Source organism: Arvicanthis niloticus, chromosome 27 (genome assembly GCF_011762505.2).
Source record: "Arvicanthis niloticus isolate mArvNil1 chromosome 27, mArvNil1.pat.X, whole genome shotgun sequence".
Classification (NCBI taxonomy): Eukaryota; Metazoa; Chordata; class Mammalia; order Rodentia; family Muridae; genus Arvicanthis; species Arvicanthis niloticus.
The window spans coordinates 13516438-13660616 of NC_133435.1; the positions used below are offsets into that span (position 1 = coordinate 13516438).

The 144179-nt window shown below is 38.0% G+C and overlaps 2 protein-coding genes across 6 annotated transcripts; both read right to left on the reverse strand.

The window, feature by feature from the left end:
- Positions 1-23567: 23567 nt before the first annotated feature.
- Cwf19l2 (CWF19 like cell cycle control factor 2) lies at positions 23568-80760 on the reverse strand. 3 transcript variants are annotated; one of them, XM_076926160.1, is made up of 19 exons: positions 80618-80760; positions 74920-75030; positions 73393-73515; positions 71989-72102; positions 71162-71281; positions 69658-69748; positions 65039-65154; positions 62655-63301; positions 54202-54292; positions 52317-52409; positions 47945-48061; positions 46072-46209; positions 42186-42398; positions 39915-40031; positions 38067-38222; positions 36973-37053; positions 31264-31365; positions 28762-28907; positions 23568-23874 (listed from the first exon to the last, which is right to left on the reverse strand). In XM_076926160.1, exons 1-18 carry the CDS (start codon positions 80708-80710, stop codon positions 28764-28766), a joined length of 2667 nt encoding a protein of 888 aa, XP_076782275.1. In that variant the 5' UTR covers positions 80711-80760; the 3' UTR covers positions 23568-23874; positions 28762-28763. The 3 variants fall into 3 exon arrangements, with proteins under 3 accessions (XP_076782275.1, XP_076782274.1, XP_076782276.1); XM_076926159.1 differs by lacking the exon at positions 23568-23874 and having other exon boundaries at positions 27595-28907; XM_076926161.1 differs by lacking the exon at positions 23568-23874 and having other exon boundaries at positions 27703-28907; positions 74976-75030; positions 80618-80723.
- Positions 80761-87913: 7153 nt separating this feature from the next.
- Positions 87914-130783, reverse strand: Alkbh8 (alkB homolog 8, tRNA methyltransferase). Of its 3 annotated transcripts, none has more exons than XM_076926163.1 (13): positions 130659-130739; positions 130071-130128; positions 127630-127765; positions 123787-124024; positions 123171-123302; positions 121998-122093; positions 120715-120819; positions 118821-118891; positions 112861-112967; positions 107497-107648; positions 105641-105897; positions 95454-95603; positions 87914-91080 (listed from the first exon to the last, which is right to left on the reverse strand). In XM_076926163.1, the coding sequence occupies exons 1-13, from the start codon at positions 130699-130701 to the stop codon at positions 90523-90525; spliced, it is 2103 nt and encodes a 700-aa protein (XP_076782278.1). In that variant the 5' UTR covers positions 130702-130739; the 3' UTR covers positions 87914-90522. The 3 variants fall into 3 exon arrangements, with proteins under 3 accessions (XP_076782278.1, XP_076782280.1, XP_076782279.1); XM_076926165.1 differs by lacking the exon at positions 130659-130739 and adding an exon at positions 130550-130609 and having other exon boundaries at positions 90079-91080; XM_076926164.1 differs by lacking the exon at positions 130071-130128 and having other exon boundaries at positions 90079-91080; positions 130659-130783.
- Between the last annotated feature and the right edge of the window lie 13396 nt (positions 130784-144179).

A 144179-nucleotide genomic window follows, 5' to 3' on the forward strand; every position in this document is an offset into this window, starting at 1 on the left:
TTATGACTCACAACCCTGGTTCCAGTCCATCTAAAAAAACAAAGCAAAAAAGCAAAGCAAACAAAACATAAAACCTGTTCTCTTTCTCATTCCTAGGGAGATTCATGCTTCAACTCCAGTCCCTTCATCTATGACTAACTTCTCTGGGAATATGGATTTTAACTTGGTTATCGAGTATTAGAGGTCTAGTATCCATATATAAACAAATACATACTATACTTATCATCTCGCTGTCTGTCTCTGTCTCTTTGACTCTCTCTCTCTCTCTCTCTCTCTCTCTCTCTCTCTCTCTCTCTTTCTCTTTCTCCACATTTATTGAGCACCATGATCAGACTATTACACTTAGCAATCCTCATCATAAGAGAAAATGGATTACAGTAAAATTCTTTGTTTGATTGCTTTACAGTTTCCACATACAGAAACAAAAACAATCTTTTATCAATTAGATACAAATAACAGTCCTGGAGGTTTTACCTATGCATATGAGTATTGTCTGAAGGTGTGTCTTCTTTGTACCAGCTAGGCCCTACAATCACTGTGCTTGGCTGAGTTCATAAATCTGTTGTAACCTATAGCTTCCCAGTCACTTTTCTGGCTCCCCTCTCATGCTACAATTTATTTTCCACATGTAATTAGAACCTCTGGTCATTGCCATAGCTCCTGCTGCTGCTTGAACTTCCTTGGTTTCTTTGTTTAGCAAAATCCTGGCCTCCAGCATCATAAGGGCCAGAGCTCCTGCCTTTCAAGTTCCTCCATTCATGGGTCCAAAATTTCAAGACTGATTGTTGTAATTGCCAAAATCATTGTAGCTTCCTAAAGCCTCCTCTGCCTCCTATTGCTATAGCTGTCATAGCTTCCACTTTTGCCATAGCCACTGCTCTGGTTTACATAACCCTGTCCACTACTTCCACACCCTCTGCTTCCTCCAGAGTAACCAGATCCACCTCTTCATAGCCATGATCATTACCAAATACATTATAGTCATTCCTACTGTCATCATATCCACCACCACAGATGCCATCAAAACCAGCACAATGACCACTGAAATTTTCACTTTGACCAAAATTGTCATTGATACAAAACAAACAAACAAACCCAACAACTTCCAAAAGCACCACCAAAGTTTCCAAAAATACTTTGATCTCTCTGGCTGGATGATGCACTAACCATCCCTTGCTTTGACAGATTTTCTTACTTCACAGATGTAGCCACAGTTCTTTTAGAATTCTTTCTAACAAGATTTCTGATGTGGTCAGAAGATTCAAGAATTTTTTATAGCAGCTTTTCTGACTTTGGTCAGAAAACCCATGAGCTTTCCAGAGAATATTTAGGATTTTTACTACCTAGGGATCTGTCTCAACCAAAGAGGTTGGTTTTTATTGTTGTTGTTTTTGTTGTTGTTGTTGTTGTTTTGTTGTTGTTGTTTTGGGGGTGTTTGTTTGTTTGTTTGGAATAGCAAGAAAAAGCTGTCTAGAGCAGAGTAAAACACAGAGAGTAATCTAAAAAGCTGTCTTAAGCAGACTACAGAGAGCTGTACAGAGAGCCATCTTGAGCAAACATGAGCTGCCAGCTTGAACCTGAAAGATATAGAAAACTTATGAAAAGTATGGAAAGTTTTTATGATCCCTAGACCTGAGCCAAAAATGTAGGCCAGCCAGTTCACTAGTACCACAAAGAAAGCAGAACTAAATGTGAGATTTTTTTTTAGGTCTTAGAATTCACTGCCCCCGGATGCATTCAGCATTCCTGGAGGAGTACATTGTTCCTATGTCAGAGGACACTTGCTGGATTAACATTCAGGAGAGGAAGGGAGTGGCTGATTAACATTCCTCAGACCTCAGGGAAGAGAACCCACCTGCAGGTGGGGAAGGCCCAAAGCACAGAGATACATTTCAGTACAGAGGAGGTAGGGAATGGAAAGATATTCTTCATTGGTTACCCCCTCAACTCCCCTGGTTTGTGGGGTTTTTTTTTTTTTTTCCTTTAAATACCCTGTACTTCCCTCCCTCAAGGCCGACACTCCTTGGAGTCTCAGTCTCAGCATGCTGATTCTGATCTTGAAATAAACCTCTTGTGCTTGCATCGAGTTCAGTGTCTTGTGAGTTATTGGGTGGCCGTGATATCCCAAGACTTGAGTGAGGATCTCCCCTCCATGGGGGTCTTTTAAGCTCACCATTTGACTTCAAGTCATTTGTTTTTGCCACTTTCAGAAAACCCTTCTCTCAAAACACCTCTCCAAACCAAGCTTGGTCCTTGACAACATTTGTTCCTGTGTCTACTAAAGCTTCAATTTCAATGTCATTTATTTAGACCAATGTCTAGCTTTGGTCTCTGATAACTTATGACAGTTTGCCAAAATACCAGTTGTCTATCTCACTTGAATTTTTTGTTTTATCTATTGAAGCTATTGGACCCTGATTATATTCAGGGCAGTGCTGTTTTTATCAACAGGTATTAAATCTTTTAATTGCTCTGTGAATGCGTTTATCTGATGCTGAGAGGGAACATTTGAAACAAATTTGATTTGGGGGCCTGCAGGACATCCCTTAGGATGCTTCCCAAAGGCAAAGAATTATCTTGTTTCTCTCTTGTTGTTCTGCAATTCATTGGTCCAATTCTGGCCTTTGCCACACTTCGTGCATACTCCCTTGTAGATAATCTCTAGAAAAGACATTGTTTCTAGGAATGCTTTATTTATATCCCCTTTCAAATGACCTTGCTTACCACAATTATAACATTTGACATTTTGATTTTTCTTAAAACTTGTAGAAAATGCTTTTTCTATCAGAGTCTCATCAGTAGTAACATGAGACCCAATATCATCCATATTTCTAATCCATTCATCTATTGATGCCGATTTTTTCTTAAGTCTAATTTTTTCTGTTAAGTCTAATCACCCTTTTGCATTATAAAGTAGCATTTTCGAAAGCCAAATATTCTATTAGTATTTTTCTGACTCCTGAATCTGATACTATTCTATTTATTTATAGCTGAAGTCAATCTTTGAATTTAAAAAAAAAGTGAAGGTTTACATTGGGTCTTGTATAATTTTAGTAAATGACTCAAACCTCTCTTTCATGATTCTTCAACCTTTTTTGTTCATTTTGTTTTTGTTTTTGTTTTGTTTCGTTTTGTTTTGTGTTGTTTTGTTTTGTTTTGTTTTGTTTTGTTTTGTTTTGTTTTGTTTTGTTTGCCAAGACAAGGTTTTCTCTGTGTATCTCTGGCTGTCCTGGAACCCACTCTGTAGTCCAGGCCAGCCTCGAACTCAGAAATCTGCCTACCTCTGCCTCCCAAGTGCCCAGATTAAAGGTGTGCACCACCACTGCCCAGTAATTCTTCAACCTTGTACCAAGCATTTAAGACTTCTAAATGAGATAGCACCAATTATCATTTATCTGGCTTTGTAACTCAAAATATTGACCTTCCACTAACAACTGATCCTGGGAAACAGTAATACCTCTATCTTTATATCATAGTTCTATGGCTCTAGTTTCCTCTTTCTACCATGTTCAGCATTTATAACTGAGGACTAGCTCCCAATACTGCTGTTGCCAAATCTTTCTAGTCTTGGGGAATCATTCTGTTCTGAGTTGCCCACAAATTTAATATATGTTTCACATAAGGTGAATGCACTAGCTGCCTCCTTAAATCCCAAATCTATTTTGTCTATAGGATTATATTTAATTTCTTTGTAACCTTGGGGTTGTCTATCATCTCCTGGTAGGTCTTATATGTTTACTGGATAAACTAAAGTTGGTTTTCTAAAAATCTTGGGCCATCCCTCTTCACTTTAATTATGTGATTTCACAGCAGGTTCTTGTCCAAATTCCTCTGTCTGTGTCTGAGTATTTTTCTTATTTTCATTTATAAGCCTTTCTAAGGCTTATATTTTAATCAATCCACATTTCACATTTTTTATTTACCTATATCTCTAAAGAGTTGTTATTGAGCCACTCAAGTCATTTAGGTTTTCATTTTCTGCTTCTTCCAGCCATCTAAAGTAGTACTATACAGGCTTCTAATGCCTTGTATTATGGTATTTCCCATTCTTAACTCTCTCCTTGAGGGCTTCCTAGGTGACTGGCCAAATCTGACGATGTCTCAGTTTATCCAGAACTGGTATGATTTCTCTGTCTATGAGGTTGTACCACATAGAGTACCACATATTATTTTTAAGCAAAATCTCAATTATTTGGTTTTTACCAATAAAGACACAGTAGCCAGATGCTAGGGTGAAAGCTTGCTATTTGATAGAGGCAGAGAAAGCACTCAGATGACCTTCCTTCACATCTGATATCACCAAAAGCCATTTTCCTCCATGCCTTGTCTAAAATTCCTAACTCAATATCCCTTCCTTCTTCTTCCTGTGCATCTTTCTATCCATACTCCAGACTTCCCCTCAAACTCAATATTCCACCCTTCTACTTCCTGTTTATCTCTCTATCCTTGACTTTGTTTAATCCTGTTTAAAATAAACACAAAGCTCTTAGATTAAAATTGTATGCTAGGGCTGAGCCACACAACTAAAAACAGGTTTTTCCAATAAATAACACAATCTTGTGGTTCAGTGTGATCAAATATCCTGTAACACTCTTACAGGAGGATGCTACACAGTACATAGAACCACCACTGCATGAAACCTTATTCATAAGACTATAACTTTCTACCTACAAAAGAGATGTCCTCAGGATTTAACTATGTTTTAAAGGCTTCCCCTCTTAAAAATTACTTGTTTATATATTTATGTATATGGGTGCTGTTTTTACATGTACATCTGCACACCAAAAGAGAGCACAGAATCCCATGGGATATCAGATCCTGTAGTGGTTGTGAACTGCAATGGAGGTGTTGAGAATTGGACTCAGGACTTGTGGAAGAGCAGCCAGTGCCCTTAACCACTGAGCTATCTCTCCAGCCCTACACTTACTATTTAAAACTATAAAAAAAAAAAAAAAAAAAAAAACTATATGAGTGGCCACTAATTCTCAAAAAGCATAGTAAACACATACAAACCACTATAACTCAGCATAGCAAATGCTTTGTTAGATATGGATTAACCACTTATGTTAAAATATGACCTAAGAAGGACACTCTTCAGTCATTCCTCCCATTTTTCTGAGTGTCAGAGTCAGGGTAGGTACATTAATGGCCTATGTATATATCAGAATAATGACAGGGAAGATGGCAAACAGGAAGTGTGTACTTTATTACTATCAGCAACAGTTTTCCGTTTTTAAAGGATCAGAATTACTGTCATCCTCTGTTGTCTTTAGAAAGCCTTTCTGAGAAGCAATAATCATTTATGTAATTTGGAAACAAAATAATCCATACAAGTGAAAATTTGAGTTATTTATTTGTAGAATATTTGGGGTGGGGTGGGGGAATAAATTCTTCATCCAAATATGCATCTGCTTATAAGCAGAATAACCATTTCAAAGCTAAGTGTGTTTTCTTGCCTTTTTTTGTTTTCTGGCATTATTCTCCTGCCTTTTTAAATAGATGAGATTTAACTTTAAATCAATGTGTATCTTCTTTATGCATAATAGAACCCAATGAAACCAAAGTATCTAATGTTAAACAAGAGTCAGGAAATGTCTGGATCTTGCTACAATGGATGCTTACTATGAATCTGTATCTCTGTTGCCTTGCTGTCTTGTTCTTCATACATTCAAAGGAAGATACACTCAATATTAGAAGCCCTACTTGTATTTATGCTACCATTTAAAATATGTCCACCTTTCTTTGCCTCTCCAATCAAGTCATCCCTTCCTCAGCAGTCAAGAAAACTGTCAGAGGTAGAAACTACCACAGTCTGCTGTTCTATCTTCTGCTTTGTTACTTATCTACCAACTTCCAAAGAGGTAACATTGGCTATTGGGGTACACTATGTGAAGGTGTGTCTCCGTATATTCAACTGTTAATTTTGTACTAGCAGGTAGCTCAATACTGTCAGGATCTTGGTATTGTTATTTCTATGGCCCATCTCCAGCCATATTTTGTAAATATCCATTTTTTTCCTCACCTGCCTAAGGCCATCTAGAATTGTATCTGATTTGTTGTAATAAAGATCTGACTGCCAATAGCTAGGCAGAAAGTGGAGGCTGAACTTCTAGGTAACTATAGATTTGGATCAGTTCACTTCAAACTCTTGCTTTTTGCCAATATATTTTAGTGCAAAAGGACTTTAAAGTAGACCTTTTCCTGCTTTTTCTTTTTTTCCTTTCTTCCTTCCTTTTTTTTTCTTTCTTTATTTTTATATAGCTAAACACTCATATACAGATTAGTATTTACAACAAAGAATATTAATGTTTTTTAAATTGTTAGGGTGGCCTCTAAAATTGAAACCAGCAAATCCTACCTAACCTGAGCAGAAACTCTAAGACTTCTCTTAATGTCTTTTCTTCTCAGAGAAAAGATTTCAACTAAAACAGATGACTAGAGGAACAATTTATTTCGATTCATGGCTCCAGGTTATAATCATCATACTAAAGGTATAACAACAGGAGCTTTAGGGAGATGCTCACACTAGCCAGCCAGATCTCAGTCCTTTATAGATTGCATGATCTCCTGTTCAGAAAAGGGTCGTACCCACAATTAGTTAATATAAAAACAATAAAGACAATCTCTGACAAACACGCTCAGAGACGCATCTACCAAGTGATTCTAGAGTCTATCAAACTGACAGCCATCACAAGACATCAGAAATTGTAAAAAAAAAAAAAAAAAAAAAATTAAATAAGAGAAGTTGCTTTCCGACTCCCTAATTGTGGTTAAATTTACCAATCTTGAAATTGCTAACATCCTACTGTAGGACAGGAAACCACTGTTTGCAATCCAACTTTGGGTGGTATCGAATCTTGTCTAAGAGAACTGAAATGTCACAGCCATGCTTGCCGTTGCTTCATTACAGCTTTGCAGGGTTCATTAAGTAAAAATAGTTCTAAATGAACCTACATTAGAAAAGCACTAACACTTCATATCAACTGCTAATGAGCACCTTTTAAAGATTGTTCCCTGAATGCAGAATTTACCGTTAGCAATTGTTTTCAGCATCAGTAACAGAAGGAATTGGTTTCTCCTCTCCCCAAGAGCCACAGAGGCTTCCCATGGAAATAAACACCATATAGTTTATAAAGGGGCCTCAACTATTGAGATATAAAAGGAACAGTTTTGCCGAATGATGGCTATCAAATGAGGCAATGTCAAACCTCTTTCCTCTTGAATAATTTCTATATTTCAGTCATTTTTCATTTTAGAGATTTCTACCGTGTATAGGAATCAGTCCTGCTTCCTTTTAAACTGCTTCACATATAATACACAGCTCTTGCCTTTCCTAGCCCCCAACCCCACCCCATGCACACTCACCTTGTGGTTCTACCATATTGTAGTGCCTGGCTTTCACTATCTTTCACTCCCTCTCTCAAGTCAGAATATAAAGAGAGAGAAGGAGGGAGTGGGGAGGTAGGGAGAGAGACATCTTCTCATACTGATGAACGTCTTATTTCCTCATTGTGAGCTTTCCTGAGTCAGAGTTGCCTATTCTCAGATGTCCAGTTAATGAGGCCCACTCATACGCAGCTCTATAATTCAGGAGTTGATTGCAAGATATGACATTTGGAGGCCCATATTCCCATATGGAGTTCTTCTTCCTCATTCCTACCTTACCTATGTGAATTCTCTAAATATACCCTTCTCTCTTCTTCTGCTCTTACTGGGCCAACACAGCTGCATTTTAACAGGCACAGTATTAATCAAAATTAGAGACCATTCTTCTACTCTGCTAATTTTTTCCTTTCATTTTTTACAAACAGTTCATTTTGTTTCTTTCACTTGAATGGAAGGAGACATTTCTGTCAACTTTTACACAGGAGATCTTGAGGGTAATAAAATGCAGTCCTGTTGAACACACTGCATTATACTTTCTAGCAGATCCTACTTCTCCTTAGCCTTCCCTTTTATTAAGAATAAATAACAGCCAGGCAGCGATGGCGCACGCCTTTAATCCCAGCACTTGGGAGGCAGAGGCAGACAGATTATTGAGTTTGAGGCCAGACTGGTCTACAGAGTGAGTTCCAGGACAGCCAGGGCTACACAGAGAAACCCTGTCTCGAAAAACCAAAAAAAAAAAAAAAAAGAATAACTAACAAAATTAAGACAAGGGAGAGAAAACAAAGGCATTATAACTGAAAGACAATGTTAGGTAAATTCTACAAATGAGATTTTTTTTTTAATTGCTATTTTTCTTGTAAAGCATGTGGATATAGCTCATAGCTCCTGACAATTTTGACAATGTTCTGAATGTAGATTATTTTGCTGCATCTTGAATCCTTTTGTTCCTTACTTAGAAATCTGGAGATGTAATAGCTTGCAGGATAATTATTGGAAGAATATTTTTGAAAAGGAAAGCCATATTTTTTTCAATCCATGACATGTTTTCAAATATTATATACTCACATTTCGTCTCACAATGATTTGTCATTTTGACTGATACATACATATATTAAAAATTTGGGGACAAATAAAAAATTATCTCATAGCATAATGGCATACTGGTTTTGTGCTATACCTATTTCTTCTTGGTCTAATTGATAAAAGACAATTTGTCATTTAAAAGAAAAACCTAGGACAAGCAAGCTGTAAAAGTCATCAGCTGCCCAGAAAGGAATAGAGAAGGGATGGGTAGGCGCAGGGAGGCATTCTGATTGAGTGAAGCCAGCATGGAGGTTAGCCCACCATATGGCAGACATGCAACCACATGGCAGAAAAAAAAAAGGCTTTAGAGAAAGAGTCAGGAAGTCCAAAGTGTTAGGAGGGAAAAATGTTTACAGCAGAGCTAAAAGGAAGAAAAGTAAGCCATATGCTTTTCTGGGTAATTCAAAACAGCAGGCAGATTTGTGAAGGTGCTAATTATGAGGCAGAAATTCTGGAAAGGAGAAGTACACTATCTCATTGAAGAGAGAACTATTCTACATGTCTCTTTAGCATAACTTAAAGAGACTGACTTTCCCAGGGGTAGTCCTGCCTTTCTAAACCAGGCTATTGACCCAGCCCAGTTAGAATATTAGATCTTCATACGGGTCAGAAATTTCACTATCTAGACCAGAATGAAGCAGTTTCACTTAATTGGCTATTACCGTTCTGTCATTAACATTGTCCCAGTAGTGAAGCATCCTTTACATTCATTGGCAATCTTTCTCCAGTTTGTATATTTTATTTTGCACTCATAGTATCCTCATTCTGTAGATTTACATCATTTTCCCTTCCATTTGTTTATTCAACATTTATAAAGTATCAGAATGTCTTTTGACATTTCCATCGTCTCCTACTCAGCTTGGGTGTGACTGTTGTCTACCCTTCATAAATTTTAAATCTTTATGCAGACCGTGCAACGAAAGAGTATAGTGTCTCATTCTAGAAAGTGCAGGTACATATCTCTTATCAGGCCTGGTATTGAGGCTTTAGCTGAAAGTTAAAGGCAACAGCAGTACGTCCCATTTAACAGGAAAAGAAACAATTTATTCAAAAAAAGCAGACTCATTTTCTCTGTGTTTCATTTGATTTTTTGCTCCTAGGTGTCCAGGTGTCTAAAATATTTAATATTTTAAAGAGTTTTTTCCCTTAGCAAATGGAAAAAAAAGAACCAGAAATGGAGGCTTGGTGACAGAAATGTCTTCCTATGGTTGTTATGTGCTAGCAACCAATGTAAAATTATTGTTAAATAAATTATAGGGCCTGTGAGAGTTTCAGATTATTAGTTTTTTCATTAGAAACACTGTGACTACTTGAATTTTCAAAATACAAATTTAAAAGAGGAGCAGCGGCTATAAAAGAGGACATTCAAGAGCAGCCCTTTTTGTCCAAGTTGAAAGAAGGGTTTGGAACAGAACATGCAATGAACAAGGCAAAGCCTCTGTTATTCAACTGGAAAGTATTTACTAAGTGCTACTTTGTCTGATGCACTGTTATTCTTGTGTCCCATTGGCCAAAGATTTGCATATTGTATAACTTGTTATTTAAATGGCAATTTTTACTTTAACAGACTACCAATTGATACAGTTTTCCATTTTCTACCAATGAATGAAAATTAGATTCAAGACACATTGCCCAGTGAGACCTGTGAATATGTCTAGTCAATTAATATCCTAGCTTATGCAACTTATGTAGATTCTCTGTACAACTTTAATACAGCTGTGAAGAAAAACTCTGAGTTGTTTTAACTTAAGATGCCAAGCCACATCCACATCAAATCTTGCTTTATTATTCATTTGAATTTACATGTTCGGCCAGAGCCATGGTCAGACAAGAAGGTTGGCTGAATACACTGTACACCTCAAACTAAGAAAACTTCACTTAATCAGAACATTGTGGGGCCAGTGAGGTGGTCAGTGGGTAAAGACATTTGCTGTCAAAGCTGATAACTTGAATTCAATCCACAGAACGACGAAAGAAAAGAACTGACTCTATCAAGTTGTCCTCTGACCTTCACACATGAGAGTGCACATGAAAATGCATGTGCGCCCACATACAAAAAGTAAAGACAAATGTACTTTCCTGAATGCCACCTTAGGCTCTGTAAATATAAGATGCACTTCCTCCTAATACACAGAGTATGGAAAGGGGAAGAGCTTGGTCTTAACTAAGGACTAGGGTTGGTTAAGACTAAACGTCAGAAGTCAGAAAGACAGCAGAGCTGTCCAGTCTGAGCTGGTGCCCAGAGTAGACCTTGATTACTAGCTTTACACCCAGTCCCAAAACACCCAGAGGAAGCTTGACTGTTAGTGAAACTAACAGAAGTTATGAACCAAATGGATTCGACAGCTATTTATAGAACATTTCATCCTAAAACAAAAGAATATACCTCCTCCTCGTAAAATTGTTCTACTGTGACAACTTCCGAAATGCATCTACTATATGTTAATCATGCCCACCTCCATCATTACCCTCCAGTCTCTCCTACTTTTTGATACTCTTCTCTACAAGTCTCCATTGTACTTTCATGGAATATAAGAATGAGAGAATACATGCGAGCCTTGCCTTTTTTCACCTGGCTCATTCCCCCTTAACATACAGTTTTCCAGCTTCATCTTTTTTCCTGCAAATGATACAGTTTTATTCTTTTTCATGGCTGAATAACTCAGGTAAATATCATTAAACTTGCTGCTTCCAATGCAAGGCGTCTTGAATAGATATTTGTGCATGGATAATCATGATTAAGCGTCTACTTTTAGATTAGTGTCCTTCATAAGATACGGTAATGCACTCAGTCTACTGGCTTCATGCTTCCTAAGATCTTTCCAACTCAACTCTGTCTTTGAGCCCTGCAAGACACAGCGTCTTATTTATATTTCTAGAGCTCAGGTGCACAAAGAGGTGGGCAAACAGAGCTGATGCAAGTTCCTGATGCCTAAGTTAGAAAAAGGACCCAGTTTCCTCATATCTGGTACTTAAGCTCATCTTCACATGAGAACAGGGTATATTTACATGACTCAGTCCTTACTACTGCAAATGGCAGTTCTGATGGCAAAAGCCTGTGCATTGTCATTTTTGTCTCTAAAGAAAACACTATGTAAAATGTGTTTCTTTAATCAAGGAAATATGGTTCTATGGATGCATGCTGTCCAAGTGACACAGTTTTTCAGCTAAGTATTTGGTCACCTGTAAGCATATGGCTGGGAATAAAGTTTACTTTTTTTTATCATTCTTGGTCCTATTAAACATTGAAATCACAGTGGGAGCAAAAGACAATCAAGCTCATGCCAAAAGAGTGAAACAACTGCTCTTCGTATTCACGTCCACCTGAGAAAACACACAAAATGAAGCTTAAAATGAAATGTTCTTATCCACATTAAATAGGTCTGCCCAAGGAGGAAAGCCACTTTTCCTTATGTAGACTGCCAATTCTGTCATTGACTTTAGCCACTGGGTAAAACGCATACATAGGGTCTGCTTACAGCCATATCCCCCACACTGGGTGATCTTTTGAATAAATAGGCTTAGTTTTGCTGTTACCTAGCCAGATGTTACCTTTGGGCAGGGGGAAAATTACTCCTTAGATCTTATTTGTCCTCTGTTAAAACAAAATATATGTCCTGATGATATTCACAATTACTTACATATCTGTCCTGTTTCTCTTTCTATTTGAGCTCCTAAACTGACCTTCACTGAAACACTCACTCTAAGATCACTGATGTCAAAACAAATGAGTGTTCCTTTTACCTTTCACCTACTCTTACAAAGTTTGAACACTATCATTCTAAAATGTTTACAATGGGGGTTGGAAAAGTGGCTTAGCAGATAGGAAAGCTTCCTTCTCTTGCAGAAGATCAGAGTACAGTTTCCAGACACAAATGGGATGCCTCTCAATCCCCCTTTTCTAACTTCAGTCCAGAGGATCTGATGCCTCTTCCGGTCTTTGTGCATAACTTGCACTCAAACACACACACAGAGAGAGAGAGAGAGAGAGAGAGAGAGAGAGAGAGAGAGAGAGAGAGAGAGAAAGAGAGAAAGAGAGAGAGAGACTTTGAAATAATATAAATCTTTAAAAACTAAAATTTTAAAAACAAAGTAAGGGCTGAAAAGATGACAGAGGCTAGGAGCACTAGCTCCTCTTCCAGAAGATCAGAGTTCAATTCCCAGCACCCACATGGCAGCTCACAACTGTCTGCTATACCTGTTACAGGGGAGCTGAAGCCCTCATACAGACATACATTCAGGCAAAACACCAATGTACATAAAAACAAACACCAAAAAAAAAAACCCAAACTGAAATGTTTACTATGTCTCCCATAAATGACATTCATGCCAACAGTGTCTCTTCTAGCACAGCACTCTGCGAGGGGGTATGCTCAGTCTATTGTTTCCTACACTGGCGTTATCTCTTTGGTGGATCCCATGCATGCTCTGAGTTCAGCAAGTTTGTTCTCAAGGTCAGGTACTTCACTGATGCCCTCTGATTTCCAAATAGCTATTGGAAGCATCTGCCTCAATATTTCAGGGATCTCAAAGTACAAAACACTTAAAACTATTTTTTTCTCTTTATGTTCTTTTCATTCACCCAAAGTTCGGGACACACTTATGACCATTTTTATTTTTAATTCTCTGTGTTATACCTCTTGAAGCCACAACAAATCTCCAATCAGCAAATCTGATTGCCTATCTACCCATCCTGGAAAAATGTCCGTGACTCTCACTGACAGACACCTCTTTGTGTACAGATAATTTCCTACCTTATTTTTTATCAGTTCTTGGACCTCCTCCATTGAAGTTTGGTTGTAACCAGTTAAACATCCTTGTCATCTCTATTTGTTGTAAGACAACTTAGGGTATCTTCACCAGATTGTCTCCTTCTGGAATGTTCTCCACTGGCTACCTAAATACCCTTCCTTTAAGATGCAATATCTCTTCCTCTGTCAAACAGTTCCTGATTTTTTTCTTGCCGTCTTCCTCAAGTGCTTCAGTTCCTTTTTCAGTATTTACCAGGGACCTTTAACATACCACACATATTGTGTTGATGGCTGAGGTTTTTTTGGGAATACGAACACAGCTAACTTCTGAGTGTTACGTAATGCCAAGGCGTCCACAGTTCTCAGACTCCTGTCACTTTCTCCCATTCATTTCAAAGTCTCTAGTATTCACCTGACTTCTTGTCAACCACCACCCAGATCTTCCCTTTTCATCTAGCCTTCTTAAATTAATATTCTAGTCAGATGGTCTGCCCAGGCTTGATGTGTGTTGACCCAAATCATCACACTCTGAATTCCTTCATACAGGTCCACACTAAGAGTGGGTAAACATCACCTGGTCCCATGCTCTTAAGACTGCATGTGTGAAAAAGGAAGAAGAGAGGTAGATTTAGGAAATCCTGTATTTCATTACCTCATATTCTACCAGCAATGTATCAGAACTTATCTATGTGCTAAGGAGAACAGAAACTCTGGTGACAGGCATCACTGTGACACTAAAAGGATGGAGGAATAGATATTTAGTGTGTTGGAATGGCTACAGAGAAGGAATAGAAAATAGCAAGGGGGCATGAATAAAACTGCTTTCATCCTGCCTTTACAGACAACACAACAGAAGAACTGGGATTTCTGAAGTCAGATAAAACACTCATCTGTTATTCAGCTTTTCTAGAATGGTACAGATATACAAACAAAGGCAAGTTACTTAACTAATTAAAATGTTATCTATTCTTAGCTTTCAAAGACAATAGGTGTTGTTAAGGCTTTGTGTAGACTTTTGATTAACATGAATGTCAAAAGACTAAAAGTGTAGGATAACTTACCAGGACATGTAAATGAAATAAATTGTAAGAACTCACACTACTTATTTCTAACTAAATCAAGATTCATCAGTCTCATACAAAGAAACTTAAGCACAGTGTATAAACTTAAAACTCTGGCAATTTTCACTTTGTTAAAACTAAATTAATGAGGAAGATTCTCTTAAGATTTTACTTAATAATGACATGGAATTAAACATGATTTGTTGTGGACTAAGAAGGAATTAGCACAGGAACTCATTATGGTAATTACATCTAGATTATAGTCCTTTTTGTGGATTATAGCTTGGAAGGTTGGTAGGACATGAATACTTATGTACTAACTAGCAAGCTACATCAGAAGAAAAGACTGTGATCATCTTTGCTTCCGAATAAGAGAATCCTAAACAATACACTTCTCTTCAGGATGCGGGTTGAAGGCTGACAGTGATTGATTTTGGACTCTATTAGGATGTATGACTGTTCCTCTGAGGTGAGATCCTATCATAGGTAGAAAGCATTCATCGTTAATTTAACAGCATCTAGAATCACCTAAGGGATAGACCTTCAGGCACAGATGTGAGGGATTACTTAGATAGACCTTCAGGCACAGATGTGAGGGATTACTTAGATAGACCTTCAGGCACAGATGTGAGGGATTACTTAGATAGACCTTCAGGCACAGATGTGAGGGATTACTTAGATAGACCTTCAGGCACAGATGTGAGGGATTACTTAGATAGACCTTCAGGCACAGATGTGAGGGATTACTTAGACCTTCAGGCAGATGTGAGGGATTACTTAGATAGACCTTCAGGCACAGATGTGAGGGATTACTTAGATAGACCTTCAGGCACAGATGTGAGGGATTACTTAGATAGACCTTCAGGCACAGATGTGAGGGATTACTTAGATAGACCTTCAGGCACAGATGTGAGGGATTACTTAGATAGACCTTCAGGCACAGATGTGAGGGATTACTTAGATAGACCTTCAGGCAGATGTGAGGGATTACTTAGATAGACCTTCAGGCACAGATGTGAGGGATTACTTAGATAGACCTTCAGGCACAGATGTGAGGGATTACTTAGATAGACCTTCAGGCACAGATGTGAGGGATTACTTAGATAGACCTTCAGGCACAGATGTGAGGGATTACTTAGATAGACCTTCAGGCAGATGTGAGGGATTACTTAGATAGACCTTCAGGCACAGATGTGAGGGATTACTTAGATAGACCTTCAGGCACAGATGTGAGGGATTACTTAGATAGACCTTCAGGCACAGATGTGAGGGATTACTTAGCACACGTGGACTTATGCCAATTACGTAATTGAGGAGGTGAGACCCATCCTAAAAGTGGGCCGGGACTCTGGACATTACAAAAAGGAGAGAGCTAGCTGAGCACGGACACTCCTGGCTCTGCTTCTTCATTATGGATGCAATGTGACCACTGTCTCAAATTCCTATTGCTGTGACTTCCCTACCATGGTGGCCTGTATCTCCAAACTGTGAACGAAAACAAACTCTTCCTGTCTTGAATTTCTTTTCTTGGAATTTTTATCACAGCAACAAAAAATTAACTAAGGCAACCTGCAAATCAATCTACTGTTGGTAGAGAAAACCATGGTCCCTGAGGGTTGTAAGTGTGTGTGTGTGTGTGTGTGTGTGTGTGTGTGTGTATGTGTGTTGTGCTTAACATTCTTCACTCTAGCTCACAAGTTCTTCTGTTCTGTAGTTGCTGTTCACCGTCCCTCCAATGATATTAGAATTTCTTTAACCTTCCAACATGGACCCAGTGACTCCATGGGAACCCTCTAGGCCTTCAGCATCAGATGGGAACAGCTGGGGCACCCAGTCTTCTGTACAAAACAATCACTGGGATCTTGGCTTCTATAGTATGAGACAGCCATTGTTGGACTAATCTGACCATATTGTGTAAGTAAATCTAACAAATCCTCTTTAGATATATATTCTATACCTCTATACTAGAGAACTCTAATACAAAAGAAAATTTACTAAAACAGCCTGTTTGTTAAAAGATAAAAATGTTGGTTCCAAAAAGACAACACTTAAGTATGGCAGATAAAATATAAATATGCATTTATATCTTTTTGTATACTGACAAGTAACTTCATTCTTTACCACAATTTGTATTTTTAATGTGTGCCCATAGAAACATGACAATATTGTGTACTTAATATACCAGGCTCCTTTTGAGTTCAGACATGGCATAAGTCCAAGTGTACAGGGTATATAAATAACTGTCATACTCATGGAAGGTCTTTGAAATTCAAAGATATTAAGCGATAATAAAAAGCTCTGAAAGTGTATTTTTTTAAGATTATTTATCTATTTGTTTACAATGCTCTGTATGCCTGCATGTATGCCTGCATGCCAGAAGAGGGCACCAGATCATAGTATAGATGGTTATAAGCCACCATATGGTTGCCAGGAATTGAACTCAAGATTTCAAGAAGAGCAGACAGCACTCTTAACCTTTGAGACATCTCTACAGTGCAAGTTTTTGTCTTTTAGTAGCATGTTCTGTGCTACCATGAGCATTCAGATTTTTTAGTAATTGACTTGTTGAATGCCTACTTGGTTTGCATTTAGATGAAAGTTACCATATGCCTTTAAATATTGAATAAAATCTTAAAAGTAAGCAGTGTATTTCCTATCTTCCTGTGAATACCATGAACACCTTATATAGCCTCAGTAGTTATGGTATCTAATAATTAATACAATGATACTTTGCTCTACATTTTATTATGAGCTACACACAGAGGGAAAGCAGATGATTATTCTGGCAAGTTCAAGTAAATAGGACATTCTATGGATGTTTAAAAAACTGGCTGAAGCCAGGTGGTGGTGGCACACGCCTTTAATCACAGCACTTGGGAGGCAGAGGCAGGCAGATTTCTGAGTTCGAGGCCAGCCTGGTCTACAGAGTGAGTTCCAGGACAGCCAGGGCTATACGGAGAAACCCTGTCTCAGAAAAATAAAATACAATAAAATAAATAAAATAAAATAAAATAAAAATAAACTGGCTGAAGCTCAGTCATGATGACAGCCTCGTATGTACAAAACCATGAACTGGATTCCTACCTCTACATTAATAGGGTTTGGTTGCACATACCTGTGATCCTAGCACACAGGAGGTAGAGACAGGAGAATTAGAAATTCAAGGTAATCCTTGGATACAGGATGAATTTGAGGCTAGCCTGGACTCTATGAGAATGTCTAAAAAGCCAAACAGACAAATGCTGATTTATAAATGCTACTTTTTTATGATGGTGAATCCCAAGATGCATAGTAAAGGTGATGCATAAATAGAGCAGTTCATCCTTAAATCCTTCGTCCAAGTAAGACTTTGTGCTCAGCAAAACACCACTTACCACGATACTCTGGACTGTTAGCAAATCATGGCCACATGCATGTAGGTCTCCCAGAACAACGAAGAATATATGAATGATTTAAATGCACACTGAAAACATTCAACTCATTTGTTGATCTGTATATAACATGTAACATCTGAAATCTGTTATCGAGCTGTAGTAAATAATCATGATTACAATAAAATATGATCCTCTTGTACATGATAAACATGTTAATATTCAGCAGACTAAAAGTGAGTGATAGAAAATGGGCAAATCTTACTATTTATCATCAAAACATGTCTTAGTGGAAAGCACCCATTTGAAAAGTAAGTGATTAAAGGCACTCATTATGTAAAAAACTTCTGTTGTTGCACACTTTATGCCAAATAATGATTCCATATTTAAGAAACACCAATGAATCAAACTAATTTTAGTAATATAGATTATGACATTTGGAACATTCTAAAGTTTTAAATTTTTATCAAGATGATTTAAGCGGGGTAAAGGCACTTTGTATGTAAGTAGGAAGACTTGAGTTTGAATTACCAGAACCCATGGGCATGGCTATGTAAACACATTACACCAACACTGAAAGGGAAACAAGAGTGATCCCAAGGCCAAAGCTAGATGAGCCACCCTAGAACAAACGGCAGACTTCTGGTTCAGTGAGACTGTCTCAAAGCATTAAAGTAGACAAGGAGACAGGAAGACCTCTGACTTGTGGCCTTCAAAAGCTTGTGCCCTAGAGCCTGCATGAACCACACAAACACACACGTATGCACACATACATACAATGATGTTTAAGAAGCCTAGAGCTTCTGGGATTTCTAAACTCAGGCAGAAAAACTTGCTTTTATATTTCAAAGCCGATACTACAGTTCTGCTGTGGTCTGTAGTTCACAGACCCTCCCTCTAGTATTATAATATAACCCATTTTAGTGATGCAAAGCCACAAACAATAATAAAGAGTATAAAAAAAAATACCATGGGCTATTTCTGTGCCACGCAAGGGGATACACACCTCTAGTCAGGGCAATCACGGGACTGAGGCAAGAGGGTAGTGAGTTAGACATAGCTTGAACTACAGAGCAAGATCCTGCCTCGAGAATTAGTAATACACACACACACACACACACACACACACACACACACACACAAACACACACTATGAGACTGCAACTCCTACTCCAAGTTCAACTTACCTGAACAAAAAAAAAATGACAAGTATTACAAAAGATACAAAAGAATCGCTGAAAGAGTCCTGCAAGTCATGACCTGTTTGGTACTTCTGTACCATTGCTTCTCCATTTATAATATTTGATCAATGCTATCTCTTATTTTATTAGAACAAGTACTACACTTGTTCACCCAAGAATCACCACCTTAGCTCTTTTTTCCTGTTTTCATAAAATACCCAGAAAACAAACAAATGAAGACAAATTGATCTAGAAAAGGTTTATTTCAGCTCACAATCTGAGGAAATGGTCTATCTTTTTTAATATTATTTTTTTGAAAATGGACTCTTCTCTTATGTAATACATTTTTTACATAGTTTCTCCTCCCTCTACTTATCCCAGCTCCCTCCCCATTTCCCCCCTCTCTCAGATCTCCTCCTCTGTTTCCCTTGAGAAAGGAGCAGGCCTCTAAGAGACAACCAAACAGAACAAAACACAATACAGTAAGACAAGTCGAAAGCCCTCGTATAGAGGCTGGACAAGGCAACTCAATAGGAGGAAAAAAATCTCAAAAGCAGGCAAAAGAGTCAGACACACCCAATCCCATTGTTAGCAGTCCCAGAAAAACACCAAGCTAGTACCCATACTATATATGCAGAGGACCCATACAGGGCTCGTGCTTGCCATTTCAGTGTCTCTAAGCCCATGTCCATAATCATAGATAAGGTTCCCTCCTTTCAGATAACTCTACTTTGTGTGTCAAGTTGACATACGATTAGCTAGCATAGGAGCTCGAGGAAGCTGGTCACACTGCAGCCTGAAGCAAGGAACAGAGCAATGAATGGCTGTGCTCACCTCCCTTTCTCCTTTTTATACAGTCCGAGCCTTTAACCCAGGCATTGTTGCCACTGGCAGCTGTTGCTATGGGCCTTTATCCTAAATTAATTTAGTCAATGTAATTCCTAGAGGCTGGGGAATTCTTCATAGGTGTGCTTGAAGGTTTGTCTCCTAGGTGATTCCAGATCCTGACTAGTTGAAAATGAACAGTAACCACTGTTCTTCATATGAGTTCTTCATATGCTCTTCATGTTACTTTCCTAAGCACCATTTCAATTGGGCATTATTAACAGGAGATTTTGTTGCCAGATAGTAAAAGACAGCAAACTCCTCAAGATGAATGTATGATGGACCTTACCAACTTGGCACTGACATCAAGTCAAAATCTTCAATGGGAATCACAAGATTGAGCATAACACCATATCACTTTCTATATGTGACAATGGCAAAATAGCAAATGAACACCAGACGTCAAAGTGAACAGAACACAACTGAGTGATAATAGAATCTAAGAGATTCAGGGGATTTTAAAAGACAAATAAAGCTCACAGCAAAAGATGACTAGCAAGGATGCAGAAGCATGTCAAGAAATACTATTGGCAAAACCAGAGTGCCAAACTGTAATCATGGAAAATTTTATAGAAGTTGTCTCACCAAAAACAAATTGTAAAAGAAGGATCTTGCTATAATTTCTCAGGTTATGGGACAAAATGTTTTCAGTACTCTTGTCAGGCATAGGTGAGAGAGGAGGTCCTTGGTCCCATGAAGGCTAGATGCCCCAGTGTGGGGCAATTCAAGAACAGGGAGGTGGGAGTGGGTGGGTGGGTGGGTGGGGTCACATCCTCATAGAAGCAGGAGAAGGGAGGATGGGATAAGGGGTTTCTGGGTGAGGGGGAAATGGGGAAAGGGGATAACATCTGAAATATAAATAAAATATCCAATAAAAACAGACTTGTCTAGCAAACAAACCTTGTATGCCAAAAGTATATGTTTGATCTATAACCATATTTAATGAATAGAATAGAAAGGATACCTGTAATTTTTATTGTCTCTGCATGTGTGGAAACTGAGCATATAAATAAAACATTCTTATCTTTCCCATTTAAAAGAGACCTGAAAAGCCGTGTTCAGATTACAATTGTCCCAGTGAAATAGCCTCTTACCTGGAACTACATTTGTGTTCTTAACCACTGCCAATAGAAATAAACACCAGGCACCGCTTTAAAACTAGCTTCATAATAGTAAGTGATTGTTCTCTCCAAGAAAAACTTGCCAGCTCCGTCAACTTCTGGACATTTCTTCTTCCTGAATAAAGTCTTAACCTTATCAGAATTTTCCATGTTCTCTACTCACATTAAAGACTATACTGTATATCTGTGTATATGTGTGTAAGCTAGAGGTGGCTGGGTATCCTCAATGCTCTGTGTCTTATGTTTGAGATGGGGTCTCTCACTGACTCCATGGCTCACAAGCAATACAGTTAGAGTAACTGACCACACACAGTGCCTCAAAAATCTTGTCTCCAACTCTCTAACACAGTGATTAGAAGGATGCCACTGTATCTAGCTTTGTGAGGCCACTAGAGATCTTACTAAGTAAGCCATCTTCTCAACCCCTGTTCTCTTTTTCTTTTTAAAATTGGTACATATTTTCACTGGACGAAAAGCTAGAGTGAAATTTCATATCAAAATACTCAACTCATACTTTTCTTCTTAAAATGTTTTACTTAGATCCTTTAAGGCTCACCTCAAATCTAACTTCTTCAATGAAACTTTTTCTAGTTTTTCAGGTCAAAGCAATGGCTTAACTCTTCATTTATGCTTTCTGCATTTATGTGACTGTTGGAAGGATCTGTGACATTCCCTTCAGAACAGCAACTCGACTCATCATCTTGCTCTCCACAGCACCTCTCCTTGTAGGAAAAAAAAAACAGTACTTTTGACTGAGTGCATTCTGCTAAGCTTCAGGTCATGGTGTTTTTTGTCTGTTTGGTTGGTTGGTTGGCTGGTTTTGTTTGTTGGTTTGTTTTTAACATAAAATGAAAAAAAGTTAATGGTAAAGGTTTTTAAACATTCCAATCCATTTTTATTCTCAGTATGCATTCAGCAAAGGAGAGAAGAGCAAATCCTGAATTACATGAGGAAAGGAAACATGAAAAATACAGTCAGATTCTAAAGTTTTCATTTGTAGGTTAATGCTTCATATTTGAATGCTCTGTGTATGGAGGGCTCTGGTGCTTCGTTCAGTTTTCATTATAATTGTGGACTGCAATTACTGTGATGATTTATTTTCTAGATAAGAAAACCAAAAAAAAAAAAAAAAAGATGCATCTGAAACTAAAGCCACAGAATTATAGAGTGGGGGCACTTCAGCAGTCAGGACTTGAAGATGATAAGAATGTGGGGGGTTGGAGAGACTTGAACAGGAACTACATAGCAGCAGCTTAATCTGAGGAGAAGGCTGAACATGTACCTCCTCTTCACTATCTAGGGTTTTCAGGTAGGAACAGCTGTTAGTTACCTGAAGGCCAAAGGATTCCAGTGTCCTTTATGGAGCAGACCCTGAAGATTATTGTGGTTGTGACTGTACTGGATGCTAATAGTGATATCCTCTACCTAAACCAAATTAAACTCTTTTCCTTAAGTTTCTTTACTACTGTCTCTTCTCATGCCTGGTTTTCATCAGTGATCTGTGTGGATAGTCACCATTTGTCATTGTTGATGTTGTTCTACCATGCTTATTTAAATTCCTAAATGATCCGTGAACATACCAGAGATCATTCTGGTGTCTATGGTAGTTAAGTGTTCCCATAAGCTCACGTATTATGAAGACTTGGCCCTCAGTTGGTGGTTCTACTTGAAGTGGTTATGGAGCCTTGTTGGAAGATAGATATCACTGGGAACAGGCCTTGAGAGTTTCTAACTAGGCCCCTACATCCTGCAGTCATTTATATCCATCCCCGACCCCATGTGTGGACAGAAATGTCATCAGCCAGCTTTTTGCTGTTACACTGTGTGTTCTTTACTATGATGGACTGTATCCTGCTGGAACCTAAACCAAATTAATTTTTTTTTTCCTTAAGTTGCTCTTGAACATGGATGGCACTTTACCACAGCAATAGAAAAGTAACAAACATAGTACCTGCATTTGCTAATTGTAATGGTGATTATAGGTATTTCAGAGTCTGACGCCACTTCCAGGAATTTCATAAAATACTGATAATACAGACTTAATGAAATCCCATGTTGAGATCCTACTTCTTCCATCGTTGTCTTACCTCATTCTCTTGTACAGGAAGCATATAAGTATTTGTGCCTACAGATAAGCACTAGTGAGACCAGGAATATTAAACACACAAACTTGTCTCTTCAGAGAAAGAGATGTATGAAAAGCTAGAAACAGAGGTGGTTAACAACCTCTAGCAACCTCTGCACTATCCTGTGTCCAGGCCACACAGGCTCCCCCAAGACTCTTATTTTTATCTCCAACAATCTATAGTATATCCTCCCTGAGATCCTTATCAACATTGTTTACCTGAAGTCACTTCCCCAGTTAATCTACAGAACAGATAGTGTATTTTCACAAGAGTTTCAGTGTAGTTCTATCTTAAGCTTTGTTGTACACTTGAGATTAATTATCACCAGAAGACATTTTTTCCCCAAATTATGCTGTGCTTAAATGTATTTAAAAATAAATTGCCCAGTGTCGGGCTCTCAAAGACAAGCTACTATGTCATACTGAACTGGATTTCTTTCTTGCCTCATGAGAACTGTCACTTGCTTGTGGGGTACGTGCAGGTACTTTGGGTAAGGGGGAAGATTACTGGCTTGCTTCTAACCAATAATAACACAGAAGCAGTGAAAGGATATATATGTGATCTTGCTCAAGTCATTACATGATTACCTTATTACTTACCTCTATTACATACATAAGCCTTTGGTAGTCATTTTAATAGTTCCTCTGATACTTTATTGACTATGAAGAAGCAGCCATGTTGGGAAACTTTCATGTGAAGAACTTTGGATGTCATATAAAAGCCAGTCAACAGCCTGGAAAACATAAGAAGCTATCCTTTCAGGCTGAAAAGTTCGGAATGTAGCAAACAGCCGGATAGGTGAGGAAGTAGATCTTTTCCCAGTACAGCCGAGATGAAGATCTTGTCCTGGCTGTGAATAACCACAAGCTGGATAATGTAAGCAAGCCTGATGTTCAAGCACAGATACTGTGAAAAAAAATCATAAAATCATGTTGCTATACGAAGCTAGCTTGGTGGGAATTTGCTTCACAGCAACAGAAACTGATTATTGGTGTGTGAAGGTCTATTTGCTTACAATTTGTCCCACTTGAACTTCGATTTTCTATTATCCTTTCTGTTATTTTTATATTTTTTGTTTTGTTTTAATTAACTCATCCTCTCATATATTACATCTCAACCACAGTCTCTACTCCCAATCAACTCCTTCTCCATTTTCCATCAAAAAAGGGCAGGTCTCTTGGGATAACAACCAAACATGGAGTATCAAGTTGCAATAAGACTAAGCACCACCCTTCCTTCGTATTAAGGCTAGATGAAGCAACCCACTTAGGAGAACAAGGGTCCCCAAAGCAGGCAAAAGCATCAGAATCACCCAGACTCCCTGTTAGGAATCCCATAAAATACAAAGGTAAAAAATATAATATATATGCAGAGAGCCTGGGTTAGATTTATGCAGGCTCCCTGATTGTTGGGTCAGTCTCAGTGAGCATCTAGAAGTCCAAGTTTATTGATTCTGGGGGTTTTCCTGTGGCGTTCTTGATCCTTGTACCTACAATCCTTCCTCCCCTTCTTGCACAGATTCACTGAGTTCCACTTAACAGTTGGCTGTGGGTCTCTGTGTTAGTGTCCACAAGTAGCTGGATGGAGCCTCTCTGATTATGCCAGTCTCCTGTCTGGCATTCACAGCAGAATATCATTAGTAATAATTTCTTTACTTTTATTATTATTATTATTTTATCTATCTATCTATCTATCTATCTATCTATCATAGCAGAATATCATTAGTAATAATTTCTTTACTTTTATTATTATTATTATTATTTTATCTATCTATCTATCTATCTATCTATCATAGCAGAATATCATTAGTAATAATTTCTTTACTTTTATTATTATTATTTTATCTATCTATCTATCTATCTATCTATCTATCTATCTATCTATCTATCTATCTATCATTGCCAGGCATGTTTTGTTTTATCCTAGGTCTCTGGGCCATCCAGCCTGTGGTTTCTGGTCCTCCAGGCAGTAATGGCAATGGGCTCCTTCACATGGCATGGGTCTCAAGATGGACCAGTCATTGATTGGCCACTCCCATAATTTCTGTGCAACTTTTACCTCAGCACATCTTGCTGGCAGGACAAAATTTAGGTTGGAGGTTTTACAATTGAGTTATTTCATCGTCTTTATTGGTTTTTCAACTATATATTTTTTTCTCGATCTTAAGGTCTTCTGTACAAATTATATTTATGTATTTTAAACTTATAAATGTCTATATTTAAATTATTAACACTTCAAGAATAGCAATCTTGCAACAATACACACTTCTATTCCTTTACTTTAAATATCTTTATTTGTGATTTTACTTTTGAATGCTATCAATTCCTCATTGTTTTATACAATAGTACTGCATCTTTTAAGAAAAAAAAAACCAGTTACCAACCCAAGCAGTTGCCAATTTGGTGCTTTGCATGGCTGTTTTTTTACTGGACTTCAAACATTAACACGTTCTAATAAAAATATTTTCTAATTCTTATATTTTAAGCTTTGCTTTAGACTGCATTTAAGTTCTTGGAAATAGTTTGATATCTTTGCCTCTTCTAGGATGTTTCTCAAAACTAGATCAGACTTGATCAAAACTAGATTATACTTGAAGTAATAACGCTAAACTATAGAGGTTATTCTATCCTATGCTCTGCTCCCCATTCCCATTCAATTATGACATTTTACACTCTAACAAATAAAAATGTTACTGCTAACTCTCTGAAGTAGGTTAATCTTTAGCAAAGAAAGCCTCCTCTTACATATGCTAAAAGATGGCTCCCTGCAGATCTCTGTGCAGCAAACTCTCCTTTAGAAATGGCCTTGTGGTCTAGATCTTTCTATACTCAAAACTGGTTTTCTTTGAGCTGAATAAGCAATAGGCTTGTCCTGTATCCCTCACCTTGAGCCACAGCATGGGCATACTCAGTAGTAGGACAAGACTTAATGAAGAGTCATCGTCACACCTGTGTGCTATTTTCCAGCCATCACTGAACTTTGTTCTATGATTCTGACTCTCCTTTCCTCGAAATCAGGACATGTGTCACCTGGTGGTGGTTTTGAAGCAAGAGGGCAATGCAGTCATTCTATCTTGTCTGCAGGCATAATTCTTGAACAATTTCTCATGCAAAAGGAAGCCAACTCAGCTAAATTAAGAGTACCAAAGACACAGGAAAGAGCCACACTCTTCTCAAGAACAGACTGAGGCTCAACTACAGAAAACAGTAACATATGCCCAACTTAATTTTAGAATCACTAGAGAGTATGGACTGATACATTTCTCCTCCCCATCTTTATTCCTCTTCAATGACTGTGCCTACTGAACTAACATATGCTTCTCTCATTGCTGTAGGTTTACTGGCATATCTACTGGGAAGAGTGCAGATAATTTGTCTCTTAAGAATACAGGCCTTCAGATTGAACAGAAAAATATCTCAATTACCCTTTACATTCATTTCACTTTAGAAGAGACCCTGAACTATAGAAGCCTAAAGCCTCACTACAATGGGGCTGTCTTAGGAAAATTTGAATATACTGTGTGTGTGTATGTGTGTGTGTGTGTTTATATATATATGTGTGTGTGTGTGTGTGTGTGTGTGCGCGTGTATGAGAAATAAATGTAAATTTGTAGGCAAAGAATAAATTACAACAATTTAAAAATAGCCACACTTTTTTTTTTTTGCTCATTTCTCATATCAAAGGCAAGATTATGACTTCGGACAAGGTCTCTAGGCAGTCCTGGCTCTCCTGGAACTAAGTAGAGCAAATTGACCTTGAATTCAAGGAAAACTGTCTGCCTGCCTTCTAATTGCTAGGATTAAAGGCTTCCACTCCCATGCTCATCCCTACAACTGTTCTTAAATTTAAGTAGGTTATAAGTCAAGTTTGACAAGCATAATACAGAAATGTCACGTTGCATCAGCATCTGGGTTCTACTGGCTCTCCACACTTCTTGGAGCTTTCATTTGGAATAGTTGCTCTGGGGGAGTTTTAAGGAATAGAGGAAATTCAACTATCTTGAAGCTATCATATAAAGAGAAAATGATGCCAGAAGGTCCCCAGCTGTTCCCCTACCCAGACATTGGACATGTATGTGACAAACCTACACAGAATATTCCAGAGCCAATATTTGCAGTATAAAGAACAGAAGTCCTCAACAAACAACTTCAATCCATCTCCAGATATTTAAGCCACTTTAACCAAGGACCTAAACATCATAAAGTCAAGTCAAATCAACAAAAGCCCCAGCCAATCCCTAAAGCTATTGTCTGTGGGATATATATATATAGTATATTGTGGGATATATACTTCTAGCTGGGCTGCCTTGTCTGGCCTCAGTGTGAGAGGAAATACCTAGCCTTACAGAGACTTGAAGTGTCAGGGTGGGGGTATACCCAGGGGAAACCCCACCCGTGCAGAGGAGAAAGGGACTGGAGGATGAGGGAAGGATTGTGGGAGGGGGTAACCGGGAGAGGGGCAGTGAGAATATAAAGTGAATAGGTTAAAAAAATTCATTTAATTTAAAAAGAATTTTTACTATTACAAATCATGGAGGTTTTCAGAAATTGACTGTGCATCAAGAAGTAACTGGAGCCAGGGCAAAAGCAGTTTAGATGGGACATAAATGCTACAGATTCAGTAAAATTTGAGGCAGTAGTATTTATATTTTTTGAAATATTAACATAAACTCTATGATCAAATGTTTTAACTCACTGATTATAAAAGTGAATATAAGACTTGTGGCAAAGTTAATAGTTGAAAAGACCATAATAGCCATCACACCTGTTTACTATATATACACACACTTACACATTTGGATGTAATTTACAAGTATTGAAGCTTCAACACATTTGTGAAATTTAAAAATAAAAAAAGAACAGTTGCCTTTTTAACATACAAATAACATACATGGAAACAGTGACGAGCTGACATTAAAATAAACATGTAATGAGTTACTCTAGAGCACACTTCACACTGATTCTAGGCATTAACAAAACATAGTTTGTTTTTGTAAGCATGTTAAAAAAGACTTACTACAATTCATATTTTATAAATCCAAGGTTTTCTCAAGATCAGATGTTGAGAACAATAAAACTTAAGTACCTTTAATCAAGTAGGAACAACGGAACATCCCCTGGGTACTTATGCTCTTTAACATCTGAGACAAGCTTACAATCTCAATACAGTGATTTGGCTACAGACTTTAGATTTACATGAACTACAAACAAGTGAAAATTGTATTATTTAGAACAATTATTTTTATGATTATCAAAATTCAGACTATTTCAAGGTCCAGAAAAAAACAGTTTATATTTATTTTCATTATCATTTAATTTTTTAATTCCTTTCTTTAACTAAGCTAATATGTAGTACTATATGCTCTAGTAAAAAAGAAACTCTTCCATAAAACTATGAAAATAAACTTCAATTAGTACTGAATACATCCAGTCTTGTTTAAAAAGCACAAAAGAGCGAGGTGGCAGACTATAACTGGAAGCACACTTTCCCCTGCAGCCTTGCTAGAGCTCTGAAAATAAATTCCTCTCTAGAGTAACTGAGTAATTTGGTACGTCCAGAAGTAGACACAGAAAGAAATGTGAGCCAATGATCTTGATGCACTTGCTCTTACTCCACAGTCACCCAAACCAAGTATCCAGGAGGGATGAGGAAGAAAACAACTTGCCCTAACATAGGTGTCAGTGACTAGAGTGGGCAGCTGCTGCTGCTTTCCCTAGAGCCAAGGGCACAGTTGTGTGTAGATATAACAGACATAAACTGAATGGGCTCAGCATAGAAAATGACATGACATACACTTAAGAGCTTTTACTTTTGGTGACATCATATGGTTTCCACCACTGAGCAAACTGCAACACTTTCTTCCTCTGGTCCTCAAAGCTTTCTCGGATCCCCTTCCTCCAGAGCCTGGGTTCTAGATCCAGCATACCACCAATGACTTCCTTTTAAAGAGTAAGAAAGATATGAATATATATATTAAACAATGTAATAAAAGTAGACCTACTCATTTATCACGCTATTAAATATAGTATTAAGTAGTTCTTTGTGACAACGTACAAATATTTCATATTAGTTTCAAACAAAATAAACCTTATTTCCTATCTTAGCTGCAAAGTCAGTGAGTCTTTGTGGTGTCTCCTGGGAAGCAATTTGTCAACTGGGTTGCTAATTAGTATCTCTATAAAATTAGTAGTAAAAGGGAGGAATAAAGTGAAACTTAATTTCTGTGGTCATAAAGATATGACTAATACGTCAATGGCAAGCTCATAAGAGAATGTGGTGAGAACCAGGGTAATAAAGTGTCATCCATACAGTGGGAAAGAAAGGGGAACTAGCAAAGCAGATCATTAAGGCATTTGAAACCAACCAACCAATAAACAACTGCATAAATTTATCCTAATGGATAAATCAGAAAAGGGCACCACCTGTCATTAACAATGTACTCTGTGAATGTCCTCAGGAGAAACTGGACAAATTCAGATTTAGTGCAAGAGGTTCCTGGCATCAATCCATCTAAACAGTAGAGTCTGAGAAGGGGTAGTTTGTATGTCTGTGAGAAACCATCTCTAGACCACTGCATATGCAAGATGGGTTTTCATTCCCTTATTTGAAGAGTCCATTTCTTAAATCTCCTCTTGTTGTCTGAGCCACTCACTGATTGGGCAACAGGTCAAAGAAGGATCCAAGTATTTCCTAGAAAGCATGCTCTGAAACATCAGGAGACCAACTATTCCATCTTAAAAATGTATCATATAAACCGCAATACATGAGTAATATTTAAAGAGGAGGCAATTCTCCCAATAAAAATTTAAAAACCAAACAATGGGTTAGTGATATCCTTTTCTCTGAAGCAAAAATTTAAAACTATGAATCCAGAACTAAAAACGGTTGGAAACCTCCAGTGAATAACAGGATTTTTCACAGACGTGGAAAAAAAAGTTGTGTTTTGATTTGTTTTGTTTTGGTTGGTTGGTTGGTTGGTTGGTTGGTTGGTTGATTACCTCTGCAGAAAAAAAACCCAATAGCCAAAAAACATTCTGCAGACTTCTTAAACAAGGGCTGAGGATACAACTTCCTAGAGTGGTACAGTGTGTACCTGACATGCATGGAGCTGTGGGTCTGATTGGCAAGACTACATAAGAATAGGCCTGGTGGTGCACTCCTGGACACTCAGCACTCAGGACGGGAAGGCAGGATGATCAGGAGCTTAAAAACATCCTCAGCTGTGTGGTGAGTTCAAGACAAGGCTGGGCTATGTTAGAATTTATAAGCAGTAACTCAAAGATGCATCTAACTTTGGAATCTGGTTACTCACTAAGGACAACAGCACAGTAAGTTCTGGATCTAAACCCTCGGAGCTGTGCTTCCTCTCGGCATATTCTAGTCACCGTCAAAGGTGATCTCATGCAGACGACAGTGGGATAGAGAGGAAAACAAGGTGGGCAGTAGCAAAGTTTACTGAGGCTCCTCTCTCTAGAGGCCCAGGCACAAAGAGGTAGGGCCTGAACTAGTCCCAGATTCATTTTGCCAATTTCAAATGGTAAATTAATTTCATTCTAGTGCCTGACATAAATTTATAGATACTTAGTAAGAACTCCTCTAATTTAAGGAATTAGAATTTTAGGAATTACTCTTAGAAAGGCATTTTGTTTGTTTGTTTGGATTTTGTTTTGTTTTTTGTTTTTCCTCCCTGAAAGAAACTAATGGCAATCAAATGACTGGAAATTTCATATATATCCAGAACCTAACTGTGTGAAATGAGTCATTTTTTTTTTCTACATTGTAACTTAACTATAAATGAAGAGCTGAAACTATTTTCTGCACTAACCATAACTTGCAGTATCTAGTTCTCTCACTCAACACACAACCCTAGGCAAGTTACACAACATTTCTGTAGTTTAGGTTTTTCCAATCTTTACAACAAATATTTATGACAAAATCTAGACAACAGAGTTGTTGTGAATACTAGATGACTGCTTAGGACAGTAGACAGGCATATTGTAAGCCCTTAATAAATGTTAACAATTGTCATCATTTTTTTTTTTTTCAGAACAAAGCTGCCCGACTCCAAAGAAAAATATTACAGTTACTGAGCCGAAACTATTTGGTTACACAATCATGTCTCTGACTCTATCGTAAATATTCTGTATTCTGGTATATTTTTATTGTTACTTCCTAATTCATCCCTCCTCCAACTTATATAGAGAAGAACTTATCAATTGCTTGTATCAAACTTTTAATTTTCTTTCACAAGGGAAGTATTAACACTCCAAGGTTTTATCAAATTTGTGAGTATACCTTTCCAAAGTAATGAGGAAATTTGTGCTGATCTTCAATGATGTGGGCAAATCCTCCCTGAAGGCCAAAGTCGACAGCGAAGTAAGGCAAGCCTCTGGGCACCTAAGTAAAAAAACAGCTCACATGAAATGCTTTACTTCCTGCTCTGAGTCTCTGCCATGAGAGAAGTAATCATATGTCAGAATCGTGTACATGACAAAATCCCAATGATCTAATTTTCCAAAGAAAAGAATTCATTCTGATAGCCTTTCATCCAGCCAGACCTTCATCAAGTCTATTATTTCACAATCAAAGCAAATACTTTCCTGTTCGTGGAGATAATAGGAAAAAGGTATTCAGATATTTTATACAGCTAAGGGATAATTTTTCTATGATTACAGAAGCCTTTTCTATATTTTACTTAGGAAGAGAAAGCTTGATTACATATTTGTGGCTGTGTTTACAGGTTCATAAAATCTTCACTATTATAACTTACCAACATAAATCAGTTTATCTAACTGGTAAACAATATTTAGCTTACCAAGCTAATTTTACAATCTAGTATCCTTTTCTTCCCACCCCTCGTTTCTACGAGAGAGCGCAAGCGCGCGCGCACACACACACAGAGACATGGGAGGGGAGGAGTTAATCTCCATACTGATTGAAAAGAGTGTAATTTTTTACTTTATTATTACACAGATTTTGTATCTTTGTAAGTTTTTCTTCTAAGTTCCCACTTTTATCATTAGAAATGATTCAGGTTGGTCCACAGACAGTAAGTTTCCTCTCTGACACCACCACGTGATCAGCACTGACTCATCTGACAGTGACCCACATATTCCTACCTATACATATTTGGTTTTGAGTATTTACGAAGGCACAACTTTGGAGTATTCAGTACAGTGTGGGAAGAACAGAGATGTCATCTTGAATCATTATAAATCAAGCCAATACAAAGCATGAACTAAAAAAAAAAATCAGCCTAAAAGATAGTATAAACCTTAAAATGTCACTTTATGTGCTTACTCTCTTGCCCTCTTGCTCCCTTCCCCTCTCCCCTCCCCATTCCCTTCCCCCTCTCTGCATGTGGTCATGGCTGGCCTCGCCTCCTCTCCTCCCCTCCCCTCCCCTCTCCCCCCCTCTGCCTCTACTACCCTCTTAATTCCCCTCCCCATGCCCTGAATAAACTCTATTAAAATTAAAAAATGTTACTTATGCATTTATATTTTCTATGTTCTATATTTTAAAGAGAATAGTTATGTGTGACCTTAACAATCAAGAAAAAAATAAAGTAAAAACACAGAACAGCCAGACAAAGGCTCTAAATTTCTGATTTTCATGAATATGAAAAGCAGACATTTGTAACATTTGAGTTTCAGGAGAAACACAAAGCATTCTGAGGTTTGCTAGAAACATCAAGGAAAATAGTAACATATATGCAAGTCCCCAGCTCAAATTTTACCTTATATGAGACTATTCCTTTCGTGTCTGTTTCCTGTACAGAAACGCTCTGTGCAAAGCAGTCCAATGACAAACGGAAAGAAGGTTCCAACGGACACTGTGCCACCAAATTAGGTAACCAGGCATGCAGCATGCAACATCGGAAGAAATGCAGTGACAGCACTCTTTCTTTTTCTTTCTAGTAGGCCCTGAATATGTCAAAGCCCTGAATATTCTATCTTTCATGGCAAAAGGGACATTAAATGTGTGAACAAGCTAAGAGTCTTGAAATGCAATAGTGATGCATTTATTCACATGAGGTAAATGTAATCATGAGAATACTTGTAAGAACTTAGTAGGCCTGAGTTATAAACACTTTCATGTGTATAATTCTTGCTTTGAAGGCAGAGGAAGGTCACAAGTCATAGATTCAGATAGCTTTCAGCAGTTGAGACGATAAGGGCATCCACTCTTAGCTAGAGCTGACAACAGGGCCTATAGTCACAGTCACTTTGGAGGCTGAAGTAGGAAGGCTGCAAGTTCAAGGACTTGGCTACAGACAGCTCAAAGCTGGCTTAGAACAGTGAACATGTACTTAGAAAGAAAAAAAAATTAAGGCTGGGAGATGGTTTAGTGGGAATTGTCTTACGTGCAGAGCCCCAGGTTCAGTCCCGGTTCATTAAAAACAAAAACAAAATCAAACAAACAAACAAAAGAAAAATACCCTCCTCTCTACAGTTTCCAGGAGGAGGCACTCAACAGAGTGAACTGCATACTTACGACTTCTGAACTGTGGTGTGAGATAACTGTGCAGTACTTTAACCCATTGTCATTGCAATACAGGAAACAAGTACATATACCAACACTCAATACCACTGGGATACTTGCCAAGATGGTAAGTGGAGTCACAACATTCATATAAATAGGAGCTCTGTCATGACTTCTCCTTTATACTGTCTTTCATACTACAACAAGTGGGGCCTGCAGTCCTGCTGTTAGAGTTGTGGCTCAACAGACATGGCAAAGGCACACACATCAGAGTATGCCTTTTCCCACTTGTCCATCACAAGGAAAACTCTTGGAGCTCTAGTATCACGCTTCAACAGTGTGCACAGAAATAGGGTCTGATCTTCAAGTTCCAGAAGGTAAGCAAGGGCAAATGGCAAAAGTCTATATTGTTTCAGGAGGCACTTATATTCGTCTAACCAACAACTTGAGGAAGGTTTCCCAAGCCTAACACTGGGTTTTGTTAGACAGAGCACGGCTTATAAAATAGTGCACTGTCCCTATACTTTTTCAGATGTCCTTAATGTTATTTCTCTCTCTCCCTTCCCTATCACCCTGTATTATGCTTCCTCTCTTATCATCAGTTAAAAGTCATCCATTTGCCCATTACCCAGTTCATAGCACCTGCCTCCTGTCATCCTCTTTTCCGGCCTCCTTCGTACCTCACCCTCCCAGTGGTCCCTACTACTTTACTGGCTTCTTCAGATACATTAGGTTGTCCACTAAAATCTAAAGTTTCAGAACTAAGACTGACAAGTAAAAGAGAACAAGCAATATGCAGGCGTGGAGGAACTGAACTAGACTTGAAACTGGAAAGCTCCTCACTGAAGACTGGTTCTCACAGTACAGGAAGAGATTGTACAAGCTGCCAAAATGGAGGAGCAGCCCATACTTCTACCACGCTGCAAAGCTCATGAACTCTCATCAGTAAGATGTTACCGATGGTGTAAGAGTGGCACTTCTATCTTGACAGTAATGAAAGCTAAGGTGTCTAATGCGACGTAGGGCCAACTCAAAAGTAGAAAATTCATGTCTGATTCTACAAACCATGCCAACTATTCATGGCTAGAGAAGTCACAGACCCGAGAGCAGAACCTATTACTGTCATTGTCCTAACCCAATATGGTATCTGTGTTCTACATATTTTTGAGTACAGAAACATGTAACTATCACTTCACATAAAGAAGTTTCTTTTTTGTAATAGACAGGAACTATTACAGAGATCCACAACTGGTCAAAATGCAGAAAATAAGGAAGGGTCTGAATCCCAACTGATACATCTACAATGCAAACTTTATACCTAAGGCTCAGGGAAAGTCACTGGGGAGGGAGCAAAAAATTTTTAAGGGCCAGAGTCTCAGGATACCTGTTGCCATATAGTGTCACTTAGGCACAACAAAGAAAATGCACCCAACAATCCTCAACTATAATACAATTACCTGAACAAGAACAGCATAATGACAAGACCAATTGACATGCAAACATAGATGGGGGAAATCTTGGCAGGCTCCAGCCAAGATAAAGAGTTACAAGTGGTCAATAGACACTAAGATGCATCAAGAAGTTATCTGCTTTCTTTCCCATGTACTGCAAATTCAAAAGAGCCTCTGATAAAAAAAATTCTATGACGCCTTACTATTTCAAGGTTTTCTACCTTCAGAATCTTAAAGCCGACGCAAGACTCTTGCTCTTAAATGCAGCCACACCTATTTCTAGTTTTCTGTGAGCATCGTAAGTCTTGGTTTTAGAAAAGCATAAGCACTCAGACGGATCAGCATTTGTACTTACAATGCCAACTATGGGAAAATGCATTTCTTTTAAAATGTCTACCTGGAATGTATTTGACTGTCATTACAATTTCATGAAAGAATTTTTTATTATGAAATTATAACGATTTAAAAAGGGACAAAAACTGTACATTAAACACCCTTTTAATGTGCTAATAGGAAAAGTAAAAAGAGTAAACCAGATACTTAGTACTGTTTTGGTCCCACCCCCACCCCCCACCCTCCCCCACCCCCATTAAAACTCTGGCCTAGTTCTTTAGGGAAGGAACAGAAAACAGTTACGGATAATCTCTCTAACTCTGAGTTAATACTGAACCTTCACTGGTTCTATGAATGTGCACCTATGAAGTAGGCTGTTAGTATGATAGGAAATGCTAACCACCCATATGTTTTGCATTAGATGTCTGGCTTTCCAAAAGCAGAAATGAAGAAAAAATATTCCAGTAACATCTACTTGAACAGTAGTGGCCAAATACTTAATTTAAATAGGCCCCGTGCTGAAATGCTTTAGAGTTTGCATGTCATCTGATAAATAGACTATTGAACCCTCAGCAGCATGAAAAGCCTCCAGAAGCAATATATGGGAGAGTATGTTTGTATTTAAAACAAACAAACAAGCCCCTGCATTTGGAAGACCAGTCTACCATGCAGCCTGAATTGAGAGCCTGTGTTATAGTGAGCCCCATGAAGGCAACCATCTCTACTCTGATATACTCCACACAGAGTATGACTAAAAAAAGCTGGTAAATATCAGGAATGCAATGAAGACTTACTGTATCAGTTAATTTTAAAAGAAAATTCAAAAGCAATCTATATGCCTATTAATTTTCTATTCAGTTTAAATTCTATTTCTACAAAAGAAGAGTCAGTATGTAAGTATTTACTATATTGCATCAAAAAGTATACCTGCAAGTCAAAACCTAACTATATATCCTTGAGCAAATCTCCAAAGAACTAGTAAATACATAATCTAACCCAATTGCTATGTTCTAAGAATATAGCAGGGAATTTTTATATAGAAAAGTAAATTTGAGGCCATGGGCTCAGAGAGTCCTTGCCATCCAAGTGGAAAGAGCTGAGTTAGGATCCCAAGAACCCAATAAAACTTAATATAGCCTTACAAACCCATTTTCTCAGAATTCCTATGGCAAGACTGAATGCACAGACAAGAAAAATCCCTGGAGGCTTGTGTTAGCTGGCCTACAGTATACAGTATAGAGTAGAATATAAGATACCCTGTCAAAAACACAGTAGAAGGTAAGGACATGGACGCATACACACACACACACACTTACTTTTCTTCTTAAATGGAGGGAGGAGGAAAGGAGGGAAGACAGAAAAATGGGGAGATGTCCCAAACTTGAAATAAAGCCCACACAAAATTGTTTCTTTCATTATAATACCAATGACAAAAATGCCCTTCTCCTGAGATGCTCTCAGGGCAGAAAACAGAGGCCACCACATCTGATTTAGGGATTAAAAAGGCAAGGTCTGAGGACTAGAAGAAAGATTAATTTATACAAATAAACTGCCCCTGTAAATAAATAAGTATTTTATAAGCCAGAGAGAATGAAAATACTTTCCTCTTAACATATACCTTAGTTATCTTACCTTTACTTACTCAGTCAAAAAGCCTAATTCTAAACCAAGAGGCAGACATTCACAAAGATTTTCAACACTACAGTAATTTCTTATATTAGCAAAATTTAATACTCACAGACTTTCTAATATCTTTTGAAGACAAATCAATCAACTTCTTATTCATGGACCATTCTTCATCAGATTCCATTATGGCTTTCTACAAAACAGCCATTTGAAAAGTGAAAAAAAAAAAAAATCAGTAGAGTAGCAAATACTCTCGAAACTGGCTTTTGTTTTGTTTCTTAGGTGAATGCTAGGTACAGTGCATAGGATAGACTGTTGTTATGAATGGGTGAAAGCCTTAATTAGCAGACCTAACACTAGAATTACTGACTTTTAATCAGAGAAAATATTCTTTTACTCATTCTTAACTCTATAGCTAGTGACCAGCTCAACCTCATGTGACAAAATGTGGTCCTTGGAAAGATTAAGCAATTTAAGATAGAGCATGCTCTAAGAATACATTTCAATCTTTTTGGACTCACAGAAGTCTGCTCAAATAATTCATTTAATTTTACTATTCTTCAACCACACATCAAAAGATTGTATATTTGTGGCTACCAAGAACTATTTCAGACCCTATAACAAGGAAGTAAACATGTAAAGAAAAATTATTCTCAAAACTAAAGACTACTTTTAAAGGAAAAATAAAAATACATAGAAATGGAACTTTAAGACTTTCTAACCTAACTAGATGGGTACTAGTTATAAAATAATCATCTTATTTTCTTTTGGCTACCAGTAATGAAGCACATTTTAAGGTGAAATTAACATTCAATTAAATCCAATTTAAATGTATTACTGTATTAATGTATAAATGTATTAAATGTATTTCCTATTTATGAATGCATGAGTTTACTTTTATATAGTTATGACCTGAAAGTGCTTCATGGTAAAACAATGATTTAATTAAAAAATAATTTAAAGAGAAACTGTAAGTCACTATTTGATAGCTTATTTATACTTGTAAGCAAACCCCCTTAAACAAAAATGTTCAACAATTTTTATACAGAAATGTACTTGAACTATTTTATGCTTTATCTCACTGTTTAATATAAAATTTGGTATTGATATATAAAAAAATACATTACTACAAATACATCCTGCCCCCCCCCCAAAAAAAAATATAAGAAAAAAGAAGAATGAATGGAAAAACTGCTTAATAGTTACCTTAAAATAGATGGGAGCCATGTCACCCACTTCCTTTGGGAGAGGGATACACTCATAAACCATATGATAGTGTTTCTTCAAACCCATATTGGTCTCCAAAAAGATACAATCCAATTCTTTATCTTCAAACATTTTTACCAATGATTTCCGAAACATCTAGAGGAAGAGGGAAACAACGACAGGCACATATTCAAGAACTTTTTCACATTTTCAAATGTTTTTATTCTAAAAATTTCTGGTTAGATGAAATAATTTGAGATGATCAACTGCATTAAAGGACAAATTTTCTTCAAGCTCAACATAAAAAATGAATACTATACAACTTGGATCTTTATCATTTGCAACTGTTGTTCCAGTATGTTTCTATGAAACTGTCTGTACATTTACTACCAGACTTCTAAGACCGGAGGTTACACCTGCTGTTACTAGTAAGCTTCCTTCTATAGAAAGAAAATAACCGAAAAAGAGTTCCTGCATTTTCAAACAATATTTTAAGTCAAATCACTTTTGAAAATATATGTAATAAAATGATGCATATATAGACAACTAGTCATCAGAGTATAATTAATTGGGAGTGTCACAAACATTTGGAAGTAAAACCAGAATGCTGCTTCTTCAGCCCCTGTGTAGCTATCTCAGCACTCCACTCTCAGTCATGCCGAATGTCTAGTGATCTTCCTTTCACAAGAAGAACTTTAATGCCACTATTTGCATACAACAATTTGGCTTTTCCTCCCTCCCTCAATTTTCCATAATACCTCCGGCTTCCGGAACAACAATGTGCCTGTTATAGAAAACACTATACCTTTGGATACAATTAGTGGTCTGCATTTCTCCTGTTATCTGAAATGTTACATTCATGTGTTCACTATCTAGAGGACTGAATAAATGCTTTAGCCACCTTCAAGTGTTTCACCACATAGCTTAATTTCTCACAGAAATGTATAACATACACACAAGATTCTTGATATTATACACTTTTTACACTATATTTTATTCTGTTAAATCAGTTTTTCAAAAATTTTTAAATGCATCTCAGGAAAGTCCTACAATAATCCTAAATATCAAATTTCCATACTTTTTACTTTCTATTAAGAAACATTTTTTCATATCAAAAATAATTTGTTTGTTGTTAGAGTTATGACAACATAGTCAACTGATAAACTCTGGGAGTACCAACTTTACAAAGCACTGAAACAGAATGCATTTCATAAAATGCAGGCAAATATGTAAAGCTAGCATCTCTTCTGAAGTCTTAAAATTTCACATTTTCTAACCTGGGTCCTCTGTAACTCACTGAGAGCACTTAAGAAAATAAGAATTTGCTTTCCTTATTAATCATTGTGAGGCCTTGAAATAATTCAGAAACTACTTAGCCTATGATGTACCTTTCAATCTCTTAAAGAATCAGCCATCAAACTGTATAACTGACTCATATAAGAGAGTTCAAAGCCAGGGCACACTATGAAGAGAACAGAGAAGAAACGGAAGCTGGAATAACAGCACAATCACAGTAGCAGTGAAGGACAAAGGACAAAGAGTAACTGCTGCCTGTAAGCTGCCTTCACAGATTTTCATTCTTGGAAACTTTCTTATTGGATACAATTTAATAAGAATGATTCTCTCAAGCTGAAAAAAGCATTAATTAGAACCCCAATTGACTTTTGTCAGTTCACTTAGTTAACAAAAGATTTCAAAAAAGGAGTATGTGAGGAAAATAACAGCAGTGAGAGATGGAAACATGATAATCTATGGACACCTACAAATAAATATATCAAATCTGTCTGAGTTTATCATAATAATTTGAGAACCTCTCCCGAGCAGCACAATGAGCCCTGCAGTGCTGACCTGAATCTCCTCCCAGATATCTTCATCTAATACAGTGGCTGCTTGATGATGTTGCAGAGGGACGATGAGGCAGTGTCCTTCAGTAAGAGACCGGAAATTGGGTAAACATAAATAAACCTAGGAGCAAATTCCAATGGTGATGTGTTATTTGGTCATTTGTAACAGACGAGACTACAGTAGTGAAAGCATAGGACTGACTAGGGCAGTCTGCTTTGTAAAACCTATTTTTTTTTTATTAACTATTCCATTTATTTACATTTCAAATGATATCCTACTTCCCAAGTACCCCCTCCACCAACCCCCCTTCCCATGATAACCCACTTCCTAGTTACCCCTCCACCAACCCCCATCTCACATATCTTAATACTCTCAAAGATACTTTTTTACATTTAAAACATCACGGAAATGGCTTCTACAAAACTGGGAATTCAGAATATAAGTCTGAGTTTTTACTGATACACATTACAGACTAAGACTTCCCAAATAAAAACAAGAACAAATGTCACTTGATCTTTGATTTGAGGGAACTGTATACATACAAACACTAAAAACAATAAAGGTCCAGATCCAAGTTACCCTGAGCTAGTCTTTAGTCTCCTTAACAGGCAAGTATTGCCCTCCGCTGTGCAACAACTCTGAGACCAGTAGGTAAATCTTTCAGGATGAACAACAGAGCACTAATTTTCACAAACCAAAAGCTATAAAGTCTCAGAATGATGAAATTTCCTAGCTGTTCTATAACTTGTCTACCTTTCCCTAATATATACAAAAGGGTCTTGATGTGATTTTTATTTTACTTATTCTGTTACTCTAAAAGTATTAGAAAATTGTTACCATATTGGAAAATGAAACTTGGATGACCTATATTGGTGTTCCTGGGCTGTGTTCATTCATACTGGGCTTTAGAATAAGCCATCTCTTATTCCTTTGTAAGGAGAGCTGGGGTTTTTTGTTTTTTTGTTTTTGTTTTTTTAATCAACAATACAAATTATGTGTTGCCAGGCAGGCAATTTCTCTTATTATGGGACAAAAGTGAGTTAACCCAGCTACGGGAAAGAAAACAGGCCCAGGATTGCTTTATCAAGCTGGCTAAAAAGTTTATTCACATATATGATTACCTATAACCTGAAGCTATTTTTCTATTATATACAAGGAGGTATTCATAAGTATATGTATGTTGAGAAATGTAATAAGTGTTAGCATTTCTTTTAGGCTCTGCCCCACAATTGCCTGTCAATAGCCAGGTATGCCAGGCTCACTATAAAAGGGGCTGTATGCCCCCTCCTCAATCTCTTTCTTATCCTCTATTTTCTGCCCTGTCTCTCCCTGACCCCTTTCTCCCTCTCTCTCTTCCCACACTCTAACTAACTCTACTCCATACTACATCTGTCGTATGGCTGGTACCCCAGGGGAAGAGATGCCACTCTAGCTTTCTTCTTTTCTTTTTTTTCTTTCTCTTCCGTGCCAAGGCTTCTTATTCACTGGAACCTCAGAGAAGACTTCTAAAAACCTGTTCAAAATATGACCCCTCCGTCGTTTCATCCCTCACTTTATGACAATGCTTCTGAATTAAAGCGATTGATCTGGTTATTCTGTTGCGTTTTGATATTAGACAATTTCAGAAGCCTAGGTAGATGCCAAAATTCAAATTCCAGTAGTGCTCTCCAAAAAACCTTTAAATGAATTTTAAAATAAACCTGATTCTTTACTTTTCCATGACAATGAGAATTTGGTGACTACCCCATCCACAAACTAATTTATGGAAATAAATGACAGATATTCTAAGAAGATAAGATCCTTGGAATGCCATGGTTAGCTAAGGTTATCTCTGTATTCACGAAGCTGAAACTGGGGAATGATCCAACTAACAAGTCAGAGGAACTTCAATAAAGTGTTCAAACCGTGCCACAGTCTATGAGAAATCAAATATATGTTATGAAGAATTAAGTAAAGAAATGGAAGCTGCTTTGGACTGAGGTTCTAAGGGGAGATTTTAGTGCTCAAATCAATTCCACCACTAGGTCATAAAGTTTGACAACAGCAGAGCCAGAATTTGATTCTTACCAATGGAATCACACACAACATGGGTTGAGACATTGAAACACTGATACTTGGTATACAAAAAACCCAAGAACTATGTGGTCACTTAGAGAACAAAATATTTAAAAATTAGAGTAAGTAAAAATCTTCAAAATTTTTATAAAAATCTGAAGAAAGAGCATATCTGTTTAAACTAAGTGACATTTACCTTGTCTGTATTTTATTTCTTACCTTCACACCGATTGCAACAATAAGGTGCTTGGGGCACTGAGAGCTGTCAAAACAGTGCAGACACTTTGCCATCTGTGCAGCAAGCCTCTGGTGCTCGCCGATTGCTCTTCTCCTCTGGCTCTCTTCCTTCTTACCAAGATGTTCTTTCTCAGCTGCTTTGGAGACAAACATGTCATCCAGAGTATAATAGTCTCCATCTGATTTCCCCATAAACTGAAAAATCAAAATAATAATAGTAAGAGATAAAAGGTGGTAGTTAATATTTTGTTGAATAATGACATCCTAGAGTTCTATCTGTAAATACTATGATGCAACCTATGATTTATAAATGGTTAAAATTAAACTTGAGCTCAAAAAAAAAAAAAAAAAAACCAATTAATCTATCATTGCTGAGGCCACCCTCAACTTCATCACAGCGAAAATCTCTGAATCTTCAATAAGTATAAATTCATGTCATTCAATTATTTTTCTAATAACTATAATATAGAAATTATTATTAGGTTTACTTAAGCTGAAAGGAAACCAAAATGCAGAGGTTAAGATATTTGAAAGCACAGCACATACAATGTATTTTTAAAAAAGTAAATATTTTATTCTATTTGATCTCTACAACTCTGACACTCTTTCCAACATATGGACAAACACAAAGCTTATGACCCTGCTTAAAATCCTTATCTCTATACTGTATACAAGGCCAAATACAAACTCTGCTTTAGCCTAGAAAGAAAATGATACAAATGGTTGGTATGAAGGTAACGACTCATAATCCAAAGTGACCAATCTCATAACCCAGCATCAATGAGTTCAACACATCTGGCCACACCTATTCATTCTCTATGTTCTACAAAGCAAGTGTTCCCATTCCACGGCACTGTCGCCTCCCAGCTTGCACACGCGCTCTGACCCATTCTTCCCATGATGCTATTCTTCTCACTCTTCAGCTGCAGTTCTAGATTTACTTGTCACTCCCAGGAAGAAATTTCCTCAATTATGTGTGACCCTCCAGAGTATTAGCATCAGTCTCATAAAGACTGCACTGTGTTCAGTGTTCATGGCTTGTTTCTCCTTTTCTACATTATCTTCTCCTCAATCTTCTACCCTCAGATACTTTAAAAAAATCATCAAATATGAAACAAATATAAGATACTTGTATCTTAGCAAACTTTTAAAACAATTTAAAGACAGAGTAGCTCTACTTAAGTAAAAGGATATTTCTAATCAAAGCTCATGATAAAGATCGGCCATGCTTTAATTCTAGCAAACGGAAGGCAGAAGCTTGTAGATCTCTTTGGGCTCAAGGTCAACCTGGTCAAAACAGTGAGGTTCAAACCAGCAAGGGCTACATATAGAGGCCTGGCCTCTAAACAAAACTCTTTTCAGGAAACTTAGTAAGTAAGGGAAAGACTTTCAAAAGCCTACAATTTAAATAGCTAATATCCAGGAAGTAATAAACTATGGCTCGCAGGGCGGTGGTGGCACACGCCTTTAATCCCAGCACTTGGGAGGCAGAGGCAGGCGGATTTCTGAGTTCGAGGCCAGCCTGGTCTACAGAGTGAGTTCCAGGACAGCCAGGGCTACACAGAGAAACCCTGTCTCGAAAAACAAAAACAAAAAACAAACAAACAAAAAAAAAAACTATGGCTCACATGTTATACAGGCCCAGCCATTTCTTCACTACCACCCCTTCCCCCAACTTACTGAAATTTGTATTACTGAAATATAGCCACACATTTACTCACAGGCTGCATATGGTTGGCTCTGTGCTATAACAAGAAAGCTGAATATAAAACAGAAAGAGAATGGTATTTCTCATCTGGTCCTTCACAGACTCTTCATGAAAATATCTAGTACTATTAGTAGTAATATAATAATAATAATAATAATAATAATAATAATAATAATAACACTATACAGCAATTCAGCTGTTTAGTTCACAAAATCTGAATAGTAAGGAGATTATGAGGAGTATTTATAAAACGGTTATAATATATGCCAACTTTTTTACTTTTATACACATTTATTATATCAAATTTTTACCAGATCTAATTTTAACTGTTAAAAGTACAAAACAAGTTATCACTATGCTGAGGCTACTTATTGAGCAGAATGAACTGAAAGCCTGCATGCCAAATCAACAATTTCACAGCAACCTGTCTCTATTAGTTTTGTCACAAACTAGAGTCATTGCTCTGCCCACTTTAAAAAACACCCTTTTTATGAGAAGTTGCCTTTAGTGTTCACCCAACACACCCATAAGTAAAAAACGATTACAAGGAAAAAGGGTTGGCAGAGTCTCCATCTTTGTTAGCTGGAACATCTAACAAAATAACATCTCCATTAACACAAGGAACAAGAACGAAGCAACACTGTGCCAACACGCTAACAGAATGCTCCTATAAATTCAAGTATATGACTTAAGGCAGCCAACATGTGGAGTAGTAGTCCAGGTTGAATGTTTTCATTGCACAAAAATTTCCCTGGTGTGTAGCTTTAATAAATCCTATCAGAACTGGCTTATTTCTGCTTAAAATTATTAGGAAATACACAAATCAAATTAAAAAAAAAAAAAAAAAAAAACCTCCGGGGAGAAGACAAATGGAAACACTGTATATCCTAGGAAGTGTTCTCATAAATAAATATAATAACAGTAACAGGCTAGGCTGACAACTTAACAAATAATACATTTCCAATCATTAAATTCTGGCACCAAGGCAAGCATGATCCTACACGTGTACATTCTCGGCCATTTGGGGTACTATATCAAGAAAGTGATATACCTGAAGCTTACCTGGGCAACACAGTACAATCCTATCTAGCTCCAAACCAAGCACACCGGAGTAAATACTGAAAAACTGGGAATCAGATCCATATCTTTCCCAACCATCATCAGAGATAGGAACTAACAAAGAAACCCACAACTAGACAAGTGTCAAGAGAAAGAGAGAGACCTTAAACCACTCAGTTCTAACTAGGGTGTCTTCACCAAATTTCTTCCTTCAAGACTCCAGAAGCTTTGCAGAAGACATAATAAGAAGAGATAGTAAGAGCCAGTGGGGATGGAAGATACAAAGTGTCTTCCAAACACAACAGGCTTGACACACATACAAACTCACACTCAGCTAGCATTCACATGTCTAAACAGATCCAAAGCATGTGGGATTCCAGCATTGACAAGTGGAGTGGACATAAGTCCTCAACCTTAATCCAGAAGTCACCTTCAAGTGTGGAAAAATTAGTTTTCCCCAATGGAGTCTTACTGGGTATATAAACCACACTTAAGGGAGGCTTCATGCCGAGCAGCAGATGGCCACCACAAAACAACCTCAATCGTATTTTTGGAGACTTTTTTTTTAAATCTCATAATGCTTTACATAGGTACAATTCATTTCAAGTGCTCGTGAATGCACTATTTAGCACTACTCGTCTTCTGCTTGTATAGTGAATGCACTATTTAGCACTGCTTGTCTTCTGCTTGTATACTGTGGATTCTAATTTTGTACTTTTATGTATGTTCTTCTTGTGCTTCTTCTTTGTTCTTTTTTTTTTTTAACCCCTATTTGTTTTTTAATTTGTTTGTTTTCTAGAGAGAAAGAGAGAAAACATGGAGTTGGAAGGGAAGGTAGGGAAGATCTGGGAGAAGATGAGGGAGGAGATTAACTATTATCAGAATCTATTGTATGAAAGAAGTTTTTTTCACTGAAAATACTGGAAAAAATGTCACACAATATTTGCCCTAATATTTTTCATGTAATAATTTACCATGTAAAAAAGCTCAATTTAATGAACTAAACTAAGATTAGACTATCAGATCTCTTTAACATCTACATCCCTGTCAGACTGATGAATTACTTTCTCAAAATGCCAACGTTTGCTGAGACTCTCTTACCTTAGATGCCATTTTCATGAAAAGTCTGTTTTGATCGATATCTGTTCCCATTTTCTCATTCTTGACTAAATCTTTGAGACTCAAATGATCATCATCAGGAAAGTACCGGATCCTTTCTTTATCCTCATGGGTTGAAACCTATAGCAAAGTGAACATAATGAAGTTTCTGCACATGCTTCGAATGGATTATCCACAAATCTGATAATATACAAATCCCACCACATATCAAAATTGTTCCTTCCATGTTAAAGAAGGTCCATTAAGTGTAAAGACGTTAGTACTTCTTGCCCTTTCCTTTCCTGTCTTCCTTCCCAGAACAAAGATCACACTAGCTGGCTGCCGAGTTTCATGAAAGATTATAACTGTCCTTTCTCCTCTCGCTTTTGCTTTTCTTCTAGTTAAAATTTCTTCCCACTGTGGAAGGAAGACTGCCAGTGCCCAAGCAGGAAATAGTATATAAAAAGCAGAGGTGAAGGTTCACTGCTAAGAACCCAGTGTTTGTATCCCTCCCTCAACCCACACAGTACACAGTCTCAGTATAATGGCAGCTGGAGAGGGAATCAGGTTGTAAGGTGGAGGCATCATGAATACGATGAGAATAAGATGAGAAAGCGATCACTACAAACCCAGTGCCTGGATTCGGACTTCCCAGCCTCCAAGAAGAATGTATTTCTGTTGGCCAGGTCACCAATCTGACTTGTTGTTCTGATAGCCAGACTGACAAAATATTTACTTCTACAACTGTCATGGCTGTCATGACAATCTGTCATGGCTGTCTACTCTAACACTGCTCTTAGTTCTTCACTAACCTGAATGTCTTTTGCTACGATTTCCCTGGCTGCACATATTAAACATCTGGCCTATGGTAAAATGTAAATTCCAGCCCTGAATGACTGTGTCTCTGACTTTAGTCACTTACTTAGACTGTTCAGCAGTATGCAACTCAAAATGGCATATGACTGTGCTTGTGGATTTCTAGTCAGATCTGCTGTTTTATACAGTCAATCTTTTATTGTTCCTCACATCTCTCCAGCTTCCTCAGTCCTCCCACTACATCAGCAATATCAATCTCATTTCTGTTTATTAAATTAACTACTATCTACATCAGGATAGGCACTCAACAAACAATATTTGACATAAAATTTCTAACAAATAATTACTTGTGTATTCTGTTGTCATCTACAAGTCTTCCAATTTAAAACAAAAACCTAACTTAAGGGAAGTGAATTAAATGTGTTGTTTTCATCACCTTTCCAAATGCTCGGAAAGTGCAAAAACTAACTGCCAAAGCTGAAAGATAGGAAAGAAAATGAGGTGCTTCAAAGTTCATAGCGCCTATGTAATTAAGACATTATTGTGTATGAACACTCTCTTTTCAGACCTCAAAAGTGTCTACAAGGATAACAGATCTAAGAGGTCAAGCTTTTCTACATACAATATGGTAAACATGAGAAAGAAACTGAATACAAAATCAAAGAAATTTACATCAAAATTAAAATTGTAGTGAGCCTTCTATGTGCAGTCACTGGGAAAAACACAGCTGAATTGTTTGGCATTTGTAAAAGGTAAAAAAAATACAAATAAGAATAAAAGTGATTGCCAGGAAATGGTGGCACATGCCTTTGATCCCAGCACTTGGGAGGCAGAGGCAGGTGCATTTCTGAGTTCGAGGCCAGCCTGGTCTACAGAGTGAGTTCCAGGACAGCCAGGACTACATAGAGAAACCCTGCCTCAAAAAACCAAAAAAAAAAAAAAAAAAAAAAGAATAAAAGTGATTATTTCTTATTTTCCACTGTTTTCATTTCAAAAGTGTCTAGTCTAATAAAAAAGAGAAAAACATATGAATCAGTAAATAAAAGCATATGGTACATACTCTCTGTCTCTTCCTTCTTTCTGCTTTCAAATCCACAGTCTCACCAGGGCTGCTCACAGGCCACATTCTTCCAGACTCATCTGTTCGAGTAAGGATTACTTCTTGTTCCTCTTCATGCTATGGAAAGGTTTAGTTAATGTTTGAAAAACTCAAACAATGGTACATTTCTACACTTAACAACAACGAATTACAGAAAAGATTCTCGTTTTCATACAGAACTATGGGTCATTTTGAGTCTTTTGGATTTAAGTCTTTTATGTCTATTGGACTTTTATCATCCACTCTAAAGTGACAGTAACAAAAGACAAGAAGGGGAGAGACCAAGAGTTCATGTTAGTATTTTAGTAGTTTAACTATGGAGACAACTTTGAAATACTTCTGCTACTATTTTTAATTGAGCATACTGGGTGTTGAAACTAAGGCCTCACATACAACAAATACTAAATAAGCTATAGCCAACCCTCTTATTTTTTATTTAAGAAAAAAAAAAAAAAGATTCTGAGATACAGTCTTACTAAATTGTCCAGAGTAGCCTTGAACTAACTGGTAGGAATGGGGTAGGAGAGAGACTGTTTTCTTTAACAAACTTTCCACTCATTAGTGACTGAGAGTTTGACCATGTTCAAATGAGTATATGGACAACATAAATTAGAACTGGTGTACTTTTTTTCTTCATTGTTATTTTCCAGAGAGGGCACAGGGTGGAGGGAGTGGACCTGAAAGGACTGGAAAGTATGGTCAGGGTGCATGATGTGGAGTTCCCAAATAATCATTATGCTGGGAAAAAAAGATGATGAAGTACCAATAGTGTATTGTACTTGTATGAGAATACCCATCTCTGATACAGTGGACAGCAGAAGTAATAGGTGTTTCATAAACTTATAACTGTAACAAGGCAACCAATTGTCAAAGCAGTCTTTTCAGAATAGCTATTGCAATATGATATTAAGGTTTCCTTGTCTTAACACTTTTCAAATATCTTTCATGTGTCTGGCTCATCATAAGCTATTATATTTCACATAATTTAAAGATATTACCTTTCCTTAAAAAAAAATGTAGCCAAATGTATCATAACACAACATAAACCTAAAATGGTATAACATAAAAGTTGTTGATGATGAACGTGAATGTCATGTTCAATCAATAAGAGCATTAGGTGATAGAGTCATTAAAAATCATTGAAAAGAAACCAATCAAATTATTTACGTTTCAATCTCCTCAAGTCAGAACTCAATATAAAAATAAACTGCATTTACATTTAACAGCTCCAATGTTGAAGAAATAAAATACACACTTAATACTGTTTTTATAGAAATTTTTCTCTAAATATTTAATCAAGATTGAATACTGCCACTACTTCTCATCCTTAATTTTTTTTGTGATGTTATATTTTAAACCTTTTGACCTGTCCCTATGCTAATAAATATAAAGATGGAAAAACATAATAATGTAGCTTCTAACTTTATTATACTGTGAAAGCTGCTCTCTATTCTAATACTAAAGACTTTTAATTATTAATTATATAATCACATTCCTTGATTTGAAAGTATTGTACTATGTTTATCACATTCTCTAGCCTGCGATTCTTTTTAGTTCTCTGTGCATGTGTGCACAGTGGTGTATACATGTATGCATGCAAGTGGCAATCAGAAGATAACCTTGAATGTGGTTGACATCCTGTTTTGCTTTGTTTGTTATTTTTACACTGGATTTCTTTCTTAGTGGCCCAGCATCTACCAAGTAGGTTAGGCTGGCTAGGTAATAAGCCACAGAGATCCACTGTCTCCACTGCCTCAGGACTACAAGTTATCATGTTTTATCACATGGATTCCAGGGATCCAACTCAAGTACTTTACTGACTGAACCATCTCCCAAGTTCTTGAAATTGTTTTATTCCTTTCTGTCTTTAACTAAGTAACTCAATCAGCAACTATTTTCAGCAACTGTACTTGTAAGAAATAAAGTCCTGACCTCAAGGATATGGCTTCACTGAGGCATGACTCCCATAAGAATTATGAATATACAGAAAGCTAGATTCACTTTCTGTTACATCTTAGAGATACCTGCTATATGCTATAATTCCAAGATTTACTGATTTCCCAGAAATCCAACCTCACTGCCACCAATACTAATACTGTCCCACACTCTACCATTAAACATACACCTAACTGTTCTAGTCTTTAATCTAGAGAGTACATTATCACAGACTAGGGTGATGCTCAAAAATGACCAGTTGTTACTAATTGCATGTTACTAATACAATAAAAGATCAAAAAACTACACATTAGATCTCTGAAGCCAGCAAACAGCAATTTTATATTAATTCCATCTAAATTAAAAACTGAGACATTCTCTATATTCTTGGTTTTTTTTTTCACATACATGAATATTTTGCCTGCATACATGTGTTTTCTAGTCTCCCTGAGGAGACTAGAAAAGGGTACCAGACTCCATGGAACTGGAGTTACAAATGTTTATGAATTACCATGTGAATGATAGAAATCAAACCTGTAGTAATATCACAGAGTCATCTTTCCATTCCTATTTCCTATAGTCTTTATTTCATATCCCATAATTAATGAGTCACATTTTATGACACTATCAGTCCAAGATGAACAGAAGAAACATCCGTGCGTGCGCGCACACGCACACACACACACACACACACACACACACACACACACACACACACACACACATTTGATCCATCTATAAACAACCTTAATCCTGCATGGCTGACTAGAAGCACTATGGTAAATAGCAGAAAGGTTGAGAGTCTGGATGGCCTTCCACTTCTGACCCATACTTCTTTTCTAGTTCCTCATAGTTCCAGGAAATTTACTGTATATTTTAGTTCTATTACACAAGAAAAGTTACCTTCTTGTTCAACAAAGAAACCAAGAATGTAATCACAGCCAACAGTTAGTTCTGAAATAATTTTAAGGTTTAAGTTAATTTTTAAGATATTTAAGCAACTTAAGTGAATACAACTCTGTATCACAAGTTAAAACGTAATCATTAGATTACTTGAGATGTTTTGCCTTAGCCACCTTTTCTCAGGCAAAGTCAAGGGAAATATTTTAAGTGTATATAAGACCTGGTACATTGGCAAACAAAAAGAGTCCTCAATAAATTCTTAATAAATGGAATTAACAGATGAGGACCTCAAATGGAGTGATATGCTCTCAAAAACAAATGAAACTCCCCCACTTCGTCCCCTTGGGTGTCTTTATCACCACTTTGTCTGCTTTCATTTCTATAGTGCCGCTAGTAAATACTAGCCAAAGCCAGCTCGCTTTAGGCATCTATAACAGAGGGGTCCATTCTACAAAGAAACACGCCTGGCATGGTGGCACAAGCTTTTAATCCCTGTGCGTGAGAGGCAGAGGCAGGTGGGTCTCTGTGAGTTCAAAATCAGCCTGCTCTCCATAGTGTGTTCCAGAACAACCAGAGCTATATAAAAAAGAGATTTCATCTTAAAACACTAAAAAGGAAAATAGGCAAACCACTATTAACATCCATGTTACTATTTTTGCTGCAAAGATAGCAAACACACTTTCTGCTACAAACAGAAAGCATTTATAAAAGCTTTTCATTTCCTAAGAATGCCAGAGTTTTAAATTATTCCCAACAATCACAGTTCAATCTGGATAGCTTTCAGTTTTACAAACACTGAAATGGAATGTTTCATTATAAATATTTTGTGTAGATATTTTTATAAATAAATCTCAAAGTGGTTTGTCTTATCCATTCAGATCAATAAAACAGCCTTACAGGTGGCAAAATTTGTGAGTTCTTAGTTAAAAGAAGAAAACAAAATACTTTTCATTAAGTCAACTAGGTGATATAGCCAGTGTTAAACATTACCTACTGATACGTAAAATAGCTGTGGGAAAGCAAATACTATTCTCTCATAAAAATATTATCAATATTATTGTAAGAAAAAAATATATTTGCCAGAAAAACAATGCACCTCAAATCTAGTAGTTTGTTTCCAGTCAACTAACAGGTGACTTAAAACTCTCACTCTTTCTGAAACAGGATATATATAACCTTATGATATACATCATCAATTTAGATTTTTATTGTCCCTTCATCCCTACTCAAATGAAAGTTCTAGGCAGGCGTTCTTGTTTCATGCAATACTAAGTAAATGAACAAACCATAGATAGAATAGTCTCTTAATTTTCTGTACAAAAAGAATTTAAAGACACCGAGCTGCAGAATCTAGAATAACTGCGGATTTCACTGGCCCTAGGATGAAGCTTCCATAAAGGACTGGTCGTGAAATTTACCGACATCTAGTGTTACAACAGCAGTAATATTAAACTAAGAGATAATATATATAATCACATAAGCTTTTATTACTTACCTCTACCCTTGATCGTCTTGCTGCTATCTGTGTGACAGTTTCTTTACATTTATTTGCCTCTTTAAGTTGGGCTTTAAGCTGTTCAGCTAATTCCTTCAAAAGAAAAAATAAGACGGTAAGCTGTGGTTTCAAATTTTTCATTACAGAGTATTTCAAAGATATAAAACAGAGAATAGCTTAACAAAAAGCCCTACAGCCAACAGCTAACTTCAATCAATTCACACTAAATTTTAATGAGCATACCTCAGATAAGAACTGCTAAATGAGAGCATTTGTTTATGGTTTTAAGGTGAATAGTTTCAAGAGAGAGGCACAAAAATGGAAGAAATACACTAGAAATATATTAAGAATCACAGTTTTGTAATTTCTTAGGTATTACAAATTGCTAATACAGAAAACTTCAGTTATTTGTCATAGGAAGAAATCACAAGACAAAAAATTGTATTTTCTTCATTTCTGATAAGAAATTTACATTAAAAACTTTGAATATATTTCACTATTCTAAAACTATAAATTTATGTAAAACACACAAGAAATGATAGATTTATGTGACAAAAAAAGAACATGCTAATCTGCCATGTTTCCATGAAAAAAAAAAAGTTTTGGTTTTTTTTTTTTTTTAATGTAAGTTAACTTACTACGTGACCACGCCACTATTTTCATTGATTTCTCTGCGCTTTCAAATATTAAACTTCAGGTCTTTTCTACTATAATGATAGTTATCTCTCTTACTAATTTTTAGGCTGAGCTGAATTTCATTGATTTGCAAAACTGTGTTCAAAGAAAAACAGAGAAAACACAAGTCTATAACAAAATGAGAAAAAAACTTATCTTCTTTAGCTGCTCCTTATGCTATGAAAGACAACTGTTCTGATAGTATACCAGAATAAAACATTTAAAGAGCATTTATCTTTACATTTAAAATAAACCCATGCTTATGGCAATAAGTGGATTTACTACACTGGAACGTAGAAAGATTCCTAGCTTTGATACTCTGCCATATCAAAATTAACACAAATCAGTACAATGGGCATATCAGCATGAATGCGTGGGTGAGTGAGCAGTTCTACCAAATCACTGTTTCTCATCTTAGACAAATTGGTCTTCCACATAAACATTATTTAGGTTCTTTTCAAAACATTTTTAATGTATTGGTGTGACGCATCAGGACGTGTGTGTAGAGATAGGAGACAACTTGCAGTAATAAGTTCTCTTCCTTCCAGTATGTGGGGTGCATAAACCTCAGGTCATCAGCCTTGGTGACAAACTCCTTTATCTACTTGAGCCATCACACTGGCCCCAAGATTTTAGGTTAAGTTTCATGTTTAGAAATTGATAAGCTCAATGGTTAAAAGCACTTGATGCTCTCACAGAGGAAGAGTTTAATTCCCAGTACATACTACAGGAGGCTCACAACTACCTACACCTCCACAAACCTTGGGGATCCAAAACATTTTTCTGACCTCCGTGGGCATCCCAATGTACATGAACATACATAGACCTGTACACAGACATTAATAAAAATTTTTAAAGAATATTAAATGTTTGCAAAAAGAAAATAGGCATTCCTAATAAATTAAAATGGAAATGAAACAAAGACACCTTTAACTCCTGCAACTATGTCCAAAAATAGAACAGTGCTTAAAAATAAAATTTTTTTCATAAATTTCAGAAATCTAATAAAGGGAAGATAATACATATATATTTCTCTAGTAGAGGAACTGTAAGAGTAGTATTTCTACAAATTCTCAAGAATTTCTTTAAGAAATGAAGACACAGTAATTATCTTCAAAGCATGCCACAGCTAAACGACTGATGCTTCTAACCAATCTGTGGGAGTTAACAATTTCACTCTTCTCCAAGTACAGACACACGGGGCTCTTACCATATTCCCCATCATCTCTGCCTTGATAATCTTGGCCCCCAACTTGTTCTTCTCATCACGATTTAAGATACAGGTGGACTCTGGCTCTGGACTACAGGTGAAACAGGACAGGGAAGAGCATATGTCATAAAGCAACCTCATATATTAGCTTAACTCACTTCAACAAAATACTCAGCACTAACAGTAGGTCACAGTAGGTTACACATAAAAATTAAGGTCAGCATTCTAGGGCGAACTACACTTCAAGATTCTGTTAAGTAAAAAATTATCAATATAATACAGTTAAAATTTAACTGAAAAGAGACCCAATAACTGTAAAATAAATAATATACAAATTATTTTATATTTATACATTATTATGTTAATGTTTTATATATTAATAATATTATTATATACTAATATTTAAAATTGTATTTTTGAATATTCAGCCAGTGTACTGGGGCACACCTGTAATCTCCACACAGGAGACCAAATTTGGAAGATGTCATGAGATAGAGGCCAGCTTGAGCTACATGGTGAATTTGAGGCCAAGCTGGGCTACACTGAGAGACTGTTACAGAAATACATTAACAGAATCTATATAAACTCTAAGGAAGAAATAAAATAAAAACACTAATATCAAACTACAATCTTTTTATATGTTGAGAAATTCTCTATTCCATGACAAGTTATTCATCATCTTAGAGCGATAATTTTGAGTATATTTAGTTGCATTCAACAAATAAAAGCAACAGTTGTTTGTTCCCCTGTAAAGTTGGCCTATGATTAATTAGAAACAAAAGTAATTTAAAATTGAGACCATGTGCCAATCTCAGAAAAGCCCCACCTAAGAGAAAATGTCAGCCAAAATCAGATAACACATCTTAACTACCTTAAGAGTCAAGGCTACAAAACACAGGGAGGGTAAACCTTGCAAGAGCCTGAAGGCGTCCAAAGCAAAGAATAGTAACAGTCCTACAAGTCCAAAGCTCCCAGTAAAGGGAGCTGAAGAAAAGAAAGCTAGACAATGAGAGCGTCCCTCAAGGCGGCCCTGGAATATTCCTCAAAAAAATATCTACAGTCAGAGAAACAACTTTACCAGTTGGTTAAAGAAATGTTCTGAGGAATTCTGGTAATATTGTCTGGTCCCATTAGCCATAAAACACAATTGCATAAATAAGAAAATATTGGGTAAAATGCTTAGGAAATAATACCCCATACAATAAAATGATGCTCAGAACACAAACTAAAAATGTTAAAATTAAGTACCAAATGGTTTCCCATTTACATCTCAAAACAAAAAGCAAAAATAAATATATGACACATTTGAATGAAAATGTTCTTATGAAACTGATCGATTCATCCAATGATGCATATTAGTAAACAATGGGGGGAATGCACCATTCATCGACTAAATATCATAATATCTAGCACCCAAGTATCAGATATGCAAGGAAGTAGAAAAGTTATTAAGCGAAAACTTATCAAAATCAAAAGCCATCAGAATTGACAGATATAAAAAAGTCATATTCAGTTATCAGTACAAATGCATCCCATCTGTTTCATAAAGAAGTAATAAAGATATTAAAAAGACATGTTAGCCAGGCTTGGTGGTTTACATCTGTACACAGGACGATAGGAGGATGGAGTATTCAAGGCCAGCATGGCCTCTGTCAATACGAAACCTTATCTCAAAAGGCCTAAGGGCTGGAGAGACGGCTCGGAGGTTAGGAGCACTGATTGTTCTTCCAGAGGTCCTAAGTTCAATTCCCAGCAACCACAAGCTCACATCCATCTGTAATGGGAATCTGATGCCTTTCTCTAGTGTGTCTGAAGACTGCAAACTCACATATATGAGAAGAAGGAAAGAAAGGAAGGAGGGAGGGAAGGACGGAGGGAAAGAGGGAGGGAGGGAGGGAGGGAGGGAAGGAGGGAGGAAGGTAGGCAGGCAGACTGAGTAATATTTTTAAAAGATCAGATTACTAAAAAAGCTGTATTAAAAGGCAGGTATTACTTATGGACATTTCTAATTAACAAAGGAGTTCTATAAATATAAAATACATAAATGTGACATACATAAAAGGATGAAAGATATACTGTGTCAATATTAGTCAAAGGAAAGTTGATGTATCTATGTTAATATGAGACAAATTACTGTATAACACAAAGACGCTGTACCCTCAACAAAGAGGGTTATTTTAAAAGAAAAATGGACTAAGCTATCAAAGTACACAGGAATCCCTACATCCATGTACCTAATAAGAAAGCTTCACAAAGCAAAAGCTGATAGTATTTCAACAGACTACTCCCCAATGAAACTATGCATTTTAGCATTTCTAAACACTACAGAAGGTAAAGAGGAAATTAGCAAGAATATGAAAGATGAATAACTAAGTGAACTGCTGATGACTTACAGAACACACCACTCAGCATCTATGAGAGACACATTAGCTCAGTAAGAATTAAACTGTTCTCCAAAATAGACCATACTCTGAGCCACAAAGTTGGTTTTCATAGGAAGTCTAAGAAGCCAGGTTGTCCGAAAAATGTTTTCTGATCAAAAAAATTAAATTAGAGATCAATAACAAGCACTGCTAGGCAGCTTTCAACTACCTGGACCTTCACCAGCCAGCGTCAAGCAAAGAGAGAAAGGCAACTGGAAGGCATTCCGAACTGAGTAAAAATGTAAATGCCATATATCTCAATTTGTAGAGATCTTCTAGGGTTTGACCTTGGAGAAAACAGAAAATTCATTTACTTATTTGGAAACAACAGGTATCAGGTTACAGCTTTAAGCAGCAGAAAAGTAAAAAATCAAATCAACAGTAATCAGAATATACGAAATAATTAAAAAGCGGGAAAAAACAATGAAATCATAGAAGACCTCAATAAAGCCAGTTGCTTTTCGAATGCAATCAATAAAGCAGGTGAGGAAAAGAAAAACATGGACTACCAACAAGGAAACAAGAGTTCTAAGCATTAACCAAAAAGACACTCAGAATGCACACAAGCAACCTGAGGAGACGCTCAGCACTGATCTGTAGTTATTAAGAGATACAGTGTAGCTGTAAGCTATAGCTACTCACCAGGTTAAAAAGCCTGCCCACGGCCAAGTGTTTCAACATAAACAGGGGAAATGATGGTTCCATACTCTATTGGTAGTAACATAAAATGGCATGCCAATTCTAGGAAACAGTCTCACATTTACTTAATATTTAGAGTGGAAGCACTGTATGATCCAGTAATTCATCTCTTAGGAATTATGCAATAGAAAAGAACTATTGCATATAAAATACAAAAGAAAAGCATATGTACATGAGTGCATATTAAAGTTTTCCTGGTAATGATCCCAAACAGGAAATAATATAAATGTCTACCTACAGGGAATGAAGAAGCAAACTGTGGCTTACCCATCGATCAAAAGGAATGAACTATTAATATGCATAACAACCTGAGTGACGCTAAAGACAGTTATGCTCAGTGGGAAAAGCCAGCTTCCTAGCAAAATTACACAATGTATTTCCCTCTTACATAAAATGTCTGTGGTGAAAGAAAGCAGAAGTATCTGAAAATGGTAGTTAGGGATGTGGAGGAAGAGGACAGGAGGGGAATGTTATAAACATTTACTAAGAAACTTGCAGAGATTGAGTTTTACAAGATACACATAAGCATATTCCAAAATTTACCAATTACACTTCATAAGGCTTTTAAATTTTCAAAATAAAAGGAACAATAAAAAGAGATAACATTTGAAATATAAATAAATATCCAATAAAAGAAAAAAAAGAAGACAAAATTTATCTTCTCTCAAAAAACAACAGAAACAAAAACACAAACATAAAACCCCTGAACTGAGACATTAACACAAACTTCCTCTAGTCTCTCTAATGCCTCCCACAATCTCTAGTCACAGTCTCTTTTTTCCCCACTTTAAGACAGGATTTCTCTGTGTAGCCCTGGCTGTCCTGGAATTCACTCTGCAGATCAGACTGGCCTTGAACTCACAGAGATCTGCCTGCCTCTATTTCCTGAGTGCTGGGATTAAAGGCATGAGCTACCACTGCTCACATCCTCATTTTTTAAATGGTGCATCCAGGGATGTCTTGAAGCTATGGCCACTTACACCTCCCATTGCCAGGTGATTCAACAAAGTATGGGCTTGATGCTCAGCTCGCCATAGAATGGAAGACAGGTAAATGGCCGACTCCTCTGAGTCTGGTCACTGACACCCATGATAGTCCCAAGACAAAAGGAAGGGGAGTGCAAGGAGGAAGAGTGGTTGAGTCCTGATACCCACAAGAAGAAAACTAACGTTTCTGTATCACCCAAAGGAGGCAAGCCACTTGAGGGAAGGACAGCACATTGCCAAGGAGCAAACAAGACAACCAAGTGATAGGAACAAGAGACCTGCGGTCCACCACGCTGGAAGGGTATGGCATGGCTCCATCCAACTGAGACATGTCTGCCATTAACAAAAAAAAAAAAAAAAAAAAAAAAAAAAAAAAAAAAAGCATGTTCAGGAAGGCTCCCCTGCTAGATAGGACAATGTCAAAGAAAGTCCACTTCAAATTCTTTATCACTCCTCAAACAAAGGGAAGCCTTTCACAAGAGAGATCTGCAGGAAACCATGACCATGGAGTCACAGATTCTAATGCTGACCCTGCTGTCTGTGAAGATGGAAAACAATCTGGCTCTCCTGGAGAAGGCTAAGGACTTGGCAGACACAGACTATGAAAAAAGAAGGGTGCAGAGACCTGTGGTGACAGCTGCTGCTCTGTCAGAAACATCAGGAGGGGGGCACCATCCTCAATGCCCAGATGGAGGTAGTGGGCCCTTTTCAGGCCATGGCAGAGACCTTCAAGGAGCAACACAAGACAATGGCCATAGCCTTGGATGCTATTTGAAATAAGCTGTTTGTGCAGGTCATCACATTCGGAGAAATTGGTAGAAACTCCTAGATGATCTTTACCCATCCCCGAGGGCTGACTACACCGCAGCTCTTGGGTAAGCTGGGCATCTGTCCTTCCAGATGCCAGTGCACGGATGCCTTGCCTGCTGGAGGAGCTCAAGGACTTAATCACCAAGCAGGATCTAGAGTTTCAAGAATGGCAAGCCAGGAGCTAGAACTTTCCTCCCAGGCCAGTAATAAAGTAGTCTTGATAAATCATAAGTCTTAGAAGAAGCCCAGGGCATTCCACCTGCACCTAGTGGTTCTTCAGTCAAGACACCGTCAGGGACCACAATCCCCTCCTAGGATGAAACGAATGGCGGCACAGGCCTAGCCCTTGACCACCTTGCTGTATGTAGCCTTCTTGTCATCTTGTGTACCTTTTCTGTCCATTTGTTCACAAGGACTGAAGGAAGTTCAGGTGGTGCAGCATTCTGAAACTTTTGTGCATTCTGACTTTTGACCTCAGCACTTCTGTTTTGTGATTTTGGTTTAGGAGACAGGATCTCTTTGCAGAGTCCTGGCTGTCATGAAACTAAGTGACTGCCAGGTCCCCAATCTCTGCCCTTGCTGCTTTAAAGCAACCATAATAAATTCTGATTGATGTGTGTTTACAACAAACAAATAAACAAATTCAAAGTCTCAGTTAATAAAAATGGACTTTCACAGTAACTTTAGTTTACAAGAGAATTATTAGCTAATTGGTCATTCTAGGGCTCTCCCAGACCCGTTTTCCCAGATCTGGGATTGCACACACACACATAAATGTTGGGTATGAAAGTCAAGTTCAGTCCTCATGCTTTCTCAGCAAGTAGACCAAACACACAGCCCTCTCCTCAGGCCCATGGTAGTGCTTCTGCTTCTATCTCCTGCACAGCTCTTCTGCCTCTGACACCGTATACAGAACTGGATTTTAGATTACTAACACCTGGCACATAGCTACTCTGTTACAACAAAAGTATCCTGAGTGAAGTTACAGAAGCCTCTGCTAACTCTCATCTTGGATGCATCTTAGTTCTAGACTTCACCCTACCACTTTGATGAAAAACATCCCTCTTCCCTCATGTCTCAGACCTAAGCAAAAAATTCAATCAAGAGAAGGTACAAAAGAAACAGTGAAGTCAACCTAAAGCCTAGAGTTTGCGACATAATTATAGAGAACAATCTTTCCCCAGCTTCTCTGACCATCTGTAACACTGAGCAGACACTTTGAGAAAAACACATAATATCTCCCACTGTTCTATAGAGACAAAAGAAGTCTAATTGTGTTTGATTTTCCTACATTACAGGCATATTTCTGCAGTTTTCATTATAATTAATTTCTAAAAAGAAAATCCATATTTTTCCATCAAAATGTGTGTTCTCTACACATGCACGTGGGCACACACACACACACTAAACTTCTCAAAAGGAAATAATTAAAGGATCCAGTCCACTAACATTGTAACATATATTTCAATTGTTCTTTTCCTCCTGGCAGTGTTCACTATCTCTGTGACTATTCTTTCCTCACCACATACTCTCCCATTTTCACTCATGCCTAAGGATCTTACTCAAGACAGTTAAGACCTGAAACCCTTTCCATGCCCTTCTGAGCTATAATACCAAAATGGCAAAATGACACTCAGAGATTATTAATAGTATACCAAATTAGTTTTTGATGAAATTCATAAACTCTAAGGACATAGTACATAGAGGAATTTTAACCCAGCAGCATGGCTACTCCAGCTGGAATCCAGTCATGCCTTTACTCCGTATCTTTAATCTCAAGCAATGCAGGCAAGGTTAGTTTACAGAAGGGAGCACCCATGTTTGACAGTGGTATCTAATTGAGGAACAGACAAAGTGACGAATCAGAGAAACGTTTGACAGAAGAAAACTATACATATATAAATTTTATCCCTAAATATAATAAGCTTAAAGCTCTAACTCATATGGGCCACTACTAGATGATGCTTTCCTGTAAGATAATCACAGGTTAAAAAAGAATGTCGTAGAAATGATAAAGATGATCAGATGAGAGAAAGTGAAACAATGAATGGAAAAGGAAAGCTGCCAATGATGCACGTAAAGAGAAAGAAAAGGCAATTACACAAAAGTACTATTGACTACACTTACCTCGAAGAAACACACTCCATGGAAAAGTTGTTTTTAAAAAATGTATGTATCTGGTAAAGATTTAACAGGCTACAGACTTGCCAGATAAAATATCTAGATCTAGTCAAATTCCCTGTTAGCAACAAGGCTTTTTGTAAATTCGTTTAAATCATAAATATGTCCAATTGCTTCAAAAAAATTACAGTATTTGAATTTAGTAAATCAAGCAGCTCTAGTGATATAACGAGACTTACAACCTCAATCCCTCAGTTTTCATAACTGCAAAGGGCAGGGTTCACACAATGATCTCTTCAAGTTCTAAAATCAGACTGATAATTTCTTATAGTTCTAAAGTCCATTCGTTTTCAAATTTTCGAGAATCCTGGCATTTAACAACCCATCATATCTTACAACAACGTTCACACAAATGAGTAGCTTCCAGCAGTCCCTCACTGACTCTTCCTGGCATTCTTAAAGGCTCTACCTGGCTCTCTTACCACTACTTGATCACTCAGAAATATTTTTCTTCCAAATATATGGAGGTGATTCCTAAATTTTTCTTTATTCCTTCAGACAATCAGGGAGTTCATAAAAAGCCTCAAACTTCTAACATCATATTATCTAATCTGGAAAAAAAATCAGATCACAGGGACTCCAGTATATTCCTGTATCATAACTACAAGAAACCTACAATTTCAGAAGCCATAACAGAAATGAAGCAATTTAAAAGCCAGACAGGATACTAACAATGTATGGAAGCAGGGCACACAGGGCACACAGGGCACATGTACATTCACAGAAAACAGGACCAACACACTGTGCCGAAATGTTAAGCCAATATTAATGATATCAGTAATTAATGGCATCATCCCACTGGCAAGTGGGGACTACAAATGATCTACCACCTAAGGCACCCAGAATAAAGCCCAGATAGTTTGACTTCTAATCCTTGTTATGGTTTTTCAATCAATTATTAACAGAATTCCCCTTTCGGTTGCATATGACAAGAAGTCAGAGGACAACCTTTAGTGTTCCGCCTTTCAGGTTGCTTCAAACAGGATCTCTCATTTTGCTACTATATACAATGACTTTTTTCTAATCCCTGCCATGATTTGTCAGTCATCATAACAAAATTTCCACTTAAGTTTCTAAAGTTTATCTGGCCCCTGAGCTTCTGAGGGGATTTTCCTGTTTCTACCTCTCATCTTTCAGTTAGAGCACGGGGGTTACAAATGTACACTACTATGCCGGCTAGCTGAGCTGTCTCCCCAGACCTTTAACCTGTTTTAATGATCATTTAAAGTAGACATTTGTCCTTACTTTTTGGACACACTTTTCTACCTCAAATATGGCCACCCCTAATGACAAAATCAAGGTTTGATCCCATCCCACTCAAGAACCTATGTGAAAACATATATTCATAAAATACCCAGCTGTCAATGTTCTGTCCTGTAGATGTCCTTTTCCCGGTGGATCACCTCTGACACTCTCAGCCTGTAACTGTCCTCTTCTATCTCCTGCAGAGGACTGACTGGCACTGCAGCTCCAGGTTTCCAATGGCTTTTGATCTGAAGGCTTCCTGTTTTCTTCTCGCCCACCAGATCGACTCCATGATGCTGAACTTTCTTCACTGCTCTCTGTGGGTTTTCGAAAATCACAATGCAAAGAGGCCTGAGGCACTAATGGAGAATATGAAGCAGATGATTCAAAATTTCTCCTCTTGTGACATGACAGGTCATCTTCATCAGAGGGTCTTAAGAATTTAGATCTCAAATTTCCAGAAGGTTCTTGGTTTTTTCTTAGTGCAGATTCCCTTCTACAGGTTCCTAGAGTCCCAGATCTCTTCCCTGTGTCAGGACCACTAAACTCACAGTTGCTGCTGTTTGCAGGCTCCATTTCCAAGTGTCTGTCCTCTGACGGATTTTTACATTTTACTAAGTCTGACGTGCCACTTGATTGACTACACCGTGCTCTATCTGAATGTGCAGGCTTTCTCCACTGTTCCCATCCATAGTCTTCTCTTTTGTATGCAATTTTTTCAGCTTCTTTTAATTTTGACTGAAATATTTCCATTGACTATAAGGGAGAATAACAATATATCTACAATTAAGAAAAGCTCAGTGTCTTGTCATCCACATGCCACTGTGTCATGATACAATGTTAAATGGTAAAATAAAAATCCCCAACCAAAATATAGATCCCTAAAAATCACAATACACTGCTTTCCAACATACTTTAAAAAATATAAGTAGATAAAGAAAAATAATTAAATCAAATAAAAATATTTCAAAAAGAGAGACACTAAGAACAAATGCCCTGTACAAGAGTGTCACACAGACACAATAACTACAACCTTTAAAAAGTCCTAATTCATACTGGTAACTTAAGATTCCAGAGGGTATACTCTGATGCTAAAACTTGATCCTTGTCAATAGGGGGGAAAAAAAAACCTACTGTTTAAAACTAAGGGGTTCCCAATGGAGGAGTTAGAGAGAAGACAGAAGGAGCTGAAAGGGTTTGTGGCCCCATGAGGAGGGCAACAATACCAACCAACCAGAGCTTCCAGTGTCTAAATCACCAGCCTGGGAGCACATAGGGATGGACCCATGGCTCCAGCTGTATATGTAGGGGAGGATGGCCTTGTTGGGCATAGGTGGGAGAGGGGGTCCTTGGTCCCATGAAGGCTGGACACCGAGTATGGGGGAATTCAAGGGTAGGGAGGTGGGAGTGGGGGGGTAGGTAGGGGAACATCCTCATAGAAGCAGGAGGAGGGGGGATGGGATAAGGAGTTCCTGGGTGGGGAGGATGGGAGGAATGGGGTAAGGAGATAAAATTTGAAATGTAAATATAATATCCAAGAAAGACTAATAAATGGAGGTAGGAGGAATTCAGTTATAATGAATGAAATAAATTCTTAAAAATCAAATTGACTAAGAAATTCTCTATAGTTTAGTAAACAGATGCATGTTTTTGATTTTTTTTAAAAAGATACATACATGGCATTTGATATGTGTTAGTACTTCTAGATGGGAAGAAAAACATGGAAAAAAGAAAAAAAAAAAAGGATTCCACCCAACCGATTTTCTTAAACAGAAGGGCTCATTTAATAGCCTTTAGGGTAGGAGTAGAAAAAAAAAAGACTTGCAGATTAAAATAAGGTAATTAGAGTCAAAATAAAAATCCTTCCAAAAACTGGACACAGAAAGGAGTATGCAACTGGGAGTGTATTTATAGACAAGATATGCAGGTTAACATTACCTGAAACAAAAGACATTAAACTGGCTTTAAAATATATGCTGAAGCATAGTCACACTGTCAAAACACTAAAATATATGAAACTCTCCAGTCTACCAAGATGTCAACAATCCTTACCCCTAAAGGCATACTACAGAGACGCCCCTGTATTATTTATATTTCCTTCCAATGAGAAAAATGCTACTTTTACACTAAACGTATGCATATTTACATTTTACACACTTGGGTTTTACATTCATTATGTTAATCTTAAGATATGGTAGACTAGGCTGGCAAGATAGCTGAACGGCTAACCACACTTGCCACCAAGCCTGATGACTTGAGTCTAATTCCTAGGATGCACATGGTAGAAGACAATGACATGAGGGAAGGACAAAACTGACTCCCATGGATTGTGTGTGCCCTTAAATTGTCCCCTTAAATGTTTCATGGCTCCAAACAAAGACACTTAGTTTTCCAAGTAACTATGAAAGCAATATATATGTGTGTGTGTGTGTGTGTGTGTGTGTATATATATATATATATATATATATATATCCTTAAAACATAAATACTTACCCCGTATTTCTCAGCTACAACATCTTCAAATTTTCTGTTTTCTTTTTGAGCTTGTTCCTTCATTCTTTGACAAGACTTTCTTAGCCAGCTTAATCCGCCATCCGCTACTCCTGTAGCTAAATTCCAATAATAAGCATTAGTTATATTTATTAGGTGGTTACTGTACAATTAATATTTACTGTTTTTATCATTTTAAAGTATAAAATTAAATACTTTCCTTGAATATTTAAAAGTTATAACCACAATCAATATTCACCATATATTTACATGACTACTTTTGCAAGCTACACAAAGGCTTGTCATGATGAAAAGAAAGAGAAACAAAACTAACTGTAAGTAAATATCATTTAAGAGAACAAGCATAAAATTATACAAGAAAGGTATGAAGAAAATCAAAGAAGTTAAGGATTATTTGTTTAATAATTTAAACAAATTTAAATTTAGTGAGATAGAGTTTTACTATGCAACCTTGTACTCTGCACTCATGTGTACCAGCCTGGCCTTGAACTCAGAGGTATGCCTGCCTCTGCCTCCTAAGCCCTAGTATTAAACAGATGTGCTACCATGTTCAGCTTATTATTTTTAACTGGAAGGTCATGGAAAATTCCATATAATGAGCTCAAGACAATGAGTCAGATTTATTTTAAAATATATAGTGGAATGGACACTCCCAGAAATATGGAATACATGTGCACAGAGGAGAAAGACATCTGAGAAGCAACACAAAGTGTGAGTAAGTTATGGAAGATGACATCACTAAGATAAACCCTAGTTGTGATCTGCAACTATGAACATTGGAATGTCTTTAATGAACACACTCTCTCACATGTGTATCTCATTTTTAATCTATACATAGACATTTAATTGACTACTTAATTAATATGTTGTTCCTGATTTTCTTGCCCCAATGACAACTGCTTTCAGATCCCTCCAGCTCTAGAGCCAAGAAACACATAAAAGCTCCTAATGACATGCACAAGAATCCTCACAACAAAACAACCTATATAATATCTCAAACATGGAAATGTCCATGACCAGAGAGGGATCATGACCTGTTCTTAAATGGAATAATTTATAGTAAAGGGAATAAATAAGCTGTAGCTTTTCACAACACTATGGAGGAATTTGAAATGCAGATAAAAGAATCAAAGGGTATCACTTTGGTAATGAAAAATAGGACTAGTTACCCTCCAGTGACAGAGTTACTAGAAGGGGACAAGAACATTTCCAGGGTGTTAAAACTGTTGCTTCTTCAACTGTGTGCCAATTTCCCATGACATTCTATGACCATCTTCACTGTGCTCTGACTTTTCAATATATGTCAGTCAGACTGTTGATGGCTCAGGGTCAAGAGCTTGTGCTGCTCTAAGAGATGACCCAAGAGTTCAGTTCCCACACCCACATCAGTTGGCTCACTAGTGTCTATAACTCTAACTCCAGATCTGACCTGCAGAGGCACCTTCCCATAAGACCCACATTCCCATAACATCCCAACTCCATAATTCACATAACAAAAATAACTTTAAAATTTTTTTTAAAGTTTAAAGACAAAACTAATAGCAAAACAGACTTTTAAATTATATCCATATTAATTGTATTGTTTTATTCAAATTTCAACATTTACTAAGCAATCTCTTCTAATATAATATGGCCTTTCTTTACAGATAATAAACACTGTGTGACTCAAGCTCAGATCCCTAGTGATACCACTCTTCATTCAAAAGGTTTATTTCATTTCTGTTTTTTTCCCTTTTTTTTTTAATTTATATATATATATTATATTATTACGTAAGCACTCAAGGAACTTAGCCCAGATGTTCAGTTAGCATGGTGATGAGTGAAGATCTCACAGCAATTAATATCTTTACTAATGCCCCAGCTACATAATTAGATCAGTAAGTCCATAGAAGCATGTATGAGATTAATAAAAGAACAACTGAGCCTCATCAAAATGCCCTCAACTGCCACTAAGGTATTAGTAGCCCCAAAAGAAATATAGGAAAACAAAAATAATCTGTTTGTCCTATGGTGTATGTGAAGAAAACGTAACAGAAATAAAAATCCAACCAATTCAACATCAACTTAAATCCTGACTTTAGGGATCAAATATTGTAAAGCAAACAGAACAATTTGAAGCAGCATACTCAGACTCAACTAACACGTTTTTAAGGCATATTTACCACTCATGAAAATTGTTAAAACACAGTATGATCAAAAACCATGAATAAGCATGGTTTTTGTGCCAAAAAAAGGTGTCATTATTACAATAAGTTCAGTGGTATAACACACTTAACATATAACTATATCCCAAACCTGTTTTTTTATAAGTCTAAAATTACACTTTAATTTCATGGTTCTAACAAGTGACACTGTAATAAACAAAACACAACCAAATGTACAACAGAAATTTCTCCTATTTCTTTCAGAAGACATATTAGTACAGAAATACCAAAAAAGAAAAAAATAAGCATCAGAAATCCTAGACTGCAGTCTCCTGCTACTACTAAATAGTTTTAACATCAAAAAGCAAGTCATTTATTTCTTTGAACTGTTGTGTCTTCCTGTTAAGTAAAGCAGCTAATTAAAGGCACCTTTAAAGGTTCTTTAAATTCAAAGAATCAGAAAATCCAAGAAAGAAGAGGAGGAAGAATCAATGAGTGTTCACTACAAAAGCCTGTAAGCCAATGTCAACTAAGAACCTGATAACCAAAAAATGAAGCAGTCTTCTCAAGGACCTGCAATAATGAACACTTCCCGGGGAAGCCCAGGTTTCAAACAAAATCTAAAATAACTTTGTACAGCCTACAAAATAGCTCACTTACTTCTGCTCTTATTATTCTGAGAAGAAAGCTAAGGTTAATAAAGTAATTACTAAAAATATGGTATGCTAATTGTTAACAAAACTGTCATTACAACCTTTTCAACATATTTCACCCGAGTAAGTATTAGACATTATCACTATGGAGGGGTTGCTATACTCTAGACACAGTCCTGTGAGCGGTCTTCACTCTTCACAGTAACTTGTAAAGCAGACACTGTCAGCAGTCCCTGTCCCAGCTCATTAGACTGGGCTTTCAAAGGTCAAAACACTTTCACCATGTCATAAAACTAATAAATGGAAATGCCAAAATTCAAATTCCAAGAAGACTTGACTCCAAAATCTAAGTCTTTCACACCACTGTGCCCTCTCTGGTACTTACTGCTAACATGCCATTTACACTCAGGCGTAGTAGCATGTTCTATCCAAATTGATCATATATCTGCACGTGTAGTAAAATATACAGTAGATTTTATAAAACTTAACTTTAACTCTGGAACCCGAGCCTGTAACATACAGGGTTTTTGTCATTTTCTTTCTAATTAAATACATGGAGAAGTGTTTCCTCCTAGATCCTTCAATTATCCTGCTTCTTCTGCCTGCTAAGACAATAGTTAAGGCAGAACTCCATGCCTTTTATACTCGGGGTCCTTCAGAATCTACTGAATAGCAAATCCACAGGTTAAGTGTCAATTCTAGGTTCTCCTGAAACATGACCTCTCTTGACTCTCTGACACTCAAGTGACTTATAAGTGTTAGACTCATAAGGTCAGGCTGAGTTCACTCATTGTTCCCTACTTGTTAACTTTCTAGAAAACTGTATTTCAAAGAGAGCTGTGTATAACTAACATTACTGGTATTTACGTAATCCAGTAAAGACAATTCTGCCCATGCTAAAAGCAAAACCTATAGTTTCTAATAACTTCATAAAATTACTAAGAATCGAAAGATGTCTATGAGGTGGATTCATCTCATAGGTGAGCTTCAAGCTCAGATACAATAAAGAATCTTAAGAAGCAGTCAAACAGAAATGAATTATAAATAAAAATCAAGAAAATATCTTACTGATAACTAACCATGACAGAAAGAGAACATCTTTATTTATAATATTTGACTCTGGTTCAACTGTATTTAAACTTATCATTGAATTGGCAACACGACATCCTGAGCACTATGTACTTTTTGTTAACTGTGAAGTCTGCCTAGTGATACCCAAGCATTTTGTCCTCATCTACCAGAAAACAGGAGCATTCGACTAAGAGCAACACAAATTTTATGAATGCTGACAGATGATGAATTTCTAAAAGCAATAAAATTGCATCTTTAATGTTTATACATTATTTTTGTAAGTTTTAAACTAAATATATTTTTATATTTTACTATAGAATTCATCAAATCAAATGCATCATAAAGTTCCACATAATTATGTTTGTCTTAACCTGTTTAAAATAGAAATTTGCAAATGATGGCAATATGGAGTTAATCATCTTACTGCCAAATACATAAACTTTCCAAACACTAATTACTTAAATAAGAATTCAAAAGACGGCATAAGTTTTATAAACATCTTGTTATATATAAATTTAAGTCATTCTAACAGAAATTCTGAAATACAAGAATTTGTATTTTTGTATTCTGAAATACAAGAATTGTATGATTATAAATGTATATTAACTGTACAAATTAATGGGGTTCATTATGACATTTTCAGACATGTATACAACATATTTTAATCTTATTTATCCCTCTTATTACTAGAAACTCAGAAATGCCTACAAGTCTACAAACAATGTAAAAATACCTTTAGTAACTGGCGGTGTACAGTCTTCTGATGGGAGACCTGTCCCCCCATCCTTCCAGTATGGATTCAATTCTCTCTCCAGCAGCGTGGTCTATAACAAAATATTGTGAAAGGTTAGAGTGGAAAGGTCAACCCAGAATAGAAATGATTACTAAACTTGAAGTGGCTAACTGTCAGATATGCAAGCCTAGACAAACCATTTACAATTCTTAAGATATGGGATGTAACTTGCAGGTAACAATGTCTAACTCATGTTCATATGTTTTTACTGAACACCTCCCATGTCTCACGATCTCCAAGACTAACTCAGGAGATTATTTTATAAAACTTAGACAAGACATTCTAAAACTCACATCCTCTGATGCTCCATATGGCCAGCAGCTTGAGTACAAACCAAGATAATTACCATATTTACATTTACAATTAGATTGGAGGAAAAAAGACACAAAGAACAATGCTGACTACATAATCCTCAAATAACTTGACTGTATTTTCCACTTGCTAATCTATATTACTTTCAAAGTACATTATAAGGACAATCTACAAGGCCACAAGCTACAATACTTCTATACTTTGCGGGTTCACATTTTTACATCTTTGATTTAAATCCAACCTGTTTTGGTCTCTAAGGATTTCCCACTGTTTTCTTGCCATTAAAGAGAAACAATAACATCAACACACTTGTTTCATGCTTCCTATAGAGTTCTATGAACCTTGAAAACATTCTTATAAGTAATTTGTAAACACGAAGAAGGCTCAGTTGATTGTTCAACTGTAATTCATGAGAGTCATATAACACACAATTGCTCAACTACATTCACCTAAATGTACACATCTAGTATATGTCTTATGAAAAGTATATTTTATGTGCCTGTGTCCAGGTGTGAATATGTGAACATGTGTGCAGGTGCTTGCCCAGGCCAGTATTGGCTCTCCTAAAGTTGGGTTACAGGTATCCATAAACCACACACACTGGGTTCTGAATTGAATCTGGGTCCTCTGAAAGAGCTGTGATGCTCTTACCCACTATCAGCCTGAATCTAGTATATACTTTTATACAAATTACATACTTATTTTTACTTTATGCATATTTTATATGTATGATCTGCCTACATGCATGCCTGAGTGTCACGTATGTGTAACTCCCAGAGGCCAAAGAAAATATCGAAACCCTTGGAACTGTAGCTACAGATGGCTACCAGTTGCCATGTGCTGAAAGCCAAGTTTGGGTCCTCTGGAAAGAACAGCTAGCAGTCTTGACTACTGAACCATTTCTTAAGCCCTTGTATACTATTAAACAGTTTCCTACAAGAAATTTATTTTAAAAAATTTGTTTCACAGTTCTTAGTTCTGATTGTTGTCAAACACCACTAAAAAAAAAAACCTATTTTACAAATAAATTGGCATTACAAATAGGGCATTTACATAAATAAAACACATAAAACAACTTATTAGTTTATTTAAGGCAAATTAAAAAATTAAAACATGGAAACTGCGTTCTCACCCGCTCTAACGCTTGGGTTTTCTCCCGTTCTATTTGTCTTAGAGTTTCCTTTTCAGCTTTGAGTGATGATGAGGACACAGTTTTAATGGACATAAAATCAACAGTCATCCACTCTTCACGCTGTTTAAAGAAAGAAGCCAGTTAGATCATCACTTAAGAGCGTTTAAGATTAGATAAGATTAGAGATAAGATAATATTAGAAAAGATTAGAGACTGCAGGTACCAGCCAGGAGCAAACACTGCATGGCTAGCCACTCACAAGTTTCTCATTTTTGTTCTACCTTAGTCTCTCCCTCATAAAAGTATGAAAAAGTACTCACCTTCCAAGCTTGTTTTAAGGAGTGAACAAAATAACAAGTATAAAAAGCAGCCAACATAGATTCTAGTGCACACAATCAAATACTCACCTTCTTCCTTCATCTGTGGCTAAGTGGGTAAAGTACATCCTTTCTTACGTATATGAACCAGAACTCAAAATGTATTTACTATTAAATTACAAGCCCTGATAAGCCAGTTATGACATAAGAGGAAGAGAAGTAGACACACACAGGAGGTTCAGACAGGAGAACAGTGTTAGGTAAATCCCTCAAAAGAGGAAAATGCCAACAACCATAGCTGGGAAAAGTCTGAATGGCTGCAGCGAAGATGAGATACATCTTCCGTAGCAGAAGGCCAGTCTGAACATCAGCAATTAGCATTTCTGTGGAAAAGGTTCAAAACCTACTGCTAAAGTCTAACTCCTCTCTTGAAGAAGCTATAATCATCAGTGTAACATCCATCTGTTCTTGGAAGCTATCATTTGTCTCTGAAATCAGGTGGGTGCTCACCTGAGAAGTGTAGCTGTCACATTCTTCTTCTGTCCTTTTGTCTTTCACTTTCCAGGTCTTTTCTTTGCCAGGTATCTGGGAGGGAGCAGCCTCAACCCACTCGTCTTCAGAGCTCTAACAACATTTAGCATATATGTGACATTCACAAATTTGCATACTTATATAAAATAGACCTACAAAATACCTTCTAGTGTACAGTTGGGAAACTCGGAGGCTAATGGGATCATATGAGCAAATACCAAAGCAAACCCAGTGAGAAAAAAAAATATTGCATGTGTCGATGTGCATGTTCTGTGTGTGGTGTTTGTGAGTGGTGGATGGGTATGTGTGTGAGAATGCACATGCCCATAAACATGTATTTAGGTCACTCTGTTCTACTATTCCTCACTTTATTCCCTTGTGAACGTCTCTAATTGAACTTGGGCATGGCATTCTAATTCTAATTGAACTTGAACATGGGCATTTTGGAAAACAACAAACAAAGCACAATAAATAAATTTTAAAAATAATGGTTTTTGTCGCAGGGTAGTGGTGGCGCACGCCTTTAATCCCAGCACTTGGGAGGCAGAGGCAGGAGGATTTCTGAGTTTGAGACCAGCCTGGTTTACAGAGTGAGTTCCAGGACAGCCAGGGCTATACAGAGAAACCCTGTCTCGAAAAAACAACAAAACAAAACAAACAAACAAACAAAAAAAACCCAAAAATACAAAGAATGTTTTTTGTTGTTTTCTCCTCCTCCTCTTTCTCTTCTTCTTCCTCCTTCTATAGGAGTCTTAAGTCAGATCTCAATGTCCCCTTCACAACTGAATAACCAAATAAAGCTCTAGGAGTTCCATCCTTTCTGCCCCTCTTCCTTTCCCAGTCTCTATCCACCAAACATTTGGAGTGCTACATGGAAATCTGACCACAGTATCTATATTGCTTGCTTCCTGTCACTAAGACTTCGGAATCTCCTTCCTTCCTGCTGTCAGAACCCAGTTTTGTTTGGAGAAGTAATCAACCCTAAACATTTCTAGGCCACCACAGTCTACACATAACCCCTTTCTTCTTGAAAATAAGTATAAAAGATATGACCTGCTTTCATTTATTCTGAGTCCCCACAGACTAGAACTGGTACCCAACACTCTCTTCTTTTTGGCCCAAAAGATAAACAAATAAACAAATTCTATTTTGAAGACTTAGATATTAATGTCTATGAAGAAAACAGAAGTACAAAAGAAAAGACCCCAGTGTTTTAAAACTTTCTTATATATATGTAACTTATATATTAAGTATATATAAACTTATATATACTTTCTATAAGCAGTACTACTTTAAGGTCTCTTTAATACCCATCAGATCCTACACACTTGTCCTGAAGTCATGCTCCCCCAGCCTCCAAGTACAGTCCTGGTACCCACTTACTGAGGAGCTGTCAGTCGACTCACTCTGTTTCTGACATTTCTGTTTCTTCCTCTTCTTTTTCTTCTCTTTCTTTACTTTTTTTGAATGCTTGTCCTTTTTCTTCTTTTTCTTCTCAGAATGTTCCTAATAATTTTGAACAAGTGTAAAGGGAATTTAATCTTACCGAATTTTAACAAGAAGACACTTTGAATAAGAAGAAAAACCCATGTTCCAAGAGATTTTACATCTTTCATGAAAAGAAATTAAAATTATGACACTACATTAGAGAAATGTAAAACTCTCCAAGAAACCTTAATATACTTTCTATAAGATAAGCATGACTAATCAGTGAAGTAGCTCAGGGATTTTTTTTTTTTTTTTTTTGGTTTTTCAAGACAGGGTTTCTCTGTGTAGCTGTGGCTGTCCTGGAACTCACTCTGTAGACCAGGCTGGCCTCAAACTCAGAAATCTGCCTGCCTCTGCCTCTGCCTCTGCCTCCCAAGTGCTGGGATTAAAGGCGTGCGCCACCACAGCCCGGCGTAGCTCAGATTTCTTACAAGAAAAATATGAGGAAAGTTTTGGTTACATTATTTGTATGCGACCAATATTATCAATATTATATTTAAAGATATATACATACAACCAGTTATTAATACATATTAAGCATTTATAAATTCTTAAAAAACAGATTTTTAATAGTCTCAATTTAATATCCACAAAAAAAAAAGTGAGTGGATGACGGGCATATAACCTCAACTAAATCTTGCTATAAAGTATATACAGAGATCAAAATATCATAGTGTACTCTATAAATGTAAATCAACATTTGTTAATTAAAAAAAAAAACCTGCACCAGTGTGAGGCACAGCTAGAAGGCAAGCTGCTGAAAATTTGTAAAAATAGAAAAACAAGGCTTGATGAGGGAAAAAGACATAAGTTGTAAAACATTGTCCTTTCGGATCTAGAAGCTTCCTAAAAATAGATCACAGATTGATAACTAAATCTGGTAAGCCAACACAAATAACAAAAGCTTTTCATATCATGGTGAACCTCTCTGCTCAAGACAGACATTTTATTAACAGAAGAGATAAACTTCAATAATAGCAACTACCTCATAGTAAAGATATAACTGACAACTTGACTTCAATCCCTATAACCACAAGGTAGGAAAAAACTTAGGGACGTTATCCTCTGACCTTAACATATATAACATCACACATACAGACACACAGACACATAGACAGACAGACACACACACACACACAGACACACAGAAGAAATGTAAAGAAAGAAATGTTCCTATTATTAACTTGAATAGTATTTGGGGGTTTTTTTGTTTGTTTGTTTTTTTAAGACATAAACCATGCCTTTAATCCCAGCACTTGGAAGGTACAAGCAGGCAGATCTCTGTGTGTTTATAGCCTGCCTCCTCTACATAACAAGTTCCAGACCAGTCAGAGCTACATAGATACCCTTCCTCAAACTAGCAAAAACAACAAAATAAGTCAAATCATTATATTACACTTCAGCATGTCTGCTAATAGTCACCTGTGAGAACTGTTCAATTCGATCATTCACATCAGGCAGCATCCATGTGTCCTCACCTCGAAGTTGCTTCAGTTCTTTACTCCTTTGTTCTTTTTCGAAATTATGTTTAGCCTACAACAAAAGAATACAAAAGACAAACTGACAATTGATACATCTACTTTTCAAGTACAAAAACAAAAACTGGTAGCACTTTCATATAAAGACTCCTAAGTCAGTGAATGGTCTATTGTTACCAAAAAATTTGCTTCTACTACTGTAGAAACCATTTGAAAAAAAATTAAAATAAAATTATTAAAGGGCAGAGAGTCAGTGTCTAAATTAACAAAATCAGAAATGAAAAGGGAGACATACCAACAGAAACTGAAGAAATTCATAAAATCATGAGAGTCTACTACAAAAGCCTAAACTCAACAAAACTGAAAAATCTAAATGAAATGGATGATTTTCTAGACAGATACAAGTCCCAAAGTTAAATCAGGACCAGATAAACTATCTAAACAGTCCCATAACTCCTAAGGAAATAGAAGCAGTCATTAAGTCTCTCAACCAAAAAAAAACAAACAAACACCCAGGGCCAGATTGTTTTAGTGCAGAATTCTATCAGATCTTCAAGAAGTTCTAATACCAATACTTCTCAAACTTCCACAAAATAGAAACAGAAAGACTACTACCTAATTCATTTTATGAAGCCACAATTATTCTGACACCTAAGCCACACAAAGACCCAATAAAGAAAGAAAACTTCAGATCAATTTTGCTTATAAATATTGATACAAAAATACTCAATAAAATTCTTGCAAACAAAATCTAAGAATACATCAAATGATCATTCACCACAATCAAGTAGACTTCATCCCAAGGATTCAGGGATAATTCAATATACGGAAATCTATCAACACAATCCACTATATAGGTAAACTCAAAGGAAAAAAGTCACATGATCATTTTATTAGATGCTTAAAAAGCATTTGACAAAATACAACACCCCTTCATGTTAAAAGTCTTTGAAAGAACAGGAATTCAAGACAAATACATAAACATAATAAAAGCAACATACAACAAACCAACAGTCAACATCAAATTAAATGGAGAAAAACTTGTAGCAATTCCACTAAAATCAGAAACAAGAGAAGAATATCCATTCTCTCCCTATTTATTCAACAGAGTACTTGAAGTTCTAGCTAGAGCAATTAGACAACAAAAGGAGGTCAAAGGGATACAAATCGGAAAGGAAGAAATCAAGGTTTCATTATTTGCAGATGATAGGATGATATACATAAGCGACCCCAGAAATTCTGCTAGAGATCTCCTACACCTGATAAACAACTTCAGCAAAGTGGCTTGATATAAAATTAACTCAAACACATCAGTAGTCTTTCTCTAGACAACAAACAAATAATCTGAGAAAGAAATTAAAAAAACAACACCCTTCACAATAGTCACAAATAATATAAAGTATCTTCGCGTAACTCTAACCAAACAAGTGAAAGATCTATATGACAAGAACTTCGAGTGTCTGAAGAAAGAAATCAAAGAAGACCTCAGAAGATGGAAAGATCTCCCATGCCCATGGACCAGTAGGATTAATATAGTAAAAATGGCCATCTCACCAAAAGCAATCTACAGATTTAATGCAATCCCCATCAAAATTCCAACTCAATTCCTCAAAGACATGGAAAGAGCAATTCTCAATTTCATATAGGAAAATAAAAAACCCAGGATAGCGAAAACTATTCTCAACAATAAAGAACTTCTAAGGAAATCACCATTACTGATCTCAAGCTGTATTACAGAGCAATAGTGATAAAAAAAAAAAAAAAAAAAAAAAAACAAACAAAAAAAAACATATGGTATTAGTATAGAAACAGGCAGGTAGATCAATGGAATAGAATTGAAGACACAGAAATAAACCCACCCACCTATGGTCACTTGATCTTTGACAAAGAAGCTAAAACCATACAGTGGTAAAAAGACAGCATTTTCAACAAATGGTACTGGTCTAACTGGCAGTGTACATGTAGAAGAATGCAAATTGATCCACTCATCTCCTTATACAAAGCTCAAGTTCAAGTGGATCAAGGACCTCCACAGAAAACCAGATATACTGAATCTAACAGAAGAGAAAGTGGGAAAGATCCTTCAACATATCAGCACAGGGGAAATTTTCCTAAACAAAACACCAATGGCTCAGGCTCTAAGATCAACAATTGACAAATGGGACCTCATGAAACTGAAGAGCTTCTGTAACAGAAAGAAACTGTTAATAGGACAAAACAGTAACCTACAGATTGGGAAAAGATCTTTTCCAACCCATATCCAATAGGGGGCTAATATCTAAAATATGCAAAGAACTCAAGAAGTTAGACTCCAGAAAACCAAGTAACCCAATTAAAAACTGGGGTAAAAAGCTAACTAAACAAAGAATTTTTTTAAAGATTTATTTATTTTATGTATATGAGTACACTGTAGCTGTCTTCAGACACACCAGAAGAGGGCATCAGATCCCATTACAGATGGTTGTGGGCCACTATGTGGTTGCTGGAAATTGAACTCAAGACCTTTGGAAGAGCAGACAGTGCTGTTAACGGTTGAGCCATCTTTCCAGCCCAAACAAAAAATTTTTAGCTGAGGAATCTCAAATGGCTGAAAAGCACCTAAAGAAATGTTCAACTTCCTTAGGCATCAGGAAAATGCAAACCAAAATGACCCTGAGATTCCACCTTACACCAATAAAAAACTGCAGGTAACAGCAGATGCTGGAGAGGATGTGGAGAAAGAGAAACACTCCTCCATTGCTGGTGGGACTGAAAGCTGGTACAATCACTTTGAAAATTAATCTGGTGGTTCCTCAGAAAATTGGAAATAACTCTCCCTGAAGACCCAGCTACATTACTCCTGGGCTTATAGCCAAAAGATGCTCCACCATATAACAAGGACACACGTTCCACTATGTTCATAACAGCCTTATTTATAATAGCCAGAAGTTAGAAGAAACCCAGATGTCCTTCAACAGAGGAAAGGATAAAGAAAATGTGGTACATTTACACAATGGAATACTACCCAGCTATTAAAATGACAACTTCATGAATTTTGTAGGCAAATAGATGGAACTAGAAAATATAATCCTTAGTGAGGTAACCCAGACCCCAAAGGACATATATGGTATGTACTCACTCATAAGTGGATACTAGCCCAAATTCTCAGAATACCCACAATACAACTCATGGACCATATGAAACTTAATAAAAAGAAAGGGCATAGGGTGGATGCTTCAAACCCACTTAGAAGGGGGAACAAAATAATTACAGGAGACAGAGGGAGGGAGGGTCCTGGGGTGAAGGGGGGAGAGGAAGGAAAAAAGGGAGGTGCAGAGGCAGGACCAGGTATGAAAAGAGACAGGAGAGAAGTCCACAGGCCCCGGAGAAGGAATAGAAATAAGGAGCAGTGGAGGTAGAGAACTTGGGGAACTACTAGAAAGTCCCCAACACCAAATTCAAGGAATTCAAGAGGCTCCCAGGACCCAATGGGGATGACATTAGCCAAAATATCCAACAGCAGGGACATAGAACCTGAAGAGACCACCTCCAGTAGATAGACATGGCCCCCATTGGAGGGATGGGGCCAACCTGCCCCCATCTAAACATTTTTAACCCAGAATTGTCCCTATCTAAAGGAAATGCAGGGACAAAAATGGAGCAGAGGCTGAAGGAAAAGCCATCCAGAGAGACACCACCCCCCAACTGTGAGATCCATTCCAACCACAGACACCAAACCCCCAACACTATTGCTGATGCCAAGATGTGCTTGCAGACAGGAGCCTGGTATGGCTGTCCAAGAGGCTCTGCCAGCTCCTGACTGATAGATAGATGCAGATACTCACAGCTAACTAATGGACTGAGCCTGGGGGCCCCAGTGGAAGAGTTAGGGATAAAGGAGCTGAAGGGGATTGCAACCACATAGGAAGAACAACAGTGTCAATTAACCAGACCCCTCAGAGCTCCCAGGGACTAAACCACCAACCAAAGAGTACACATTGGCCAGTCGATGGCTCCCACTACATATGTAACAGAGGCCTGCCTCATCTGGCATTAGTGAGAGGGGAGGCGCTTGATCTTGTGGAGGCTTGATTCCCCAGAGAAGGGGGATGCTAGAGGGGTGAGAGAGGAGTGGGTGGGAGGGAGGGGAAGCACCCTCTTAGAGGCAAAGGGGAGGGGGGCGGGTGGGAGGTTTGTGGAGGAGAGACTGGGAAGGGGGATAACATAAGAAATGTAAACAAATGATTAATTTTTAAAAAGCTATCAATAGCTTTCCTTTGGGACTACCATCTTCAGTAAATTCGGGTCCAAATCACACACGGTATCCAGTCCAGGTCTAACATATGTCCTCTTTCCTCCCTGTCTCAAACTTGGAGTCACTTAACCTTCATCGTCCCTGCAGCTAGTTCTTTTGACTTTTGCAAAAATTATAAAGCTGACTTTTTTCCATGCCTTCCAAATAGACAATATCTGTACCCCCAGTACAATTGACTCAGAAAAGTTATCCTCTTAAAAAGAAAGAACCATATGGGTAACTTCTAGTCAGCAGTCAACAACAGTAATACAATGCAAGAAGTTTCTTCTGCTTTCTCATCCATCTCTCAAATTCCAAAACTGACTCTTCGGTCCTTATCAAACTGCATGTAGACCTGTATAAAATTCTTCACAGCTTACAAAGAGTTTCGTCCAAAAACTGCTTGAAATATCAGACAGTCATATTGAGCATTCATTATACCTATTTCGAAATCAGCTAATAAGCTTGATGTTTTATCTGACCAAGACTAATTGCTCACCCATTCTCTTAAAACGTGACTCAAGCCATTACTCATTCTTCCCATTTCTTTTCTACTCTTTACATACATCTAAACTTATTTAAAATTCTTTTTTCATAAAACAAAAACCCTAAAACATCGTCAAGGAACATTCTGTTGTCCAACTACAAATTCATCTTTTTCACTGTCACAGTCAGGAATAACTTGTCAGATAATTCAATAATTTACTTCTTCCGTTTTTTATAAATACCATACATTTCACTGTTAATGAGAACTGTTTCCAAAACCTGCGGGGGGCGGGGGGGGGTTGGAACACATATTCTGAGTTTCTTATGCTAGACAGTATTTCCATCAGTAAAGGCTGGCCTAAGCCTGGAGCTTAAAGTAAACGCGTGGAGGAATCACCAATGTATTCAAATGTGTCCTGCTTCCAATATTGCTGGAGCAATGACTCATGCTTCGACTAATAAGAAGAGTCCTCAGGTGTGACACTGAACACAGAAGCTGAGCAATCCAGGCGGCGGAAATGTCGAGAATAAGTGACTTTAAAGCTAAGGAAACTGGGAGGAAACCCATCAATCTCTCTGCAGGGAGAAACAGCAAACAGAGCCGGTCAGAGCATTTAGGAGACAACCGCACTGGGAAAAGAAACCAAAACCGGACAGCGTGAGATATCGAAGTGACGAGAGGACTGGGTAGACTGCCTCCCAGGATTTTTCAAGTCCTACAACTTTAAATAACATTCCGAGACCCTAAGATTTAAAAAAACAAAAGCATTTCAAGAACTAAAGATAGATATTCTGGGAAAGCGCTTACCTAGCATGCAGAAACCCTCACTACAACCCCCAGTTTAAAAAAAAGAAGAAAGAAAATTCTCCAAAGCAGGAGTACCTGGCGTAACACCTCGGCCCTGGCAATACGGGTCTGTTCTTTTCGCTCTTCGATACTGCTAGCACTTTCAAATCTCACACCGAACGCCGCCATAGTTGTCGCTGTCGTAAAGCAAGGAAGTCGTCAGGAAACTTCGGTTTACGACTGTCGTAATTAGAAAACAAATCCGGATTTCAGAATAGTAGTGGAAGGGGGGCGTTACTATGCCAACAGAGCAGTCGCAGATCTGAATGTTTCTCTTCTGAAAGGTTCCGCGGAAACTTGATAGCCTGCTGCAGAGTTGACCTTCCAGTCATACTGGATTCGCTAAGCGCTGAGTGTCAGTGTGCATTATTATGCACTTTGCGCTATATTAACTCATTTCTCGCTAGGATTCTTAAAAACACCCCAGTAAGCTAGAAGTTGCGTCTAGACCTCCCCCTTCTTGCCTGACTTCCTGGGGTGGTGTACCAGCCTGAAGTGAACCTGATCAGAAAGTCAGATCATGGGAGGAAAGATTGCTCTTAAGATTCAGTATTTTTCGTTGATGTGTGTCTTGAAATATATTTAAAACTCGGGTAGAGAGATAGTTCAGTAATTTAGGGTGCTAACTGTTCTTGCAGGAACTCACGGGGCTCATCAAAACCATCCCTACCTCCATTTCCAGGAGACCCGTCTCCCTCTTCTGACCTCCACAGGCACTGCAACTACATGATGCATTTACATAAAAAGGAGACATAACACATGAAAATATTTTTTTTCAATATCTGGAGGTTGAGACTTGGTGTTGCACAAGCCTGGGTGCAGGAAATGTCCTCATTGCCCAGAAGAAAGATGCCTTGGTGGTGAGCTTATCTCTCATAAAACAGTGACCTTGGTTGTATTTATTGCATCTTGCATAATTAAGTCTCTGTATCAAAAGATTAGTTCTCATCTGTGCTTCATTTGAGTGGCCCACTAGGATGGTAATAGGGAAATTGAAATAAGCCATTTCTCTCTTCTTTTGTCCGCGTCAACTCAGCAGAATTTAAAATGACAAACTTCAATTGTTACAAACCCTTTCCCTCCCCCAAAAGCTAGTCTTTTATTTGATTCCTTGTGTTTGGGAGGCAGCTAATGCAAGGGTAACCAGCCAATTCAGAGTTGATAGGAAGGTCTGCGGTACCTGCCCACTCCATAACCAAAGGCCCTCGAACGAAACGCCTTGCCATGAAGTATTGCTAGCCACTCTGATGGTTTTCGAAAACCTTGCTTCTCAGTAGGAAGAGCCTTGAAAATTCAGTTTATTGCTTAGAAGGAATACTCATGAGCCCTTGTACTGAAAAGAGCCCCAGGAAATGAAAACGTCAAGAAACTAAAAACCAGATTTTGAAACTTTCTCTCTTATCTTCTCATCCCAAGATACAATGGTGTTGAGAGGCCAACTGATATTGTTACAGCTAAGGTGGAGTGGACAATCATACCCTGGATAATAGTGAGGCGCTATTCATTCTATGGGGCCTGCTCTGCTCCATCTGTGTAAAGAAAAACACAGATAAGGCCTAAGCCCTGCTAGACATTGAAATGTCTTCTGTGAGGACAGCCTAGGCTCAGACATGCTGAAATATGGTCGTCTAGTGAATCTAGAGATGTGTCATGCACATCAGGTTTTCACTGTGCTTTCACTTCCTCTTCTGTCTGAACTTTCCTACCTTTACCCTCTCTTTCACCCTCCTATTATTTTCCCTCCTGCTCACTTTCTTTCATTGTTGGGCTTCAGTCATTAGAGCCTCCTTCCAGCTTTCATTCCCATCTAAGGCCTTTGTTTGTCATTCATCTCCCAGGTCAAACAAACATCCCTTTCCCCAATCCAAAATCTAATGTATCCATCTTCCCATTACTGCCCAGATATTATCAAATCAAGACTTAATGCTATCATAGCTCTATATCTCTAGTTGACGTTTTCTTGAGCACCCATTTGCTTGCTTGTTTTCTGGGTGATCTCCTGGATATCTACCACATGTGAGTTCAAGAACTTGGGCGAATCATTGAATATACAGGAAAAAATGATTCATCTGTTCATAAGTGTTAAACACAGTCCTTTTCATATTCATAGTCATACTTGCAAGAACTAAAAAGTTATCATGTAGAATCTGTACTTTTAAAAATTGGTTGGGGATGAAGAGGTGGCTCAGTAAAGCGCAACATAGCATCAGTAATAGATAGTGTCGGGGTTTGTTGCCCACCTATGGGATGGATCCCAAGTTGGGCCAGTCACTGGTCAGCCATTCTTTCAGTCTCTACTTCATTTATATCTCTGCATTTCTTTTAGACAGAAACAATTCTGGGTTAAAAATTTTGAGGGTATGTTGGTGCCCCCATCTGCCCACTGGGGGCCCTGTCTAACTACTGGAAGTGGACTATTCAGGTTCCATCTCTCCAGTACTGGGAATTTTGGCTAAGGTCACCCACTTTGAGTCTTGGAAGTCACTCACATTCCAGGACTCTGGGACTTGCTAGAGATTCTCCACCACCACTCACCCCCAGAAGCTGCATATTTCCACTCATTCTTCTAGGATTCTCTTCTGTTCCCCCTTTCCCCTTCTTCCCCTAACCCCCTCTGACCCAGGTCCCTTCCTCTTTTCCTCTGCCACCCATCATTATTTTGTTTCCCCTTCTAATTGAAATGTAAACATCCTCACTTTGGCCTTCCCTCTTGTTTAATTTCTCAGGGCCTGTGGGGTGTACCACAGATATTCTGTACTTTTTTGCTAACATCTACTTGTCAGTGAGAACATACCATGCATGTCCATTGGTCATGGTCAACTCACTCAGAATATTTTCCAGTTTCATCCATTTGCCTGCAAAATTCATGATGTCTTCATTTTAATAGCTGAATAGTCTTCCACTGTGTAAATGCACCACATCTATTCTTCCGTTGAAGCCCATCTGGGTTATTTCCAAATTTCTATTACCAACGAAGTGTAATATGCTTGTTTCCTGTGTCTCAGTAAAACCTTCACTTGCTTTTTTTGCAGCATGACGATGAGATTTGTGGTCTGGAATGATACCTTATATTTTTCCTTTTTTCTCCACAGTGATTTATTGTCCTTTTTCCTGTAAAGGTTTCTGGAACCTATAAATAGAGCCACATGACATCAGGTGAGGCAGCAAGAGAGCTTGGAGCAACCTTTCTTTTTTCTTCAGAGGTCATTTGAATGTTATGCTCAGCATGTGTTTCTTCTTAGGTAAGCAACTTCATTTTGTGTGTTTACTGAAAATAAAGCAGCACCTGTTTCTCATTATCCTGCTGCCTACATGATTTGGAATCCCTGAATGTATGTGTCTGTCTCAGTGTAATGGCTGCTAAATGAATTTGCGGTCACAATTGTACTGTGTTCTGCGTTCTGTTTACTCCGATTTCACACACGGACCACTCAGCAGTGAGTAGCACCTCTGAGCTTACAGCAACTGCTGTGGTTGTCAGCAGATGCATCATCTGCAAGATTTGCTTGGGGTGGTACGACTAAAGACCTATGGCTGTATCGCAGAGGAGAAAAATGGATAAATCAAAATTGTATTCGGACTGAAGAATGGCAGCCCTGGGAAAATAGACTGTAGAAACCACAGAGACATTGTGGATCCCTTGTATTCCCTACACCACACCAATTGTGATGATTTGCATATGCTCCACCCAGGGAATGGCACTATTAGAAAGATGTGGCCCTGTTGAAGTGGGTGTGGCCTTGTTGGAGTAGGTGTGTCACTGTGAGTGTGGGTAGTCAGTCTACCACCAGCAGCCTTCAGATGAAGAGGTAGAGCTCTCAGTTCATCCTGTACCATGCCTTCCTGGATGGTGCTGTGCTTCCTGTTTTGATGATAATGGACTGAACCTCTGAACCTGTAAGCTAGCCTCAATTAAATGTTGTCCTTTATAAGAGTTGCCTTGGTCATGGTGTCACTTCACAGCAGTAAAACCCTAAGACACCAATTAATCAAAAACTCTTGGCTATCTACTTCCACATCCATAACCCAAAGCATACTGTTCTCCTGTGTCCAATGCTAACATATTCATTATCACAAACCAATACTCACTTCTCATTTGGATTATATAAAAGCTTCCTGACTGGTTCCTTTTATCCCTTTACTGCCTAATCTTCACAGAGAAGTCAGATGTTCCTTTCAAAATGGAACTAAAAGTGTCACTTGTTCCAAAGAGCTTGCAGTCTCAAAATGGTAACCAACAAAATTTTGGCATATCCTAAATTGTCTCTGACCTTGCCTCCACTGGGACCATTCCTCAGTATCTGGGGTGCAGTAGGGATGGTGGAAGTGGTTCAATGACCTCTAGAAGAAATCAAATCTAAAGACACTCAAGTTCATTATATACAAAGTAAAATTTGAATAAAACTATCACACATCTCCTGTATACTTTAATTAACTTAAGCTTACTTATAAACACAATATAAATATGCTATGTATGTAGTAGTTATACTGTTTCATTCATGTAGTAGGTGGGTTCTCTAGAGTAACATAACCAACAGAATATATTTATTATAAAATGGATTTGTTAGATTAGTACACACGACAGAGGCTGAGTAGTTTAACAATGGTCATCTGCCTACTGGAAAGAGAGAGAATCCATTAGTTGCTTGGTCCATCAGGCTGTTACAGCAGTCCCTGAAGAATGACAAATTCAGGTCACATTGTAAAGCAAAAGAAGCTGTCAGAGAATGGTAACGTCAGTAACAGAAGGGGAAGGCATATACATGAAACTGTTTTTTCCTCATACCTCTTTACATCTGGGCTGCCTAGAGGAAGGTGTTGTCAATGAGTGCCCTACTCTCAACCCCGACAGGTACTAATTAACAAACATGTCCAGAAGTCTGTGTCAGTGATTCTAAATGACTTCAAGGTAGCAGTCAAGAACAATTATCTTGGCTGCAGGAAGCATAGTAAGAGAATGATTTTCCTATTGTTTTTGGTCTCCAGTTGGTGGAATCCATGAACACATGGCTGAGTCTCACCCTTTTTGTTACATACACACACCTCCTCCTTGCAGTTCTTCACTTTGGCCTTTTACCTTAGCATTTTTACAGTAGATTTTCTCTCAATCTGAAATTCTGTTTCCACATGTAAGTAGATAACTAACTCTCCAACCTCAGTCACATCTTCACTTAAAACTCCTGTTCTTACAGAGAACTGTCTACACCTTTTTAGAAGCTGAAACCCACCAAGCCTGCTCACTCTCTTCTTAGCTTCTGGACCTGATCTACATCTTTTTTCTCTATGGGAAAAAATATGTCACTTCTGATCATAATGTATGTTTCTCGATTATGCTTATTCTTACCGCTCTTTCTACAACTCACCAGTGAACATAATATACCACTTTCTCCACCAAAAATTATGCGTGACATGCAAAAGGAAGATCAGTAAATTAACAAAGAAAGAATCATAGAGATGTCTTAATGAATGTCAATGCCAAATTGACTACAAACACAAATACATGAGGAAAGGTAAAACTACATTGCTTCCAGGTGTATAGTTAGGGCAGGAGATGAGGATGGAGCAAGCTGGCATTTATTGTCCTTTGTGTAAAAAGTACAGTGTTTGAAATAGTTGTGTTCTCTCATGTAATCCATCGAATAAAACTGCAATTGAGTATTATAATTTTTCTCTTTCAGATATGTATTTGCCAAATTCTAACAGCTACTAAGTGGTGGAGTTTAGTTTTAAAAACATCTGACTTGAAAATACTGTCTTAAAAACATGTACTAGTCACTTTTTGTTGCAGTGAAAATACTATGACAAAAGGCAATTTATAGGAGTTTATTTTGTCCCACTGTTGCACAGGAATGAAGAGACCATCGTGGTACCAGATTTCTATAGTAGGAAGCAGAGCAATCATATCTCATCCACATATAGGAAGTAGGAAGTGGGAAAAGGTCAGAAATCCTTAAAGTCTCCACAATACTTCCTCCAGCAAGGCTCTACAGTGTAACCGGTCCATAACCTCCCTAAATAGCACCACCAACCTGGGACCAAGGAGTCAAATACACAAACCTATGGTGGGACATTTCTTCTTCAGACCACAGTACATAACAAGACACATTGACTTCAGGTCAAACATAGCTATGAAGGTGTGTAGGAAGTCAGGCTCTAAAAACTCAAAGGAGGCTCACAGCTGCCACCAGATTGTGACAACTTATATTTTAACTTCAGTTAAAATTCTTCAAGTATGTAAAACATAAATCACATTGCTATAGTCTCATTATTCTTTCTTAACCTTTTATTTCACAGGGTTCTGATTTGAACAGGGTACCCAAAAATAATAGTTTGAATATGGTATGAAGACAGCTAATATTTCTAATATTAGCTAATATTTCTAACTGTTCCTCTCATCCAGGAGGCACTTTCATTAAAAAGCTGATATACAGTAAAAGTGTAAATTATGAGACACAATATAATACAATATCTTGATATTCTCCATTAAAACTTGAGATTCTTTCCTTCATTAACTATAGAATTCCTCAGAATTATAGTTGTAACTGCAAAAAAACTAATTGCCAGGTATAATTAATATTTTTCTTGCTTTATAACAATTTTTATGAAGAAATTTAAAAGTTATCTACTGAAGACTTTAGGAAAAGCCTAGCAAGGTTCTCACACCGGCAGTTCCTATTTATAGTCTCAAGAAAACTAATCACAAAGGTATAGCTAGGCAGCCTGACAGAGGTAGAAATGAGTAGTAACAAAAACCCACATACACTTCTTAATTCTATGGGTAGAAAACACACAGTAAGCTGTATTTGGGCCCTACAGGGTCAATGGACTCACTTCTTACTATACTTTTGACTGCCACTCAAGGATGCCATTTCAAAGGAGAAGAAATGATGGAAATGACACAAGGAACACATTTGTTTAATTTACCTGGTTTTTTTTTTTTGGTTTTGGCTTGCTTGTTTTTTAGACAGGATTTCATTATGTAACCCTAGTCAGTTTTGAACTCTGAGACTCAGACTTCTGAACAGAAGAGACTCATGCCTGCCTTTGTCTAAATCCTATGCCTGCCTTTAACTTTATTTCTAAAATATTCAAGAATAGGAAATATTAAAATTAGCCCAATGAGTCAATATACAAAATCTCCTATGTTTTTCTTCTTATCATCAATCAATATGGCTAACTTGTTTAATTGGAAACTTTAATTCACAAGCACAATATTCAAACTTTGATTTAGGAATGAAAGGTTTAAGACCCCCCCCCCCCCAGAAGGGGACCCCAAGGGACCCTACTCAAGTCTCAGGACGGAACACACCCAAGGACTCACGAGAGACCAGCTTGCTGCAAACACATGAGGCAGTTTACTCAGAGCTCTGGGCCAGCCCATATCTCCATATCTCACATAGGAGATAGAGGGACTGCCCCGAGGCTCACAGGATTAGGACTTTTTATAGGCAAGGGGTGGGGGAAATGGGAGATTTTTTTACATGGGTATACATGATTGGTTGTTTTACATCAGCAGACTGTACCAGTCGATGGGGCAGAAGGCAGTTCTTGCAAGCAGAAGCTTATCTAAGTTAGCATAATATCTAGTTAAACTTAAATTGCAGTTTCTTGGACCTTGAGAAGACCTCAAGGGGGGGAAAGGGTTTGGAGGAACACCAGATGGCCCATTACTCATTTGGACATATCTCTGTTCTTCTAAGGATGTCCTTGTATACTTTTTATCTTTCACAGCCAGCCAGTTCTGGAAGGCTTAACAGGCCTTTGTCCTTCGTCTTATAACTTTATATTTTCTGTAACTAATTAACTGGGCCCAAACCTGCTGACAGGCATTTTTAACTATTTAGGTTAGGGAAAAGGAATCACAGGGCCCTGCTATTTTATTAGTTTTTTGTGGGACCCATAGAATTTTCTTTCAGGAACAGCTAAAAATCTTATATCTTTTTTTTTTTTTTAAATGTATTTAGCTGGACATGGTGGCACATGCCTTTAATTCCAGCACTTGGCAGAAGCAGGCAGATTTCCATGGATGCAAGAACAACCTGTTCAATTTAGCTAGTTCCAGGACAATCAGCAAAGTGAAACCCTTTCTCTAAAAAAGGTATTTATTTAGTTGTATGAGTGTGCACAGTGTGTGTGTGTGTGTGTTTATGTACATATGCACAGGCATATATGGGTATATAGGTCCCGGGGACTGAACTCAGGGTATCAGAGTTGGTGGCAAATTCCTGTACCAATTAAGCCATCACACTGTTCTACACGTTCCTTTAATACATTGGTTCTCAACCTAATGCTGTGACCTTTTAATGTTGTAGTGACCCCAGACATAAATTTTTGTTATTACATAACTATAATTTTGCTACCATTATGAATCATAATGTATTTCCATTATTTCCAATGGTCTTAAGGGTCGTTTGACCCCGAAAGCAGTCATAACCCACAGGTTGAGAACTGCTGCTTTAATATGTAACCAGCATCTGATTTCTTTCACATATATATAAAACTTCATTTAGGCCCGCTGTAGTGGTACATGTATAATCCCAGGACTGGAGAGGTTCATGAAAGTAGGAGAATCAGGTATTCAAGATAATTCTTAGCTACATAGCAAGATTGAAGTCAACCTGGACTATATGAGATACTCTCTGAAAAACAGAATAGAAAACAAAATTGTATATGCAAATAGAATTTTAAAGAATCCTACCACAGTTTAAAAAATATTAATTATAAACATTTTTTTAAAGAACATGATGGTTTTAAAATATTTACATGTTACTTTTAATTGTTTTTTTTAAATTGAGGTAATTACAAAAATCACAAAAATTTCTCCCTGGTCAACTCAGTCTGGCTAGATATTCATCAATTTCACTAGTACTTTCCAAGAACATGCTTTTGGTTTCACCGATTAGATAAAAATGTAACCCCTGTCCTGAATTGGGACAAACTACGAATAAGAAATAGCCAATTGTAACTTCAAGAATAAAGTTTGCTTTTGCTGAAAACATTTTAACTTTTACAATTTAATTGTTCAAGGGAACTATTAGAGTTGTCTTTAGGGCTTAGACCAATGGTCAGGAATAGTAATTTCTGGTAATAAGTTAGTCAAGATTAGTAGATATTTCAGCCATTAAAAAGTAATCTTTTGCTCACAGGCTAATATCCCTTCCATACTCTTTACATGGCACTTATGATCACCACGAACACGGCATTTACTTGTTTGCTTTTATCAGCTGTCCTTTTGAGAAGGTAAGCTCTCTAGAGACAGGTGCTTTGTTCTTGTTTCCTGCTGGTGTGCATGTGTTTGTGGTAATCGGTATTAAATCCAGGGCCTCAATGATAAACATAGTTTCTTCAACTCATCTACACTCCACCCTCTTTTACTTATGCACAGCTCCATTCCTAATATTTAATACTACTGATCTGTTGAATTCAATTTCTATTAATTTCTGAGAGTCATCTGGCTAAAGTGTTACTGCGCAGGAATCCAGAATGTGAAAGAAAGATGCAGTGAGAAAATATGATTTTTTTTTTTTTGGAATAAACAATTTCAGATAAAACTTCAGATACTTTCTTATTGTCCAGGAGTATTCACTTCATTAAAAGCTCACATAATTGCTTTATTATGACCCTTCATAGTTAGGAGCTTTAAAAAGGTTTTAAAACTTCAAATGCTATATATACACTTACACAAACATCACAGACTTTTCACAAGTTAATGTCAAACACCATACTCTGTACTTACAAGACATATAAGAGGAACCTACATTTATGAAGTCAGATAATGGGAACAGACCAAATGTTTCCTAAGTATCTCTGTTTTCAGTTCTCATTTGTTAACATTCCCCAAATTTCCTCATTATTTAAACAGATAACTTAGTTTTCTTTTCAAAAACAGATTTTTGAAAAGGCATTTTTTCCCCTTACACATGATATGTTCAGATAAATGATCAGACCTTTTGAAGAACAACACACCAATTCCCTTGATCGTAATAGCTCTGCAGAATGCTAACATCACCCACAGCCTGGCAGGAAGCTTCCAGTTCTCCATCACAGAAAACATGGTAATAACGATGAAACACGGGACTTGGGTCAGGACATCCTGCTAGGCCAGATGGTTCAACAGCTTTGTCTTTGCCAGGGTTTCCCTTGAGGTGCCAGGGAACCAGCACATCTTGGGAATGAAAACGGGTCCGATTTGTATGAATAGGAAGCTCAGACTTAGGAACTTTCCTTGACTTATACTCTTCTTCCTTGGTGTTATTACTGGGGTGGACAGACAGTGCTGGGTCTTCACTGACTCCCTCAGGCATTTGATTTACCACCAGTTCCTCCGTGGATGTGTCACTGTTTAGCTTATCTTTATCTCCTTGGCTAATTCTGTTTCCTTTAAGATACTTGGACTTCTGATTTTTATATTCTTGTTCCATTGCCCAGACATAAATAAGGGCCTGCCCACCAGGTCTCAGGAGACGGGCAAGTTCTTGGAGAGCTTCCACTCTGCGCTCCTAAACAAACAAACAAACAAACAAACAAGCAAACCAATTAAATGAAATAACTGTAAGTTATCAACCCAGAAGAGACAGAGAGAAGAAGTGGGGAAATCTAGTTAAATGTACAACTGTTTGCTGGTGCTCAAAACCATACATAAAACATCTGGCTAAGGCACTGGTGAGCAGGTCTGCAGGCTGGACCTGAGTGAATTTTAATTCAGGGAGGGAATAAAATACAAGTAGAACACAGAAGATTCACTGGCCTAAGGACACCAGGCTCGTAGTACAGAGAAGTCAAAGCAGTTGAAATTCAGGGGTCAAAATCATAAAGAAGGACTGTAAGGATATACCCCAAAGACTACATGCAAAGTCCTTTAGAACCATCCTCCAGTTCCCACACTGCATAAGCACTGGGTGAAATGCCAACAAACTCTGCAGAGGAGCAGCTGGGAAGTTAGAAAGCAAAGCAGAAGTTTCAGCAACCAAGCAATGGTGGGGAGACAGAAGATGACCTTAAGGTCTACAAGGTCTACCCAGATAGAAACAAAGCTTATCTTGAGACCTTAGGGAGGAACTGAATAAGGAACTATAAACTAACTCCAGTAAAATAGAGAGCCCATCCTTAAAGAGTTAAAATGATCAGCTTACATGTACTACTTGGTCTTAATTTACTCCTCTTTGGGAGAGGACAAAAGAATTCACATCATTTAACAAAATGAGAGGGGGGGGGACATTTGAAAAAAAATCCAACACCCCTTCGTGATAAAAATCTTAGAAAGATCAAGAATTCAAGGCCCATACCTAAACACAGTAAAAGCAATATACAGCAAACCAGTAGCCAACATCAAACTAAATGAAGAGAAACTTGAAGCAATCCCACTAAAATCAGGGACTAGACAAGGCTGCCCACTCTCTCCCTACCTTTTCAATAAAGTACTCAAGTCCTAGCCAGAATAATTAGATAACAAAATGAGGTCAAAGGGATACAAATGCCAAAGGAAGAAGTCAAGAATCACTTTTTGGAGAAGATAGTATACTTAAGTGACCCCAAAAATTCCACCACAGAACTCCTAAACCTGATAAACAACTTTAGCAAAGTGGCCTGATATAAAATTAACTCAAACAAATCAGTAGCCTTCCTCTACTCAAAGGATAAGCAGGCTGAGAAAGAAATTAGGCAAATGACACCCTTCACAAAAGTCACAAATAACATTAAATAGCTTGGTGTGACTCTAACCAATCAAGTGAAAGATCTGTAGGACAAGAACTTTAAGTCTCTGAAGAAAGAAATGGAAAAAGATCTCAGAATATCAAAAGATCTCCCATGCTCATGGAGTGGCAGGATTAATAAAGTAAAAATGGCCATCTTGTTGAAAGTAATCTACAGATTCAATGCAATCCCCATCAAAATTCTAACTCCGTTCTTCATAGAGTTAGAAGGAGCAATTTGCAAATTCATTTGAAATAACAAAAAACCCAGGATAGCAAAAAATATTCTCAACAATAAAAGAACTTCCGCGGAAATCACCATCCCTGACCTCAAGCTGTACTACAGAGCAATAGTGATAAAAACTTCATGGTATTGGTACAGAGACAGGCAGATAGATCAATGGAACAGAAATGAAGATCCAGAGATTCACCCACACACCTATGGTCTTTGACAAAGGAGCTAAAACCATCCAGTGGAAAAAACACAGCATTTTCAACAAATGGTGCTGGTTCAACTAATCAGCATGTAGAAGGATGAAAATCAATCCATTCTTATCTCCTTGTACAAAGCTCAGGTCCACATGGATCAAGGACCTCCACATAAAACCAGATACACTGAAACTAATAGAGGAGAGAGTGGGGAAGAGCCTTGAACACATGGGTACATGGGAAAATTTCCTCAACAGAACACCAATGGCTTATGTTCTGAGATCAAGAATCAATTGACAAATGGGACCTCATTAAATTGCAAAGCTTCTGTAAGGCAAAAGACACTGTCAATAAGACAAAACAGCAACCAACAGATTGGGAATAGATCTGTACCAATCCTACATCTGATAGAGGGCTAATATCCAATATATACAAAGAACTCAAGAAATTGGACTCCACACTATCAAATAACCCTATTAAAAATGGGGTACAGAGCTAAACAAAGAATTTTCAACTGAGAAATATAGAATGACTAAGAAGCACCTAAAGAAATGTTTAACATCCTTCGTCTTCTTGGAAATGCAAATCAAAACAACCCTGATATTCCACCTTACACCAGTCAGAATGGCTAACATCAAAACCTCAGGTGATAGCAGATGCTGTCAAGTATGTGGAGAAAGAGGAACACCCCTCCGTTGTTGGTGGGACTGCAAGCTGGTACAACCATTCTGGAAATCAGTCTGGTGGTTTCTCAGTAAATTGGATATAGTATTACCTGAGGACCTAGCTATACCACTCCTGGGCATATACCCAGAAGATGCTCTAACATATAACAAGGACATATGCTCCACTATGTTTATAGCAGCCTTATTTATAATAGCCAGAAAGAAGCTGGAAAGAACCCAGATGTCCTTAAACAGAGGAATGCATACAGAATTGTGGTATATTTGCATAATGGAGTACTACTCAGTTATTAAAAACAATGAATTCATGAAATTCTTAGGCAAATGGATGGAACTAGAAAATATCATCCTGAGTGAGGTAACCCAATCACAAAAGAACATACATCGTATATACTCATTGTTTGTTTGTTTGTTTGTTTGTTTTTCGAGACAGGGTTTCTCTGTGTAGCCCTGGCTATCCTGAAACTGTATGTACTCATTGATAAGTGGATATTAGCCTAAAAGCTCAGAATACCCAAGATACAATTCACAGACCAAAGTCCTTCTTAGAAAGGAGAACAAAATTCTCACGGGAGTAAATACCAAGACAAAGTGTAGAGCAGACACTGAAGGAAAGGCCATCCAGAGACTGCCCCACCTGGGGCCCCATCCCATATAGAGACACCAAACCCAGACACTATTGCAGATACCAAGAAGTGCTTGCTGACAGGAGCCTGACATAGCTGTCTCCTGAGAGGCTCTTTCAGAGCCTGTCAAATACAGAGGCGGACACTTGCAACCAACCATTGGACTGAGCACTGGGTCCCCAACGGAGGAGTTAGAGAAAGGACTGAAGAACCTGAAGGGGTTTGCAACTTATAGGAAGAACAGCAATATCCACCAGTCAGACCCCACAGGAACTAAACCACCAACCAAAAATACACATGGAGGGTCCCATGGCTCCAGTCACATATGTAGCAGAGGATGGATGACCTAGTCGGACATCAATGGAAGGAGGGGCCCTTGGTCCTGGGAAGGCTACATGCCCCAGTGTAGGGAAATGCCAGTGCGGGGAGGCAGGAATGGGTGGGAGGGTAGGTGAGCCCCCTGATAGAAGCAGGGGGAGGGAGGATGGGATAGGGGTTTCTGGAAGGGAAATTGGGAAAATGGATAATATTTGAAATGGAAATAAATAAAATATCCAATAAAAATACATTTATTTAAAAAAGTGCTTCAAAGAAGGAGTACTAGATAGAGTAAATATTCAACAGTATAAATATATACCAACAGCCTCAAACAACAACAATACATAATAATGCTACCGTGGAAGACAGAGCTGCTAAATGTTTTTCTGATGTCTTATCTTGCTAGAAGAGACAAGCGTAACAACACAAAGTAGACTAATGCCATAGGTAGATATTGGTCACCTATTGTAAATATTAAAAATAACCAAAGACTGACTATCCAGAAAGCTAAGGGAGGAGGGAAAACTACATTAAAGTTATATAGCAAGCAATCAAAAAGAATTGTTATTGTTATTTGTCACTGTGGTAAAATGTCCGAGAAAAACATTATAAATGAAGATTTATTTTGGTTCATAGACTTTCAGATTTCAGTCCATATCCTTTTAGCTTTTTGTTCCTAGGGCTACATTGGGCAGAACATCACAGAATGAAACAGCCTGGCAGAGCTGTTTATCCTATGGAAGCAAGTACCAGAGGGAAAGAAAGGGGCCCAGGATAAGATCTGCCGTTCAAAGGCACTCTGCTGATGGGCTCTTCCCTTCACACCAGGCCCCACCTCTTAATAGTGCATACCACATAAAACAGTCAATGAATCGGCTCGCTGATAGAATTAGTACCCTCCTGACCCAATCACCTTCTAACAGAGCCGCAAGCTTGGGGTCAAGGCTTCAGCATATGAGCCCCTTTTTATTTTTGGAGGATACTTCATGTTCAAACCATAACAAAATTAGAAAAATAAAGAAAAGAAATTTAAGAAAGGAAAGGCTTATTCCCCCCAACACACACACACACTTTTCCTGTCACTTTACTTACGAACTCTTACAGAGGGAAAAGCAACACTCACTGCAGTTGCAAAGTGGTGAATGACAGCAATAGAGATGCAAGCATCACAGGACCCGCTTCTGACAGGAACAGCCAGTGCATCGCAGACTAAGGCCTGGAACTCCCTCTCTCTACAAATGTCCACAAGGTTCTGGCTACGGTCACACCCAATCTGTGATATTAAAAAAAAAAATTATAATATTTGGTTTATATATTGCAAGAAGTTTATTTCATTCTTAGACTAATCACACAAGGTTCATATTCATAAGGAAACAACATTACAAGTATAACAGTCTCCTTCCGGTCTGGGCCCAGGAACTGAGCAGATCCAAGACAGCAGCTCTGCCCCAAATCACTCAGAACCCAGAGGAAGTGGGGCTCCCAGGAACTCTAACCCAGGCAGTATCTTAGAATACATAGCCTTGGTGTATCTACTCATCAGGCAAGCTGAGCAGACCTGCTCAAACCTCTGAGGTCCTAGAATTCCAGCTGGATGCAGTGACAACACAGTGTCAGAAGCTTATCAATTTATTCTTCCCCCAACCCCTCTTCTAATATCTCAACACCCATAATCAGCTTGAAGAAGTTAATGAAGAGTCAGTACCCCTATTCTCTGGGCTTGGGGACTGAGGTGGTTAATATTGGACTGTCTTTCTAGAGAAAAGTAGTGGTTTTGGTGGAACAGGGAGGATTAGCTAGGATTTATTGCATAGCCATAACCTACTGGTAAAAATATGTATAATTGTTATTAAGATGAAGTTATAATTTCTTAAATGGTACAAAATTTACTTTGATTTCACATTTAAGGTTTTCACTGGTTCGAGCTTCTTATTAATATAAAATTGAGATGAATATTGTTACTATCATAGGCATTGCACCTGTATAACACATTTAGGAATACAAGGCTTAGCCCCAGTCCTTCTTTAACTTTTTTAACTCATTTGAGATGGTTAGCCTGTGAGTTAAGGGCCTATAGCAAATTCATGGCTTTGAGCCTATTGTTAGGGTGTTTTCTATATTTTATTTAGAAATAGCTGAGAGGAGTTAACAGACAACAGTCCAGATTACCTTACATAAATAGTTGGTTTTCAAAACATCAGAAATCCACAGAATTGACGTGATAAACATTTCTGTATTAATGTTCATTTTGATTAGAGTCCTCTCTGCTCCTGACAGCATCCCTGTCTTGGATTCTAAGAAGAAATTGAGCATCTTTGGAGTTATTCCAATTGTGGTGAGTCAGCCACTAGGCAAGAATTGCCTCTTGTCATCTACAGACAAATCACTGTCCAGAAAAGGACACACTTGCAGAATAGTCGACTCATTATATCTGCCATGACAGAGTAATCGGCCCTTAATAATTCTGCATCACTAGGTCTGTCAGATGATCCTGGGCCAGAAGGCTGAAGATCAGATGCTCCAACATTCTGTAGTATAGGGACTGTCCAGGTGTTCAGCGGTCTCTATAAATTGGCTATGTTTTAGAAGCTATGCTTTGTGCTTCCCATAATTTCAGTTAACTTAGTCATTCTGGATTTCTGATGGGGTTGAAAACTTATAGTCTCATAGCCAATCCTTGCTATTTACTTTGAGAGAAAAGATTTGAGAGGATGGTCTTCAGCTGACATTCATTCTAAAGCCAAGAAAAAAGCCAGGTTCAGAACTAATTCTTTTAGTTAGGAGAAATGACAGAGGTTCTGGTTACTCAACAAAATGATGGACTGGGTATTAGGTCCATCTCGTACCTTACTGACATAAATTGGTATAGTTATGCTCTAACTGTATTTTGAGAGAAAAGTTTTATTTTAACAGGAAGGGTGATATGTAGGAGGAGCTAAGGTGGGAGGAGTACAGAGAGGAGGAGTAGGAGAGGAGGAGAGCAGAGGAGGAGCTAGGTGATGAGAGAGAAAGAGAGAGGGGAGCCAGACATGGAGGCAGATGTTCACATGTCTCCGCCAGTCAAAGATAGTTGATATATTAGGTTACACTTCTGATTGATATTGAGCATTACCAAATTTATAAAGCCATTGCTTAACATTAAAAAAAATTGTATAAAAGCAAAACGGAGAAGGGGGTATGGGATAGGGGTTTTCTAGGAAGGGGAAATGGGGAAAGGGGATGGCATCTGAAATGTAAATGAAATATCCAATTAAAAAAAAAAAAGAAAAGAAAGCTAAAAAAAGCTTAAAAAAAAAACAAGTATAACAGTCAAAACAAAGTCATGACTATAGTCAGAAAAAACAATTACCATCCCACCCCACCCCTAAAACTGGAGGTCATACACAGTGGCACAAATCATTCATCCTAGCATGTAGGAGGCAGTGGCCGGCAAGGATAGCCAGTATTGCACAGTGAAACCCTGTTTATTTTTGTTGGTGGTGGATTTTTTGTTTGGTTGGTTTTGATTTGTTTCTTTTTTTACTGTTGGTAAAGATTATTTCTTTCAATTCTTAAAACTATTGAACCTTTTTTTCTGTTAAATACCAGATGTATGTGCTATGGCCCCTGGGTAGGGCCTGGTGGATGAAGAGGGAGGCTTCTACTACCACTCTAATGCCTATGTTTGCTGGCATACCACATGACACAAAACAGAGGATCCTGGCAAACAAGAGGCACGTCAGATGGCACCAAAACAGGGCGGGCACTAGCTGCTTTCTCTGTCTTTAAGGAGGACCTCTCAGGTACTGGCAGCCTGGAACTTCCCCATAGTGCCAGAGGGATGGTTGCCTACTTCAGAGCTCATGTTGACTTCCCATTAGTCCAAAGGTTACATAAAAAGGCTTGCTGCTGCGCAATACAGTAGATCTGTACCTTGATATTGGTTTCTGGAGTCTGTTTCTCAGGTGACTCTACTTCCCTCATCCCCTCCTTGATCCTGGATCCCACAACCTAGTCTTACAAAGAACAAAGTGTTGAACTAACAGTTTGTAAAAATTATGCTTGTTTAAACCTTTCTGTATAAGAAATCCATCCAAAGGGAATGGTACCATTGAAGGCAGCAAGCAAAGGAAAAATGTCCACTTCCCCAAGCAGGTAAAGCCTAGTGAGCCAGCCCCATAATCATCTCGATTCTGGGTAAAATTTGCAAGGGCTTCATTTTCAGTACAGCTTTGTTGTTTCTGTATAAACTTTTCTGTTTAGTAACATATATACAATCAATCAAATACTTATGTACTATGTATACCTATGTATATGTACATGCACATCTATATACATGTAACTGTGATATGCACATGTAAACTATGAGAGACATAAAAGAGACCCAAGAAGTGGTAACCCACCATTTAATAATTATTCTCAGACATTGTTTTTCTTAACCCAATCCAATAATGAGCAATCCTTTTCTCTCTGTAAAAATGTGTAATTAACGTGGCAGAGTTAGTCCAACAATGGTGGCCAGTTTGAGCTCATATTTACTCATTTACATTTTCATTATAATAAACCTGATTCTTAAGGGTCTTGCAGTTCTTCTGAAAATAAAAAATACGGATTTTCTTATTAAAACAATTCTTTGTTAAGCTAAATCACAATGCCATCCTTGTTATATTTAATATGTGTACGCAGTTTCCAACTGGTATTAAATGATGTCTATATTTGACCTTTAGAGCTGCTTTAATTTATGAAGTTGGATAAAGGTTCCCAACTAGCAATCTTTCCTTGGTATCATTCAATAAAGGATGTCCCAATGGGCTACTCATGACAGAACCAGAATCCTTCCTTACTCTCCTCTTTGTCCAAGTGCCATGCCTGGTTGATCACGTTCATTTCATTTCATCTATATTCTCTACAACTCAGCCAGTTAAGCCCAAACTCAGAGTCAAAACCCCAGTCAAATAATATACACTAAGTTTGATGTTGGCTATATTTCCCTTCCTTTGAATTCAGTTCAAAAATAATAAGAAGCCATAAATATGCCCAGTTGTGACTGACAGCTGAATCTTACTAAAAGCTAGCAGGAAAAAGTGCAATCTGACTGAAAAACACAACTTTAAAGGTAGGGCTCAAGTTCTCAGAAGAATGTTGCTAAGAATCACAAAGAAAATCAGAACAGCATCCATGCAAAATCAGAGGAAATGTCCCTCTCCTCTGGCAAGATGCTTTTGACAGTTTGGACATAGCATTCCTTTTCATCAACAAGATGTGTCACACAAATCCCACTGATAGAGAAGTGGCCAAAGTCTGGTAGCTTTCCACACATCATAGTTAAATCATGGCTTTTTTCTCTTCCTTTTATAAATACCAAGAATAGTATCACATTTTAGAAGCTCCTCATAATTCTGCATAATGTCTACAACAGAGCAGAAAGATGGCCTATTTATAAAAAAACCATGAACTCAAGAAGACTTGCAAAGCTACCTAGTTCATTGTGTTGGATGAATATCAAGGATATAAACCTTCATATTAGGTATAAAAATAATTTCTTTAATCTTCGCTATTTGTGTTCATGTTGTGTGTGTACATGTGTTTGTGCTTGGGCATGTTGGCATGCAGATGTGTGCAACAGCACATATGTGGAGATCAGAGGACAACCCCAGGTGTTAGTCTCTGCATTCCAACTCGCTTAATTCAAAGTCTCTTGCTTACTGATATTTACACTGGGCTAGTTGGCCCACCACCTTCTAAGAATTCTCCTGTCTTCACCACCCATCTCACTGGAGGCAAGAGTGGATTACAGACATCTGCTACCTGCTATCTGGGTTTTATGTGGTTTTTTTCTGAGGATTTCAACTAAGGTCCTTTTCCTTGTAGACTAGCACTTGTACGATGCACTGCACCATCACCCCAACTGTAACTTCATAATTTTTAAGAATTTCAAAGAAAAATTAAAGCAAAACTGTAAATACATGTCTCTGGAAATATAAGTAAAACATAAAAAAAATCATTAAAATAAAGTTCCATTTTCTACTGTTAAACTATCAAATACATAACTTTTAAAGCAAGAAAGTAATTGATAGTTACCTTGGCAAGTAAAACTATACAGTGAGATCTTCTTATGTGTTTTCTTATGTGCACAATAGGCTATCTGTATGTGTGCAGCTTGTACATGCTGCTGGAGGTTAAACCCAGAACCCAGAACTCACACACACTAAAGCACTGTGTCACTGAGCTAAGTCCTCACTCCTGCAGGTATTTATAACAGCACTAAATGAAAAACAACCATATATATAAAAATGTCATCACATATAATTTAAAATCCAGAAACTTTAAGAGATAATTGGCATAAAAATGAAGTGATATGCACTATCAAATTATATGCACTATACTATAAAATATTTACAGAAAAAACAATAAACTGGTTAATAGGGTAACAGGAAAACAGGTGGGTGAATATCCTTCAACAATATTCTAAATAAGGGCTTTGTTTTTGTTAAAAATTATATAAAATTTGGGCTGGAGAGATGGCTCAGCAATTAAGAACACTTGCTACTCTTGCAGAGGGCATTAGTTTGATTCCCCAGAACCCATATTTGATGGCTAATTATCTGTTACATAACTCCAATTCGTGGGGGTCCAATGCCCCTTATAGGCACCTGATAACAACAAGCTTGCACATGGTAAATATATATACACACAGGCAAAAGATTCATACACATAAAATAAGTAAATTTTTTTTTTTTTTTTTTGGTTTTTCGAGACAGGGTTTCTCTGTGTAGCCCTGGCTGTCCTGGAACTCACTCTGTAGACCAGGTTGGCCTCGAACTCAGAAATCCGCCTGCCTCTGCCTCCCAAGTGCTGGGATTAAAGGCATGTGCCACCACCGCCAGCATAAACACTTTTTCAAAAGCACACGCACACACACACAAACAAGATTTTTAAAACTATGAAAAATACATGGCTGGAGAGATGATTTAGTGCTTAAGAGCACATACTGAGAGAAAGTTCGGTCCCCAGCATCCCTATTAGTGAGATGGCTCGCAATCACCTGTAACTCCAGCTCCTGGGAATCCAATGGTCTCTTCTGACCTCCATGAGGACTGCATTCATATACACAAATCCACACTCAGACGCGCTCGTGCACGCACGCGCGCACACACACACACACACAAATTAATAATTTAAAGCAATAGCTATTTTAAAAAAGAAAATATTCAATTGTAGAGAAATCACACTGGTAATATAGAAAGTGCAGAGAAACACGTTAAAGAGTTTAAAAAAAAAAAAAAAAAGACATACCAAAGTCTAGATTTGAAACACAGCTCCAGTATAGGATAATCTGGGGTTGGATATGTGGATTTTCCAGCTGTGTTTATAAAAAATTGTAGTGTAGTTTTCACTTTTTGTTGTGTCTTTCTATGGTTTTAGATCAGTATGATTCTGCCTTATTGAGTGGATTTGGTAGTGTTCTTTCATGTTCTATTTTGTAGAAGTTACAAAGATTTAGTATGAGATTTTCCTTAAAATTTTGATAGAATTCAGCAGTGGTCTATCTGGTCTTAGGTATTTCTCCAAGAGAAAGCCTTTTTTTAAAAAAAAAATTATTATTTTATTTATTTACATTTTCAAATGCTGTCCCCCTTCCCGGTCCACTGTCCACAAGCCCCTCCCCCATAGAATTCTACATTCCTTTTGCCTCTAAGAGAATGCTCCCCCCACCCACCCACCCACCCATACCTCACGCCTCTAGTATCCCCCCTCTCTGGGGCATCAATCCTCCACAGAACCAAGTACAACTTCTCCCCCCACTGAGGCCAGACAAGGCAGTCCTCTGCTACATATGTAGCAGGGGCTACACAACAGTCATGTTCTTTGGTGGTGTTAGTCCCTGGGAGCTCTGAGGGGTCCAGTTTGTTGATGCAATTGTTCTTCCTATGGGGTTGCAATCCCCTTTAGCTCAAGAGAAGGCCTTTTAATTACAGCTTTACTCTCGTTGATTATAATGGGATTATACCCATTACCTGCAATACCTTCTTGCTCTAACTTGGTAGATGGTATACATTTATAAGGTCTACTTCTTTTAGGCTTTCTAGCTTTTTAGAAGAACAGTTATCATTGTAATTTCTAATAATATTCTGCATTTCATGGGAATATGTAGTGAATGATGCCATTTTAATATCAAATTGTATAAATTTTGCCTTCTCTTTCCTTTTTTTCAAAAAGCATAATCTAGTATGAAACATTTTTAAAGAAAATTTTAAGAGGTTAACACACTGTAAGCATTGTGTTGTATGCCTTTAATCCTAGTACTATCAATCCTATAGGAGGCAGAGATCTCTATAGGGCTGCAGAGATGGCTCAGAGGTTAAGAACACCAACTGCTCTTCCAGAGGTTTTGAGTTCAATTCCCAACAACCACGTGGTGACTCACAACCATCTGTAATGGGATCTGATGCCCTCTTCTGGTGTATCTGAAGAGAGCAATGGTATACTCATATACACAAAATAAATAAAACCTTAAAAAAAAAAAAAAAAAGATCTCTATAAATTCTAGGCATCCTAATCTACATAGCAAGTTCCAGAGCAGCCAAGGTTATTATATAGTGAGACTTGTCATAACACATGGTTTTGTTTTGTTAGTTTGTTTGTTTGCTTGTTTGTTTTTGAGGTAGCCCAAGTACCCCTCATGAACTGAGATTGTAGGCATATTTTTATTATAAGCCTGATTTTATTATCTTACTTTGAACTGTAGGATGAAATTTTACATGACAGATTAAAAAAAAATCTATGTCTTCATGTGAGCAAACTTAGTCTGTTATTCACAAACTGAAATTGAACTATATAAATGACAACAATACATGAGTATCATTTTGTTGTAGATGAAAAACGATTCTTTACATCTGCCACTGAGTGTCAGCTCTAAGTTCCCTTAATTGCAGTGGTAGTCCTTCCTTGTGTTGGTACACAGCATCAAGCATGGAGGAGGGAGCCAAGACTCCAAGTAATCTGAGAAATTTCAATAACTTGGATATAGACTGACTCATTCATTCACTCATTCATTCATGCATTCTCTTCCTCTCTTTCCCTTCCCTCCTCCCTTCACCCCTAATCTTGAGAAGTAAAAGTTCTAGCCATCACAGGACAGTGAAGATATGGATAATGTGGGTAAGCCTACCACAGAAAACTTTCTTCACATAGAAAGGAAAAAAAAAAAAAGTGGCTCAAAGAACAAAATGATAACGAATGAAAGTATGTAACTGCAGAATTGGGAATGGCTTGAGCTCTGGATCTAGCAGGGTAAAGTGGAAAAGATTTTAAATCTATGAGGCAATACTTTCCTTTTCTGACTATGAATGAATGAATGAATGAATGAGCACTGGGGATTGAGTCTCTGTTATTCAGGTACAGGGGCTATGCTGAAGCTGGCATTCAGCAATTCATAATCAATTGTTCTTTGCATTGTGTCTAGTTGTGGCTTTCTATAATAGTCTTCCTCAAAAAAAAAAAAAGCCCCACCTTTTTTGATGAGGTGCAAGAGTTACACTTATATGGGACCAGGGTATGACGGTTTGAATATGTTTGGCCCATGCGAAGAAGTGACACTATTAGGAGGCATGACTTTGTTGGAATAGGTGTGACCTTGTTGGAAGAAGAGGGTCACTGTTGGGGTAGGCTTTGAGGTTCCATGATCAAGTTTTTCCCATTATGGAAGGAAAATTCCTCCTGGCTGCCTTCAGATCAAGATGTAGAACTCTCAGCTCCTTCTCCAGCACCATGTCTGCTTGGATGCTGCCATAGTTCCTGCCATGATGATAATGGATTGAACCTCTGAAATGGTAAGGCAGCCCCAAGTAAATGTTCTCCTTGATAAGAGTTGCCTTGGTCATGGTGTCTCTTCACAGCAATGAAACCCAAACTAAGACGCAGGGTTTACAGTGCTTCTATCCTTGTGCTCTCCTTGCAGTGGTTCCTTGTCACAGTATATTACGGTTATTAAGGCCACTGCAAAAAAGTTATTATTACAGACTAAAAATTAGCAAACATTCCCAATCTCTTTTATCTTTTGAATGTGTGTGTGTGTGTGATTGTGTGTGAACATGTGCACAAGCACACACGTGCACACATGTTGGTAATTATACATGTGTGCATATAATTATGAAGGCCATAGACCAGCTTCAAGTGTCATTCCTCAGGAGCTGTCCGCTTTGTTTTCTGAGATACAAGTCTCTCAATGATCCCTGCAGCTCACTGACTCAGGTAAGCTGCTTCGTCCCTGAGCACTAGGGACCCTCCTGTCACTGCCTCCCCAGGGCCAGGAAGAAAATCTTGTGCCACTATACCCAGCTTTTGATGGGGGTGTTTGGGGATTGAACTCAGGTTCTCATGCTTATGTGAAAAGCAATTTATGTACTGAGGTATCACACCAAGACTTCTCCAACTCTTTCTTCTATTTCCCTAGGTATTTATGACCATTATAGTCTTTGCAATTTTCCCAGTCCTTAGATTTTACTTTGTAATGTGATCATTAATAAACTATTTTGATTATTTATTATATTTTTTATTTTTATATGATTATTTATTATATGATTATTGTTTATATGATTATTATATGAATATTATTTATATTTATAAATTATTATTTATATGATTATAGATTGGAAGAAATTTTATAGAGAACTTTTCCTTATTGGGACAGCCTAATAAAAGAAAGATAAAAGCAGATGCATAAAGCAGAAAAACTGGAAGAAGAGCAGGCAGATTGTAAGGGCCAGAGGAACAAGACATCTGCTATGAGACAGCATTTTCTATATATGACAGGGAAGCTGTACCATGGAATCTCAATATGGCTGCCTAATCAAGACCTGAACAATGACAATACCAGGTGACATGCTAATATGGATGGGAGAAATTTCACAAGGTCCACCCCTGTATGAAGAACTGTGGGCAGTTAATGATGGATGAGAGAGGGAAAGAGGGAGTCTTCTTCAGGGAAGAGCCTTTCCAATAGGTTATCCAATCTCAAGTTATTAGCCCTAAACACACACACACACACACACACACACACACACACGCACACGCACACGCACACGCACACGCACGCACGCGCGCGCGCGCACACACACACACACACACACACATATATATATGTAACAATAACAGTTAACAAAAGAGGTCATGAACTTGAAAGAGAATGAAACAAATACAGGAGGAACTGGGATCAGGAGAGGGAGGAGTGAAATGATGGTAAGTGCAGTACTCATGTATGGACACTCCTCTCCCCATTTGTTTTTAAATTAAAACAAACAAACAAACAAGAGTAGCACAATTACTTGCCATATATAACTCCTTGTTGATGCCAAGGTACTTTCCATTTCCACATCCAATGTCGGCCACTATGGAACCACTTGGCAAAGCTTTCAGGAACTCTACAATGCGTGGCCATGGGCTATGCCTCGTGCTGCTGAAGTGACTCGCAATCTCATCGTACACATGATGGACATGCTTTTGCTCTAGCTCCAATGCTTCTTTACTGCTCTCCGGAAGGGACGGAGGAGAGGCCTTCCTCTGTCTGTCGCAGACTGAGGAGTAACCTATATGAGAAGAAAAAGCTCTGCACCCAGGGATGGCAGCTCATACCCACAACCCCACCATGTGAGAGTTTAAGCAGCAAGACCAACAAGAATTTGAGGGCACTGTGTATTATATATTGATTGATATCCATGTGGCCTAGGCTTACAGAGTGAAACCCCCATCTCAATCAATCAATCAATAGACCCAATTAACCAATCAATCATAAACAAATTAATTCATTAAATAAGTAAAGTAATATAAACTTTTAACTTTTATGCAAAATTCTAGGGTATCAAATAAAAATCCATGTATGGTACGGGGTCTAAAGGTAGTTGATGGTTGCTGGGGGAAGGGAGGTTGTTTTTTTTTTTTTTTGGTAATGTTGCCAATGATAAATAGTCCATGCCCCTGAAAATAATTCTACACCCGCGCTCAAAGAAGTAATTCTAACTAAAGTCAACAAGTCATAAAACAAAAAATGAAAAAAGCCAAGTAAGGGGTGGGAAGATTTGGGAAGAAGGCCGTCACTTGGAGAGGACTACGGTGAGTAACAAGGGCCAAAATTAACTACACATGTCTGAAATGGTAAAAAAAAAAAAAAAAAAAAAGATGAGGGGAAACAAAAAGAGGGAAAACTCTGTAAACTGAACAGAAAGCCCAATGGTTTTAACATCTGACTTACAATTAATAACCATCCCTAACAAAAAAACATTTGCATAAGAAAACTAGCTTGTCTCTCCAACCAAATTTTTAAGTAGCTTAAAGCTTTAAAGCTCTAGAAAGGGAGCTTTGCTTTACTCTTCTATACCTTGTAAAGTGTCCGAAGTGTGAAACTCACCTAGTACTAAACATCTTTAAAGTATCTAAACTTATTGACACCATTAGCAAAATAAGTAAACATTCATTTTTAGCCTCACAAATCCAGCAATTTAAGGTTTTGTTAAACAGGATTGCCATCTTTAGATGTAAGAAGCTTTATTCTTTAAGCTTTATGTGTATTTCTTTTTATGTCTCTGTTTGTACAAGCCATGCAGGAGTAGGGTGCCTGCGGAGGCCAGAGTGTATGAGATCCTTTGACAGATGGTCCGATAACGTGGGAAGTGGAATCAAGCTACAGCTGAACCATCTCTCCAGCCCTGAGAAAAAGATTTTTAATTTAAAATGTTTTTAGGATTGCATCTAAATATAATAGCTACTGCTGCAGGCTACCCCAAATTGAAATACTTGTGATATGAAAAGTATTCTCTGATCTTTGTCATTGCAAATTACCATGTATAAAAAAAATTCTATTCAGTCCAAGAAATATATCTCGGGATCAACATACTTATGTAAATAAGTCAGAATAGCACCCTGTTTTGTTCAGTTCCTATTTCTGCACAAGTAATGATTTACTGCCTCACAACCCCAACACTCTTAACCCCAACATTTTAAAAAAATGAAGCATTTTCTCGGCACTCAATAATGCTAAAGAAGGAAGGTCAGAGAAGGGCTGGGAGAGCCTGACCCAGAGCAGGATACAGGAGACTAGAAATGTTATGGAAAAGCTAAGCCCTGGTAGTCTGAACACATTTTCTTACTCGCTTTATTCAGTTGCAGCACAGATGAAGTTAGAGACTTACTACAATTGCAGGGCACCCGCCTCACTTTCCTAAAGGTGAACGAGGTCCGCAGTCCCCTCTTGCTTAAAGTCAAGTCCCCGATGTCACTGGTGATTATTCCACCTTTGAACTGCTCAGATGCTTGGACAGTGTCAAATTTTCGAGGTGTAATTCTGAAGACAATAAATAATTTGTTTGACATTATAGTTGAGATCAATATCTTAAGAAGCATAACAAACGATGGAATGATATCTTTTAACATCCCTGGCACTCTACAAACTACAATGCACTTGGGAAAGAATTTACATATAGCAGGTTGGAATCCTGTTTATTTTCTCCAAAATAAACATCAAATGGTTTTTACCAAGTTTATTTCCTATGCTTTCATGCTTACTTCAATTTTTCCCCTTTTACAAAAGAACTTAATTAACATCTCAATAGTTGGTATCTGTTTGTTTCTCTCTATATATCACTCTCTTCTCAGTCTCTGACTACCTCCCACCTTTCCCTTCATTTCTTTCTGAAGTGCATGCGCTTTTACACGCACACACACACACATAAACACATACCCATACACACAGACACACCCCCCCACACACAATCAATAAATAATGTCAACAGCAACCTTTACAAATAATGTTGAGATTTATTTTTCTCTCTCCTAAAAATATTATAAAGAAAATACAATCCTATACCAGCATTAAACATTAGTGACTTACAATACAAACTTTCAGAAATAAATACTGTTAGCAATTAGTGGCACAATAAATTTTCAATTTAAAAAAAAAAAGTGGTCAAAATGTTAATCCCAGCCCACTTTCAGTGACTTAGCACCAGCAGCTATGTCATCACCAGCTGCCTGTATGGCATGTGTACCAACTAAAAGGTCCCTGCCATCATGGCCTGCTCTCTTTCTCTGTTTGTTTCTATCTCTGCTTCTCCTATGACTCAACTCTGAGATGGACTTTCGCACCCCTTGTTCCCCCAACAAATAAATCTCTAGTGTGAAATGTGTTGCATGGTGTGATCTTTGTAGTATCCCTTGGTCCTGACCTGCCAAGGTACTCTGCTGGAAAACCCAACCAGAAATCATCTCAGGAGATGCTATACCATTTCCAAGAATAGACTGAAATGTTTTTATAATATATATGCAAAGTAACTCCTTATTTTGCACTTACTATAAGTGCCATTATTCTTAAAAGTTTAAGAATGAGTAGCAACAAAAAGAGCCTGGACCAAAAACAAAACAAAAACAAAAAAAGAAAAAAATGCTTATTCCCAAAATTCCAGAAATACTTGGAAAAATGGATTAGACTGCACTTATTTAAAGTGCCAATATTTTAATGGCCATAAAAAAAAATCAAAATCATACCATCTATTTTTTATGACTCAAATTCTTAAACCTAATTCTCAAGGTTGCCTCTAGTGCTACAACAGAATACCAGCTGCAACTTCTCCTCCCCTCCATCGACATCTCTGTGGATCCCACAGACCCCCAACTCTGGCAAACAGCCCTGTTCAACCACAAGCTACTTCCTAAAGACAGATAGAGTGCCTGTAGTAAACCTTCTGTACTCTGCTTCCCCAACCAAATTCTCAAGATCAACTCTAGTGCAGCAACAGAATACTAGCTACAACGTCCCTTTCCTCCTGTCTTCTCCTCCCTGGAACGTCCAAGACCATTCCCTCCTGGGTTCTAATACTCATCTCGACACTGTGCCTTACCCCCCACCACCACCACACACACACACACTGCTAACCACAGGCTATGCCTGCCAGATGACAAGGAAGAATGCCAGTGGACCTTCTCTACTTTCTGTGTTCCCCAAGACCCAATACTCAGGGTCACTCCTAGTGCTGAAACTGACTTCTGGCCTACTGCAAACATTCCCCATGAACATACCAGCTTAGCAAATGAGGAAAAAAAATGGCAAATCAGTCCAATGATTCTCTAAAAATCCAGAGAGAAAACAGAAACCAAAAAATAAAACATGACCCTACAACACACCAAACCCAGATACCACCAGATTAAGAACACAATTAGTAGCAGCCAGGGCAGTATGTCTCCAACACAGCCCAGCTACTCTACCACAGCAGGCCTTGACTATTCCAGCATAGCTGAAGCAAAAGAAAAAGACCTAAAAAACAACTACATAAAGATGATAGAGGTCTTTAAAGCAGAAATGAATAAATTTTTTCAAAGAAAGAGAGGAAAATACAAACAATTGGAGGAAATGAATAAATTCCTTTAAAAAGCCAAGAAAAGTTATAAACAGTTGAAGGAAACAATACTGTTCAAGACCTGAAAATGGAAATAGAAGCAAAAAAGAAACCACAAACTGATGGAATTCTGGAAATGAAAAATTTAGAAATGTGAATAGGAAGTAAGCTTCACCAACAGAATATAAGAGATAAAAGACACAATCTCAAACATTGAAGATATGATAGAAGAAATATATACATTAGCTAAAAAATAAAAATAATAAATGTTAATTTTAAGAAAGTCCTGATACAAAATATCCAGAAAATCTATGATATTATGAAATACCAAACCTAAGAATAATAAGAACAAAGAAAGAAAAAGAAACCCAGTTCAGAGGCCCAGTAATATTTTAACAAAATAATAGAAGGTTTGTAACTTAAAGAAGAAATGTATTAAAGCTACAAGAAGCATACAGAACACCAAATAAATTGGACCAGAGAAGAAAGTCCCCATACCACATAATAACCAATACACCAAACATACAGAAAAAAAAAAAAAAAAAAGAATACTAAAAGCTGCAAAGAAAACTGATCAAGTAACATTATGAAAGTAGACCTATTAAAATTAACCTGACTTCTCAATGGAGACTCTGAAAGCCAGAGGGGCTTGGACAGATGTGCTGCAGACTCAAATAAACCACAGATGCCAGCCCAGATTACTATACACACCAAGAAATTTCACTCACCATAACTGGGAAAAATAAAATATTCTATGATAAAGTCAAATTTAGATGGTATCTATCTACAAATCCAGTCTTACAGAAGGCACTAGAAGGAAAATCCAAAGCAAAACGTTTAACTACCTATGAAAACACAGAAAATAATCTTATACCAGAAAAACCAAAAGAATGGAAACATACACACACAAGGCACCATCACCACCACCAACAACAACAAAATAAGAGAAATTAATAAACACTGGTCATTGATGTCTCTTAATATGAATGGTTACAACTACCAAATAAAAAGACAAAGAATAACAGAATGAATGTAAAAACAGACTTTGTCCTTCTACTATAATACAGGAAACACACCTCAGCATCAAGATAGATATTACCTCAGTGTGAAGAGTTGAAAAATGATATTCCACCTAAGAAGCAAGTTGGCGTAGCCATTCTATTATCTAACAAAATAGACATCAACCAGGGGGGAGGAGGGAGGAGAGAATTAAAACACTGGGAAAGACACCACCTACACATTAAAGAAAAACAACCAAATTAACATTTCCATGCTTAACATCTATGCCCCGAATAGAAAGGTACCCACTTTTGAAAAAGAAACATTACTATAGCTTAAATCACATATTGACCCTAATACACTGATAGTGGGAGACTTCAATGCTCCACTGTCACCAATGAATGAGTCATTTAAACAGAAACTAAACAGAAAATGCTGGAGCTAACAGATATTATAAACCAAATGAACCTAACATATTTATACAACATTCCACACAAACACAAAGGAATATACCTTCTTAAGACCTCATGAGACTTTCTCCAGAATTGAGCCCATACATGGACACAGAGGACTACTACATTCTATCCGATACACATGTGCAACAGCAACAGAAAGCTCACAAACTCATGGAAACTGAACAGCTCCCTACTGAATGAAAACTGGGTCAAGATGGGAATGAAGGAAGAAGTTAAAGACTTTCTAGAATTTAATGAAAATTAATATACAACATACCCAAATGTAGCGGGAAAACTTCCCCCAAGTTGGGAGGAGCTAAGGTGGGAGGAGTAAGGAGAGGAAGAGGAAGAGGAAGAGGAAGGAGAGGAAGAAGAGAAGAGGTGGCACTAAGGAAAGAGAGATGGAAGAGCCATGGATGGCCATGCTTGTATCAAGAGCAGTCCAGGATAACAATTTCTATCAAGGTTAGGTATTGGGACACACCTCTAATTATGTGAGCATCTTGTTAATTGAGCATTATCAAACATATAAAGCCTTTGGTTAATCTTTAAACATTAGAGTCTCATTTCTACCTTGTACCACATAGATGGTGGGATGGTCTGGGCTCAGTCCGGCCTTGTGGAGACAGTGTGGAAGATTGGCAGAGCCATCTCCCACACTGGCGTCTCGTGGGTAGCAAGGCCGGTATCTCTGGCTGCCTGGGCTGGCAGCCTGAGCCGATTACACTGCCACCACCACTCGTGGCCACAAACCTTGTCTGGCTGATTAAGAGCAAGCCAGACTGAGAGCCACCATTTTTAAATAATTACATTAACACCCAAACACAATGAAAGCTGTTTTAAGTGCCTACATGAAAAAAGAAATTTGAGAGCTCTCTAACTAACAACATACCCAAAAGCTCTATAAAAAGAAACAAGCATATCCAAGAGTTTACAACAAGAAATAAACAAACAGCTGAAATATATGTGTGTGTGTGTATATATATATATATATATATATATATATATATATATATATATGCAAACAAAATACAATCAATCAATGAAACAAAGAGTTTGTTCTTTGAAAAAAAAAAAATCAACAAGATTGACAAATCTTTATCCAAACTAACTAACAGACTAAGAGAGAACATCCAAATTAATAAAAGTGAAATGAGAAGGAGATATAATAACAGACAACACAAAAATCCAGAGACTCATAGGGCATACTTTAAAAGCCTGAAATCCACCAAATTGAAAAATTTTTAAAAAACAAACAAAAAAAGAATAATTTTCTCAATATATACTACTTACCAAAATTAAATCAAGATCACATAAACAATTTAAGTAGACCTACAACCTCTAGTGAAATACAGCAGTCATTAAATCTTCAAAAAAAACCCAACTCAGTTTTAGCACAGAATTTAACCATGTAAAGACTCAACAAAGGAAGAGATTTACAGACCAATTTCTGTTATGAACATAGATGCAAAAATACTTGATAAAATACTTGTAAATCAAATCCAAGAACACATCAAACAGATCACCAATTGTGATCACGTAGGCTTTGTCCTAGAAATGAGGGGTTGGTTCAACATGAAAATCAGTCGATGTAATCTACCATATAAATAAACTGAGGGAAAGAAAACACATTATCATCAACAAAGAAGAATGAGAAGTTTTACTAGGCAGAAAGTATCCCATCAGTCACCAAATTTATCTTAATACATACCCATGAGTCCAAAGGTATCTAGATTCTCCTGTCATCACCAGTAAACTCCGACGAGGTAACATAACTTGTACTGTGACACCCTCTGGGTGCTTGAAATCCATAACAATCTTGGAGCAAAGACAAAAACGGAAAGGTTATCATCAAGAAAGATTAATATTGAGTCTACTTTCATATACTACAGGGATTAAGGATAATTCATTTATGCTGACTTTTGTTCTACATTAACAGATAATAAAGCTACAACTTACTTTAACACAATACAATAAGGATAACCATTGGGTTAGCATACTTTTGTATTGAGATTGAGACTGGGCAAATATGAAATGAAGTTCAGAAATCCACATTTCTAAGAATCACCCCCAGTAAACCTTAAGGCAAGCAGTGTTAGGATCGGAGCATCAGAAACACTAAGGCAGTGTCACACTGCTGAAACATTCCTGCCTGGCTCTTCAGTTTAGGAGCCATTTTTAATAGTCAGTGAGCCTCTTTGCATCTTTTTTTTTTTTAATCCTTACATAATTGCTTCATGAATTAAGTAATAAAGATTATAACCCAGGATGGTTGGCACATAGCTAATATGAAAAAGGAGCATATTTTTATTATGTATAAAATGTTAATAAGCAATAATTTAAGGGAAAAATAATTATTAGATTCAGTGTCTATGTGGTATTCTGATACCTTTACAAAACACCGGAATTAGATACTAACAAATGAGCAAAGAAAACAGAACAACTTTTTCTGAGTTACACTCAAATATCCTAAATGGCGCTGCAAAAATACAATGGCCAAGAAGGCATTTTCTGTCTTAGAAACCCATCAAATACCAGGGATTTCAGACTATAGACAGCAGGAGCCAAAGAACCAGAATTTAAACAGCATAGCATAGAACTGAAAACAAACATTTTGTGTGAACAAATCACCTATTTCAAAAATAAGATGTGATCAGAAAATATAAGTAAGATATATATATTCCTTGAAGATGAATACAGCATAGTAGCTGGAAAAAAGAAAATATTCACTAAACGATATTGAATTCACTGTTATTCTGAATATTAATACTGCATAAAATACTAGATAATATGCATAAAAACTATCTCTAAATAATAATAAATTGGACAAGTACACACTTGTTTCCATATAAATCTAGTAAAGTAAGACGACTGGGTAAATTTTCTACAAACATATTTCCCCAAATGTCCACAAATAATGTCATTTAGTCATATTCTAAAATCATTCTATTTATAAACAATACATAAGTCTTGTTTGTATAGATGAAGTGTGCTTATTTGTGATTGGCTTGAAATGTATAAATAGAAAAAAGAACTAACAGACCGATGAAGAAATAGCGATATTTGAGTAAAGCAAATATAATAAAGTTTAATGGCAGTATCTGTGGAGCAGGCTTAGGGATGCTTACAATTCTTTCAACTCTTTTGTATGAAAGTGTTTATAAGAAATTGTTGGGACAAAGGAGAAAACCCACAGGGCTTACTTTAAACCAATGTATATAGTTTCCAATTTTCTTAAGTTAAGCTCAGGGCTACACAGGAGGACAAAATAATGAACAAAATTATTTTCATTAGAGATGATCATCTGTGAATTAAATAAAATTCCATGCTGTAATAGCGAAGAATTTTAGAAAAGGAGATTCCAATTCATTCATCAACAAACATTCATTGGTCATTCTACTAGGCATCAAAGATGGCAAAGCTGAATGCAAGGGGCAGGCTCTCCTCACCTAACGCTCACAATTTATGGTCACCATTCAGCAATTTAGAAATGCACCATACATTTAGTTCATGAAACCCAAATGCCATCCCCAGCATCAAAGGAAGACAATGGTTTTAAAAAAACAAAAATCTAACCAAATAATTAGTACTGACAAGAAGCATAAATGTGAGACTAATTAGTTTAAACATCTGTCCTTATATACACACTCCATATTTCATGCGACAAAACTGAGTACCCAATAGCCCAAGGTTACAAGAAGTATAGTTGAGTACTTACTGCTAAAGGACATGATTGCTTTGTCCTTGCCACTACAGCCATCGAGCATCTACCTTCTAAAACAATTTGTTAAGGACTGGTTTGGAGTCATTAATTTACAAATACAGAAGAGCTAAAATCCAAGCCTTTGGCTTGTCGAGTTCTTAGCCTGCTCTCAGTACCAGCATATAAAAATCTAAAGACAAACACATGGGCTTTACCTTTCTAATTTCTAATACTCTTTTGGAAAAGTAATCAAATGTTGATTAAAACTGCAATCTGGGGTTTACTCTATTTTATTCCTGTTCTTTGTTTGATAGAATACAAATGGAGGGGTTAGGAAGATGGGTCAGTGGTTAAGAACACTGACTGGTCTTCCAGAAGACCCAGGTTCAATTTCTAGCGACCATATAGCATAGAACCATTTGGAATTCTATTTGCAGGGGAACCTCTTCGGGCCTCCACAGGCACTTCATGAATGGTACACTGTTGGGAGCCGACTTTTAGCAGAAAGCAGCTAGAAAGCAGCTATCCACATGCCAGCCATGCCTCCAAGGCTTACGTCATATCCACGCGCCTACAAGGGGCGTGGCAAAAGTGTATAAATACCCCAAATTTCCCTTCAATAAAAGAGACTTGATCAGAACCTCTGTCTTGTCTCCATTCCTTGCGTCTCTTCCCCTTATCCCCACTCTCTCTCTCTCTAGACCCTGACCTGAAGACCGGAGCGGCAGTTTGAAGCCAGGCAGTGGTGGCGTATGCCTTTAATCCCAGCCTTTGAAAGGCCAAGCCAGGCAGAGCTGAGCAGGCTGCAACATAGTAACTATTCAGGCATTGTTAAGTCTTTTGTCTCAAGCCAGGTAGAGCGGAATAGTTGCAACAGTACACAAACATGCAGGCAAAAACACCTATGCATATTTTAAAAATGAAAGAAAACAGAACACCTCACAAAAATTTAAAAACAAAACAGTAACAACAAAAAAACCCTTTAAGATGTCATATTGTTGTATGTAGCTTTTGCTACCCAGCCGAAATTCTGGGAATGGGCTTGCACTACTGGCCCCCACCTAGCTTCCCTTGAATCCATGGATAAAAGACACAGGACACAGTTGTTGAATTTCAACTTTCCTTTTTGGCACAATTGCTGGGCACTATCTCCCACCTGGAAAAGTGTGCCCTTATGAATATTCTTATCTCCACACCTCTTCACCTGCCCTAAAGTTCAGTTGCTCAGTTACATTTAGTCCCTGCTACATACCCCGACCACCTGCCTATAGGAGCAGCCTGTGTGGCCACTCTGTATGAAATCTCACATGGTTGGTCAACTAGAAACATGGTGAACTCTCCTCTCCTCCCTTGCATCTTTCTGCTTGCCTCCAGGGACCCAGAAATCCTTCCTATTCCTTGCACGGAGCAATTGGCCCATGGCTTCTTTACTGACAGATCAAGAACCAATTGGGGAACAGGACCTTAGCATCAGAACCACCCCTACGTTACATAGAATTCCAGCATTCTCTAACTCAAAGGTCAATTATGCCAGCAAATAACACAATCCACAAAATATCTGTGAGCTTTCTCACAGAACCAATCTAGAAAGCTGGTCTTGATCTCAAAGGAACCACTAACATTCAAGTATCAAACCTGGGCTGTAAGACACAAGCTCAAGTACCCAAATACTAAGCTTAAACACGTTACCAGAAAACAGAAAGGAAAAGAAACAACAACAGCCAGTGTTCCAAAGGTACAATAAATGGAATTACAGAAAATTTCTTAAAAACAACCGAGGATGCCATGGATGAGAAAATATGCTTCCGGGTTAGGGGAACAAGGGCCTTCCCTTTCTGCCAAAAATGAAGGCTTAAAACAAGTACTCCTGGTGGACCAGGCCTCTTGAGTCTTTACCTATATGGATGGATCCAAATTTGAGAACCATTTTCACAAGATTAACTCATTTTATTCCTTCCACAATCCTTTGGTTAAGAAAGTAATGTCATTAATCTCACTTGATAAATAAAATAAAAATTCAGATTAGAACCTTTTTCTGATTTCTCATGTTTGGGAAGAAAACTCAGGGAAGTCCCTCTAAAGCTACAAGCAAGATCAGAAACATGGAAAAAGAACTTTTGTTTTTTTCTCCCATGCTAACTATTTCTGAAAAGTTCTATATCAAGAATCCATATATCTGGGATGGGGGATGGGGGAGGGGAAACCAGGAAGTAGGATATCATGGGATGGGGAGTTGGTGGAGGGGGTAACTGGGAAGTGAGATATCATTTAAGATGTAAATGAATGGAATGATTAATAAAATTTTTTTTTTAAATCCATATATGTAAATGATAAGATAGTTTTACTATATCCAACAAACATTATTGGTTCTTTAACCTTAGCATCAAGAGGGTCACAGGAGTACAGCCAAGGTTAAGAAGCCAAAGTGCTTAAGCTATAGAGATGGGAACTATATTGATATAGGGGAAGAGACAAAAGGAAGAAGGACAGAGGAAGAGGATAGAAGGAGGACAGACAAATAGTATCTGCCTCCAGGAGACATCAGATTGTTCAAACAACCTCTAGTTAGATCAGATGATCTCAATATTTCAAGAATCACCCTGGACTTCTTTTCCTTTATTTCTGTCTGAAAGTTCATGTGTAACTTGCTGCTAATACTGTAAGTGTTACAGCTCTAAGGGGAAGGGTATCCTAGCAGTTGGGAGCAGAGGGATACCACAAACTCATACCCCACAACAAAGTTCACACAAGAGATTTATTGAGAAAGACTCAGAAGGCTGATTGCCTCTGCTCAGGATGAAAGCAGCAAAGGACTGAACAGAAGGCAGATTTTATCTAAGGTTTCTAAGTGGGGGGAGAGCTTTCCAGGGGGGGGTCTGGGATTGTTGCGATTTTGTGGACTGGTTTTAGGGCATGCTTAGGAACTGCTGATATTCTGTGGCCTGACCTTAGAGCAAGTGCAGGGACTGGTGGGATTCTGTGCCCTGATATTGGGAAAAACCCAGGGATTGATTGAATTTTGTGGCCAGATCTTGTGCTTTTTTTCTGTAAGGCAAAGATTGGCTGCCTGCATCTCCAAGAGCTAGAAATGGCCAGTCAGAACACTAGAGCAGTATGGGGTTGGGGGCGAGGGGGATGACCACTTACAGCGCCAAGGAGCTGAGCCCGGCTGTCAGAGTAGTCATAGTACTGTACCTTGAGGAGCTTACATTCACCAGTTTAAATCATGGTTCTATATGGCTAGCAGCTCGAGAAAAGTTCAACTACAGAAACTAAGCACCGAATAATATGGGCCTCTCCGTTCCCGAAGGGCAGAGATGATCCTCTGCTGAGTGGTCTAAAAGGTCTGACTCAAGGTCCTTAAGTAAAAAGGTCCATCGTGAGAGTAGGTGCGGTGGCACATGAGTGCCTTTAGACTGGCACTCAGGAAGCAGAGGCAAACGGATCTCTGTGAGTTCCAGGCCAGCCTGGTCTACAGTGGGAACTCAAGGACAAAGAGAACAAGCCAAAAAAAAAAAAAAAAAAAAAAAAAAAAAAAAAAACCAGAAACAAAAAACTAGTGGAATTCCTAGGTATGCGAACTTTAGTCCTGTCATTATTCTGCTTCCTGCAGCTCTTATCCTTTGCCAGTGGCTGGCAAGGACGCAAAGGGAGGTCAGAAGGCGGCCAAACTACACTAGAGAAAATCTGGATCTCACCTAACTGCTAATGTGAAATGTACATATAAATGTATAGATTGTTCATAGCATCTAATGAGCTATAAAGATAAAACTTCAGACATCTAAAAAGAGGCTGTAAAAACTTTCCACTCTGGAAGTAATTGAAGAGCTAACAATACCCTTTCTATTAAAAAAAAAAAAAATCTTAATTTGCTTTCATTATACAAGGGTGAAGGGGAGGCAATGTGCCAGGTAAGACTATGCTAAAAGCTGACTTACAAAGACAAAAATGCTTCACCCTGCACTTACCGCTGACCCCAAACTGAGAGAAATAATCTCATCTTCAAATGCAGAATGCGTGTCAATATGGGCAGGAATTCCTGAGACAGAAAACATGACATCACTTCATTGTCCGATGCAGATTTAGACTGGGCACACCTAGCCGCACATAACTACAATGAAAAGGTTGATTCTTAAAAAGCTACTATAATCTTAGTTAAAGAACCACAAGAAATATGACTCGACAACTTTAAACTAAATCTAAAACAGAATACCTCAACATCAATGACACTGAGACTTGACTATAAAATTCAGGCTCAAGAGTCACTGTTTACATAGGACCATTCACAACATAAGAGGACAATGTGGAAGACAAATACTAGTCTCTCTCTCCTCTCTCTCCCTCTCTCTCTCTCTCTCTCTCTCTCTCTCTCTCTCTCTCTCTCTCTCTCTCTCTCTCTCTCCCTCCTCTCTGTCTGTCTCTCTCAGCACTGGGATTGTCAAAAACCTGGAGAGCAGAGGACGGATGTAAAGACTAAGTATATCAATAATTAAGACACAACTTCTGATAAATTAGCAGACCTTGGTAAGAGAACTGCAACACAAGGAAAAATACAAAGAAAAAAAAGATGTGTCCTCCTACAGGATTACAGAGGAACATATGCAGTTCAAGTACTTACAGTATGGGTATGCTGTGGCAGCAGACACCTGCCGTCCTGGCACTGGGGGAGCTGGGGCAGGAGCAGCTCAAGTCTGAGTCAGTCTGGCTACATGTAAGACTCAGCCTTAAGAGCTGGGAACAGAGCTCAGTGACAGGGCTTGTGACTAGCAGGTACTAGGCCCAAGTTTAATACTCAGCACCACAATATAAAACTAAAAAATACAATAAAACATACCACGATAAAAGCAGAGAAAAACTCAGCTACTGCCAAAACTAAAATCCTAAAAAAAAAAAAATTACTTAACTACTATAAATATCAGATGCAAATGATATTAATAAATGCGGGAAACCTATCTATACCTAATATTTTCACTGGCACTACTCCTAAAGCTGTCCTCCAGATTCTAAAACAGAAGACGAGAGAGATCGTCCACCCGGCTAGCCTTCTTCCTTTCTGTGGATTACAAGCTTCTTCCACTGGAGTTAACTCCATCTTTAACATGTTGAGAGAGGAATAAAAACAAGCAAAAACAAAAACAGCAATGCATGCTCATTTAATTTTCTTTTTTTATACTGGAAGTTTCTCAAGGGATAGAGGTACAGACTGCAAGAGCACTTAGCAGCAATACAGACACAAATGTAAGCAGAAGAGCCTAAAAATGACTTTGAGCCAAAACAAAAATTACTGAATTTTAATTTTTGATCTTAAAAAGTTTTATACACCTTTTTAATTCTATAATACACACCTAGCATTTAAAGAAGAAGCAACTGGGATTAGAGACAGGGCTCTGAGGTTAAGAGCACCCTTCCCGTACCTGGACTGCCTGGCTGGGACTCAGCATGAGAGGATGTGCCTAGTCCTGCTGGGACTATGTGTCCCAGTGTTGGGTTATACCTAAGAAGGGGCTTCCTCTTCTCTGAGGAGAAGAGAAGGGGGTAAAGGGGGGATTTCTAAGGGTGGGACTGGAAGGAGAGGAACGGGGACGTTGCAATAGGGATATAAAGTGAATAAAAGAAAGATTATTGGGAAAAAAAAAAAAAAAGGAGCACCAACTCTTCTATCAGAGGACCTACACAGCAGCTCACAACTATTCATAACTCCGGTTCCAAAGAACTTGATGCTCTCTTCTGATCTCCAAGGGCACTAAGGACATATGTGATTCACAGATGTGGATGCAGACAAAACACTCACCCACATAAAAGAAAGTAAATGATCTAAAAAGGGAAAAAAAAAAAAAAGTTTTTAAAAAAAGAAACACCTACCATGCCCAGGCTCATATTGATTTATAGTCAACTGGTCTGGTTTATGTTTAATATAACCTTCTTTCAACAATCTCTCCAAAATGCTACTGCAAATCTCAGGAAGACCTAAAGAAGACCAGAAAAGCAAAACACATTCAAATATCTGCATGTTTAAGAATAAAAAGATAGTAACACTATGATAGTGATCAAAGATTTTAGTGTTGTAGTCAAAACAAATAAAAATGATACATCCACAGGCAAAATAAGTTAAATAGACTTGTAAGACTCCTTTAAAGTTATTACATCACTAATTCTAGCAAAAAGCACAAAATAATAATTTTACTAATAATAATGTTAACACTTTATAAAATAATAAAACTTAATATACATTGCATTGCCCTTATCCAAATTTAATAATGTTTCATATATACCTTATACCTCAGGCTGAAAGTAATTTTATATCTTATTTTTCATGTACTTGTGTCTTGACTGACCCATCACATGAGCTTAGATATGAACACTTTCCACTGGAAGCATCATGTCAGGTCTCAAACACCTTTAGATTTTGAAGAAATTTGAATTTTGCATTTTCATATTACGGAGGCTCAACCTGTAGATTCTATGTTAGAAATTAAATTGAATACTTTGTAAAGTTTTGAAAGTATTCCATTTACCTCAAAGATTTTAAATTATTACTATTTAAAAAAATCATTTCCAAGTGAAACTTTTATGGGTTCATAAATGTGATTTCACCATGTTTGAAAGACTTAAATATGATCAAGATCATAAAAAATATACATAAGATTAGAGAGATGGTTCTACCCACAAAGGACCTGTTAGATAACACAGCAAAAAGGCTGGGCATGGTAACATATACCTATAAAATCCAGGCAGAGACAGGCAGATCACTAAGGTTCACTGGCCAACCAGACTGGTCTGTTTGCTGAGTTGAAGGCCAGTGACACCCTATCTCAAAATAAGATGGACAGTTCCAGAAGAACAATAATGAAGGCTGTCCCCTTCTCAAAGACACCTGTACACACACACACACACACACACACACACACACACACAAATACATAAAATTGAATCCAGTAGATAATTACTGCCAGTATAATTTAGATAAACAATTTATATGGACAATTTTTAAAAATGTCTAAAAACCAGGTCACTTAATAAATTAAAATGCCCTGAATTTAACCAGTTATCTCAACAAGTTTGCCAATAGATGACATGTACCTCAACTAAAATAAACTTCTAAACTTCTTTCCAAGCCAGCAATAACTGTATTAATATGTACTTACCCCCAGGTAAGGGCTTATCTTTATCCACAGTGTTGCTCTCATAGTGAAATTCATAACCAAAATGTTTTACTCTTCTGTGTTTTAAGGATCTTTGAACTGTATAAAGAAAATAAGCTCTTTGATAAAAAATAATAGCAACCCTTCATATTTCATTTATCATTGTAAGGAGTCATAGGTAACAGCAACTTCTGATAATTGCTAAATTACTGTTTCAATAACATGAGCCACTTTGCTTATATCATTTGTTTTGTTGTATTTGAAACACTCAAGAGTTTCACCTATGAACGGGACAAAAATGTGTGTATATACTGCCACTCACAGGGTTGCTAATGATCTGGAGACAGGCAGAGCAGCTCTCATAGCAGCTGCATAGTTATGGGATATCCTGTACTACTGGGAACTTAGAGGAATCCTCAAGGCAGCAAGGAGCTATTGGGAGCCAGGCCAGTCTACGGCTCAATCAGAGGCCATGATGAAAGGAGAAAAGGAACACTTACTCTGTGTCCTTGCTCCATGGCAGACCTAGCAAGGTTCAGTCTGAGGCTTGGGCCAGGGCCTTGAAAGAGCCAAGGTTTCAGTTTCTGGGAACCGGACTTTTCTCTTTTGAAGAAACAGTAGTTATCAGTCCCCGTGGCACTGAGTACTTGGTCTGTGGCACACATGAGATACCTTGTATTCTTTTGTTCAACATTAGTTGATTAACTTTCTCCTGACCTTGTTCCATTTTCCCCTTATAAAATGTCTAGATGATGCTGTACTTCTTAATACGCTTGTTTGACATAAAACATACTTGTGCAAGACCTGCTGACCTGATGACAGGAACCTAATGTTTCCAGTCCCCTGGTCAACCTCTTCAGGAACTTGTCACTAGAACAACCTGCTGGTCCAAGTCAATAACCAAACAAGATTTCAAACAGTGGAAGGGCTGATAAAAGCTATTCCTCTGGGGTTTATAAAAGACTGGAATTTAGAACTGGTCTCTTTACCAATGTTATATATAACACTGTACTTAATAATTGTCAGTGTAGCTTGCGTACTACTAGGTCCAAGCTGCTTCCAGTGACCTTGAGGAAATAGTAGAATGCCAGTAAAACTATAGTGTACAACAAAAGCAAGAGCAGAAACAGGATAGTTTCCAGCAATCTAATTTACGGACCATAAATTTTTACTTACAATTCTGATTGCCTGTATCTCCTGTCCAATTAACAATTTCCAAAAGCATTTTCTCCTCCTCAGAAGAAATAATTTCTTCTACCACCAAAAGGCCTGGAGGTAAGGCTTGAAGTCCTATTTTTTTCCATTGTGCTACAGAAAAACAAATAAACAAAATAGTCTTACGCAAAACCTGTACTCCTCTATACAAAAAATTCTGCCCCAGAGGCACTCTGAAAGGCTCTTGTCATTTCAGAAGTAAGAATGTTAAATGGTCCCCACAAAATGCAAAAAAAAAAAAAAAAAAAGAGTCACCACCAACAAAAAACTTCCCTTTGAACTCCTTTCTTTGCCGCTACGTTCTTAGCCAACAGAAAAGTAAACGTTAAAACATTTGGGTGTACACCCAGGAACGGAAAAGCTGGAGCATGTGGAAATCCCACTTCAAGTTGTTGTCCATATTCCCACTAGCAGCGAATGAAGGCTCTTCTCTTCCCACATTGACCTTTGACCTCCACATGCACAGCATGATCAAGCACCTAGCACACATCTCCCATACACAAAGAATAATTGAGAGCGACTGTGAGAAGAAAATACACACGAAAAAGTAACTTGAAAGAAGCTAACTTCAAGGTACCTTTTTCAACAAAATTCAAGTACAGAAAGATCTTCTGCCCCAAATCATCAATGATTTCTTTTCCATTGAGGGTAGAATAGGCTTTCTTGGATTCTTCAACAGTTTGGAATATTACAAATGCATATGGCTTATTAGGTGGCATGAGGAGCGCCTCCACGGGTCCACATTTCTCTAAAGTCAAGAGCAGTTGTTTCCTACTCACGCCATTACCCAGACCACCATTGGCAACAACCAGGCTCTTAAAAAAAAAAAAAAAAAAAAAAAAAAGGTAAGGAAGAAGCAACGGGTATAAAGGATATAACCTATTTATTTACATTATTTCAGAATAATGCAATTAAAAAGAGTTTCTTATTTCTTTGTACATAAAAACAGTTGTTTGGTCTGTTAGCTTCATACAAAGTATACAAACTAATTTATTAAATATTGGGGGGGGGGAAGTATTCCTATGCTATAAACACTTACTGTTAAATACTTGTATTGTTGATACATTCATTTCTTCTTAACCAGAAATATAAGTTAAATTCCTATTGTTCAGAAATCCAATTAGCATAATAAAAAGAAAGGAAAGAAGAATAGAGAGAGGCATGCAGTCAGCAGTCACCTTGATGCATTTTGCAGAGAATGAACGTCTTACTTTCCTTTACCCATTTAAGCATATTTAGCATAATCTTTAAAACAGAGTCAACTTATTTGCATAATATGAGCCCCACTTTATAAAGCAGGAAGCTACTCACCAAACAACTGGGTTAAGTGAGTGACTAAGGAGTTAGGTTTAGAAATCATTGAGCAGCAGTGTGCTAATATACCTCACATGTTTAGAATGTTCCTGCCCCAACCACAGCACTTCCTCCTGTGTCCTTTCTCCTCCCCTTCCTCCTGACTCAAGCTATATAAGCTAGCACCACTATTTCAATAAACGAGCTAGCCTTCAAAACAGTCTCCTAGGGTCTGTTCATACCTGTCACTACTGTACTGACCACCACCTGAGACCCTGCTCTCCCCAGCTCCTCAACATCCAAAATGGGCTAGTTTCCTTGGGAGAGAAAAATTCCAGATAGCTCAATAGTGCTCTGTCCTGTGATTATTTGTAATCACTCTTACACAGTTCTACAGTGCAAAAAAGGAAGTGGGGCTTGGCCCAGGGAATGGCATTATTAGGAGGTGTGGCCTTGTTGGAGAAGGTGTGCTGCCTGGAAGCCAGTCTTCTCCTAGTGGCCATCAAATGAAGATGTAGAACTTTTTTAGCTTCTTCTGCACCATATCTGCCTTGATGATAAGAGACTGAACCTCTGAACCTCCAAGCCAGCCCCAATTAAAAATTATCTTTATAAGAAAAAAAAAAGGAGCTAGGTTTAAATACTCTTGCTGTTAGTCTTCTAGAACTTATACTTTGACTATACCCATTATGTTTATGCCATGTTTATCCAAAAATAAAGCCAAGAAATTGAATCAAAAAATTAATTCCAGGCTCATAAAACATGAAAAGATTTCTGTTCAAGGAATTTAATTCAGTCAAAAATAATTCAGCCAAATTTCAAGTAATTTTCTTTCCTTTGTAAGTTGCAAGCTTACTTTCTGTCACTTTGAAGATGACTAAGCTGTAGTCAATGGATTTGGACTGAGAGAGGGAATCCTCTTATCTTTATTTTTATGTTCATGGTCTTAAAGTTACTATATTTTAAAAAAAATCCCTATACAATGTTTAAGTATGTCAATGTAATTTATCACCTATCATTTCTAAATCTTATTTGTTTACATGTGTATTTGTGTGATATATATATATATGCATATACATATATATATATATGTATATATATATATATATATATATATATATATATATATATATATATACACATATATGCATGTGTGTTTGTGTGAGTGCATGTGTCACAGTACCCATGTACTGTAAACAAATTATGTAGGCTGTCCTGGAACTAGCTCTGTAGACCAGGCTGATCTCAAACTCACAGAGATTCAACTGCCTCTGACTCCAGAGTGCTTGGAGTAAAGGTGTGCACCTCCACGCCCCAGCTGGGATGGTGTACTCTTATCAAGTTCATTATTTATAACAAGTGTTGAAAATGTTCTTAAAAGAGTATTTCAAGGTTATACAGGTCATATAAGTTTCTCGATTTGATTTATTTAACGTGCTTTTGAAATGTGAGAACCATTCTTAGCCTACAAGACATATTGTTCTCAGTATAATAGCTGACTAACTCTTTGAATTGTACTTAGCTCAAAATTAGTAAATTAATATTTGTTTGACTACATAAAATGACGATATCTATAATCTTCCTTGAAGGGGGTATAACAGACTTGACAATAAGTTGGACAATAAGATAATAAATACTCTCTTCCATAGAGTCAAAAGTAGTGCTCATATCTAAATAAGGAGAGAAGTGAGGAGTTAAACTGAGCTGTAATTTAAAGCTCAAGAAACCTTACAGTAGTTCATATCATCTTATTTAATTACTACCAACAGATGGTAAAAAGGTCTATATAATAAGACCTTTATAAATAAGGACTAATGAAAATATTTTGTATTATATAATCTAAATACTTTGTAACATAGAAAAGGGAAGAAAAGAAGAAAGATTATAATAGCATATAAAAGATCTCCCTTCAAGTTTCTATTCAATCACTAATTGGTTTATAATAAAGGAAATTAACCTTTCAAGATAGTTTTCCCATCTAGCTCATATAGACTTTTAAAAAGAACTAAACACAATAATGAATGTCAAATTTGTATTATCAACTATAAAGACTTGTACAGTATTATTACTAATATGTACCTGCAACATGCTCTAGTTCAGTGGTTCTCAACCTGTGGGTCACAACCACTGAAAAACACATACTTCTGGTGGTATCAGAAAATGAGACACTGTTCAGTAACAAAATTATATGCATGAAGTAGCAAAGAAAATAAATTTACAATTAGGGGTTCCTACGACCATGGAAAAATCTGTATTTTTCAATGGTTGTGACCCACAGATTGAGAACCACTGCTCTAATTCAACTTCCACTAGCAAAATGAATTCAAACTACAGACGAGGCTACCATATAAATGGAAAACTAGTTTATCCTGCCACATGTATATTTAATATGAGCACAACATATCACTAACAATTACAACTTTGAGCTTTACTTTACAATACTAACATAATACTCATGGTAGAGAGCTAACCCTTGACCCTATAAATGATACTCTGCTATGCTTGCAGACAGGAGCCTAGTATAATTGGCTGCTGAGAGGTTTCATCCAGCAGCTAATGGAAACAGATGTAAGGATCCATGGCCTAACATTAGGCATAGCTCGGGGAGTCTTATGGAAGAGTGGGGGAAAGGATTGAGGGTCAAAGATACCACAAGAAAATCTACAGAGTCAACTAACCTAGGAACATGGGGGCTCACAGAGACTGAACCCCATGCATGGGCTAAATGTAGGCCCCCTGCAAATAGGTAGCAGATGTGAAGCTTGATCTTCATGTGGGTCTCCTAAAAATTGGAGCCAGGGTTGTCTCCGACTCTGTTGCCTGCCTTTGGATCCCTTTCCCCTAGCCAGCCTGCCTTGTCTGGCCTCAATGGGAGAGAATATGCTTTTAGTCCTACTACAACTTGATGTGTCTGAGTGGGTTGGTACCCATGGGGGAGATCCCTTTTTCTGAGGAAAAGGGGAGAAAGGAGGGAGGAATGGGGATGTGATGATGGTACTGGGCAAAAAGGGGAGGGCTATGACTGGGATATAAAGCAAATAAATTAATTAATGGAAAAAGAAACAAAAACCCATAATACATTAACATATTAATACACATTCAAATGATAATAATAATTTAAGGTCACCTGAGTAGGATAAGACACTGCCTGGATTCCTTCATGTTTCAGCAACACATGCCTGGCTTTACTCTGTTTTCTTAAGAACTTCTTCTCCATTTTACTGAGTTTCAAAACACCTTTATGATTGATATTCATAGGAATACTGCAAAGAAATGTATAAAAGTATAAGTAAAAGTATAAGTCTTCAAAAGTATAAGTCATAAAATTTTCTGTGTTACGTAAAAAACCTGAGTTTCCTTTCCAAAAATGTAGGAAATGGAAAACAAACAAAACTGTAAAAACACTTCAGAACTTAACACACTTCATAACAATTCATCTGTTAGCTTAAGTTCTCCATCATGATGTAAAGTAGAAATGCCAGCATATAGTATGTGCCCAGGAAACATATGGAAAGAATGAGTGAATGTTAACTAAGTGAGTGTGTATGTCTACGATAGCCTCAGTGCTCTAACCATACAAGTATAACATGGCACATGGCTTTGTGGGAACTTGTGAGATGAGCAAAACGAGCACATGCCAAACAATGAAACATTATGACACACCTCCACATAACTAACTGCTAATAGTATTACTGTTGTTTGTGGCATAACTAGAGACCAAAACACAAAAACAATGCTACTGAAAAAGTTTGTAAGACTTCAAATTAGAAGGACCAGAACAGCATAGTCATTTAAAAAGAAGGTATTCAGTGAGGTAATTAAAAAAGGAAAACAAAGGAAAAAATGATAATGTCCAACAACGATAGTGAAATACAGACATAATTTGAGGGGTTTCCCTCCCTATTTTGTTGCTGTTCAGTTTTGAAAGAGGGTCCCATGTATCTCCCAGCCTGGCCTCCAAATTGAGACAAGGCAGAGGATGTCCTTGCATTTCTGATATTCCTGCCCTCTACCTCTGAAGTGGGTGCATACCCACATGTCCAGTATATGCTTATGTTTTGTTTATTTAGACAGCTTCTCACTACGTAGCCCTAGATGACTTCAGACTCACCATGTTAACCCTGTCTCAGCCTTCATATGCTGAGGAATACTTGTCCAGTTGGCATAAAATTTTTGAATAGCAAATGTTTATTGACCCTCTAGAACAAACTGCATACTCCAAAGTTAACAAATAAAATAAACAAAATTATGTTTCAAAACAACTAAGGCACAGTCAAAACTCTAGTAGCTTGGCTTTAAGGACAGTAGAAAAATGGCATTAGTTCGGTTTCTTAACACACATAGCACATGTTAGGAGGTACAGTCAGTAAGGCAGGTTAATTGTAAATCATGGTAGGTCAGTGTGTAAGGAGAAGATCTGCAATAATCCACCTGTAGCAAGCAGAATGTTAACCTAGTTCCCACTGGAGGCATAGAAGGAAAGGAAAGGAGAGGGCAAGGGTGAAAGCAAAGTTCCCACAAGATCAATAGGCCTTGGTTGATTAGTCAGATGTGGAGAAGAGAGGGATCTGGTCAGTGCACAGCTGCTTGGATGAACGTGACATGTGACAGGAGTAAAGTCACTATTAAATAGAATACTAGCCATGGAAGTTGTTCAGTTGCCTCCAGTCTGAGCAAATTCTCTGTTGGTAAGAAGAGAACAGAGATATCTGCTACTAGTAAACTCTCAATATATCTTGTTGGATAGTACCCCAAGTACCAATTGTACTGTGTCCATGTCTAAGTTAGAAAACAGAGCTGCGACTAGAGAGATGACTCAGTGGTTATAAGCACTAGCTGCTCTTCCAGAGGACCTGGGTTCAAGTCCTAGCATCCACATGGTAGCTCAACCATCTATAACTCCAGTTCCAGGAGATCTCATTCCTTCTTCTGCCCTCCTTGAGCACCAGGCATGCAGGTGGTATACATACACACATGCAGGTGATACACGTCTTTTGAATTTATAAGCTATTTAAATTACATTATCTATTTAAAAAGAAAGCAGAAGTTAAACATTAAGACTTAGAAAAAAATTACCCCATTTCTGAACTACACATTCTATTTTTTTCTTACACTCATTGTTTATTATCTTCTTCTATAAGTGAATAGAAAGTTAAGTACATGAAGTAGTGATTTTTGTCTGTATTATTTACCAGGTAGCACACAGCACTTAGCACTTAAACAGGATGTAATATCCAGTAGCGACATATATATATATATGCATGTATATATATATATATGCATGTATATATATGCATGTATATATATATATATATACATGCATATATATATACATATACATGTACATATATATACATATACATATATATATACATGCATATATATATGCATATATATATATATGTGTGTATATATATATATATATATATATATATATACACACACACACATACAAACCTAAGTAGAATTTGCCATTTTAGCTACTAAACTTCTCTTCTCCGTAATTCTAATTTTGGCAGCCATCTTCAGTGATTTCCGTAACACCCACCAAGTGTATATCCCAATTACCTGCATGTCTTGGAGTCAGAAAGACTTTCATCTACAGTCTGGGGTACCTGGCATCCAGCTGGAGACAAACGTTAAATGAAATCGATCAAAACCACAGGCTGACACTACTCCACCCCAGAGGCCGAAGGACTGATCAAGAAAGAATATAAGGAGACGGAGACGCACATGTGGGCCAAGAGTTCCTTGCATGCCCGTGTTTCACAGAATTGATGCTGGCTGAAAATCGACTAAAAGCAAGGGCCGGTCTCCAATCCCTATGGCAGCTAACACAGACACCGCTAAGCACCCATCAATTGCCAAACATAAGGATACTAGATCCTACCAGAGCTCCCAACACCCTTAGCTCACCGGCCCAAAGACTGCACCCTTCCCGGTCTGAGTCGGCCCTTGCCGGTCAGGACAGAGGAGACAGGGAGCTGAAAGGAGTAAGCCATGGTTTGCGATCCTCCATACCCCGACCCCCCAATCAGTTGGCGTACACTTTTCTCTCTCCTCGCCAGAAATGTCCACCTCCCAGCAGCTTTGTCAATCGCCAGCCTTCCCCCGCGCAGCCTAGCGAGCTAAGCAAGTGCTCTCACACCCACTCACCTGGACGCCGCCATGTTGCAGACAATCGTACTACATTTCCCATGAGCCCACGGGGCTACCACGCCACACCCCGCCTCCGACGCTCAAATCCTTTGTTGACCCTTTCTCCGCCAAGTGTCTGTAAACTGTTGTGTGGAACCGAAAATTCGGCTGCTTTATGTGGGTGAATACTAGTCGTTGGAGTAGGACCTACAACTGTCACGTTTCTAACCAGCACACTCCTTAACTACACGCTAAACATTTGATCTTATACTCACAGATAACTGTAGTCTTCCTTTATTAAGGGAACTTATTTTTGTAAACTACAACCAATCGAAATGCAGAGGTGTAATAGCCCAGTCTCAACTGACTTCTACAGCACAACTCTTTCACCTAAAGAAAATGGAGGCGGAGCAACGGAAGCTTACTGTGGATTGTGTCTCCTGGGAACATCAGAAGCCACACCCATAAAGTCTCAGTAGCATGACTGCCTAAACTGACCTGAACGAAGACAATGAAAACAGCTCTGCCTGTGTGGTCAGGCAAAAAGTCGAGAAGCCCTAAACCCTACACAAAGAGCAATATGCAAGTGAGAGCAAGAGAAATACTCTTCTCCAGGGAAGAATACGCCAATTGTTTATCCAACAACTGTAGAGTGAAAAATTATAAAGGCCATTTTATGAAATATGTGTAGATTTTTCCGCCTTACAGAACTCGGAACTGAAAATAAGATTTCAGGCCTTCACATTCCAGGTGAAGGACACTTGCTGGATTACATTCCCCAAGCCTCACCCAAGGCAGGAAGGCATTCCTGACTACAGATAAAGATGCTACCACCTAGGTGGGGCCATAGCCCTATAGCCGGAAAAAGTAAAGATAGTAATCTGAAATGGGAGGATAGGACATAATAGCATGGTGAAAACCACATTTTTGAGAAGAATGAGTGTGCAGAGTGATCTCACATGACTCTAGATCATTTGGGCTAGATTCTCTGAAATGTTCCACTGTTCTTGGTTACCCCTCCGTTGGTCTTCCCAGTGCTATGTTCAAAATTTGTAAAACAACCAATCATGTGTAAGCACGCGAAAATGCCTTCCTCCCCCCACCCCATGCTATAAAAGACCCTTTATCCCACCACACGTGGCCAAAAACCCTGCTCTTGGAGCTAAAGAGCTTGTCGTTTTTGACCGCCGGCTCCTCCCCTAATAAACCTCTGCTGATTGCATCCAGGTATGGTTTCTTGTGATTATTGGGTGGTCGCGATTCCGGAGGCTTGAGGAAGGGTCTCCCGAGTATGGGGGTCTTCACAACAAATGGTCAGCCTGAAAACACTTAAATACAAGTAACATACAAACTGTGCAGTTTGTATTTATGTATATATGTACAATTAATAATAAAAGAGGTGATGAATTTGAAAGAACAAGGAAGATGGGAATAGGAGAGGGGTTGGAGGGAGGAAATACAATGAGCAAATTATATTATAATCTAAAACAAACAAACAAAACAGAGAGTAGAAACTCTTTTTCTTCTTTCTTCTTCTCCTTCTTCTTCTAGACAGGGTTTCTCTGTGTAGCCCTGGCTGTCCTGGAACTCACTCTGTAGACCAGGCTGGCCTCGAACTCAGAAATCCGCCTGCCTCTGCCTCCCAAGTGCTGGGATTAAAGGCATGTGCCACCACTGCCCGGCAAGAGTAGAAACTCTTAAAACAGAAGAAATTGAATCTACTTCAGGAAAGATATTTCAAAGTAAAGTTTAAACGGCAGAAAAATTAGTTAGAGACAATAATTATATCCCTATTATGAGGTTGACTCATGTCACACACAAAAAAAAAACCGATAACAGTATTGTTTTTAATTTGTAGTTTTTACTCAACTTCACATTGTTAGGTTTCAAAGATAGAGAGGCAAATCACTAACTGAAGTGCACACTAAAACATTACAGCAGATGCTGCGAACTCTCTGCAACATTACTCAGTAGCTGTTGCTTCCCCCAACACTGCTCACCCCTCCTCCTCCCCTAAACCTTCCCATCCCAGGGACTGGCCTTCTGCTTTCCTTCCCCCACTTACTGATCCCCATAAAACAGCTATTTTGGACATTGGGTCTCTTGGCCTCTTGGCTCCTGGCTTGTTCTGCTCCTGGATCTCTCTTGATAAGCTTGCTTCCCTCTCTTCTCTCTTACCACTTCCCAAACCCCCAAAGTCAAGCTCTGTCTGTTGGCCATGTTTAGTAAAAACACTTGCAGATGACTCTGGCTGTTCTCTCCCTCATAGCTACAATAAACGTCCTGTTCAAAACATACCTTTGTCGTGTTCGATTTTTCCAGTGAAGACTTGGCAAACAGATTCTGGGGAGAAAGCCTGCTGTCTCTGAGAGGCAGAGAAAACACGCCGTTAACCTTCCTCCTCAGCTGATGTCCCAGAAGGAATGCCCCTCTCCCATGCCATCTTAAAAAATCTCCTTCAAACTGAATTTCCCCTCCTTTCTACTTCCTGTGTGTCTCTCTATCCATCCTTCTGACATACTGTTACTCTCTGTGGTTCTTTTCTCAATAATCCTATAGCCACTTCTTGTCAACTGGTTGCTTCTTCTGACTTGTCTATTTAATCCTATTTACACTATGCAGGCAGAAAGCTCTTGCATTAAAAGTATGTGCTAAGACTGAGCCATACCACAACAACAACAAAAAATTCCCAGTAAATAACACAATCTCAAGGTACACAGTGTGATCAAACATCCTGCAACACAGTCATGTCTTCATTTGTTTTTCATTTATCTGGTGCAGAAACCACCATGGAAGTAACACAAATGAGTTTATTTTAAAGAGACCTGGTCTCTCTAAACTAAGCTACCTGCTTGTATCTCTTAAGATTCTTAGGAGCAATTTCTTCTGCTGACTTTTGCTACTCTTATTTGGCTCTAAATTCTAGAGTCTTGATTCTTCTGTAACTATTCAACTATCCTCAACTACTTGGTAAGTGTCTCTCTGGCTCTTGGAGCTACCATGCCTATGTGGGTATCTACACCCACATAGTCATCTCTCCTTTCCCCCTTTTCTCCTTTACTTGATAAAAAGGGACCTCCTGGTCCCTACTTTGTCTGCTTTTACTACAAAAACTGCACCAATGTGCCAGCAAGCTCCTCTAACCCTTCTGGAATTCCCAATCATGTGGAAAAGGACATTTCTCCTCTGCAGTTTGGGACATTTTTCTCAAACAGGTCTTTCAGTCTGCTCCAGGACACCTAGGATTGAAATTTGTGTCATTGGGACACTTCTCTTTGTACATAGCTCCTTCTTAGAGCTTTCTTTAGTCAGTCTCCCCTTAGGAGCTCCCAGGAATCCTGTAAATCTCGAAGCCAGTCTGAACCACTGTACTGTCTCTCAGCTCCCTTTTGGAACTTGCAGGAATTCTCCCCACTTTGGAGTTCCATTTATGACCCATTCTTGTTTGCTCCTCAGACTCAGATTTTATTAAGGTCTTGAGATTTTACAGTAAAAGGCTTGGCCTCCGTACAGCTCCATAACAAAAGATTGGCACACTTCATTTCTAAATTATCTCTTATGGTAACAACCTCCACCATTGCATAAACAAATGATTCCAAAATCTTTTATATCTGAATGTTCTTTTGCAACTCTCCCAAAAGTCTCTATCTCAAAAGTTTTTCTACTTTCTATTCTTAAAAATCTTTTATCTCTACAATCTCTCTACTCTGAAAAAAAATCTTTTAAAACTATGCTATACACTATTTCAAGATTTGTAAGTTCATTGGGCAGGGTTAAAAAAATCTGTAACAAAATTTAACTTCTATGACAAAAGATTAAAAAATGACAATAGGTTAAAAAAATCTGTGTATTGTTATGTTAATGAGCTACAACATTCTATATGTGTGATTCAACTTTTGTTTAGAATATGCTGTATATGTAACTTGAATTTAACTATTGCTTAAAACCGGATCTATCAAACAAGTAGATATTTGAAATAGCAACCATGTGGCTCACCTCTGTCTTGGCCAATGACATACAGTGTAACTTCACCAGTTCATCTTGATCAGTGGTGTTCAACCTTCCTAATGCTATGACCCTTGCACTTGCTCATGTTGTGGAAACCCCCAACCATAAATTAGTTTTTTTGTTACTTCATAACTATAATTTTGCTTTTATGAACTTTTATGAACAGGAATGGAAAAATAAATATCTGATGTTTCCTATGGTCATAGGACATCCCTGTGAAAGGGTCATTTGGATCCCCAAAGGGATCTCTACCTATTGGTTGAGAAACACTATTTTAAGGGAACATACATACAACTAAATAAAATTAAGACAAAAACTTGAAATTTTCAGGCACACTGCACACCTCCTCACACTCGACTATGAGATCACATTTTCCTCTTGATCACATTGAGAACTGAATTCCAATTCTTGCCACCAAGAACGGGGCCATCACCCCTTCTTCTCAGTGAAAATTAAAATATTAAATTCAAATTCTAATAAAAAATAAAAATCTAACTCACTTGCTGCCGCTTACACATTCTTACTACTGCCACAAGATCCAAACTTAAAATTTTAAATCTTCCCGTTCACAACCTCAGAGTACTGCAAAGTGATCCAGCTCATTCTTCAAGTTCCAGCTCGATTTGGATCAATCCAGTTCATTCCAATTCATTCCAGCTTACTCTGGTTCATATTGATTTAATCCAGTTCAATCCTGTTCATTCTAGTTCAATCCAGTTCAAACTGATTCTATCCAGCCCAAACCACTCCATCTGATCGAATCCCATCCAAACCGGTCCAAACTGGTCTAATCCTGTCCAATCCGGTTCAATCTGGTTCACCCAGTTCATTCCCGTTCCCTCCCCTGCTTGAATGCCTCTCCATGTTCTGGGGCATTTTCTGGTAGTGGGGGGGAGCAGTGTGACCTGGGTGTGACCCCATGATGTCACCAGTGGTGCTGGGTGGGGCCTATGGTTTGAGAATAGAACCAGAGACCCAGTTCACAGTTTGTCAGCCATCAAGATGTTGTTCCCTCTGCACCTGGCAGAGGGGGCGTGGCCTGTGATGCATCTTGTGGCACCAATTGTCCTTCTTGTAGCAGAGGGCAGTGAAGGTGAGGATGTTGAAAAAATAGTAGGGACCCGATCACCGATCACCGTAATCTTCACACTCAGCAAATTCCGTCTCCCACCCCTCCTCCTGCTTCTATGAGGGTGCTCCTCCACCCACCCACTCACTCCCTAACATTCCCCTACGTTGAAGCATCAAGCCTCCATAGGACCAAGGGCCTCCTCCCATTGATGCCAAATAAGGCCATCCTCTGCTACATATGCAGTGTCAGCATTGGTTCCCTCCATGTGTACTCTTTTTAACCGATAAAATATGAGGTACTCCTTGTAGCAAAACAATATTTAAATTAAGCTCAAGTAAGAAGGATGAAAGTAGCAGAGGAGCTTACTGCAATAGGAACAGCAGACTAAGGAAATACATGAGGGAAATATATGTGTATTTAAAATCACTGCTTTCCCTACTGCTTCAATAATGGCATAATTTTAGGGGAAAAACTAATTTCTAATTGGATTTCAAATCTGCTCTACAAGAAAAACTTTCTGGCACTGAAATCATGATCAAGAATTTCATGGCATAGGATGCAAGGGACTCTAGGTTAAAGCCTCATATTAAGGTTTTCTAAATGGTCATAATGCCAAATTACCTTGTAAATATTTATGATTATACCTATAGGCATGAACTGCTCTCAACTGGGATCAGTGAAGCTTCTTTTCTTATGAATAATGATCAATAGAGAAATATATACCTGGAAAGAGTGACGCAAACAAAGACTAAGTGCTCAGAATTAAAGGGGCTATCTGTGTTAACCTCCTAGCCCATACTATACATACACAGTGCTTAGAGAACTTCACAGTGTAAGTTTGGAAGGAATGCAAAAGCCATAGCATGGGGAAATGTGGTGTGAAATTCTGTCTGCTGGACATTCTAATCATGAACTAATAGGTGCTATGGTTACCTGGATAATTACCAAAGATCGATCCACTAAATTTCTGCTACAAGAGTAGATGATATTCAAGCCCCCACGATAGTGACAAACTATTGACACTAGATAACTGCTGAGGAACATCATTCTTGGACACAGGACCATTGTTAACTTCTCCATGTTCAAGTAGATGACCCCTTACCTATGCAAATATGAATAGCACTAGTTATACTTACTGCATTATGAGATCATACAAGAAATTCAGAGAGAAGAGAAATGTGTTGGGGGAAAATGGGAACAGCCGGTAAGAGAAAAGATGAGTTGATATTGTGTTTCATTGCACACAAATATGAAAATTTCAAAATTAGAGAAAGATATTTTAAAAACATGGAAAGGGAGTTGCTTTGAGATGGAAGGTCAGTCACTAAGACTAGAAAACCTATTTTTTTTCAAATATCAGTAAGAAAATAAGCAACAAAATTACCAGAAATTTTCACACTTAAAATAAAAATATATATAAGTTAAACATGTAGAAGAGAAAAATATTTTACAAATTATGATAGTTTTACCTGAACATATGTTTCTGCACCACATGCATGCAGTACTCATATTTGTTTTTATTGGTATTTTATTTATTTACATTTCAGATGTCATCCCCTTTCCCCATGCCCCCCAGAAACCCTCTATCCCATCCCCCTCCTCCTCTTTGCTTTTATATCATCTTAATTACATGCATGTATTAAGGACAGTTCTAGGTTGAGGAACTAGTAATACAATAGTTGCAAATAGTCAAGGAACAAGCAAGACAATAGACACAAATAGTCAAAGAACAAACGAGGCAATAAACAAAGTTCCATGATCACTCCATAATCACTATTTAAGGGCTTAACAGGAAGACCAAAATATCTGAGCCTACTTTTTTGTCCTAGCCTAAGATTTAGATTTCTGTCTAAAATTACTCAGATTCCTGCCTGAGGCACACTTCCTTGAACTTGGCCAATGTCATATTCCTGCCAAACAGCCCATTTCCTCATCCTTGGCCAATGTCAGATTCTTGCCAAGCAACCCTAAAAGCTCTTCGCCTCTCCCCCTTTTTTATTTCATAAACAAGAATCCACACTTTTAGTCCTCTAGGCAGCGTTCCTCTTATTTCCTGGTCTCTGTAGAGAACTCGATAGCATGTGTGGGTATACGCACACACAACTTTGTAATGTTCACCTTTTCTTCTTCTTTGTACAGTGTTCATTATCTAGTCCAGAGGCCAGTGCTAAAATAGCTATTACATAGGAAAATGGCGGAGAGTAGGCTGATATCACCTCATGATGTCTGCCATGAGAAAGGTTGCCATGGCACGTGGATGGCAGGATGGTTTGGGCTCAGCCCAGCCTTGTAGAGATAGTGTGGAAGATTGGCAGAGCCATCTCCCACGCTGGTGTTTTGCGGGTGCCAGGGCGGGTACTTCTGGCCCAACTGAGCCGAGCAGCATCGAGAACACTCAGCCACTAGTGGCCTCAGGCCTTTTCTAGTCGGGAAGATGGCAGCTGATTAAGGACTAGCCAGATCTGTTTCTGCTGGTTTAAATATTAACACCAACACCTTACCCTCAGGTCCATCCCTTTATCCCTGGTGTAAAATTCTTCAGGCAACAATTCGGAGACCTACAGGATTGTAAGAAACCAGATCTACTGGGTGAAGTTCTGGGAACATGCACTTATGACAGAGTTCCCCAGATGTAGTAATTACTTCATCCTAATCACTTGGGTCTTTGGAAAGAGATGAGGCAAACCTGGAGCTTGCAGAATGGGAGGACCTGGGCATCCGATGAGAAGCCAAAGGAATCATGGCTTGCCGGCCTCTGCTTAATGAAAGAAGCAAGTCTCCTGAAGGAATGCCCAGCACTTGGCATGTCTCCTTCTCTCCCACTTCCAGTCCTACCAGACCCTCTATGCAATCTGGAATAGTCATCTCCATGGAGATGTCATCCCTGGAGAAGATAGTTTCTGTCTTCTTTGCTTTCTTTAAAGGGAATAACCAGAATGAATTTTAGGCTGGTTGAGAATTGTTTCTTTTTCTTATAGATGCTTATAGGTTCTGTATACACTTGGGCAGATTTTTTTCCCCAAAATTGCAATCAGAATACTGTGCTGGCTACATTTGTGTCAACTTGAAACAAACTGTAGTAATTGGAGAGGAGGAAACCTTGATTGAGGAAACAGCTCCATGAGATTAGGCTGTGAAGCTGGGTAGCAGTGGTGCATGTCTTCAATCCAAAAACTCAGGAGGCAGAGGTAGGTGACTCTCTGGGAACTCAAGACCAGCCTGGTCTATGGAGTGAGTTCCAGAACAGCCAGAGATACACAAAAAGAAAATCCATCTTTGAAAAAAACAAGAAAAACAAACAAACAAACAACAAGAACAAAAAGATTGGGCTGTGGGCCAGCCTATAGAGCAGTTTTTTTACTTAGTGATTGATGGGAAAGGATCCAGCTCATTGTGGCTGGGGATATCCCTGGGCTGGTGGTTCTGGATTCTATAAAAAAAAAAAAAAAAAAAGTAGGCTGAGTAAGCCAGGAGAGGAAAAGTGTAAGCAGCACTCTTTCTTGGCCTCCTCATCAGTCCCTGCCTCCAGAATCCTGCCCAATTTGAGTTGAAGTCCTGCCCTCCTTCAGTGATGGGCTGCAATGTGGAAATGTAAGCACAATGAACCCTGTCCTCCCCAACTTGCTTCATGGTGATGGTTTTGCATCACAGCAATAGAAAGCCTAAGACAGACACATTGACACACACCTTGACACACACCCACACCCATGACAGTATGGCAAAATGAAAAGGTCAGCTGCTCCTAAAGGGACTTAAACTGAAAAAAACCTTTTAGGTGCTTAAATTTTATTTTATGTGTATGACTGTTTTGCCTGCATGCCTGTTTGTGTATCATGTATGTAGCTTCATAGGTCAGAGAAGGCAATAGATCCCTGGGAACTGGAGTTACAGGTGGTTGTTACCCTCCATGCTCATGCTAGAAATAACACCTGAGTCCTCTGGAAGAGTGGCCATCTCTCCAGACTTGGACAGTTTAAGCCTCTGAAGACCAACAAACAAAGTGCTCAAATGAAAGGCTGGCAGTCTTCATTTGAGAGGGATTTAGAAGGACTTAGAGCCTTCTCGTTTCAAAGTTTTATGGCTATAGCTTTTGGAAATTAGAACATAAATCTCCAAGTTCAAAAAATTCTGAGATGCCAGGAATATCTTTTTTTTTTTTTTCCTGGGATATTCTACAGCCAAGTTTTTCCTTTCTCTTGTGAGAGCACGATTTAGAATGTCCTCTCCTCAAAGCCTCTGATGAATTGTGAGTTCATGAATATTCAGGCAATATCAGCCAGTGGATGAAAAAAGAAGGCTGATGGTTATCTCCTTTGTCCATTGGACAAGGTCTGGGATGGCCTAGGACACAAGTCTTCAAATGTCTGTGAAACATTATCTACATTAGGTTAACTGAGGTGGGAAGACTCACCCTGAATGTGGGCAGTGGGCCCCCAGACTAGTTAAAAAGACAAAGTGAACTGAGAACCACTATTCACTGCTGTCTGCTACTTAACTTGGATACAATATGACCAGCTGCCTTAAGCTTCTGCTGATTTCCCCACCGCAAAGGCTGTGACTGTGAGTCAATATAAACCCCCTTTCCCTTAGCTTGCTCTTGTTAGGCTATTTTATCACAGCAATGGGAAAAGTAACTGATACAGCATCTGGTTAAAAAGCTCAAGAAAGGGGTTGAGTGTTGGTGGCACAGGCCTTTAATTCCAGCCCTTGAGAGGCAGAGGCAGGTGGATCTCTGAGTACAAGGCCAGCCTGGTTCTTCATAAGGGAGTTCCAGGCAAACTGAGAGTACATGACCAGACCTCATCTTTAAAACACAGAAAAGCTCATGAGAACCTTGCAATGGAAATGTCAGATGATGCTTCCTGAATGTACTGGTTAATATAACCATTTTGTGCCAGGTTGGTGGTGCATGACTTTAATCCCAGCACTAGGGAGGGAGAGGCAGGCAGATCTCTGGGAGTCGAAGGTCAGTCTGGTTTACAGGGCTAGTTCTATGATGGCCAGTGCTTCAAAGAGAAACCCTGTCAACAACAATAACAACAACAAAAATCAACACACACACACACATTCACACATACATAAATACACATACACACACACACACACCATTTCGAAACGTTGTTACCCTGACATTATAGGATCCTGGTGTGACACAGAGCACCTCTGAAGCACTCTTGTCTACAGGTCAAACCTGAACCAAATCAACCGAATCAACTTCAAGTTTGCACAGGAGGATGGGGAGTTAAATCTTATCATAACCCAGCAATCCCTTGGTCTAGAGTCTGGAACATCCACACTACAGTGAGAAGCTTTCTTCACGTTAAAGCTGTAGAAAAATGGAAATGGTCTACTGTGGGTGTTTAGATAAAAAGACCACTTATGAGACACAGAAATCAGGGCAGTATGTATGTATGTAGTTAAGTCTGTAGAGTTCCTGCTTTGAAGACTGGGAACCCGGGTTGCATATCCAGCACAACATAAGTCAGACGTGGTAGTGCGTGCCTGTAATTGCAGTACTTGGGAAATAGAGGCAGGAGAATCAGAAATTCAAGGTCATCCTCATTACATCTGACTATAATTTAGTCATGCTAGTCAACCTGGGGTGCATGAGAACACTCTAGAAGAAGTAAAAGAAAGAAATGAAGGTGGGCAAGAAGAAAGAAACTGGAGAAACAAATCTAATGTTTGACATTGAAAATATAACTTGGGGGTGCTCCCAGTGTCACAGAAAGAGACAAGTGAACAAAGTGAGAGTAATCCAGCAGGGCAACTCTCTTTTTAAAAGGAATGCAAAGTGACCTGTGTGTGTTTAGCACAAGCTCATCAGGGTGGGAAGTTCATTATATTTTTACTCTGAAGTAGAGAGACAATTCTGTCACACCACATTGATGGGGTCTTTGGATGCTCAGAGCCACACTTCAACTTAAGCTAATTCATAATTGGGAAAGGGGGGAAGGGTGTGCCAGAGAGTCAAGTCTCCAGAAATTCTGGCATCCAGGGTTTGGGCAAAGAGGGGTACAGAATACCAGCCTCTGGTGGGCTATGAAGCTTTGAAAAACAAAGAAGACTTTCACAGGGGACATAAAAGAGTATTTTGGTGAGGAAGGGTCAAATGAAAGGGTACCCAAGATTTCCTTTAAAATGTACACTTAGACAGGGTGTGGTGGTGTACACAAGCAATCCCAGCACTTGGGATACCTAAACAGGAGAATTACAAATTTGAGGCTATCCTGATTTACCCTAATGAATTCTGAGTCAACCTGGGCTACATAGGGAGACCTTGTCTTAAAAAGAAAAACAAAGGAAAAAATTCAGGACACTCACAAATAAACAAAAAATAAAGGTAAGTGAATTGAGTTGCGATATTCTGAGATTGTTGGAATAGGGTGGTTGGGTTCATTAGTATAATTTTATGTTTGGCAATTCTGTTTAATTTTGTTACACATTTCTAAGATTTCGAGGCAGCTTCCTAAGAATAAAGCCCACTGATCAAGAAATAGCAATGAATGGAGAAAAAGAGGGTTCATTCATAGAAAAAAGTGAATGTATGTCTATGGTTGTATATGTGTAGAATGTGATACAAGGTACTGACTGCTGTCAGAAGCCCTGAGTCTGTGACAACATACCTAGCACGACCAAAAAAGGCAGAACTCAGCCTTTGAGGCAAGAGAAAGTATCTCAAAAGTTCCTGAACAATGGCATTCTAGAAGGCTCAGCTTGGAGAGGGTCCCAGCACATTCAGGATGGTGACAGGGAAGGGTTGCTAGAACTCTGGCCCAGCAGCAACTCCAGGGGCTTCCAGGCCTGAAAGACAGAATACAGAACTCTGAAGGATCTCACCTCACCCTTTGTATTTAGCACTGACCCTTCACAAAAAGAATGTTATTTCAGCAGTTTCTAAGCCCCTGGAGCTTGTAACTTGGAGGGAAGGGATAAGATGAAAGGAGATAGTTAAAGTTTCCACAGTTGATTTGGACCTATGTATGACTTCTCTAATCTCTAACCTCTAAAAAAATGTTACTGTTTTTATTCTGGGAGTAAGTCTGTCTTGCTCATAATGCATCCTGGCACCAATGTAGCAAACTGATTTAAAGAAACAGAAAAACAACAATGGTACTGGATGTATGTCCAAAACAGATCCAGAGTTACAGGTTATCACTCCCAAGTTGTCTTAAAAGATGTGTTTAAATGTGTTTTCTGCTTGTATTCCTTTACATTTCCCAGCTTGTATATTAATTTATAAAACGGAAAATAATTAATGACTTGCATGTGATCTAACTGTCTAATTGTGTGAAAAGTCCATTCCATGAAAGGTAGACTTTGAAAGATCTTCCCTACATAATAATCAATGTGTTATTTTGAAATTAAAGTTGATCTCATCCCTAACCACCAGGCTCATCTCCCACTTACAAAATTCCACCTGCCTCTGCCTCTGCGTTCTGATGCTGGGATTGTAAAATTCACTTTTTTTAAGTTTAAAAATGTGAACCACGTTTTTTTATTGTGGAATGTTTCATGAAAACATGTTAATAACACTTCTTAAAAAGATAGAGAATATATATACATATATATATATACATATATATATATACATATAAATGGAGAGAAAGAGAGAGAGAGAGAGAGAGAGAGAGAGAGAGAGAGAGAGAGAGAGAGAGAAGGAGAGAGAAGGAGAGAGAATAGGTGTGGTGGTTTACATTTTTAATTCCACAATTCCAGACAGAACCATGAGATCTCTAGAGTTCAAGATTAGATTGGTCTATTTATCAAATTCCAGGCCACCCAGTCTACACAGAAAGTTCTAGGCCAGTCAGGGCTATGCAATGAGGGCCTGTTTAAAAAAAAAGAAAAAAAGAAAAACCAACCAACTAACCACCAGCCTACCCACCCACAAACCCAGAGGCTGAAAAGATGGCTCTACTGTTGAGTGTATGAACTGCTCTTGCAGAGGACCTTAGTTTGCTTACTAGGAACCATGTCAGGCAGCTCCATCCCTCTAAACCTGTAGCTTCAGTATATCAGGCATGTGCAATATCATGTACACATGCCCACAGACTGACACACTATAAAAATAAAAGAATATAGAAAATATCAAATATCTAAAGAGACAGTATTTAAAATATATTGACTAATTTAAACGTGTGTGTCTCTCTGTGTGTATGCACATGCCATAGCAAACATGTGAAGATTAGAGAACAAATTTCAGGAGTCAGTTTTCATCTTTCATCCCTTTGAGGCAGGTTCTTCTTTCTGTGTGACTGTGCTGTGTACCCAAGACTTCTAGACCCAAGCTCTTCAGGATGATTCTCCTGTTTCTGCCTCCAATCTCACTATAGGCCTCCTGAAAGAAAACAAACAAACAAACACTTGCATGGCAAACTTTGGGCTGGCCAAGGCTACATAGTGAAATTCTGTCTCAAAATTAAGACAGTGAGGAAGCAGCCAGAAGACAAACACTT

Coding starts and splice junctions, on each gene's coding strand:
- Cwf19l2 (XM_076926160.1), bottom strand. CDS start 80,710: ATGGCGGCGTTCGGTGTGAGATTTGAAAGTGCTAGCAGTATCGAAGAG. Junction 48,062..52,316: donor CAAGACGATCAAGGGTAGAG/GTAAGTAATAAA, acceptor ACCTTTCCATAG/CATGAAGAGGAACAAGAAGT. Junction 40,032..42,185: donor TTGTTGCAATCGGTGTGAAG/GTAAGAAATAAA, acceptor ATTTGCTCCTAG/GTTTATTTATGTTTACCCAA.
- Alkbh8 (XM_076926163.1), bottom strand. CDS start 130,701: ATGGGAAATGTAGTACGATTGTCTGCAACATGGCGGCGTCCAG. Junction 123,303..123,786: donor CTTGAATTTTGTTGAAAAAG/GTACCTTGAAGT, acceptor GTTTTTCTGTAG/CACAATGGAAAAAAATAGGA. Junction 112,968..118,820: donor CTCTCAGTTTGGGGTCAGCG/GTAAGTGCAGGG, acceptor CTTTGCTCCAAG/ATTGTTATGGATTTCAAGCA.